Source organism: Hirundo rustica, chromosome 5 (assembly GCF_015227805.2).
Source record: "Hirundo rustica isolate bHirRus1 chromosome 5, bHirRus1.pri.v3, whole genome shotgun sequence".
Taxonomy (NCBI): Eukaryota; Metazoa; Chordata; class Aves; order Passeriformes; family Hirundinidae; genus Hirundo; species Hirundo rustica.
In genome coordinates, this window is record NC_053454.1 from 68,670,182 (window position 1) to 68,814,360 (window position 144,179).

Below are 144,179 nucleotides of genomic sequence, written 5' to 3' on the forward strand. Positions count from 1 at the left end.
CATAGAGTAAAATGAGAAATGGTAATATGGAAGTCCTAGTACTGAGTATTTTTATGAAGAAATATGAGTATTCTTTTGACTAAAGGTTTAAAATAATCTTCATTCATTGAGAGAAAAATGGTTATGAACTGATTCTTGCCCACTTAGAACAAAAATTACAATTAATATGGACATACAGTTTTTTCAGGCTGAGTAATTAAACGTCAAAATCTAGGTTATCATTTTCCAACCAAGGTAGCTATCCTTACAGTTTTTTAAAAATCAAACCTATGTTATCTGAGATACCTCAATAAACATTTAGCCAGTAAGCATATGTTAATTTTGAGATGGCAGTTTGATTTATTTAAATGAGATAGGTTCCTACATTGGCCTTAGTCTTTTCATTTCCTTTTGTTGTTTTATCATCTGTGTTTCCTATTTCAAGTGACTTTGGCACCAAGGTCAAAATATTTTAATGCATACTGTCAAGCTGAGCAAAATAGATGCAAGTTGCTAAAGGAAGAGATGTTTTCTTCCTGAGGTAAATCAGCTGAGCTGAGCAATAGTGGTGCTTTCTTCTGAGATTTTCCATTTGGTAGTGCAGCTGATTTCCAGCCATTCCGGTTTTTCACGCAGTATGAGTTGGGTTCTGAGCTCATACACCACTGACCGCATGCTAAAAATGGAATTCCATTTACATTTAATATATTGTCATCCAATTTATTCTTTTGGGAAGGCTTTCTCTCTCTCTTTCCTGAACATATAATGATGGGGTGGGCTGTTGAAGAGACTTAATAGCCCTCTCAATGTGCAGACAAATAATTTAGAGAAAGATATATAAGCCTAATGAATAAAATAGTGTTGCTTCATCATCTGAGCATTACCTAATTAATTAAAAAAAAGACACACAAAAAAAATAAGTTGTGATGTCATCTACCTGCTCTTTGTCTGTGTGTTTTTTACACTGGGGCAAAAAGTTATCATCCATTTCTTTAAGCTTGTCTTAAAAACATAAAACAATGTGGGGGCCAGGGGATGGAGGGAAATCTGACACTTTAAAGACTGGATATATTTTGAAGATATAACCATAAAAATATTGACAGTCTTTAAAAATATTTACTCTTTTTTTTTTTTCTTTTCAGATTTCTATGATGCATTTCAATGTATCTTTAGTTTAAAAGGAAACAAATCAAGAGACAGAACCTTTTTTTGGGTAATATTTTGTTGCAATTTTCCTCCTAAATTATTCTCTTATATTCTAAAACAATGAGGATTTGGGGGTGTAGTGGAACTTCACAAAAATTAGGAAATTTTGAAAACCCTGTTGCTCACAGACGTTATTGCACAAAAGTAAAAAACAGTAATCAATTTTATCTAAAGCTTAATAGGATGAATTTAGTAGACTTAGAAACCAGAACTGTGTTGTGAAGATATATGCAGACAGCTGCATGATTTATATCAATGCGCCTTTTTTTTTTTTTTTTTTTTTAAGGATTTTGTCTTGACAAATTTACCAAGGCCAAGCTCAAATCATATGAACAATTGCAAAATATGAATGAGCCACTATGGGTGTCATAGCGAAGTTCAGTTCCAGCTGAAGGTACACTGAGGGGTTTTGCATAGACTTGTGTAACTGTTTTCTGCCAAATGCACAAACCAGCTGCAGTCACTCGCAGGGGTTCTGAGAAAAGGAAGGATTGAGCTTGAGCAAGGATTACGTGGAGCATGGTGGAAGAATAAGATAGGTGTTATTCTTCAATTTGTTTTCTTTCTAAATTACACTATTGCACGTGGCATAGTACTAGCACAAAAAAGAAAAAATGCTGTGCTCATTAGGTGATGTCTGGTCCCAGTGTTAAGGTAAAAGCAGAGAGATTTCCTGGCTCTTCCTTTAGAACATGAAAAGAAAATCACAGGCACTACAAAAAGTCTTACAGAAGTCAGTAAAAGCCTTTTCTCTGATCTTAAGAAGTACCAAATTGAGGCTTTGCAGACTTCCTTCAAAGGTGGAAGCTGTTCCTTACTCTAAAAAGTATTTATTAGATCAGGTATACCAAGGAGACTTAAGACACAATGAGGATTTTCCTCTTGATATATCTTTCTTTTCTCTTTGTGGTTGATTGTGCTTGCTTCTATTAGGCCATTTATCTTTGTTCTAAGAAATTAATTTTTTCACTAGGCATGTAAAAGAGTGTAGAAAGTATCCCTTAAATGCTATGAATCAGGATTTTAGCCAAATGGATGAACTACAGAAATTTGGAAGTGCCACTTCTGTGCCTGCAACTTACTGATACCATGATTTGAAATCATTCTTCATAATTTACTTGAAAACTGGAAGACATAAGTTTGTCCTTGGTAGAGGCTGGATCAGAACCAGAAGCAATATTCTTTCTGATGAGTATTGGGTGTTAAGATATTCCAACTTCAGATTTTTTGTTTTCTGTGTTCAGGGAAAAGGTGTTAGTTTGTTACGTATAAACAAAGGTATTGGTGAGAAAGAGCAGATTTCCAGTTGTATGCCGCATGAAAGGGAAGTATTGGTAGCTGTTCTTACCATGTTGGTCTGCATAATCTGTTCCCTGGGCAAAATGTATCTTCACCTACAGACAAATTCTCATCTACAAATTTAAAAAGAGAAAAAAGACACCTAAAAGTAAAACATCTGTTGGTTGTTTAGGTTTCTGGATGGTGGAACCCATTTCTAATAAGGAAAATTAAACTGCTCTAATGAGAACTACTTTGTGACTTAGGAATTTATGATATAGTATTTAAATTTTCAGCTCAGTCTTGCTTTACAAATTCTATCTTCATCTAAACTACATAGAATTTAATCTGGAGCATGCATTTGCATGGTAAAATACAGGAAACTTTGTACTGGAAATCTCCACTGGTGAAGTTCATTAGACTGGTGAGAGATGCAGCTCAAGCAAGAACATGAGACATTAATATCCTAAAATATGCATTCTGCTAAATAAAGGTTTGAAAAATGCCAACAGTTAATGTGTAACTCACCCTTTAAGGTGTAGTCTGTTGAAACTCTTAAAAATAAAATGGATCAACAAAACATAAATCTTCAAGACTAAAATTTGCAAAACAAAATTCTATGCATCCTTAGATTAAAATATAGTATTTGAGCTATTGTATGAATAAGAATTTGGACAGAAAACTGTGTACATAAATCAATGAAGAATCAGCTGACAGTGTGATTTGATGTACACATTATGTAACTGGATCACAAAATTAAATGAAATATGAAATGACAGAATATGTTATTTAGATGAATCATTAAAGAACACTAAGAAGATTGATAATTGATTCTTTAGAGGAACTTGTAGTCTAAGCACCTTTTGAGAGGACCAAAGCTTCACGCCAGGTCATATTAACTTCCACTGCCATTAGCACTGTTTCATTCTGTACCTATGCAGGACCATCAGGATTTGACAAACTTGGTAAAGTATAATAGTATGCTTGAGATTTAGTGCTGCCTCACTTTTCTGTCCATTTTGGTTCTCTTTTCTGCTTTCATGACATGGCACCATGAGTCTGTAAGGCCTGTCCGATTGCTCACAAAACCAGCTGAGAAGACTCAGGAAACTCCTAAAAGAAGTCAACACTAAATGAGAAAAACAAGATTTCTCTGCCCTTAGTTGAGGAGGCAAAACGCAGTGTCTTTTGTTTTCCATTTAGCTGATGTTCCTCCCCCTGGTATTCAGTGCCCCTTTGATTTCTACAAAGTCTGTAGGCTGGACTTTTTGCTCTTAGAAGTGCAGGAAGCCAGTACAATAGAAGTAAGCCTGCTTTTGGGTAGTTGCCAGCTCCTCCTGTGTGAAGCATTTGAAGTTCTTCAGAAGGGCTATTTGCCAACAGGTTTGAAGAATTTTCTAGGGGAAAGGACAACTTTAGCAAAATTAGCAAACCTCAGATTCCCTTGCTACTCTTCGGTTTTATTAATGTTGTAACAATAGTGAAATCATATGGATTGTAATAGACTCATATTTGCTATGATAGGAGATTATATATTCTTCTTAGTGAAAAAGATTATATCCTCCTGTGATCTTCTTTGATACCTTTGCCTTCCTTTTGATGGTCAGATTATTATTTTTTAATCTTTGAAGATCATTCTTCAGATGGGATTATGCACAAGACTTGAACTTCCTTTCCTTGCAAACTGTGTACTGTCATAGCTCTGAAGTGAAAAGTAAATAATCAGTCTCACAAAGAAGCCAAGTCAACCCTGATTTTATATAACATATAAACTCAGATAACCAGACTAGGTGATTTGCTCACAGGGTAACACAGTGCTCCAAAATGTCCATTGAGCAGATGGGATATTGTCGCTAGAGGACACGAATAAATACTCACAGATCTGACTCCATGAGATGAAGGCTGAAGAAGTTTTTATTTACGAATACCTCGCTTTTATAGGTTTTGAAGAATGATCAGGGATTGGAGAACAAGGTTGCCACCTCTCCATCCCACTGGCCCAGCCAGAAGTCCATCAGTTGACTCTCATCAGAAAGGAATGTGGAAAACATAGTTGTTTACAGAGTGCGACTGTGAGAATTCAGCTACAGAGCTATAAACATCTCACAAAATCTCACATAATATGGCAACAGGATATAAAAAGGTAAGGAGCAACAAACTGCTTGGGACACTTTTTTGCTGTATGAGAAGGTTGTTACTGTCAAATGTGTAAAACATATTAATTTTGTTGGATTTCAAAGCATGAGAGCAAAACATAGTATCAATAACTTTCTTCTGGGCTATTCTCTTTCCTATAACAACAAACTGTTCAGGAAGTTTAGGGAAGGCTGTAAAATCAAGTAAGACCCACAATGATGCTCATAGAATAGCCTCTCATCTTCAAGGCTTCTGGAGCTGGAGGGGATGCCCTTGTCATAAACACCTTTTCCCAGATAATCATTCTGTTAGTTTGTCTGTTTGCTCTTTGAATCTCTGCCAGCTTCTAAAGCTAAAACTGAATTGAGCTGTACAGTGCAATACATACTGCTCTGTGAAACAGCTCATTGTTTTATTTTAAAACTGCCCCATGTTTTTTCACACCTCCCATTTTTTTCTAGTACAAAATATAGAGAGCAATCCTTGCTTCATATTTCTTTTTGTTGTCTCCTCTCTGAGTCACAGTTATTTCTTTTTTTGGCAGGAACTCAAAAATCATTGCTGTAATTTCTTGTATCTACATCTAATTCTAATCTAAGCTTTATTGGATATTTGGAATGCAAGTGAGTCACTTAAGTGAGCTGCTGGCAATAGACATCACATTGAAGGGTTTTATTGATGGTCTCTCACAGAACTGCCTGATACTGCTTCTCTCAGAAAGGAGTTGATGAGTACATCATACTTTGGACCCTCTGTTCCAGCTCACAGCTGCACAGAGCTGTATGTAGGGACTGTTTTTCAAATATTTTAGTGAATTCAAACCTTTTGAGCTTTTTCCCTGTCTGAATGAATTATCAGTTCTTCCCATCAGCCTTCCTCCTCATCTTCCCTGAAACTGAGACATAAACTTTAGAGAATTAAGGATTTTAGAAGGGTTAAGATTTTAGTTAGAGATAAACTTTGCTGAAATTAACTAAAAGAGATAGGTAGGCTTTGCTGAAATTAAATGTTAGTAATTAACTAAGAGAAACTGGGTTTGGGATCACTCTTCCATATTAGAATAACTGATTACTTGTCAACTTTATGTTTGGTTAGCTGTGTTTATAATGAAGAATACAGAAACTGATAAATAGCTTTTAGGAACATAAGACCATTGTGGGCCTCCTCTGCCCAGAAACCCATTGAACAGTCACGGACATAGGAAACAGGAGTCCTACCAAGGGTTCATTTATCACACTTGCATTGAAAAGGTAGAAAGGTCAGAATGAGGAAGACTTCTTTACTTTCTCATTCTGGGGACACGTCCCCATGAAAAGGAGCACCGACCCATTTTAAAAAACAAACTCCGCATGCTTAATGGCTTTTTAGCTAATTACCATACGAAGTGGGGGATGGGATGTACCAGGATTATGAATATGCATTTATGTTTTGGGTATTCAATGCTTTTGTAAATAAAAGGACTCTGTGATCACCTGTAAATTGTGGTGTGTATTTGGGAGCTATCCTGCACGCTGCCCGGCATCGTAATAAACGTACACTTTTTAACTTAAAACTGTTAAGAGAGTTTTTGTCTCTCACAGTTGGGTATCGATACTAGATCAGTACCCATATTTTCTTTAATAAGTCAAAACCATTCTGGGGGTGAGAGATACTGTTCCAGAAGTCTCTCTGCAGCACAGGCTCTGTCTAGTTGAAATTGCAATATTTGTCAAGAGTAAGGTTTGTCAAAAGGCTACCTCAAAGGTGACTGACAGTCTATGGGATGCTTTTGTCCTTTGATTCTGCTGCATTTGCTTGCAGCAGTGTAGAACAGATCCTGTGTGTCCAGTGAGGATGGATAAGTGGATTTGTCTGGTTGGGATAACTGTTTGGCAGAAGTGGTTTATCAGAAATCAGCACCATTTGACCTCTGAACAGAGTAACCCTGGGAAAGTGAAGGCTGAAGAGTGAAAGAGTAGAGGAGTACTTTGGCTCAGGAGACACAAGTAAAGCCAGAGGTCGAGGGCAGAAAGACAGAAGGGCACGGCAGAAGACATGGGTAGGCAAATTCTGGTAGCAGCGCTTCATGGGAAGCTGTGAAGAAATTGAGACTGGAATGCAAACTTTACTAATTTCAGTCATTCTACATATATAGTTGTGAGAAAAAATACATCCCAGACACGTAGAAGATTGTTGACTCTAGGTTAGATGATATTGAACTGGTCACTAACTATAGGTTGTTACAGATAAGACGGATATTTTAATCTTTCTTGCTGGAGAATGAGCCAGAACCACTGCAGAATCCGCCTTTACCTGTAATAAAGACTCTGTTCCTCTATATTAAGGACTTGCAGAGGAAAATTTTCACGCATGGGTTCTCTTAAAGCTGATTTCTTTGGTTGCTGATCTTGAAACAGTTTCCACAAAGAACTGTACTGTAGTTAAAATAAAGGACTAAGTCTAGTCCCAGTCTTTATATAAAAAAGATTTTTCTGGCCCTAAATGGTTAGTGTGATATATTTAAGAATATGAACCCCATTTTCTATATTTGGAATTAGACCAGAATAAACATAAAACAGAATATACCTTGTGCTTCATAGTTTATAATTGAGTGTGTTTCCTTTTTTTCTGTCTTAAACATATAGGTTACGAATTAATGGGGCAGCAGAGTGAAACAGAGTGTAAGTACTGCAATAAAATTAAACACTTTGTGTCTTCCTCTCTCACAGTTATGATCATTACAGAAGATAGTTATCAAATCTCAAAAGATTACTTTAATTGAACTGCTTGTGTAATGATAACTAACTGATTCTAAGAGCTTCAAAGATTTTTTTTTAAAAGCTGTAATACTACTCTTTTTTTATTCAGGAGGAAGCTGCAAAGTTGAATTTTCATGTGAATAAACTTTTTATCTGTTTGGTAAAAAAAAGTATATATTGTTTCACACCATATATTCAATTAATTTAAAATTTGTTATGTATCTTTTACATATCTGTAACCTTAGTATTATTTTTCTTCTGTTAATGAAACTGGCATTTATTTGCTGATACATTTCTGTCTTGGTAAATTGTTTGAAAAGTAACAAAACCAACCAAAAAATCCAGTGTGTTTGACTTTTGAACTGGAGAAAAAGACAGTATTAAAATCCTGATCTTTTCTCTTTTATTGTTTAATGTCATAATTTTTTTGCCAACTGCAGCTGGCTGACATTCCATAGTTCATCAGGCATGTTTAGAGGTAAGGATATTTTTCTCGTATTTTGGTCAGAGGTTGAACAGACAGGTATCCAAGCACTTACAACTGTTGGGTTTGGTTTTTTTGGGGTTTTTTGCTATCTTTATGTCTATTTAGGCTTATTTATATTTTCTTTATCTATTACAGATTTATATAGCCTGCTTGGGCACTGGAACTTGGACTCCTCAGGGAAGTGGTCATGGCATAAAGTCTGACAGAGTTCAAGAAGCATTTGGACAGTGTTCTCAGATACTTGGTAAGATTCTTGAGGCTGTCCTGTGCAGGGCCAGGAATAAGATATTGTTGATCCTTGTGGATCCCTTCCAACCCAGGATATTCTGTGATTCTGTAATTAACCATCAGCGCTTTTGTGATCTCTTTCAGTAGCTGTAAAGTCATAACTGTCTTCCTCAGCCAGCAGGCCTCTGGAAAAGTATCTTGGCATGAAGTGATGGTCTAGTGTCCTGGTTAAATCTGTGGTTTATTCTTGGAATATTTTCTTTTTTAGCAAAATCCGTTTATGACCTGATCCATTTATTTCCCGTCATCGACCGCAGTTCCCATGTACTGGTTATCCCCTTGAATACTAGCTTCCTTTTCTGTTTTTGTGGTGATTTCATGAAACCCTGGATATAATTGTGGATCTATTTTGTGTCCAAGTTGACATGTTTTAAAATCTGTCTCTTATCCACTGATTAAAACAGCAGCACATTAAAAAGAAGTAGATTAACAGCAACACATATGACATAAGTATTTGGATGCTTAGTAAGTCATTACAAATATGATCCACGGAACTGCTATTGGCACATAAACTGGGCAAAACAAGGATTTTAATGAGATCTGAAGAGGTAATTAATACATATTCTTGAAAGAATTATCTAAATGTGTTGAAACTGAAAAAAAACCCAAACAAATAAACAGAAAATAAATAAAGTAATTGCAATGTTTCTGTGAGAAAATACTTAGACTATGTAGAATATAAAAATAACTAAACCACATGGCTACCAGAACGGTTTTCTGCAATGAGGATAATGTCCTAGGGAAGGCTTTTATAAAAAATTAGAACTTCTGTAATGAACACGATGTCTGAAATGAATAATTTAGTAGCAAAAGGAAACTAGTGTGATTTGGGTACATTTATTGATCAGTCAGTCTTGAGTAAAAAGGCATTTTAGACAAAGCAATTATAATCAATAACTTCTGTAACAAGGACATTTCTTTTGTTGGCAGTGCTTTCCTCTCCTTGAAGGGAAATTGTTATTATTATGGTTTTCTTCAAAAGGCAAAAATCTCAACATTTGAGTGAATTTAATAAATTAAAATGAGTATAAGATTCAAATCTAAAGCATTTATTTATGGCATCCTTTATTTACGTCTCCCAGCTGACACCCATTATTGCTTTCAGCATCACCACTAGCACCAGAGCCTTCCAGTCTTAGTTCTGATTTTCTGTACCAGTTCTACATCCAAAATAAGTCATTACTCCTCCATCTTTCTTGTTTCTCCATGTCATACAACTTGTTTCACTCTATAAACCTGTTAACAACTGTCTCTGCTCTATATTTTCTACTGTAGGAAGTCTCAGATATTGAGCATTTAAAAGCAAGACTTGCTAAGTCATAGTCAAGGAGTTCTTCAAGTTAAGAAGGAATAAAATGTTAAACTTTACATTCTTGCTGTTGTGAGCAGCAAAGCTTTCCACTATTTACATCTCTCTGAATAGTGGAAATTGTAATTCTGAATGATTACCAGGGGAAAAAGATAAAATCCATAAGCATCTGTCAGAGAAATATATCCTGTTTTCATGTAATGAGGCTGGAGACAGAATCTTCAAAGTCATTCTGTTTTTTGAAGTCTTCCTCAAAAAATATTATTCTTTCTGTCAGGTTAATAGATTGTCAGAATATGATTTGGTTGTGGTCAGCATATTCACTCAGTTAGAGAAAAGGAAGATTTATGTCTTCAGTATGTCCATTTGGGGTCTTTGTGGGATTCCTAGAAGGATTGCCCAAATATATTCAAGATGAAAATAAAACCTCACATGAAAAGAAGTTCTTGTAACATTTATGGCAGCCAAAACCCAATTGGTTAAATACAGAAATTCAAAAAAGTTATCTTATGAGAAGAATTTAGTGAGCAAAATATTCCTAATAGAGAAGAGGTTTTTAGTTAGAGGTCATCTAATTTCAATCATCACAAATATTGGAAGCCAAAATAAATATGTAGGCTATGCAGGTCTCTCCTGTCTCTTTATTTATGTATTGCTGGTGTGACATTATTATAATTAAAAGCTGAAGCTTGTTTCCTGTACCTGATATGGGAAATAAGCACTTTGAACATTTTAAGCAGCTAAAATTTGCATTATACTAATAAGACTAATATTTCTGGTTTCTCATTCTACTTTACTCACAATCTAAATTTTTAGGGCTGTCTCTATAAATAGAGAGGAAGGTGATGCCTATGTGCCTTTTCATGATAAAATATTTGATTTGTAGGCCTACTCACACTTGTAATTTAAAAGAAGTCTAGAAGGGAAAAAAAAAATGTACACCATATCCTAAAATGACCACCACTACAGCTGGTGTTATGCATTTAGTGATGCTAATGTAGCATTTGGGAAACCATTTGGTGAAAACCTGTTGAAAGCAAGAACTCCTTTTTCATTAATCCACTCATGCTTCTACAAAATAAATTTGACCTCTCTGACATTTCATCTGAAAAACCAAACTTGTACTCATTTTGTTTCCAGTTGTAAAGGCTTTCTGGCTTTCTGCTCATACTTTCAGCAAGGTACTTTTCTGTAGTGGTGGTTTTTTTGGTTTGTTTTTTTTTTTTTTTCTCTGCTATTTAAAGTGTGAAAAGAAAAGTCACTCCAAAGGAGATGAAACTTTCTTTGTTTGCTTCTTGTAGGATCCACAAAGAACAGTTTAAGGTCTTATATTTGAAAAGAGTCTTAAAATTTGGAAGATCGAATGTTTTCTGAGGTTTGAACGTAAGGATAGATGAAATTAAAGACACTGTAAATATTCTTTTCTATTTTGAGATATAATGCCTGTTCTTCTTTTCATTACTTACTTTCTGGGGGTTGTAAACCTTGATTTCATGTATCCTAATTAAAACATTAGAAAACTGGGATTTCTGGAGCCCTTATAGTGCTGTCTTCTAGATATATGAGTGTTTGTGCAGCGGCCAGATGTAAAGAGGCATTATATTTCTTGCATCTTAATATCCTCAGAGTAAAATATAGTGAAGAGTTTGTATAGAAATACAAACAACCAAAAACAGAGAGGATTTTAGATTAAACAAAACATGATGTCTCTCCCATGCAGAGAGACAGAAGAGTCTGATGTCATAGTTTTTATATAGAAAAGTGCTTTTGGTTGCAGGTATTTTTTATTCTTATTTATTAAAGAGATATAGAAGGGCAAAAGAAAATATGTTTCAATTTGAAGTATTAGCAGAATGAATATTTCTACTCTATTGAAATCCACTTAAATCTATTGGAGTCCAGCTGAATAAAACAAGAGTAACTCTTTTTCTTGAAATTATATACTTCACCTGAACTGGGGATGGAGATCTTAGTATTTTGGCTTAATCAATGTCCCATTGAGCTTACTAAAAAATTTCTTCCTTCACTTGATTCTTACGATTAGCCAAGAGGTTTAATGTCTCTTAATGGAACATCAAGCATCACCTCCTGCTGAATGTAAATTGACCATTTATCTTTTGCTTTTGTGGTAATTGTGTACTCATTTCCAGCTCCTTCCCTCAAAAGATATTACTTAATATTTATAACAATGGCTTATTTTAAGATGAGCTTCAAAGGTTTGAGAGTAGTTTAATGAAATCTTTCAACTGCTGACTGGTGAAGCCATTATTACTCTCCAGAGGGGTGTTGTAGCCTTTATGTAATTAATTTAACAAAATGGACCAAAGGTGAGTGTGAGGTTCTCCTTAGAAAGGTTATTAGTAATATTGTACTGAAGAGAGCATGTTCAGGAAGCACGATTGTCTATTTGATAGCAAGATTATCTCTTGCCAAAATTACCCTCTAAAAAACCAGGCATAATGTGCAATAAAGGACAAGCATGTGACCACTAGAGTTGTGAAGCAGATCTTTGATTGCAGCAATTTGCCTTTTGAACAAAGGCAGTTAGACATTTGAAGTGACAATATAAATAATATTTTAAAAGGCATTGTTATATATTAAAATTATGCAGTTTAATATTAATCCTTCTCCAAATATATTTATTTGGAATACTTTCAGCAACTTGAGATGATGTTTTAGTACAGTATTTGATTGAAAAGATTTTTCAGACATAACATTTTTATTTTGATAGGTGTTTTAAATGACCACATCCGACAGGTAGACAAATTTCTTTCTGGCTCCAGTTGTCTTTGGTTCTATAACACAGTCTCAGGGTCATTTAAACCTATGGGTATAAATTCCTGTAAATCTTATCTTATATATCTCAATGCAGAGATATATATAAATTTACTATTGCATGCAGTCAAACGTAGGCAAACCTGACTTCTTCAAAAAAAGGCACTCAACTCTCACCTACATAGATCATGTACTCTTTCAGAAATTTTAAACTTTCATAAAGACCATTTTTTTTTCCAAAGCCTTCTGCTCTATGCTTGCTATTACCAAGGAAAAGCTTTTGAATTGCTCTCTGATAAAGACTAGGGATATGTTCATAATGATTTCTGGCCTTACATGTGCCAGTCCAGGTGATGTGCCCATGCTGGGACACAAGGCTCAAGATATATGAAGCATGTGTTCTAAATTTGTTCAGAATTTGCATTGTCCTAGTATTAAGACCAAAATATTAAAGTCCTTCTAGAGATGCCTTTAGAATGTAGAATTATGGGGTGGGGATTTTACAGTGGGGCCAGTCTGTGTGAGGGAGGATGGGTGTTCGCTGCTTGTGACCAGAGGTTACAGCACAGCCCCAGAACTCTCCTCCTCCATTGCTGCTTGTGGGGAGTGTGTGCAAACGTGGCCTCAGCAGGTGAGTGTGTGCGCTATGGCCTCCCGTGCCCGAGCCTGGCCCAAGCTAGTTTTCAGGACAGCCGCTGGCTTTGGCTTTCTGGTGGATACATGGGGTCCTGCCTTAGCCTTGTTTCCTCGTCCCTAGAGCAGTCCCTAGAGGTAGCTGAACAACTGTGTCGCCTTGATGGTATGGCAGGTTCTGTTAGGCAGCTCAGGTCCCAGGCCAAAGGTGCAGTCAGGTGAAGAAGGGCTGGGCTTGGGTGTTCTCCGTCTCTATATTTGGTTTTGCCAAAATGGGCAGATGTCCTTCCTAGCAATGTTTATGCCGTTGCCCATAACACTTTAATCTCTGACAGGGCTGATGTGCCCAGTGACCCTGTGAGGCCCAGTGGCACACACAGACAGCCCGAGTCCCACACTGCCCAGGCCTGGCTTTGGAGGGTGGGCTATGCTGGCCATGAGGAATTGGCCAGATGGACGCAGCCAGGGAGTTGTGGCCAGCGGCTGCATGTGCAGGTGGAGGCCGGGGATGAGGGCTGTCCCTCAGGGAGGGCTCTGCCTCGGCCCTGGGACCCTTGCACGGCTTTGGCAATGATGCAGAGAGTGGCTGGAGATCTCTCTCAGCACGGGCTTTGAGGGGACAGGAAGCTGAGCGGGGCAGGGGCTGAGGAGAAGCGCTTGGGGTGCGGATGGAGGAGAAGCTCAGCGTGAGCCGGCAATGTGTGCTGCCAGCCCAGAAAGAACAGCCGTGTGCTGGGCTGCATGGAAAGGAGCAAAGGGGGAGCAGGTCAAGGGAGGTGATTGTGGCCCTCTAGTGCATTCTTTCAGAGCCCACCTGCTGCACTACATCTGTGTCTTGGGGCCCCAGGAGAAGAAGGACATGGACCTGCTGGAATGAGTTCAGAGGAGAGCGATGGACATGCTCAGAGGGCCAGAGCACCTGTGCTATGAAGATGGGCTGGGCAGAGAATGTGTTTCAGTTGGCTTCGGGAGAGATGCCTGTGCCCGAATTGAGGCACAAATGAGACCATACGATGACAACCTCCGGATTTTATTTCATGTGGTGGTTTGTTTTTGATCAGTTATTATTTAGTTATCCTCCCAAAATAGTTTATCCCTGTTACGCCCCCCCTCCCCCCCGATATGTGTGGTTTTACCCCTAGTTTCTCCTCCCTTGTGCAGCTGTCATTCAACGCCGAGATCCACCTGTTACCTCATTTACATGATGGCATTCCTGCTTAGTCCTTTCCTTTCTTTATAGAGGGTTCCCTGTCAGTCCTAACCCCTGCCTGGGAATTCCGCTTTTTCTCAACGCCCCATTGGCCCATGTGACTCTTGCCGCTCCCCTTGCCTTCCCTGTAGGTTGTCAGGGTGTGAGTCCCTCCTTACTCCTTTCCCCGTTGTACCCCAGATTGGCCCAGGAATTGTATCCCCCCTGGTTCCTCCCCCGTTTAAAAGCCAGCGTAAGCGCAGGCTCTTTGGGTTTTGGCCGCTGCACTCCTTGCGAGAATAAATCCTTTGGGACACGCACGAGAAACCCGTCCCTGTCCTTTGTTCCGATCCACGGCGCATCACGGCCGATTGCCCTTGAGAGCCGGCAGCGCTGCTCCTCACCGCTAGCCGAGCCCGATCTGGAACCGGGAGCGGCCGCTCTCGGCACGGTGCCGGGCTGTGCGGGCTAGCTGGGTTTCTGCAGCATTGTGTCAATTTAACATGGATTTTATTTCACAAGAACTGTGAGGGAGAGAGAGAGAAAGAAAGAGGAGCGAGGACTCAGAGTGCATAAGATAATCAGGGGGAACTAGATCATTTTTTAGATCTTTCCCAAACCAAACTATACTGTGACTCTAGAACATGTGTGGATGTGTATTTTAATTTGATATTATTAGTATTGCCATCATCATAATTTAGTGTGTTTCTGTTATTTTTATATTTATAACTGTTTTCTTACTTCTACTACTATCCTTCTCCTTCTTTCTCTTCTCCTTCTTCTTCTCCTTCTTCTTCTTCTTCTGTCTATACTTATAATTATTATTACATTTACTACTACTAATATTTCTTCTTCATCCTATTCTTCTAATTCTTCTAATTCTTCTTATTCTTCTTATTCTTCTTATTTTTCATTTTCTTATTCCTATAACTATTTCTTCTTATTTGCTTCTTATTCTTATTCTTATTCTTATTCTTATTCTTATTCTTATTCTTATTCTTGTTCCTATTCCTATTTACTGCTACTGGTTCTTCATCTTCTTCTTATTGCTATTCTAATTCTATTGCTTGTTGTGTTCCTTTTGGTAGGTTTTGGGCTGGTGATGGTGGTGCCCGGCTGACGGTGGGACTGAATGACTTTGCTGGTCTCTTTGCACCCTGGTGAGTGTCTGGCATTCCCCGCTGAGCCAGCTGGCAGCAAGTGACCCCCACAGGTGCTGGTTTGGGGTTTGGCCACGTGGGAAATCTCAGGTTCTGGGGAGAGCCACTTGGGATGCTCTGAAGCAGCCGGGCACTGCTGAGACTGCAGGGCCATGTCCAGGCAAAGGCAGCACGTGTGGCTCCCTCAGGACGCTGGTCAGGCTGTGGGCCAGCCGCCATCTGCGGGGCAGGGCTGGCGCCGGCGGCAGGCCCTAATCCTGGGGCTGCGGGGCCAGGCAGGGGAAGCGGAACAGGCTGCGCAGCGCCCGCAGCGCCCGCCTGAGGCGGGAGAGATGTTTCTTGCAGGGGGCCCGCTGCTGGCTGAGGCTGCCGGCCTCTGGCACCTGCTCCAGGAAGGCACGAGAGGCCATGGATCCTCTGGGTGCCGGGGCTTCCACGTGGGGAGGAGAGGCATAGGGCGGCCGTGGGGGGCAGGGCTCGGCTGCCCCGTGCTCAACCCAAGCCTCGCGAGGGACAGGCACGGGGAACCCGCCTTGTGCCAAAGCTGCCAGTCTTCGCTCTCCATCTTGGTCTTCCGAGAGCTCGAGGACGCTGACATCGTCCCATTCGTCATCTTCCGGCAGAAAGGCCTTGGTCCCGATGCTCTGTTCCCAGCTGTCCCGCACGAGGTCTTGGTGGCTGTCATTTTCCCAGCTGGACAGCGGGGAGGGTCTCTTTCCATTCTCTCCGTACACCTTCTGGTCAAGAGTGTCTTCCTCTTGAGAAGGGTCTTGGTCCAAGGACTCTTCCCAATCTGACACATCTTGGTAACTGCTGGTTTCTCCTGGGGACAGCTTTGTGTCTTCCTCCTGCTGCTCACTGCGTGCCTGGACTCCCAATGGGCCGGGCTCGGGGCAGCGGGGGCTGTGCGGGGCAGAGGTGGGGCTCTCTTCCCTTTCTATTGCAGCTGCTGCTTCCAGCTCTGCAGCCGTGCTTTGCCCCAGGTGCCCCTGTTCCTCTGGCTGCTGGCCAGATGCCTGGCAGAGCTCTTGATCCATGCCGTATTCCCAGTCTTCCTCCGTCTTGGCCAAGGGCCCCTCCTCCTCAGTGTGGGACAGGGGCAGGCCTGAGCCGCCGCCTGTCCGCAGCCACTGCCCGCTGAGGGCCTGGTCTGCCGGCCAGCCGGGCAAGGGGCTGGGTGCCTGGGAGTCGGGGTTGGCCTTGTCCTGCTCCGTGTCTGATCTCCTTGAAGGCGCAGTGGTGTCCCGGGAGCTGCTTCCTGCTGAGCGAGGTGCTCTCCTGGGACTGGGCAGCGCAGGGCCCCGCGCCCCTTATATAGGCCCTGTGGGCGTGGCCCTGCCATGTCACAAGGGCCCCATGGCAGCAGAATGTCCCGCATCATCCAGGGCCCTGACACATGGCCCCCGTGTCACAAAGGGCCAGGCCCAGCAGCCCTTCCGCAGCGGAAGCTGCTGGAATTGGCACGGAGCAGCCCCCGGAGGGGCGGGCTTCTAGCCCCTTGTCATGATCTGGTTATTAAAATGATCAGAAAGACCTCTGCCCAAATCAGGGTGCAAATGTGAGACCATGTGCCAATGTCAACAGTATGGGTTTAAATGGACAGTAAATAAGAGGCAGAGAGAGACAGAAAGAAATAGAAAGGAGATGGGGGAGAGAAGGAGAGTGCCAGCCACAGATGAAGTAGAAAAGCTCACCACTCCCTGGAGCCCAGTGGTGTCCCCTGGACGCTCTCCGTCAGACCTTGGTGCTGAGGGTCCCCGGCAAACACAAAGTTCAGAGGCTTGATGCGCACTTGGGCTGCTGGGTGGGAAGAGCCAAGTACCTCCCCTGGTGGGGACAAGTTGGACAGAGCCTCTTGCAGCAGGCTCTGGATCTGTGTCAGCCCTTTGCAGCACGAGCTGTGGTCCACTGCAATGGCTCAGCAATGAGTCTGGGCGTCGCTTTGGGGGTCTTGGCTGGATTATGGCAGCTCCTCAGCTGCCTCGGACGGGAATGTCAAGTGGATGTGGCTTCCCAGGGTGGGGATTTTACAGCTGAGCCAGTTTGTGTGAGGGAGGGTGCGTGTTCACTGCCTGTGACCAGAGGTTACAACACAGCCCCAGAACTCTCCTCCTCCCTTCCTAGTTGTGGGGAATGTGTGCAGACGTGTCCTCAGCAGATGAGGCTGTGGGCTATGGCCTCCCGTGCCCGAGCCTGGCCCAAGGTGATTTTCAGGACAGCTGCTGGCATTGGCTTTCTTGTGGATACATGGGGTCCTGCCTTAGCCTTGTTTGCTTGTCCCTAGAGCAGAGGTAGTTGAACAACCGCATCACCTTGATGGTATGGCAGATTCTGTTAGGCAGCTCAAGTCGCAGGCCAAAGCTGCAGTCAGGTGAAGGAGGGGTGGGCTTGGGAGGTCTCCGCCTCTTTATGCCGCTTTGCCGTAATGGGCAGATGTCCTTCCTAGCAATGTTTATGCCGTTGCCCATAACACTTCAGTCTCTGACAGGGCTGAATGTGCCCAGTGAGCCTGTGATGCCCAGTGGCACACACAGACAGCCCGAGTCCCACGCTGCCCAGGCCTGGCTTTGGAGGGTGGGCTATGCTGGCCATGAGGAATTGGCCAGATGGACGCAGCCAGGGAGTTGTGGCCAGCGGCTGCATGTGCAGGTGGAGGCCGGGGATGAGGGCTGTCCCTCAGGGAGTGCTCTGCCTTGGAACGGCTTTGGCACTGACGCAGAGAGTGGCTGCAGCTCCCCCTGAGCACGGGCTTTGAGGGGACAGGAAGCTGAGCGGGGCAGGGGCTGAGGAGAAGCGCTTGGGGTGCGGATGGAGGAGAAGCTGAGCGTGAGCCGGCAACGTGTGCTGCCAGCCCAGAAAGAACAGCCGTGTGCTGGGCTGCATGGAAAGGAGCGAAGGGGAGCAGGTGAAGGGAGGTGATTGTGGCCCTCTAGTCCATTTTTTCAGAGCCCACCTGCAGCATTACATCTGTGTCTTGGGGCCCCAGGAGAAGGAGGACATGGACCTGCTGGAATGAGTTCAGAGGAGAGTGAGGGAGATGCTCAGAGGGCTGGAGCACCTGTGCTATGAAGACGGGCTGGGCAGCAAATGCGTTTCAGTTGGCTTCAGGAGAGATGCCTGTGCCCGAAGTGAGGCACAAATGAGATGGTATGATGACAACCTCCAGATTTTATTTAATGTGGTGGGGTTTTTTTTGAGAAGTTACTATTAAGTTATCGTCCCAATGGTTTATCCCTGTTCCCCCCCCGATATGTGTGGTTTTACCCCTAGTTTCTTCTCCCTTGTCTAGCTGTCTTTCACCCCCAGATCCACCTGTTACCTCATTTACATGATGGCATTCCTGCTTAGTCTTTTCCTTTATTTATAGGGGATTCCCTGTCAGTCCTAACCCCTGCCTGGGAATTCCGCTTTTTCTCGATGCCCCGTTGGCCCATGTGACTCTTGCCGCTCCCCTCGCCTTCCCTGTCGGTTGTCAGAGTGTGAGTGCCTCCTTACTGCCCTCCCCGTCGTACCCCTGATTGGCCCAAGAATTGCATCCTCCCCCCGTTCCTCCCCCGTTTAAAAGACAGTGTAAGCAAGCGTGGGCTCTTTGGTTTTTGGCCGCTGCACCCCTTGGGAGAATAAATCCTTTGGGACGCCCAGGAGAAAGCCGTCCCTGTCCTTTGTTCCGATCCAGGGCGCATCACGGCCGATTGCCCTTGAGAGCCGGCAGCGCTGCTCCTCAGCGCTCCCCGAGCCCGATGCGGAACCGGGAGCGGCCGCTCCCGGCGCGGTGCCGGGCTGTGCGGGCTAGCTGGGTTTCTGCAGCACTGTGTCAATTTAGCATGGATTTTATTTCCCAAGAACTGTGAGGGAGAGAGAGAGACAGAAATAAGAGCGAGAACTCAGAGAGAGAGAGAGAAAGAGTGCGTGGGATAATCAGGTGGAACTAGATGATATTTTAGATCTTTCCCAACCCAAACTGTATTGTGACCCTAGAACATGTGTGGACGTGTATTTTAACTTGATGTTATTAATATTGTCATCATCATTGTTGTTTTTATTTTTATTTTTATTAGAATTATTTACTACTACTATCCTTCTTCTTCTTCTTCTATCTATACTTATAACTATTATTACATTTACTGCTGCTACTATTCCTTCTTCATCCTAGTCTTCTAATTCTTCTTATTCTTCCTATTCTTATTATTTTTCTTCATTTTCTTGTTACTATAACTATTTCTTCTTAGGTGCTTCTTCTTCTTCTTCTTCTACTTGAACTTTTTTCCTCTTATTCTTCTCAATTTATTTTATACAACTATTTCTTATTCTACAGCATCTTATTCCTATTCCTATACTTACTCTTATTCCTATTCCTATTCTTATTCTTATTCTTATTCTTATTCTTATTCTTATTCTTATTCTTATTCTTATTCTTATTCTTATTCTTATTCCTAATTCCTGTTTCCTGCTACTGTGTCTTGGTCTTCTTCATTGTCTTCTTCTTATTCCTTTTCTTACTGTATTTCTTTTTGTGTTTGTTTTGGTGGGGTTTGTGTCTTCTTTGGTGTGAGGATGGTTTTTGTATGTTGTTTTCTATTACTCTTTTTCTAATGTGGCTTTCATTCGTCTAGGAAGGATTGCCTTTGTCACGGTCCTGCAGCGTGTAGTCTGGTCCAGGTAAGAATATGTCCTGTTGTGCCCATTCCTCATGGATAAAATCTCAAAGGATCACATGTCATCCTTTCCGGAGGAGAGGAGGAAATGGCCTTGGATTGCGTTTTGGATGAAATAGTAGAAAGAAATTTTTTATGGAAGAATGGTCAGGCATTGGAAGAAGCTGTTCAGGGAGGTGGTGGAGTCACAGTGGCTGGAAGTGCTGGAGCCATCTGCATGTGGTACTGGGAGCCAGGGTGATGGTGGTGGTGGTGCCCGGCTGCCGGTGGGACTGGATGGCTTTGAAGGTCTCTTTGCACCCAGGAGAGGCTGCAGAGCCATGTCCAGGCAAATGCGGCACGTGTGGCTCCCTGGGGACGCTGGTCAGGCTGCGGGCCAGGCGGCATCTGCGGGGCAGGGCTGGCGCCGGCGGCGGGCCCTAATCCTGGGGCTGCGGGGCCAGGCAGGGGAAGCGGAACAGGCTGCGCAGCGCCCGCAGCGCCCGCCTGAGGCGGGAGAGGCGTTTCTTGCGGGGGGCCCGCTGCTGGCTGAGGCTGCCGTCCTCTGGCACCTGCTTCCGGAAGGCACGAGGAGTCAAGGATACTATGGGGGTAAGGGCTTCCACGTGGGGAGGCGAGGCATAGGGCGGCCATCGGGGGCACGGCTCAGCCCAAGCCTCGCGAGGGACCGGCACGGGGAACCCGCCTCCCGCCAAACCTGCCAGTCTTGGCTCACGGTCTTCATCTTCAAGGAGCTCGAGGACGCTGACATTGTCCCACTCATCATCTTCTGGCAGATAGGCTTTGGTCCCGATGCTCTCTTCCCAGCTGTCCTGCACAGGGTCTTGGTTGCTGTCATTTTCCCAGCTGGACTGGGTGGAGGGTCTCTTTTCATTCCCTCCGTGCACCTTCTGGGCAAGAGTGTCTCCCTCTTGAGACGGGTCTTGCTCCAAGGACTCTTCCCAATCCGACACATCTTGGTAAGTGCCGACATCGCTGTGGGAGAGCTCATGCTCGCTGTATTCTTCCCAGTCGGACAGATTGCAGGAGCTACCGACTTCTCCCTGGGAAAGGCCTTGCTCGGTGTATTCCTCCCAGTCCGAAACTTCTTGCCAGCTCTCAGCATCACCAAGGGACAGCTCTTCATCCGTGCATTCGTCCCAGTCAGAGAGCACATGGTAGCTCCCTGCTTCCTCTAGGGAGAGTTCCTGCTCAATACAGGCTTCCCCTTGGGCCTCTTCTTGGTTGCTGCTGGATTCTGCGGGGGACAGCTCCTGCCCAATGCAGGCTTCCCCTTGGGACCCTTTGTTGTTGCTGGGGGTTTCTGATGGGGACCGCTCCTGCCCAATGCGGGCTTCCCCTTTGGAATCTTCATGACAGCTCCCAGATTGGTCTGTGGAGAGCTCCTGCCCAATGCAGGCTTCCCCTTGGGACCCTTCGTGGTATTTGATTTCTCCTTGGGGCAGCTCTTTGTCTTCCTCATATTTGCGCTGAGTCTTCTCATGCTCCTCAGCCAAGGCCCCTTCCTGGCTTTCTTCCTCGGCCGGGACTGATGTACTGTGTGCCTCCTCCTGCTGCTCGCTGAGGGCCTGGACTCCCAATGGGCCGGGCTCGGGGCTGGCGGGGCAGCGGGGGCTGAGCGGGGCAGAGGTGGGGCTCTCTTCCCTTTGCGCTGTAGCTGCTGCTTCCAGCTCTGCAGCCGTGCTTTGGCCCAGGTGCCCCTGTTCCTCTGGCTGCTGGCCAGATGCCTGGATCTCAAGCACAGCCTGCAGCACCACCTGAGAGCTGATGTGCCTCGCTAAGTCCAGCAGAGCCTGGCAGCAGCCTGGGGGGCTGCGTGGGGCAGGGAGTGGGCCCTCTGTCCCTGCCCATGGCACCTCCTCACGGCAAGCTGGAGAACCTGGTGCCTTTGCCACCTCGGGAGCTACAGGCTCTGGGGACTCCTCCACCTCCTCGCCAGCTCCAGCTGCAGCAGCAGCAGCAGGTGCCAGCTCGTCCTCTGTGGGACTCCCCGGGACAGGAGAGGCACTGGGCAGCTCGCGGGTTGTGTCTCCTGCCACCAGGGTGCCCACGCTGCTGGGAGAGGCGGGCCCCTGCTGGGCACAGCTCTGGGCATCCTCATCCTCCTCTGGGTGCACCCACCGGTCCATCGGCAGCTCTTGCTGTGTGCCGTCTCCCCACTGGACTCTCACACCTACCTCCCACTGATGCCACTCTTGGTGTCTCACAGCTTCACATGGGGAATCTTCCTGGATGGTCGCTTCTTCCTGCTTTGGGTCAATCTCTTCAACTGTGATCTCTTGGCCGGTAACGTCTCCCCTCTGGGAGAGCTCTGGATCCATGTTGTTTTCTGTCTTGGCCAAGGGCCCCTCCTCCTCAGTGTGGGACAGGGGCAGGCCGGAGCCGCCGCCTGTCCGCAGCCACTGCCCGCTGAGGGCCTGGTCTGCCGGCCAGCCGGGCAAGGGGCTGGGTGCCTGGGAGTCGGGGTTGGCCTTGTCCTGCTCCGTGTCTGATCTCTCCTTGAATGCGGAGTGGTGTCCCGGGAGCTGCTTCCTGCTGAGCGAGGTGCTCTCCTGGGACTGGGCAGCGCAGGGCCCTGCGCCCCTTATATAGGCCCTGTGGGCGTGGCCCTGCCATGTCACAAGGGCCCCATGGCAGCAGAATGTCCCGCATCAGCCAGGGCCCTGACACATGGCCCCCGTGTCACAAAGGGCCACGCCCGGCAGCCCTTCCGCAGCGGAAGCTGCTGGAATTGGCATGGAGCAGCCCCCGGAGGGGCGGGCTTCTAGCCCCTTGTCATGATCTGGTTATTAAAATGATCAGAAAGACCTCTGCCCAAATCAGGGTGCAAATGTGAGACTATGTGCCAAAGTTAATAGTATGGGTTTAATTGGACAGTAAATAAGCGGCAGAGAGAGACAGAAAGAAATAGAAAGGAGATGGGGGAGAGAAGGAGAGTGCCAGCCACAGATGAAGTAGAAAAGCTCACCACTCCCTGGAGCCCAGTGGTGTCCCCTGGACGCTCTCCGTCAGACCTTGGTGCTGAGGGTCCCCCGCAAACACAAAGTTCAGAGGCTTGATGCGCACTTGGGCTGCTGGGTGGGAAGAGCCAAGTACCTCCCCTGGTGGGGACAAGTTGGACAGAGCCTCTTGCAGCAGGCTCTGGATCTGTGTCAGCCCTTTGCAGCACGAGCTGTGGTCCACTGCAATGGCTCAGCAATGAGTGTGGGCGTCGCTTTGGGGGTCTTGGCTGGATTATGGCAGCTCCTCAGCTGCCTCGGACGGGAATGTCAAGTGGATGTGGCTTCCCAGGGTGGGGATTTTACAGCTGAGCCAGTTTGTGTGAGGGAGGGTGCGTGTTCACTGCCTGTGACCAGAGGTTACAACACAGCCCCAGAACTCTCCTCCTCCCTTCCTAGTTGTGGGGAATGTGTGCAGACGTGTCCTCAGCAGATGAGGCTGTGGGCTATGGCCTCCCGTGCCCGAGCCTGGCCCAAGGTGATTTTCAGGACAGCTGCTGGCATTGGCTTTCTTGTGGATACATGGGGTCCTGCCTTAGCCTTGTTTGCTTGTCCCTAGAGCAGAGGTAGTTGAACAACCGCATCACCTTGATGGTATGGCAGATTCTGTTAGGCAGCTCAAGTCGCAGGCCAAAGCTGCAGTCAGGTGAAGGAGGGGTGGGCTTGGGAGGTCTCCGCCTCTTTATGCCGCTTTGCCGTAATGGGCAGATGTCCTTCCTAGCAATGTTTATGCCGTTGCCCATAACACTTCAGTCTCTGACAGGGCTGAATGTGCCCAGTGCTCCTGTGATGCCCAGTGGCACACACAGACAGCCCGAGTCCCACGCTGCCGAGGCCTGGCTTTGGAGGGTGGGCTATGCTGGCCATGAGGAATTGGCCAGATGGACGCAGCCAGGGAGTTGCGGCCAGCGGCTGCATGTGCAGGTGGAGGCCGGGGATGAGGGCTGTCCCTCAGGGAGGGCTCTGCCTTGGAACGGCTTTGGCACTGACGCAGAGAGTGGCTGGAGCTCCCCCTGAGCACGGGCTTTGAGGGGACAGGAAGCTGAGCGGGGCAGGGGCTGAGGAGAAGCGCTTGGGGTGCGGATGGAGGAGAAGCTGAGCGTGAGCCGGCAACGTGTGCTGCCAGCCCAGAAAGAACAGCCGTGTGCTGGGCTGCATGGAAAGGAGCAAAGGGGGAGCAGGTCAAGGGAGGTGATTGTGGCCCTCTAGTCCATTTTTTCAGAGCCCACCTGCAGCATTACATCTGTGTCTTGGGGCCCCAGGAGAAGGAGGACATGGACCTGCTGGAATGAGTTCAGAGGAGAGTGAGGGAGATGCTCGGAGGGTTGGAGCACCTGTGCTATGAAGACGGGCTGGGCAGCAAATGCGTTTCAGTTGGCTTCAGGAGAGATGCCTGTGCCCGAAGTGAGGCACAAATGAGATGGTATGATGACAACCTCCAGATTTTATTTAATGTGGTGGGGTTTTTTTGAGAAGTTACTATTAAGTTATCGTCCCAATGGTTTATCCCTGTTCCCCCCCCGATATGTGTGGTTTTACCCCTAGTTTCTTCTCCCTTGTCTAGCTGTCTTTCACCCCCAGATCCACCTGTTACCTCATTTACATGATGGCATTCCTGCTTAGTCTTTTCCTTTATTTATAGGGTTTTCCCTGTCAGTCCTAACCCCTGCCTGGGAATTCCGCTTTTTCTCGATGCCCCGTTGGCCCATGTGACTCTTGCCGCTCCCCTCGCCTTCCCTGTCGGTTGTCAGAGTGTGAGTGCCTCCTTACTGCCCTCCCCGTCGTACCCCTGATTGGCCCAAGAATTGCATCCTCCCCCCGTTCCTCCCCCGTTTAAAAGACAGTGTAAGCAAGCGTGGGCTCTTTGGTTTTTGGCCGCTGCACCCCTTGGGAGAATAAATCCTTTGGGACGCCCAGGAGAAAGCCGTCCCTGTCCTTTGTTCCGATCCACGGCGCATCACAGCCGATTGCCCTTGAGAGCCGGCAGCGCTGCTCCTCAGCGCTCCCCGAGCCCGATGCGAAACCGGGAGCGGCCGCTCCCGGCGCGGTGCCGGGCTGTGCGGCCTAGCTGGGTTTCTGCAGCACTGTGTCAATTTAGCATGGATTTTATTTCCCAAGAACTGTGAGGGAGAGAGAGAGACAGAAATAAGAGTGAGAACTCAGAGAGAGAGAGAGAAAGAGTGCGTGGGATAATCAGGTGGAACTAGATGATATTTTAGATCTTTCCCAACCCAAACTGTATTGTGACCCTAGAACATGTGTGGACGTGTATTTTAACTTGATGTTATTAATATTGTCATCATCATTGTTGTTTTTATTTTTATTTTTATTAGAATTATTTACTACTACTATCCTTCTTCTTCTTCTTCTATCTATACTTATAACTATTATTACATTTACTGCTGCTACTATTCCTTCTTCATCCTAGTCTTCTAATTCTTCTTATTCTTCCTATTCTTATTATTTTTCTTCATTTTCTTGTTACTATAACTATTTCTTCTTAGGTGCTTCTTCTTCTTCTTCTACTTGAACTATTTTCCTCTTATTCTTCTCAATTTATTTTCTACAACTATTTCTTATTCTACAGCATCTTATTCCTATTCCTATACTTACTCTTATTCCTATTCCTATTCTTATTCTTATTCTTATTCTTATTCTTATTCTTATTCTTATTCTTATTCTTATTCTTATTCTTATTCTTATTCTTATTCCTAATTCCTGTTTCCTGCTACTGTGTCTTGGTCTTCTTCATTGTCTTCTTCTTATTCCTTTTCTTACTGTATTTCTTTTTGTGTTTGTTTTGGTGGGGTTTGTGTCTTCTTTGGTGTGAGGATGGTTTTTGTATGTTGTTTTCTATTACTCTTTTTCTAACGTGGCTTTCATTCGTCTAGGAAGGATTGCCTTTGTCACGGTCCTGCAGCGTGTAGTCTGGTCCTGGTAAGAATATGTCCTGTTGTGCCCATTCCTCATGGATAAAATCTCAAAGGATCACATGTCATCCTTTCCGGAGGAGAGGAGGAAATGGCCTTGGATTGCGTTTTGGATGAAATAGTAGAAAGCAATTTTTTATGGAAGAATGGTCAGGCGTTGGAAGAAGCCGTTCAGGGAGGTGGTGGAGTCACAGTGGCTGGAAGTGCTGGAGCCATCTGCATGTGGTACTGGGAGCCAGGGTGATGGTGGTGGTGGTGCCCGGCTGCCGGTGGGACTGGATGGCTTTGAAGGTCTCTTTGCACCCAGGAGAGGCTGCAGAGCCATGTCCAGGCAAATGCGGCACGTGTGGCTCCCTGGGGACGCTGGTCAGGCTGCGGGCCAGGCGGCATCTGCGGGGCAGGGCTGGCGCCGGCGGCGGGCCCTAATCCTGGGGCTGCGGGGCCAGGCAGGGGAAGCGGAACAGGCTGCGCAGCGCCCGCAGCGCCCGCCTGAGGCGGGAGAGGCGTTTCTTGCGGGGGGCCCGCTGCTGGCTGAGGCTGCCGTCCTCTGGCACCTGCTTCCGGAAGGCACGAGGAGTCAAGGATACTATGGGGGTAAGGGCTTCCACGTGGGGAGGCGAGGCATAGGGCGGCCATCGGGGGCACGGCTCAGCCCAAGCCTCGCGAGGGACCGGCACGGGGAACCCGCCTCCCGCCAAACCTGCCAGTCTTGGCTCACGGTCTTCATCTTCAAGGAGCTCGAGGACGCTGACATTGTCCCACTCATCATCTTCTGGCAGATAGGCTTTGGTCCCGATGCTCTCTTCCCAGCTGTCCTGCACAGGGTCTTGGTTGCTGTCATTTTCCCAGCTGGACTGGGTGGAGGGTCTCTTTTCATTCCCTCCGTGCACCTTCTGGGCAAGAGTGTCTCCCTCTTGAGACGGGTCTTGCTCCAAGGACTCTTCCCAATCCGACACAGTCTTGGTAAGTGCCGACATCGCTGTGGGAGAGCTCATGCTCGCTGTATTCTTCCCAGTCGGACAGATTGCAGGAGCTACCGACTTCTCCCTGGGAAAGGCCTTGCTCGGTGTATTCCTCCCAGTCCGAAACTTCTTGCCAGCTCTCAGCATCACCAAGGGACAGCTCTTCATCCGTGCATTCGTCCCAGTCAGAGAGCACATGGTAGCTCCCTGCTTCCTCTAGGGAGAGTTCCTGCTCAATACAGGCTTCCCCTTGGGCCTCTTCTTGGTTGCTGCTGGTTTCTGGTGGGGACAGCTCCTGCCCAATGCAGGCTTCCCCTTGGGACCCTTTGTTGTTGCTGGGGGTTTCTGATGGGGACCGCTCCTGCCCAATGCGGGCTTCCCCTTTGGAATCTTCATGACAGCTCCCAGATTGGTCTGTGGAGAGCTCCTGCCCAATGCAGGCTTCCCCTTGGGACCCTTCGTGGTATTTGATTTCTCCTTGGGGCAGCTCTTTGTCTTCCTCATATTTATGCTGAGTCTGCTCATGCTCCTCAGCCAAGGCCCCTTCCTGGCTTTCTTCCTCGGCCGGGACTGATGTACTGTGTGCCTCCTCCTGCTGCTCGCTGAGGGCCTGGACTCCCAATGGGCCGGGCTCGGGGCTGGCGGGGCAGCGGGGGCTGAGCGGGGCAGAGGTGGGGCTCTCTTCCCTTTCCGCTGTAGCTGCTGCTTCCAGCTCTGCAGCCGTGCTTTGGCCCAGGTGCCCCTGTTCCTCTGGCTGCTGGCCAGATGCCTGGATCTCAAGCACAGCCTGCAGCACCACCTGAGAGCTGATGTGCCTCGCTAAGTCCAGCAGAGCCTGGCAGCAGCCTGGGGGGCTGCGTGGGGCAGGGAGTGGGCCCTCTGTCCCTGCCCATGGCACCTCCTCACGGCAAGCTGGAGAACCTGGTGCCTTTGCCACCTCGGGAGCTACAGGCTCTGGGGACTCCTCCACCTCCTCGCCAGCTCCAGCTGCAGCAGCAGCAGCAGGTGCCGGCCCGTCCTCTGTGGGACTCCCCGGGACAGGAGAGGTGCTGGGCAGCTCGCGGGTTGTGTCTCCTGCCACCAGGGTGCCCACGCTGCTGGGAGAGGCGGGCCCCTGCTGGGCACAGCTCTGGGCATCCTCATCCTCCTCTGGGTGCACCCACCGGTCCATCGGCAGCTCTTGCTGTGTGCCATCTCCCCACTGGACTCTCACACCTACCTCCCACTGATGCCACTCTTGGTGTCTCACAGCTTCGCATGGGGAATCTTCCTTGATGGTTGCTTCTTCCTGCTTTGGGTCAATCTCTTCAACTGTGATCTCTTGGCCGGTACTGTCTCCCCGCTGGGAGAGCTCTGGATCCATGTTGTTTTCCGTATTGGCCAAGGGCCCCTCCTCCTCAGTGTGGGACAGGGGCAGGCCTGAGCCGCCGCCTGTCCGCAGCCACTGCCCGCTGAGGGCCTGGTCTGCCGGCCAGCCGGGCAAGGGGCTGGGTGCCTGGGAGTCGGGGTTGGCCTTGTCCTGCTCCGTGTCTGATCTCTCCTTGAATGCGGAGTGGTGTCCCGGGAGCTGCTTCCTGCTGAGCGAGGTGCTCTCCTGGGACTGGGCAGCGCAGGGCCCTGCGCCCCTTATATAGGCCCTGTGGGCGTGGCCCTGCCATGTCACAAGGGCCCCATGGCAGCAGAATGTCCCGCATCAGCCAGGGCCCTGACACATGGCCCCCGTGTCACAAAGGGCCACGCCCGGCAGCCCTTCCGCAGCGGAAGCTGCTGGAATTGGCATGGAGCAGCCCCCGGAGGGGCGGGCTTCTAGCCCCTTGTCATGATCTGGTTATTAAAATGATCAGAAAGACCTCTGCCCAAATCAGGGTGCAAATGTGAGACTATGTGCCAAAGTTAATAGTATGGGTTTAATTGGACAGTAAATAAGAGGCAGAGAGAGAGAGAAAGAAATAGAAAGGAGATGGGGGAGAGAAGGAGAGTGCCAGCCACAGATGAAGTAGAAAAGCTCACCACTCCCTGGAGCCCAGTGGTGTCCCCTGGACGCTCTCCGTCAGACCTTGGTGCTGAGGGTCCCCTGCAAACACAAAGTTCAGAGGCTTGATGCGCACTTGGGCTGCTGGGTGGGAAGAGCCAAGTACCTCCCCTGGTGGGGACAAGTTGGACAGAGCCTCTTGCAGCAGGCTCTGGATCTGTGTCAGCCCTTTACAGCACGAGCTGTGGTCCACTGCAAGGGCTCAGCAATGAGTCTGGGCGTCGCTTTGGGGGTCTTGGCTGGATTATGGCAGCTCCTCAGCTGCCTCGGACGGGAATGTCAAGTGGATGTGGCTTCCCAGGGTGGGGATTTTACAGCTGAGCCAGTTTGTGTGAGGGAGGGTGCGTGTTCACTGCCTGTGACCAGAGGTTACAACACAGCCCCAGAACTCTCCTCCTCCCTTCCTAGTTGTGGGGAATGTGTGCAGACGTGTCCTCAGCAGATGAGGCTGTGGGCTATGGCCTCCCGTGCCCGAGCCTGGCCCAAGGTGATTTTCAGGACAGCTGCTGGCATTGGCTTTCTTGTGGATACATGGGGTCCTGCCTTAGCCTTGTTTGCTTGTCCCTAGAGCAGAGGTAGTTGAACAACCGCATCACCTTGATGGTATGGCAGATTCTGTTAGGCAGCTCAAGTCGCAGGCCAAAGCTGCAGTCAGGTGAAGGAGGGGTGGGCTTGGGAGGTCTCCGCCTCTTTATGCCGCTTTGCCGTAATGGGCAGATGTCCTTCCTAGCAGTGTTTATGCCGTTGCCCATAACACTTCAGTCTCTGACAGGGCTGAATGTGCCCAGTGAGCCTGTGATGCCCAGTGGCACACACAGACAGCCCGAGTCCCACGCTGCCGAGGCCTGGCTTTGGAGGGTGGGCTATGCTGGCCATGAGGAATTGGCCAGATGGACGCAGCCAGGGAGTTGCGGCCAGCGGCTGCATGTGCAGGTGGAGGCCGGGGATGAGGGCTGTCCCTCAGGGAGGGCTCTGCCTTGGAACGGCTTTGGCACTGACGCAGAGAGTGGCTGCAGCTCCCCCTGAGCACGGGCTTTGAGGGGACAGGAAGCTGAGCGGGGCAGGGGCTGAGGAGAAGCGCTTGGGGTGCGGATGGAGGAGAAGCTGAGCGTGAGCCGGCAACGTGTGCTGCCAGCCCAGAAAGAACAGCCGTGTGCTGGGCTGCATGGAAAGGAGCAAAGGGGGAGCAGGTCAAGGGAGGTGATTGTGGCCCTCTAGTCCATTTTTTCAGAGCCCACCTGCAGCATTACATCTGTGTCTTGGGGCCCCAGGAGAAGGAGGACATGGACCTGCTGGAATGAGTTCAGAGGAGAGTGAGGGAGATGCTCGGAGGGTTGGAGCACCTGTGCTATGAAGACGGGCTGGGCAGCAAATGCGTTTCAGTTGGCTTCAGGAGAGATGCCTGTGCCCGAAGTGAGGCACAAATGAGATGGTATGATAACAACCTCCAGATTTTATTTAATGTGGTGGGGTTTTTTTGAGAAGTTACTATTAAGTTATCGTCCCAATGGTTTATCCCTGTTCCCCCCCCGATATGTGTGGTTTTACCCCTAGTTTCTTCTCCCTTGTCTAGCTGTCTTTCACCCCCAGATCCACCTGTTACCTCATTTACATGATGGCATTCCTGCTTAGTCTTTTCCTTTATTTATAGGGGATTCCCTGTCAGTCCTAACCCCTGCCTGGGAATTCCGCTTTTTCTCGATGCCCCGTTGGCCCATGTGACTCTTGCCGCTCCCTTTGCCTTCCCTGTCAGTTGTCAGAGTGTGAGTGCCTCCTTACTGCCCTCCCCGTCGTACCCCTGATTGGCCCAAGAATTGCATCCTCCCCCCGTTCCTCCCCCGTTTAAAAGACAGTGTAAGCAAGCGTGGGCTCTTTGGTTTTTGGCCGCTGCACCCCTTGGGAGAATAAATCCTTTGGGACGCCCAGGAGAAAGCCGTCCCTGTCCTTTGTTCCGATCCACGGCGCATCACGGCCGATTGCCCTTGAAAGCTGGCAGCGCTGCTCCTCAGCGCTCCCCGAGCCCGATGTGGAACCGGGAGCGGCCGCTCCCGGCGCGGTGCCGGGCTGTGCGGGCTAGCTGGGTTTCTGCAGCACTGTGTCAATTTAGCATGGATTTTATTTCCCAAGAACTGTGAGGGAGAGAGAGAGACAGAAATAAGAGCGAGAACTCAGAGAGAGAGAGAGAAAGAGTGCGTGGGATAATCAGGTGGAACTAGATGATATTTTAGATCTTTCCCAACCCAAACTGTATTGTGACCCTAGAACATGTGTGGACGTGTATTTTAACTTGATGTTATTAATATTGTCATCATCATTGTTGTTTTTATTTTTATTTTTATTAGAATTATTTACTACTACTATCCTTCTTCTTCTTCTTCTATCTATACTTATAACTATTATTACATTTACTGCTGCTACTATTCCTTCTTCATCCTAGTCTTCTAATTCTTCTTATTCTTCCTATTCTTATTATTTTTCTTCATTTTCTTGTTACTATAACTATTTCTTCTTAGGTGCTTCTTCTTCTTCTTCTACTTGAACTATTTTCCTCTTATTCTTCTCAATTTATTTTCTACAACTATTTCTTATTCTACAGCATCTTATTCCTATTCCTATACTTACTCTTATTCCTATTCCTATTCTTATTCTTATTCTTATTCTTATTCTTATTCTTATTCTTATTCTTATTCTTATTCTTATTCTTATTCCTAATTCCTGTTTCCTGCTACTGTGTCTTGGTCTTCTTCATTGTCTTCTTCTTATTCCTTTTCTTACTGTATTTCTTTTTGTGTTTGTTTTGGTGGGGTTTGTGTCTTCTTTGGTGTGAGGATGGTTTTTGTATGTTGTTTTCTATTACTCTTTTTCTAATGTGGCTTTCATTCGTCTAGGAAGGATTGCCTTTGTCACGGTCCTGCAGCGTGTAGTCTGGTCCAGGTAAGAATATGTCCTGTTGTGCCCATTCCTCATGGATAAAATCTCAAAGGATCACATGTCATCCTTTCCGGAGGAGAGGAGGAAATGGCCTTGGATTGCGTTTTGGATGAAATAGTAGAAAGAAATTTTTTATGGAAGAATGGTCAGGCATTGGAAGAAGCTGTTCAGGGAGGTGGTGGAGTCACAGTGGCTGGAAGTGCTGGAGCCATCTGCATGTGGTACTGGGAGCCAGGGTGATGGTGGTGGTGGTGCCCGGCTGACGGTGGGACTGGATGGCTTTGAAGGTCTCTTTGCACCCAGGAGAGGCTGCAGAGCCATGTCCAGGCAAATGCGGCACGTGTGGCTCCCTCAGGACGCTGGGCAGGCTGCGGGCCAGGCGGCATCTGCGGGGCAGGGCTGGCGCCGGCGGCGGGCCCTAATCCTGGGGCTGCGGGGCCAGGCAGGGGAAGCGGAACAGGCTGCGCAGCGCCCGCAGCGCCCGCCTGAGGCGGGAGAGGCGTTTCTTGCGGGGGGCCCGCTGCTGGCTGAGGCTGCCGTCCTCTGGCACCTGCTTCCGGAAGGCACGAGGAGTCAAGGATACTATGGGGGTAAGGGCTTCCACGTGGGGAGGCGAGGCATAGGGCGGCCATCGGGGGCACGGCTCAGCCCAAGCCTCGCGAGGGACCGGCACGGGGAACCCGCCTCCCGCCAAACCTGCCAGTCTTGGCTCACGGTCTTCATCTTCAAGGAGCTCGAGGACGCTGACATTGTCCCACTCATCATCTTCTGGCAGATAGGCTTTGGTCCCGATGCTCTCTTCCCAGCTGTCCTGCACAGGGTCTTGGTTGCTGTCATTTTCCCAGCTGGACTGGGTGGAGGGTCTCTTTTCATTCCCTCCGTGCACCTTCTGGGCAAGAGTGTCTCCCTCTTGAGACGGGTCTTGCTCCAAGGACTCTTCCCAATCCGACACGTCTTGGTAAGTGCCGACATCGCTGTGGGAGAGCTCATGCTCGCTGTATTCTTCCCAGTCGGACAGATTGCAGGAGCTACCGACTTCTCCCTGGGAAAGGCCTTGCTCGGTGTATTCCTCCCAGTCCGAAACTTCTTGCCAGCTCTCAGCATCACCAAGGGACAGCTCTTCATCCGTGCATTCGTCCCAGTCAGAGAGCACATGGTAGCTCCCTGCTTCCTCTAGGGAGAGTTCCTGCTCAATACAGGCTTCCCCTTGGGCCTCTTCTTGGTTGCTGCTGGTTTCTGGTGGGGACAGCTCCTGCCCAATGCAGGCTTCCCCTTGGGACCCTTTGTTGTTGCTGGGGGTTTCTGATGGGGACCGCTCCTGCCCAATGCGGGCTTCCCCTTTGGAATCTTCATGACAGCTCCCAGATTGGTCTGTGGAGAGCTCCTGCCCAATGCAGGCTTCCCCTTGGGACCCTTCGTGGTATTTGATTTCTCCTTGGGGCAGCTCTTTGTCTTCCTCATATTTGCGCTGAGTCTTCTCATGCTCCTCAGCCAAGGCCCCTTCCTGGCTTTCTTCCTCGGCCGGGACTGATGTACTGTGTGCCTCCTCCTGCTGCTCGCTGAGGGCCTGGACTCCCAATGGGCCGGGCTCGGGGCTGGCGGGGCAGCGGGGGCTGAGCGGGGCAGAGGTGGGGCTCTCTTCCCTTTCCGCTGTAGCTGCTGCTTCCAGCTCTGCAGCCATGCTTTGGCCCAGGTGCCCCTGTTCCTCTGGCTGCTGGCCAGATGCCTGGATCTCAAGCACAGCCTGCAGCACCACCTGAGAGCTGATGTGCCTCGCTAAGTCCAGCAGAGCCTGGCAGCAGCCTGGGGGGCTGCGTGGGGCAGGGAGTGGGCCCTCTGTCCCTGCCCATGGCACCTCCTCACAGGCAAGCTGGAGAACCTGGTGCCTTTGCCACCTCGGGAGCTACAGGCTCTGGGGACTCCTCCACCTCCTCGCCAGCTCCAGCTGCAGCAGCAGCAGCAGGTGCCGGCCCGTCCTCTGTGGGACTCCCCGGGACAGGAGAGGTGCTGGGCAGCTCGCAGGCTGTATCTCCTGCCACCAGGGTGCCCACGCTGCTGGGAGAGGCGGGCCCCTGCTGGGCACAGCTCTGGGCATCCTCATCCTCCTCTGGGTGCACCCACCGGTCCATCGGCAGCTCTTGCTGTGTGCCGTCTCCCCACTGGACTCTCACACCTACCTCCCACTGATGCCACTCTTGGTGTCTCACAGCTTCACATGGGGAATCTTCCTTGATGGTCGCTTCTTCCTGCTTTGGGTCAAACTCTTCCACTGTGATCTCCTGGCCGGTAACGTCTCCCCTCTGGGAGAGCTCTGGATCCATGCTGTTTTCTGTATTGGCCAAGGGCCCCTCCTCCTCAGTGTGGGACAGGGGCAGGCCGGAGCCGCCGCCTGTCCGCAGCCACTGCCCGCTGAGGGCCTGGTCTGCCGGCCCGCCGGGCAAGGGGCTGGGTGCCTGGGAGTCGGGGTTGGCCTTGTCCTGCTCCGTGTCTGATTCTCCTTGAATGCGGAGTGGTGTCCCGGGAGCTGCTTCCTGCTGAGCGAGGTGCTCTCCTGGGACTGGGCAGCGCAGGGCCCCGCGCCCCTTATATAGGCCCTGTGGGCGTGGCCCTGCCATGTCACAAGGGCCCCATGGCAGCAGAATGTCCCGCATCAGCCAGGGCCCTGACACATGGCCCCCGTGTCACAAAGGGCCACGCCCGGCAGCCCTTCCGCAGCGGAAGCTGCTGGAATTGGCACGGAGCAGCCCCCGGAGGGGCGGGCTTCTAGCCCCTTGTCATGATCTGGTTATTAAAATGATCAGAAAGACCTCTGCCCAAATCAGGGTGCAAATGTGAGACTATGTGCCAAAGTTAATAGTATGGGTTTAATTGGACAGTAAATAAGCGGCAGAGAGAGACAGAAAGAAATAGAAAGGAGATGGGGGAGAGAAGGAGAGTGCCAGCCACAGATGAAGTAGAAAAGCTCACCACTCCGTGGAGCCCAGTGGCGTCCCCTGGACGCTCTGCGTCAGACCTTGGTGCTGAGGGTCCCCCGCAAACACAAAGTTCAGAGGCTTGATGCGCACTTGGGCTGCTGGGTGGGAAGAGCCAAGTACCTCCCCTGGTGGGGAGGAGTTGGACAGAGCCTCTTGCAGCAGGCTCTGGATCTGTGTCAGCCCTTTGCAGCACGAGCTGTGCTCCACTGCAAGGGCTCAGCAATGAGTCTGGGCGTCGCTTTGGGGGTCTTGGCTGGATTATGGCAGCTCCTCAGCTGCCTCGGACGGGAATGTCAAGTGGATGTGGCTTCCCAGGGTGGGGATTTTACAGCTGAGCCAGTTTGTGTGAGGGAGGGTGCGTGTTCACTGCCTGTGACCAGAGGTTACAACACAGCCCCAGAACTCTCCTCCTCCCTTCCTAGTTGTGGGGAATGTGTGCAGACGTGTCCTCAGCAGATGAGGCTGTGGGCTATGGCCTCCCGTGCCCGAGCCTGGCCCAAGGTGATTTTCAGGACAGCTGCTGGCATTGGCTTTCTTGTGGATACATGGGGTCCTGCCTTAGCCTTGTTTGCTTGTCCCTAGAGCAGAGGTAGTTGAACAACCGCATCACCTTGATGGTATGGCAGATTCTGTTAGGCAGCTCAAGTCGCAGGCCAAAGCTGCAGTCAGGTGAAGGAGGGGTGGGCTTGGGAGGTCTCCGCCTCTTTATGCCGCTTTGCCGTAATGGGCAGATGTCCTTCCTAGCAATGTTTATGCCGTTGCCCATAACACTTCAGTCTCTGACAGGGCTGAATGTGCCCAGTGAGCCTGTGATGCCCAGTGGCACACACAGACAGCCCGAGTCCCACGCTGCCGAGGCCTGGCTTTGGAGGGTGGGCTATGCTGGCCATGAGGAATTGGCCAGATGGACGCAGCCAGGGAGTTGCGGCCAGCGGCTGCATGTGCAGGTGGAGGCCGGGGATGAGGGCTGTCCCTCAGGGAGGGCTCTGCCTTGGAACGGCTTTGGCACTGACGCAGAGAGTGGCTGCAGCTCCCCCTGAGCACGGGCTTTGAGGGGACAGGAAGCTGAGCGGGGCAGGGGCTGAGGAGAAGCGCTTGGGGTGCGGATGGAGGAGAAGCTGAGCGTGAGCCGGCAACGTGTGCTGCCAGCCCAGAAAGAACAGCCGTGTGCTGGGCTGCATGGAAAGGAGCAAAGGGGGAGCAGGTCAAGGGAGGTGATTGTGGCCCTCTAGTCCATTTTTTCAGAGCCCACCTGCAGCATTACATCTGTGTCTTGGGGCCCCAGGAGAAGGAGGACATGGACCTGCTGGAATGAGTTCAGAGGAGAGTGAGGGAGATGCTCAGAGGGCTGGAGCACCTGTGCTATGAAGATGGGCTGGGCAGCAAATGCGTTTCAGTTGGCTTCAGGAGAGATGCCTGTGCCCGAAGTGAGGCACAAATGAGATGGTATGATGACAACCTCCAGATTTTATTTAATGTGGTGGGGTTTTTTTGAGAAGTTACTATTAAGTTATCGTCCCAATGGTTTATCCCTGTTCCCCCCCCGATATGTGTGGTTTTACCCCTAGTTTCTTCTCCCTTGTCTAGCTGTCTTTCACCCCCAGATCCACCTGTTACCTCATTTACATGATGGCATTCCTGCTTAGTCTTTTCCTTTATTTATAGGGTTTTCCCTGTCAGTCCTAACCCCTGCCTGGGAATTCCGCTTTTTCTCGATGCCCCGTTGGCCCATGTGACTCTTGCCGCTCCCTTTGCCTTCCCTGTCGGTTGTCAGAGTGTGAGTGCCTCCTTACTGCCCTCCCCGTCGTACCCCTGATTGGCCCAAGAATTGCATCCTCCCCCCGTTCCTCCCCCGTTTAAAAGACAGTGTAAGCAAGCGTGGGCTCTTTGGTTTTTGGCCGCTGCACCCCTTGGGAGAATAAATCCTTTGGGACGCCCAGGAGAAAGCCGTCCCTGTCCTTTGTTCCGATCCACGGCGCATCACGGCCGATTGCCCTTGAAAGCTGGCAGCGCTGCTCCTCAGCGCTCCCCGAGCCCGATGTGGAACCGGGAGCGGCCGCTCCCGGCGCGGTGCCGGGCTGTGCGGGCTAGCTGGGTTTCTGCAGCACTGTGTCAATTTAGCATGGATTTTATTTCCCAAGAACTGTGAGGGAGAGAGAGAGACAGAAATAAGAGCGAGAACTCAGAGAGAGAGAGAGAAAGAGTGCGTGGGATAATCAGGTGGAACTAGATGATATTTTAGATCTTTCCCAACCCAAACTGTATTGTGACCCTAGAACATGTGTGGACGTGTATTTTAACTTGATGTTATTAATATTGTCATCATCATTGTTGTTTTTATTTTTATTTTTATTAGAATTATTTACTACTACTATCCTTCTTCTTCTTCTTCTATCTATACTTATAACTATTATTACATTTACTGCTGCTACTATTCCTTCTTCATCCTAGTCTTCTAATTCTTCTTATTCTTCCTATTCTTATTATTTTTCTTCATTTTCTTGTTACTATAACTATTTCTTCTTAGGTGCTTCTTCTTCTTCTTCTACTTGAACTTTTTTCCTCTTATTCTTCTCAATTTATTTTCTACAACTATTTCTTATTCTACAGCATCTTATTCCTATTCCTATACTTACTCTTATTCCTATTCCTATTCTTATTCTTATTCTTATTCTTATTCTTATTCTTATTCTTATTCTTATTCTTATTCTTATTCTTATTCTTATTCTTATTCCTAATTCCTGTTTCCTGCTACTGTGTCTTGGTCTTCTTCATTGTCTTCTTCTTATTCCTTTTCTTACTGTATTTCTTTTTGTGTTTGTTTTGGTGGGGTTTGTGTCTTCTTTGGTGTGAGGATGGTTTTTGTATGTTTTTTTCTATTACTCTTTTTCTAATGTGGCTTTCATTCGTCTAGGAAGGATTGCCTTTGTCACGGTCCTGCAGCGTGTAGTCTGGTCCTGGTAAGAATATGTCCTGTTGTGCCCATTCCTCATGGATAAAATCTCAAAGGATCACATGTCATCCTTTCCGGAGGAGAGGAGGAAATGGCCTTGGATTGCGTTTTGGATGAAATAGTAGAAAGAAATTTTTCATGGAAGAATGGTCAGGCATTGGAAGAAGCTGTTCAGGGAGGTGGTGGAGTCACAGTGGCTGGAAGTGCTGGAGCCATCTGCATGTGGTACTGGGAGCCAGGGTGATGGTGGTGGTGGTGCCCGGCTGACGGTGGGACTGGATGGCTTTGAAGGTCTCTTTGCACCCAGGAGAGGCTGCAGAGCCATGTCCAGGCAAATGCGGCACGTGTGGCTCCCTAGGGACGCTGGTCAGGCTGCGGGCCAGGCGGCATCTGCGGGGCAGGGCTGGCGCCGGCGGCGGGCCCTAATCCTGGGGCTGCGGGGCCAGGCAGGGGAAGCGGAACAGGCTGCGCAGCGCCCGCAGCGCCCGCCTGAGGCGGGAGAGGCGTTTCTTGCGGGGGGCCCGCTGCTGGCTGAGGCTGCCGTCCTCTGGCACCTGCTTCCGGAAGGCACGAGGAGTCAAGGATACTATGGGGGTAAGGGCTTCCACGTGGGGAGGCGAGGCATAGGGCGGCCATCGGGGGCACGGCTCAGCCCAAGCCTCGCGAGGGACCGGCACGGGGAACCCGCCTCCCGCCAAACCTGCCAGTCTTGGCTCATGGTCTTCATCTTCAAGGAGCTCGAGGACGCTGACATTGTCCCACTCATCATCTTCTGGCAGCAAGGCCTTGGTCCCAATGCTCTCTTCCCAGCTGTCCTGCACAGGGTCTTGGTTGCTGTCATTTTCCCAGCTGGACTGGGTGGAGGGTCTCTTTTCATTCCCTCCGTGCACCTTCTGGGCAAGAGTGTCTCCCTCTTGAGACGGGTCTTGCTCCAAGGACTCTTCCCAATCCGACACATCTTGGTAAGTGCCGACATCGCTGTGGGAGAGCTCATGCTCGCTGTATTCTTCCCAGTCGGACAGATTGCAGGAGCTACCGACTTCTCCCTGGGAAAGGCCTTGCTCGGTGTATTCCTCCCAGTCCGAAACTTCTTGCCAGCTCTCAGCATCACCAAGGGACAGCTCTTCATCCGTGCATTCGTCCCAGTCAGAGAGCACATGGTAGCTCCCTGCTTCCTCTAGGGAGAGTTCCTGCTCAATACAGGCTTCCCCTTGGGCCTCTTCTTGGTTGCTGCTGGTTTCTGGTGGGGACAGCTCCTGCCCAATGCAGGCTTCCCCTTGGGACCCTTTGTTGTTGCTGGGGGTTTCTGATGGGGACCGCTCCTGCCCAATGCGGGCTTCCCCTTTGGAATCTTCATGACAGCTCCCAGATTGGTCTGTGGAGAGCTCCTGCCCAATGCAGGCTTCCCCTTGGGACCCTTCGTGGTATTTGATTTCTCCTTGGGGCAGCTCTTTGTCTTCCTCATATTTATGCTGAGTCTGCTCATGCTCCTCAGCCAAGGCCCCTTCCTGGCTTTCTTCCTCGGCCGGGACTGATGTACTGTGTGCCTCCTCCTGCTGCTCGCTGAGGGCCTGGACTCCCAATGGGCCGGGCTCGGGGCTGGCGGGGCAGCGGGGGCTGAGCGGGGCAGAGGTGGGGCTCTCTTCCCTTTGCGCTGTAGCTGCTGCTTCCAGCTCTGCAGCCGTGCTTTGGCCCAGGTGCCCCTGTTCCTCTGGCTGCTGGCCAGATGCCTGGATCTCAAGCACAGCCTGCAGCACCACCTGAGAGCTGATGTGCCTCGCTAAGTCCAGCAGAGCCTGGCAGCAGCCTGGGGGGCTGCGTGGGGCAGGGAGTGGGCCCTCTGTCCCTGCCCATGGCACCTCCTCACAGGCAAGCTGGAGAACCTGGTGCCTTTGCCACCTCGGGAGCTACAGGCTCTGGGGACTCCTCCACCTCCTCGCCAGCTCCAGCTGCAGCAGCAGCAGCAGGTGCCGGCCCGTCCTCTGTGGGACTCCCCGGGACAGGAGAGGTGCTGGGCAGCTCGCAGGCTGTATCTCCTGCCACCAGGGTGCCCACGCTGCTGGGAGAGGCGGGCCCCTGCTGGGCACAGCTCTGGGCATCCTCATCCTCCTCTGGGTGCACCCACCGGTCCATCGGCAGCTCTTGCTGTGTGCCGTCTCCCCACTGGACTCTCACACCTACCTCCCACTGATGCCACTCTTGGTGTCTCACAGCTTCACATGGGGAATCTTCCTTGATGGTCGCTTCTTCCTGCTTTGGGTCAAACTCTTCCACTGTGATCTCCTGGCCGGTAACGTCTCCCCTCTGGGAGAGCTCTGGATCCATGCTGTTTTCTGTATTGGCCAAGGGCCCCTCCTCCTCAGTGTGGGACAGGGGCAGGCCGGAGCCGCCGCCTGTCCGCAGCCACTGCCCGCTGAGGGCCTGGTCTGCCGGCCAGCCGGGCAAGGGGCTGGGTGCCTGGGAGTCGGGGTTGGCCTTGTCCTGCTCCGTGTCTGATCTCCTTGAATGCGGAGTGGTGTCCCGGGAGCTGCTTCCTGCTGAGCGAGGTGCTCTCCTGGGACTGGGCAGCGCAGGGCCCCGCGCCCCTTATATAGGCCCTGTGGGCGTGGCCCTGCCATGTCACAAGGGCCCCATGGCAGCAGAATGTCCCGCATCAGCCAGGGCCCTGACACATGGCCCCCGTGTCACAAAGGGCCAGGCCCGGCAGCCCTTCCGCAGCGGAAGCTGCTGGAATTGGCACGGAGCAGCCCCCGGAGGGGCGGGCTTCTAGCCCCTTGTCATGATCTGGTTATTAAAATGATCAGAAAGACCTCTGCCCAAATCAGGGTGCAAATGTGAGACTATGTGCCAAAGTTAATAGTATGGGTTTAATTGGACAGTAAATAAGCGGCAGAGAGAGACAGAAAGAAATAGAAAGGAGATGGGGGAGAGAAGGAGAGTGCCAGCCACAGATGAAGTAGAAAAGCTCACCACTCCCTGGAGCCCAGTGGTGTCCCCTGGACGCTCTCCGTCAGACCTTGGTGCTGAGGGTCCCCCGCAAACACAAAGTTCAGAGGCTTGATGCACACTTGGGCTGCTGGGTGGGAAGAGCCAAGTACCTCCCCTGGTGGGGACAAGTTGGACAGAGCCTCTTGCAGCAGGCTCTGGATCTGTGTCAGCCCTTTGCAGCACGAGCTGTGGTCCACTGCAAGGGCTCAGCAATGAGTCTGGGCGTCGCTTTGGGGGTCTTGGCTGGATTATGGCAGCTCCTCAGCTGCCTCGGACGGGAATGTCAAGTGGATGTGGCTTCCCAGGGTGGGGATTTTACAGCTGAGCCAGTTTGTGTGAGGGAGGGTGCGTGTTCACTGCCTGTGACCAGAGGTTACAACACAGCCCCAGAACTCTCCTCCTCCCTTCCTAGTTGTGGGGAATGTGTGCAGACGTGTCCTCAGCAGATGAGGCTGTGGGCTATGGCCTCCCGTGCCCGAGCCTGGCCCAAGGTGATTTTCAGGACAGCTGCTGGCATTGGCTTTCTTGTGGATACATGGAGTCCTGCCTTAGCCTTGTTTCCTTGTCCCTAGAGCAGAGGTAGTTGAACAACCGCATCACCTTGATGGTATGGCAGATTCTGTTAGGCAGCTCAAGTGGCAGGCCAAAGCTGCAGTCAGGTGAAGGAGAGGGTGGGCTTGGGAGGTCTCCGCCTCTTTATGCCGCTTTGCCGTAATGGGCAGATGTCCTTCCTAGCAATGTTTATGCCGTTGCCCATAACACTTCAGTCTCTGACTGGGCTGAATGTGCCCAGTGAGCCTGTGATGCCCAGTGGCACACACAGACAGCCCGAGTCCCACGCTGCCCAGGCCTGGCTTTGGAGGGTGGGCTATGCTGGCCATGAGGAATTGGCCAGATGGACGCAGCCAGGGAGTTGCTGGCCAGCGGCTGCATGTGCAGGTGGAGGCCGGGGATGAGGGCTGTCCCTCAGGGAGTGCTCTGCCTTGGAACAGCTTTGGCACTGACGCAGAGAGTGGCTGCAGCTCCCCCTCAGCACGGGCTTTGAGGGGACAGGAAGCTGAGCGGGGCAGGGGCTGAGGAGAAGCGCTTGGGGTGCGGATGGAGGAGAAGCTGAGCGTGAGCCGGCAACGTGTGCTGCCAGCCCAGAAAGAACAGCCGTGTGCTGGGCTGCATGGAAAGGAGCGAAGGGGGAGCAGGTCAAGGGAGGTGATTGTGGCCCTCTAGTCCATTTTTTCAGAGCCCACCTGCAGCATTACATCTGTGTCTTGGGGCCCCAGGAGAAGGAGGACATGGACCTGCTGGAATGAGTTCAGAGGAGAGTGAGGGAGATGCTCAGAGGGCTGGAGCACCTGTGCTATGAAGACGGGCTGGGCAGCAAATGCGTTTCAGTTGGCTTCAGGAGAGATGCCTGTGCCCGAAGTGAGGCACAAATGAGATGGTATGATGACAACCTCCAGATTTTATTTAATGTGGTGGGGTTTTTTTGAGAAGTTATTATTAAGTTATCGTCCCAATGGTTTATCCCTGTTCCCCCCCCGATATGTGTGGTTTTACCCCTAGTTTCTTCTCCCTTGTCTAGCTGTCTTTCACCCCCAGATCCACCTGTTACCTCATTTACATGATGGCATTCCTGCTTAGTCTTTTCCTTTATTTATAGGGGATTCCCTGTCAGTCCTAACCCCTGCCTGGGAATTCCGCTTTTTCTCGATGCCCCGTTGGCCCATGTGACTCTTGCCGCTCCCCTCGCCTTCCCTGTCGGTTGTCAGAGTGTGAGTGCCTCCTTACTGCCCTCCCCGTCGTACCCCTGATTGGCCCAAGAATTGCATCCTCCCCCCGTTCCTCCCCCGTTTAAAAGACAGTGTAAGCAAGCGTGGGCTCTTTGGTTTTTGGCCGCTGCACCCCTTGGGAGAATAAATCCTTTGGGACGCCCAGGAGAAAGCCGTCCCTGTCCTTTGTTCCGATCCACGGCGCATCACGGCCGATTGCCCTTGAAAGCTGGCAGCGCTGCTCCTCAGCGCTCCCCGAGCCCGATGTGGAACCGGGAGCGGCCGCTCCCGGCGCGGTGCCGGGCTGTGCGGGCTAGCTGGGTTTCTGCAGCACTGTGTCAATTTAGCATGGATTTTATTTCCCAAGAACTGTGAGGGAGAGAGAGAGACAGAAAAAAGAGCGAGAACTCAGAGAGAGAGAGAGAAAGAGTGCGTGGGATAATCAGGTGGAACTAGATGATATTTTAGATCTTTCCCAACCCAAACTGTATTGTGACCCTAGAACATGTGTGGACTGTGTATTTTAACTTGATGTTATTAATATTGTCATCATCATTGTTGTTTTTATTTTTATTTTTATTATAATTATTTACTACTACTATCCTTCTTCTTCTTCTTCTATCTATACTTATAACTATTATTACATTTACTGCTGCTACTATTCCTTCTTCATCCTAGTCTTCTAATTCTTCTTATTCTTCCTATTCTTATTATTTTTCTTCATTTTCTTGTTACTATAACTATTTCTTCTTAGGTGCTTCTTCTTCTTCTTCTACTTGAACTATTTTCCTCTTATTCTTCTCAATTTATTTTCTACAACTATTTCTTATTCTACAGCATCTTATTCCTATTCCTATACTTACTCTTATTCCTATTCCTATTCTTATTCTTATTCTTATTCTTATTCTTATTCTTATTCTTATTCTTATTCTTATTCTTATTCTTATTCTTATTCCTAATTCCTGTTTCCTGCTACTGTGTCTTGGTCTTCTTCATTGTCTTCTTCTTATTCCTTTTCTTACTGTATTTCTTTTTGTGTTTGTTTTGGTGGGGTTTGTGTCTTCTTTGGTGTGAGGATGGTTTTTGTATGTTGTTTTCTATTACTCTTTTTCTAACGTGGCTTTCATTCGTCTAGGAAGGATTGCCTTTGTCACGGTCCTGCAGCGTGTAGTCTGGTCCAGGTAAGAATATGTCCTGTTGTGCCCATTCCTCATGGATAAAATCTCAAAGGATCACATGTCATCCTTTCCGGAGGAGAGGAGGAAATGGCCTTGGATTGCGTTTTGGATGAAATAGTAGAAAGAAATTTTTTATGGAAGAATGGTCAGGCATTGGAAGAAGCTGTTCAGGGAGGTGGTGGAGTCACAGTGGCTGGAAGTGCTGGAGCCATCTGCATGTGGTACTGGGAGCCAGGGTGATGGTGGTGGTGGTGCCCGGCTGCCGGTGGGACTGGATGGCTTTGAAGGTCTCTTTGCACCCAGGAGAGGCTGCAGGGCCATGTCCAGGCAAATGCGGCGCGTGTGGCTCCCTCAGGACGCTGGTCAGGCTGCGGGCCAGGCGGCATCTGCGGGGCAGGGCTGGCGCCGGCGGCGGGCCCTAATCCTGGGGCTGCGGGGCCAGGCAGGGGAAGCGGAACAGGCTGCGCAGCGCCCGCAGCGCCCGCCTGAGGCGGGAGAGGCGTTTCTTGCGGGGGGCCCGCTGCTGGCTGAGGCTGCCGTCCTCTGGCACCTGCTTCCGGAAGGCACGAGGAGTCAAGGATACTATGGGGGTAAGGGCTTCCACGTGGGGAGGCGAGGCATAGGGCGGCCATCGGGGGCACGGCTCAGCCCAAGCCTCGCGAGGGACCGGCACGGGGAACCCGCCTCCCGCCAAACCTGCCAGTCTTGGCTCACGGTCTTCATCTTCAAGGAGCTCGAGGACGCTGACATTGTCCCACTCATCATCTTCTGGCAGATAGGCTTTGGTCCCGATGCTCTCTTCCCAGCTGTCCTGCACAGGGTCTTGGTTGCTGTCATTTTCCCAGCTGGACTGGGTGGAGGGTCTCTTTTCATTCCCTCCGTGCACCTTCTGGGCAAGAGTGTCTCCCTCTTGAGACGGGTCTTGCTCCAAGGACTCTTCCCAATCCGACACATCTTGGTAAGTGCCGACATCGCTGTGGGAGAGCTCATGCTCGCTGTATTCTTCCCAGTCGGACAGATTGCAGGAGCTACCGACTTCTCCCTGGGAAAGGCCTTGCTCGGTGTATTCCTCCCAGTCCGAAACTTCTTGCCAGCTCTCAGCATCACCAAGGGACAGCTCTTCATCCGTGCATTCGTCCCAGTCAGAGAGCACATGGTAGCTCCCTGCTTCCTCTAGGGAGAGTTCCTGCTCAATACAGGCTTCCCCTTGGGCCTCTTCTTGGTTGCTGCTGGATTCTGCGGGGGACAGCTCCTGCCCAATGCAGGCTTCCCCTTGGGACCCTTTGTTGTTGCTGGGGGTTTCTGATGGGGACCGCTCCTGCCCAATGCGGGCTTCCCCTTTGGAATCTTCATGACAGCTCCCAGATTGGTCTGTGGAGAGCTCCTGCCCAATGCAGGCTTCCCCTTGGGACCCTTCGTGGTATTTGATTTCTCCTTGGGGCAGCTCTTTGTCTTCCTCATATTTACGCTGAGTCTTCTCATGCTCCTCAGCCAAGGCCCCTTCCTGGCTTTCTTCCTCGGCCGGGACTGATGTACTGTGTGCCTCCTCCTGCTGCTCGCTGAGGGCCTGGACTCCCAATGGGCCGGGCTCGGGGCTGGCGGGGCAGCGGGGGCTGAGCGGGGCAGAGGTGGGGCTCTCTTCCCTTTGCGCTGTAGCTGCTGCTTCCAGCTCTGCAGCCGTGCTTTGGCCCAGGTGCCCCTGTTCCTCTGGCTGCTGGCCAGATGCCTGGATCTCAAGCACAGCCTGCAGCACCACCTGAGAGCTGATGTGCCTCGCTAAGTCCAGCAGAGCCTGGCAGCAGCCTGGGGGGCTGCGTGGGGCAGGGAGTGGGCCCTCTGTCCCTGCCCATGGCACCTCCTCACGGCAAGCTGGAGAACCTGGTGCCTTTGCCACCTCGGGAGCTACAGGCTCTGGGGACTCCTCCACCTCCTCGCCAGCTCCAGCTGCAGCAGCAGCAGCAGGTGCCGGCCCGTCCTCTGTGGGACTCCCCGGGACAGGAGAGGTGCTGGGCAGCTCGCGGGCTGTATCTCCTGCCACCAGGGTGCCCACGCTGCTGGGAGAGGCGGGCCCCTGCTGGGCACAGCTCTGGGCATCCTCATCCTCCTCTGGGTGCACCCACCGGTCCATCGGCAGCTCTTGCTGTGTGCCGTCTCCCCACTGGACTCTCACACCTACCTCCCACTGATGCCACTCTTGGTGTCTCACAGCTTCACATGGGGAATCTTCCTGAATGGTCGCTTCTTCCTGCTTTGGGTCAATCTCTTCAACTGTGATCTCTTGGCCAGTACTGTCTCCCCTCTGGGAGAGCTCTGGATCCATGCTGTTTTCCATCTTGGCCAAGGGCCCCTCCTCCTCAGTGTGGGACAGGGGCAGGCCGGAGCCGCCGCCTGTCCGCAGCCACTGCCCGCTGAGGGCCTGGTCTGCCGGCCCGCCGGGCAAGGGGCTGGGTGCCTGGGAGTCGGGGTTGGCCTTGTCCTGCTCCGTGTCGGTTGTCCTTGAATGCCGCAGTGGTGTCCCGGGAGCTGCTTCCTGCTGAGCGAGGTGCTCTCCTGGGACTGGGCAGCGCAGGGCCCCGCGCCCCTTATATAGGCCCTGTGGGCGTGGCCCTGCCATGTCACAAGGGCCCCATGGCAGCAGAATGTCCCGCATCAGCCAGGGCCCTGACACATGGCCCCCGTGTCACAAAGGGCCACGCCCGGCAGCCCTTCCGCAGCTCTGGAAGCGGCACGGAGCAGCCCCCGGAGGGGCGGGCTTCTAGCCCCTTGTCGTGATCTGGTTATTAAAATGATCAGAAACACCTCTGCCCGGATCTGGGTGCAAATGTGAGACTATGTGCCAAAGTTAATAGTATGGGTTTAATTAGACAGTAAATAAGAGGCAGAGAGAGAGAAAGAAATAGAAAAGAGGTGGGGACACAGAAGGAGATTGACCGAGACAGATGAAATAGAAAAGCTCACCACTCCGTGGAGCCCAGTGGCGTCCCCTGGACGCTGTCCGTCAGACCTTGGTGCTGAGGTCCCCCACAAACACGGTGTTCAGAGGCTTGATGTGCACTTGGGCTGCTGGGTGGGAAGAGCCAAGTACCTCCCCTGGTGGGGACAAGTTGGACAGAGTCTCTTGCAGCAGGCTCTGGATCTGTGTCAGCCCTTTGCAGCACGAGCTGTGCTCCACTGCAAGGGCTCAGCAATGAGTCTGGGCGTCGCTTTGGGGGTCTTGGCTGGATTATGGCAGCTCCTCAGCTGCCCCTGGTGGGCATGGGGATGTGGCCTTCCCAGGGTGGGGATTTTATAGCTGAGCCAGCAGATGAGCCTGTGGGCTATGGCCTGCTGTGCCCCAGCGTGGCCCAAGCTGATTTTTAGGACAGCTGCTGGCTTTGGCTTCAATGTGGATACATGGGATCCTGCCTTAGGTTTGTTTCCTTGTCCCTAGAGCAGAGGTAATTGAACAACCGTGTCACCTTGATGGTATGGCAGGTTCTGTTAGGCAGCTCAAGTGGCAGGCCAAAGCTGCAGTCAGGTGAAGGAGGGCTGGGCTTGGGTGGTCTCAGTCTCTTTATTCTGTTTTGCCGTAATGGGCAGATCTCCTTCCTAGAAGTGTTGAAGCCATTACCCCTAACGTGTTAGTCTCTGACAGGGCTGAATGTGCCCAGTGAGCCTGTGATGCCCAGTGGCACACACAGACAGCCCGAGTCCCACGCTGCCCAGGCCTGGCTTTGGAGGGTGGGCTATGCTGGCCATGAGGAATTGGCCAGATGGACGCAGCCAGGGAGTTGTGGCCAGCGGCTGCATGTGCAGGTGGAGGCCGGGGATGAGGGCTGTCCCTCAGGGAGTGCTCTGCCTTGGAACGGCTTTGGCACTGACGCAGAGAGTGGCTGCAGCTCCCCCTGAGCACGGGCTTTGAGGGGACAGGAAGCTGAGCGGGGCAGGGGCTGAGGAGAAGCGCTTGGGGTGCGGATGGAGGAGAAGCTGAGCGTGAGCCAGCAACGTGTGCTGGCAGCCCAGAAAGAACAGCCGTGTGCTGGGCTGCATGGAAAGGAGGGAAGGGCCGCAGGACAAGGGAGGTGATTTGGCTCTCTCGTCCATTTTTTCAGAGCCCACCTGCAGCGTTACATCTGTGTCTGGGGCTCCAGCAGAAGAAGGACATGGGACCTGCTGGAATGAGTTCAGAGGAGAGGGATGGAGATGCTCAGAGGGCAGGGGGCACCTGTGCTATGAAGACGGGCTGGGCAGAGAATGTGTTTCAGTTGGCTTCGGGAGAGATGCCTGTGCCCTGAAGTGAGACACAAATGAGACGGTATGATGACAACCTCCAGATTCTATTTAATGTGGTGGTGTGTTTTTGATCAGTTATTGTTAAATTATCCTCCCAGTGGTTTATCCCTGTTCCCCCCCCGATATGTGTGGTTTTACCCCAAGTTTCTCCTCCCTTGCCCAGCTGCCATTCACCCCCTAGATCCGAGCTGTTAGCTTATTTACATGATGTCAATCCTCCTTAGTCCCTTCCTCTATATCCAGAGGGTTCCCTGTCAGTCCCCTGGGAATTCCCTATTATCTCGATGCTCCTCCGCTTGCTTTCCCTATAGGTTGTCAGATTGTGAGTGCCTCCTTACTGCCCTCCCCGTTGTAGCCCAGACTGGCGCAAGAATTGTATCCTCCCCCCGTTCCTCCCTCGTTTAAAAGCCAGCGTAAGCGGGGGCTCTTTAGTTTTTGGCTGCTGCAGCCCTTGGGTTAATAAATCCTTTGGGACGCCCAGGAGAAAGCCGTCCCTGTCCTTGTTCCGATCCACGGCGCATCACGGCCGATTGCCCTTGAGAGCCGGCAGCGCTGCTCCTCACCGCTCCCCGAGCCCGATGTGGAACCGGGAGCGGCCGCTCCCGGCGCGGTGCCGGGCTGTGCGGGCTCGCTGGGTTTCTGCAGCACTGTGTCAATTTAGCATGGATTTTATTTCCCAAGAACTGTGAGGGAGAGAGATAGAAATAGGAGCGAGGATTCAGAGAGAGAGAAAGAGTGCGTAAGGTAATCAGGTGCAACCAGATGGTTTTTAGGTCTTTCCCAACCCAAACTATACTGTGACCCTAGCACATGTGTGGATGTGTATTTTCACTTGATAGTCTTAATATTGTCGTCATCATTGTTTATTTATTTTTATTGGAATGATTTACTACTACTACTACTACTGTCCTTCTTCTTCAGTCTATACCTATAACTGCTATTACATTCACTGCTACTACTATTTCTTCTTCAACCTAGTCTTCTAGTTCTTCTTATTCTTATTCTTCCTATTCTTCTTATTCTAATTCTTCTTTTTCTTAATATTTCTTATTCTTCTTATTTTTCTTAATTTTCTTATTCCTATAACTATTTCTTATTCTATGCTTCTTCTTGTTCTTCTACTTCAACTTTTTTCCTTTTCTTATCCATATTTTATTTTCTACGACTATTTCTTCTTCTACATCTTCTTATTCTTATTCTTATTCTTATTCTTATTCTTATTCTTATTCTTATTCTTATTCTTATTCTTATTCTTATGCCTATTCTAATGCCTATTCTTATTCTTATTCTTATGCCTATTCTAATGCCTATTCTTATTGAATGCTACTGTGTCGTCATCTTCTTCTTTGCCTTCTTCCTCTTTCTTTTCTTATTTTATGTGTTTTTGTGTTCATTTTGGTGGGGTTTGTGTCTTCATTGGTGTGAGGATTTTTTGGTTTGTTTTTTTTTCGATTACTATTTTGTTAAGGCAACTTCCATTTGTCTCGGAAGGATTGTGTTTGTCGCGGTCCTGCATTGTGTAGTCCAGTCCTGGTAAGAATATGTCCTGTTTGTGTCCATTTCTCAGGGATCAAATCCCAAAGGATGACATGTAAACCTTTCAGGAGGAGATGGCCTTGGGTTGGATTTCCGATGAAATAGTAGAAAGCAATTTTCCCTGGAAGAGTGGTCAGTCATTGGTTGTTCAGTTGTTCAGGGAGGTGGTGGAGTCACAGTGGCTGGAAGTGCTGGAGCCATCTGCATGTGGTACTGGGAGCCAGGGTGGTGGTGGTGGTGCCCAGCTGCCGGTGGGACTGGATGGCTTTGAAGTTCCCTTTGCACCCAGGAGAGGCTGCAGGGCCATGTCCAGGCAAATGCGGCGCGTGTGGCTCCCTCAGGGCGCTGGTCAGGCTGCGGGCCAGGCGGCATCTGCGGGGCAGGGCTGGCGCCGGCGGCGGGCCCTAATCCTGGGGCTGCGGGGCCAGGCAGGGGAAGCGGAACAGGCTGCGCAGCGCCCGCAGCGCCCGCCTGAGGCGGGAGAGGCGTTTCTTGCGGGGGGCCCGCTGCTGGCTGAGGCTGCCGTCCTCTGGCACCTGCTTCCGGAAGGCACGAGGAGTCAAGCATACTATGGGGGTAAGGGCTTCCACGTGGGGAGGCGAGGCATCGGGCGGCCATCGTGGGCATGGCTCAGCCCAAGCCTCGCGCGGGACAGGCACGGGGAACCCGCCTCCCTGCCAAACCTGCCAGTCTTGGCTCACGGTCTTCATCTTCTAAGAGCTCGAGGACGCTGACATTGTCCCACTCATCATCTTCTGGCAGCAAGGCCTTGGTCCCGATGCTCTGTTCCCAGCTGTCCTGCACGAGGTCTTGGTTGCTGTCATTTTCCCAGCTAGGACAGCGGGGAGGGTCTCTTTCCAGTCTCTCTGTTCACCTTCTGGGCAAGAGTGTCTTCCTCTTGAGAAGGGTCTTGGTCCAAGGACTCTTCCCAATCCGACACGTCTTGGTAAGTGCCTGTACATCACCTGTGGGAGAGCTCATGCTGGCTGTATCCTTCCCAGTCAGAGAGACTGTGGGAGCTCCCGACTTGTCCTTGGGAAAGGCCTTGCTCGGTGTATTCCTCCCAGTCTGAAACTTCATGCCTGCTCCCAGCATCACTAAGGGACAGCTCTTCATCCATGCCCTCGTCCCAGTCAGAGAGCAGGTGGTAGCTCCTGGCTTCTTCCAGGGGGAGCTCCTGCTCAATGCAGGCTTCCCCTTGGGCCCCTTGGTGGCAGCTGCTGGATCGTGCTGGGGACTGCTCCTGCCCAATGCAGGATTCCCCTTGGGACCCTTCTTGATGTTTGTTGGTTTCTCCTAGGGACAGCTCTGCGTATTCCTCATATTTGCACTGAGTGTGCTGAAGCTCCTCAGGCAGGGCTCCCTCCTTGCTCTCTTCCTCGGCTGGGACTGATGCCCTGTGTGCCTCCTCCTGCTGCTCGCTGAGGGCCTGGACTCCCAATGGGCCGGGCTCGGGGCTGGCGGGGCAGCGGGGGCTGAGCGGGGCAGAGGTGGGGCTCTCTTCCCTTTGCGCTGCAGCTGCTGCTTCCCGTTCTGCAGCAGCCGTGCTTTGGCCCAGGTGCCCCTGTTCCTCTGGCTGCTGGCCTGATGCCTGGATCTCAAGCACAGCCTGCAGCACCACCTGGGAGCTGATGTGCCTCGCTAAGTCCAGCAGAGCCTGGCAGCAGCCTGGTGGGCTGTGTGGGGCAGGGCCTGGGCTCTCTGTCCCTGCCCATGGCACCTCCTCATGGCAAGTTGGAGAAGCTGGTGCCTTTGCCACCTCGGGAGCTACAGGCTCTGGGGGCTCCTCCACCTCCTCAGCAGCTCCAGCTGCAGCAGCAGCAGCAGGTGCCAGCTCGTCCTCTGTGGGACTCCCCGGGGCAGGAGAGGCGCTGGGCAGCTCGTGGGCTGTATCTCCTGCCACCTGGGTGCCCACGCTGCTGGGAGAGGCGGGCCCCTGCTGGGCACAGCTCTGGGCATCCTCATCCTCCTCTGGGTGCACCCACCGGTCCATCGGCAGCTCTTGCTGTGTGCCGTCTCCCCACTGGACTCTCACACCTACCTCCCACTGATGCCACTCTTGGTGTTTCACAGGTCCGCATGGGGAATCTTCATGGATGGTCGCTTCTTTCTGCCTTGGGTCAATCTCTTGGACTGTCATCTCTCCTGAAAGGCAAAGCTCTTGGCCGGTACCGTCTCCCCGCTGGGAGAGCTCTGGATCCATGTTGTTTTCCTTGTCTTTCTCCGTAGTGGCCAAGGGCCCCTCCTCCTCAGTGTGGGACAGGGGCAGGCCGGAGCCGCCGCCTGTCCGCAGCCACTGCCCGCTGAGGGCCTGGTCTGCCGGCCAGCCGGGCAAGGGGCTGGGTGCCTGGGAGTCGGGGTTGGCCTTGTCCTGCTCCGTGTCGGTTGTCCTTGAAGGCGCAGTGGTGTCCCGGGAGCTGCTTCCTGCTGAGCGAGGTGCTCTCCTGGGACTGGGCAGCGCAGGGCCCCGCGCCCCTTATATAGGCCCTGTGGGCGTGGCCCTGCCATGTCACAAGGGCCCCATGGCAGCAGAATGTCCCGCATCAGCCAGGGCCCTGACACATGGCCCCCGTGTCACAAAGGGCCACGCCTGGCACCCGTTCCGCAGCAGAACGCTCTGGAAGCGGCACGGAGCAGCCCCCGGAGGGGCGGGCTTCTAGCCCCTTGTCATGATCTGGTTATTAAAATGATCAGAAAGACCTCTGCCCGGATCAGGGTGCAAATGTGAGACCATGTGCCAATGTCAACAGTATGGGTTTAAATGGACAGTAAATAAGAGGCAGAGAGAGAGAAAGAAGTAGAAAAGAGGTGGGGGCACAGAAGGAGATTGACAGGGACAGATGAAGTAGAAAAGCTCACCACTCCGTGGAGCCCAGTGGCGTCCCCTGGACGCTCTGCGTCAGATGTTGGTGCTGAGGTGCCCCGCAAACACGGAGTTCAGAGGCTTGATGCGCACTTGGGCTGCTGGGTGGGAAGAGCCAAGTACCTCCCCTGGTGGGGACAAGTTGGACAGAGCCTCTTGCAGCAGGCTCTGGATCTGTGTCCGCCCTTTGCAGCACGAGCTGTGCTCCACTGCAAGGGCTCAGCAATGAGTCTGGGCGTCGCTTTGGGGGTCTTGGCTGGATTATGGCAGCTCCTCAGCTGCCTCTGGTGGGCACGGGGATGTGGCCTTCCCAGGGTGGGGATTTTATAGCTGAGCCAGCAGATGAGCCTGTGGGCTATGGCCTGCTGTGCCCCAGTGTGGCCCGAGCTGATTTTCAGGACAGCTGCTGGCATTGGCTTTCTTGCGGATACATGGAGTCCTGCCTTAGCCTTGTTTCCTTGTCCCTAGAGCAGAGGTAATTGAACAACCGCGTCACCTTGATGGTATGGCAGGTTCTGTTAGGCAGCTCAAGTGGCAGGCCAAAGCTGCAGTCAGGTGAAGGAGGGCTGGGCTTGGGTGGTCTCAGTCTCTTTATTCTGTTTTGCCGTAATGGGCAGATCTCCTTCCTAGAAGTGTTGAAGCCATTACCCCTGACATTTCAGTCTCTGACAGGGCTGAATGTGCCCAGTGAGCCTGTGATGCCCAGTGGCACACACAGACAGCCCGAGTCCCACGCTGCCCAGGCCTGGCTTTGGAGGGTGGGCTATGCTGGCCATGAGGAATTGGCCAGATGGACGCAGCCAGGGAGTTGTGGCCAGCGGCTGCATGTGCAGGTGGAGGCCGGGGATGAGGGCTGTCCCTCAGGGAGGGCTCTGCCTTGGAACGGCTTTGGCACTGACGCAGAGAGTGGCTGCAGCTCCCCCTGAGCACGGGCTTTGAGGGGACAGGAAGCTGAGCGGGGCAGGGGCTGAGGAGAAGCGCTTGGGGTGCGGATGGAGGAGAAGCTGAGCGTGAGCCAGCAATCTGTGCTGCCAGCCCAGAAAGAACAGCCGTGTGCTGGGCTGCATGGAAAGGAGGGAAGGGCCGCAGGACAAGGGAGGTGATTTGGCTCTCTAGTCCATTTTTTCAGAGCCCACCTGCAGCGTTACATCTGTGTCCTGGGGCTCCAGCAGAAGAAGGACATGGACCTGCTGGAATGAGTTCAGAGGAGAGGGATGGAGATGCTCAGAGGGCGGGGGCACCTGTGCTATGAAGACGGGCTGGGCAGAGAATGTGTTTCAGTTGGCTTCGGGAGAGATGCCTGTGCCTGAAGTGAGACACAAATGAGACGGTATGATGACAACCTCCAGATTCTATTTAATGTGGTGGTGTGTTTTTGATCAGTTATTGTTAAATTATCCTCCCAGTGGTTTATCCCTGTTCCCCCCCCGATCTGTGTGGTTTTACCCCAAGTTTCTCCTCCCTTGCCCAGCTGCCATTCACCCCCTAGATCCAGCTGTTAGCTTATTTACATGATGTCAATCCTCCTTAGTCCCTTCCTCTATATCCAGAGGGTTCCCTGTCAGTCCCCTGGGAATTCCCTATTATCTCGATGCTCCTCCGCTTGCTTTCCCTATAGGTTGTCAGATTGTGAGTGCCTCCTTACTGCCCTCCCCGTTGTAGCCCAGACTGGCGCAAGAATTGTATCCTCCCCCCGTTCCTCCCTCGTTTAAAAGCCAGCGTAAGCGGGGGCTCTTTAATTTTTGGCTGCTGCAGCCCTTGGGTTCATAAATCCTTTGGGACGCCCAGGAGAAAGCCGTCCCTGTCCTTGTTCCGATCCACGGCGCATCACGGCCGATTGCCCTTGAGAGCCGGCAGCGCTGCTCCTCACCGCTCCCCGAGCCCGATGTGGAACCGGGAGCGGCCGCTCCCGGCGCGGTGCCGGGCTGTGCGGGCTCGCTGGGTTTCTGCAGCACTGTGTCAATTAGCATGGATTTTATTTCCCAAGAACTGTGAGGGAGAGAGATAGAAATAGGAGCGAGGATTCAGAGAGAGAGAAAGAGTGCGTAAGGTAATCAGGTGCAACCAGATGGTTTTTAGGTCTTTCCCAACCCAAACTATACTGTGACCCTAGCACATGTGTGGATGTGTATTTTCACTTGATAGTCTTAATATTGTCGTCATCATTGTTTATTTATTTTTATTGGAATGATTTACTACTACTACTACTACTGTCCTTCTTCTTCAGTCTATACCTATAACTGCTATTACATTCACTGCTACTACTATTTCTTCTTCAACCTAGTCTTCTAGTTCTTCTTATTCTTATTCTTCCTATTCTTCTTATTCTAATTCTTCTTTTTCTTAATATTTCTTATTCTTCTTATTTTTCTTAATTTTCTTATTCCTATAACTATTTCTTATTCTATGCCTCTTCTTCTTCTTCTACTTCAACTTTTTTCCTTTTCTTATCCATATTTTATTTTCTACGACTATTTCTTCTTCTACATTATCTTATTCTTATTCTTATTCTTATTCTTATTCTTATTCTTATTCTTATTCTTATGCCTATTCTAATGCCTATTCTAATGCCTATTCTTACTGAATGCTACTGTGCCGTCATCTTCTTCTTTGCCTTCTTCCTCTTTCTTTTCTTATTGTATTTGTTTTTGTGTTCGTTTTGGTGGGGTTTGTGTCTTCTTTGGTGTGGGGATTTTTTGGTTCGTTTTTTTTTCAATTACTATTTTGTTAAGGCAACTTCCGTTTGTCTTGGAAGGATTGTGTTTGTCGCGGTCCTGCAGTGTGTAGTCCAGTCCTGGTAAGAATGTGTCCTTTTTGTGCCCATTCCTCAGGGATCAATTCCCAAAGGATGACATGTAAGCCTTTCAGGAGGAGATGGCCTTGGGTTGGATTTCCGATGAAATAGTGGAAAGCAATTTTCCCTGGAAGAGTGGTCAGTCATTGGTTGTTCAGTTGTTCAGGGAGGTGGTGGAGTCTCAGTGGCTGGAAGTGCTGGAGCCATCTGCATGTGGTACTGGGAGCCAGGGTGGTGGTGGTGGTGCCCAGCTGCCGGTGGGACTGGATGGCTTTGAAGTTCCCTTTGCACCCAGGAGAGGCTGCAGGGCCATGTCCAGGCAAATGCGGCGCGTGTGGCTCCCTGGGGACGCTGGTCAGGCTGCGGGCCAGGCGGCATCTGCGGGGCAGGGCTGGCGCCGGCGGCGGGCCCTAATCCTGGGGCTGCGGGGCCAGGCAGGGGAAGCGGAACAGGCTGCGCAGCGCCCGCAGCGCCCGCCTGAGGCGGGAGAGGCGTTTCTTGCGGGGGGCCCGCTGCTGGCTGAGGCTGCCGTCCTCTGGCACCTGCTTCCGGAAGGCACGAGGAGTCAAGCATACTATGGGGGTAAGGGCTTCCACGTGGGGAGGCGAGGCATCGGGCGGCCATCGTGGGCATGGCTCAGCCCAAGCCTCGCGCGGGACAGGCACGGGGAACCCGCCTCCTGCCAAACCTGCCAGTCTTGGCTCACGGTCTTCATCTTCTAAGAGCTCGAGGACGCTGACATTGTCCCACTCATCATCTTCTGGCAGCAAGGCCTTGGTCCCGATGCTCTGTTCCCAGCTGTCCTGCACGAGGTCTTGGTTGCTGTCATTTTCCCAGCTAGACAGCGGGGAGGGTCTCTTTCCAGTCTCTCTGTTCACCTTCTGGGCAAGAGTGTCTTCCTCTTGAGAAGGGTCTTGGTCCAAGGACTCTTCCCAATCCGACACGTCTTGGTAAGTGCCGACATCACTGTGGGAGAGCTCATGCTGGCTGTATCCTTCCCAGTCAGAGAGACTGTGGGAGCTCCCGACTTGTCCTTGGGAAAGGCCTTGCTCGGTGTATTCCTCCCAGTCTGAAACTTCATGCCTGCTCCCAGCGTCACTAAGGGACAGCTCTTCCTCCATGCCCTCGTCCCAGTCAGAGAGCAGGTGGTAGCTCCTGGCTTCTTCCAGGGGGAGCTCCTGCTCAATGCAGGCTTCCCCTTGGGCCCCTTGGTGGCAGCTGCTGGATCGTGCTGGGGACTGCTCCTGCCCAATGCAGGATTCCCCTTGGGACCCTTCTTGATGTTTGTTGGTTTCTCCTAGGGACAGCTCTGCGTATTCCTCATATTTGCACTGAGTGTGCTGAAGCTCCTCAGGCAGGGCTCCCTCCTTGCTCTCTTCCTCGGCTGGGACTGATGCCCTGTGTGCCTCCTCCTGCTGCTCGCTGAGGGCCTGGACTCCCAATGGGCCGGGCTCGGGGCTGGCGGGGCAGCGGGGGCTGAGCGGGGCAGAGGTGGGGCTCTCTTCCCTTTGCGCTGCAGCTGCTGCTTCCCGTTCTGCAGCAGCCGTGCTTTGGCCCAGGTGCCCCTGTTCCTCTGGCTGCTGGCCAGATGCCTGGATCTCAAGCACAGCCTGCAGCACCACCTGGGAGCTGATGTGCCTCGCTAAGTCCAGCAGAGCCTGGCAGCAGCCTGGTGGGCTGTGTGGGGCAGGGCCTGGGCTCTCTGTCCCTGCCCATGGCACCTCCTCATGGCAAGCTGGAGAAGCTGGTGCCTTTCCCACCTCGGGAGCTACAGGCTCTGGGGGCTCCTCCACCTCCTCAGCAGCTCCAGCTGCAGCAGCAGCAGCAGGTGCCAGCTCGTCCTCTGTGGGACTCCCCGGGGCAGGAGAGGCGCTGGGCAGCTCGTGGGCTGTATCTCCTGCCACCTGGGTGCCCACGCTGCTGGGAGAGGCGGGCCCCTGCTGGGCACAGCTCTGGGCATCCTCATCCTCCTCTGGGTGCACCCACCGGTCCGTCGGCAGCTCTTGCTGTGTGCCGTCTCCCCACTGGACTCTCACACCTACCTCCCACTGATGCCACTCTTGGTGTTTCACAGGTCCGCATGGGGAATCTTCATGGATGGTCGCTTCTTTCTGCCTTGGGTCAATCTCTTGGACTGTCATCTCTCCTGAAAGGCAAAGCTCTTGGCCGGTACCGTCTCCCCGCTGGGAGAGCTCTGGATCCATGTTGTTTTCCTTGTCTTTCTCCGTAGTGGCCAAGGGCCCCTCCTCCTCAGTGTGGGACAGGGGCAGGCCGGAGCCGCCGCCTGTCCGCAGCCACTGCCCGCTGAGGGCCTGGTCTGCTGGCCAGCCGGGCAAGGGGCTGGGTGCCTGGGAGTCGGGGTTGGCCTTGTCCTGCTCCGTGTCGGTTGTCCTTGAAGGCGGAGTGGTGTCCCGGGAGCTGCTTCCTGCTGAGCGAGGTGCTCTCCTGGGACTGGGCAGCGCAGGGCCCCGCGCCCCTTATATAGGCCCTGTGGGCGTGGCCCTGCCATGTCACAAGGGCCCCATGGCAGCAGAATGTCCCGCATCAGCCAGGGCCCTGACACATGGCCCCCGTGTCACAAAGGGCCACGCCTGGCACCCGTTCCGCAGCAGAACGCTCTGGAAGCGGCACGCAGCAGCCCCCGGAGGGGCGGGCTTCTAGCCCCTTGTCATGATCTGGTTATTAAAATGATCAGAAAGACCTCTGCCCGGATCAGGGTGCAAATGTGAGACCGTGTGCCAATGTCAACAGTATGGGTTTAAATGGACAGTAAATAAGAGGCAGAGAGAGAGAAAGAAGTAGAAGAGAGGTGGGGGCACAGAAGGAGATTGACAGGGACAGATGAAGTAGAAAAGCTCACCACTCCGTGGAGCCCAGTGGCGTCCCCTGGACGCTCTGCGTCAGATGTTGGTGCTGAGGTGCCCCGCAAACACGGAGTTCAGAGGCTTGATGCGCACTTGGGCTGCTGGGTGGGAAGAGCCAAGTACCTCCCCTGGTGGGGACAAGTTGGACAGAGCCTCTTGCAGCAGGCTCTGGATCTGTGTCAGCCCTTTGCAGCACGAGCTGTGCTCCACTGCAAGGGCTCAGCAATGAGTCTGGGCGTCGCTTTGGGGGTCTTGGCTGGATTATGGCAGCTCCTCAGCTGCCTCTGGTGGGCACGGGGATGTGGCCTTCCCAGGGTGGGGATTTTATAGCTGAGCCAGCAGATGAGCCTGTGGGCTATGGCCTGCTGTGCCCCAGTGTGGCCCGAGCTGATTTTCAGGACAGCTGCTGGCATTGGCTTTCTTGCGGATACATGGAGTCCTGCCTTAGCCTTGTTTCCTTGTCCCTAGAGCAGAGGTAATTGAACAACCGCGTCACCTTGATGGTATGGCAGGTTCTGTTAGGCAGCTCAAGTGGCAGGCCAAAGCTGCAGTCAGGTGAAGGAGGGCTGGGCTTGGGTGGTCTCAGTCTCTTTATTCTGTTTTGCCGTAATGGGCAGATGTCCTTCCTAGAAGTGTTGAAGCCATTACCCCTGACATTTTAGTCTCTGACAGGGCTGAATGTGCCCAGTGAGCCTGTGATGCCCAGTGGCACACACAGACAGCCCGAGTCCCACGCTGCCCAGGCCTGGCTTTGGAGGGTGGGCTATGCTGGCCATGAGGAATTGGCCAGATGGACGCAGCCAGGGAGTTGTGGCCAGCGGCTGCATGTGCAGGTGGAGGCCGGGGATGAGGGCTGTCCCTCAGGGAGGGCTCTGCCTTGGAACGGCTTTGGCACTGACGCAGAGAGTGGCTGCAGCTCCCCCTGAGCACGGGCTTTGAGGGGACAGGAAGCTGAGCGGGGCAGGGGCTGAGGAGAAGCGCTTGGGGTGCGGATGGAGGAGAAGCTGAGCGTGAGCCAGCAACGTGTGCTGGCAGCCCAGAAAGAACAGCCGTGTGCTGGGCTGCATGGAAAGGAGGGAAGGGCAGCAGGACAAGGGAGGTGATTTGGCTCTCTCGTCCATTTTTTCAGAGCCCACCTGCAGCGTTACATCTGTGTGCTGGGGCTCCAGCAGAAGAAGGACATGGACCTGCTGGAATGAGTTCAGAGGAGAGGGATGGAGATGCTCAGAGGGCGGGGGCACCTGTGCTATGAAGACGGGCTGGGCAGAGAATGTGTTTCAGTTGGCTTCGGGAGAGATGCCTGTGCCTGAAGTGAGACACAAATGAGACGGTATGATGACAACCTCCAGATTCTGTTTAATGCGGTGGTGTGTTTTTGATCAGTTATTGTTAAATTATCCTCCCAGTGGTTTATCCCTGTTCCCCCCCCGATATGTGTGGTTTTACCCCAAGTTTCTCCTCCCTTGCCCAGCTGCCATTCACCCCCTAGATCCAGCTGTTAGCTTATTTACATGATGTCAATCCTCCTTAGTCCCTTCCTCTATATCCAGAGGGTTCCCTGTCAGTCCCCTGGGAATTCCCTATTATCTCGATGCTCCTCCGCTTGCTTTCCCTATAGGTTGTCAGATTGTGAGTGCCTCCTTACTGCCCTCCCCGTTGTAGCCCAGACTGGCGCAAGAATTGTATCCTCCCCCCGTTCCTCCCTCGTTTAAAAGCCAGCGTAAGCGGGGGCTCTTTAATTTTTGGCTGCTGCAGCCCTTGGGTTAATAAATCCTTTGGGACGCCCAGGAGAAAGCCGTCCCTGTCCTTGTTCCGATCCACGGCGCATCACGGCCGATTGCCCTTGAGAGCCGGCAGCGCTGCTCCTCACCGCTCCCCGAGCCCGATGTGGAACCGGGAGCGGCCGCTCCCGGCGCGGTGCCGGGCTGTGCGGGCTCGCTGGGTTTCTGCAGCACTGTGTCAATTTAGCATGGATTTTATTTCCCAAGAACTGTGAGGGAGAGAGATAGAAATAGGAGCGAGGATTCAGAGAGAGAGAAAGAGTGCGTAAGGTAATCAGGTGCAACCAGATGGTTTTTAGGTCTTTCCCAACCCAAACTATACTGTGACCCTAGCACATGTGTGGATGTGTATTTTCACTTGATAGTCTTAATATTGTCGTCATCATTGTTTATTTATTTTTATTGGAATGATTTACTACTACTACTACTACTATTACTACTGTCCTTCTTCTTCAGTCTATACCTATAACTGCTATTACATTCACTGCTACTACTATTTCTTCTTCAACCTAGTCTTCTAGTTCTTCTTATTCTTATTCTTCCTATTCTTCTTATTCTAATTCTTCTTTTTCTTAATATTTCTTATTCTTCTTATTTTTCTTAATTTTCTTATTCCTATAACTATTTCTTATTCTATGCCTCTTCTTCTTCTTCTACTTCAACTTTTTTCCTTTTCTTATCCATATTTTATTTTCTACGACTATTTCTTCTTCTACATTATCTTATTCTTATTCTTATTCTTATTCTTATTCTTATTCTTATTCTTATTCTTATTCTTATTCTTATGCCTATTCTAATGCCTATTCTTACTGAATGCTACTGTGCCGTCATCTTCTTCTTTGCCTTCTTCCTCTTTCTTTTCTTATTGTATTTGTTTTTGTGTTCGTTTTGGTGGGGTTTGTGTCTTCTTTGGTGTGGGGATTTTTTGGTTCGTTTTTTTTTTCAATTACTATTTTGTTAAGGCAACTTCCGTTTGTCTTGGAAGGATTGTGTTTGTCGCAGTCCTGCAGTGTGTAGTCCAGTCCTGGTAAGAATGTGTCTTTTTTTTGCCCATTCCTCAGGGATCAATTCCCAAAGGATGACATGTAAGCCTTTCAGGAGGAGATGGCCTTGGGTTGGATTTCCGATGAAATAGTGGAAAGCAATTTTCCCTGGAAGAGTGGTCAGTCATTGGTTGTTCAGTTGTTCAGGGAGGTGGTGGAGTCTCAGTGGCTGGAAGTGCTGGAGCCATCTGCATGTGGTACTGGGAGCCAGGGTGGTGGTGGTGGTGCCCAGCTGCCGGTGGGACTGGATGGCTTTGAAGTTCCCTTTGCACCCAGGAGAGGCTGCAGGGCCATGTCCAGGCAAATGCGGCGCGTGTGGCTCCCTCAGGACGCTGGTCAGGCTGCGGGCCAGGCGGCATCTGCGGGGCAGGGCTGGCGCCGGCGGCGGGCCCTAATCCTGGGGCTGCGGGGCCAGGCAGGGGAAGCGGAACAGGCTGCGCAGCGCCCGCAGCGCCCGCCTGAGGCGGGAGAGGCGTTTCTTGCGGGGGGCCCGCTGCTGGCTGAGGCTGCCGTCCTCTGGCACCTGCTTCCGGAAGGCACGAGGAGTCAAGCATACTATGGGGGTAAGGGCTTCCACGTGGGGAGGCGAGGCATCGGGCGGCCATCGTGGGCATGGCTCAGCCCAAGCCTCGCGCGGGACAGGCACGGGGAACCCGCCTCCTGCCAAACCTGCCAGTCTTGGCTCACGGTCTTCATCTTCAAGGAGCTCGAGGACGCTGACATTGTCCCACTCATCATCTTCTGGCAGCAAGGCCTTGGTCCCGATGCTCTGTTCCCAGCTGTCCTGCACGAGGTCTTGGTTGCTGTCATTTTCCCAGCTAGACAGCGGGGAGGGTCTCTTTCCAGTCTCTCTGTTCACCTTCTGGGCAAGAGTGTCTTCCTCTTGAGAAGGGTCTTGGTCCAAGGACTCTTCCCAATCCGACACGTCTTGGTAAGTGCTGTCATCACTGTGGGAGAGCTCATGCTGGCTGTATCCTTCCCAGTCAGAGAGACTGTGGGAGCTCCCGACTTGTCCTTGGGAAAGGCCTTGCTCGGTGTATTCCTCCCAGTCTGAAACTTCATGCCTGCTCCCAGCGTCACTAAGGGACAGCTCTTCATCCATGCCCTCGTCCCAGTCAGAGAGCAGGTGGTAGCTCCTGGCTTCTTCCAGGGGGAGCTCCTGCTCAATGCAGGCTTCCCCTTGGGCCCCTTGGTGGCAGCTGCTGGATTGTGCTGGGGACTGCTCCTGCCCAATGCAGGATTCCCCTTGGGACCCTTCTTGATGTTTGTTGGTTTCTCCTAGGGACAGCTCTGCGTATTCCTCATATTTGCACTGAGTGTGCTGAAGCTCCTCAGGCAGGGCTCCCTCCTTGCTCTCTTCCTCGGCCGGGACTGATGCCCTGTGTGCCTCCTCCTGCTGCTCGCTGAGGGCCTGGACTCCCAATGGGCCGGGCTCGGGGCTGGCGGGGCAGCGGGGGCTGAGCGGGGCAGAGGTGGGGCTCTCTTCCCTTTGCGCTGCAGCTGCTGCTTCCCGTTCTGCAGCAGCCGTGCTTTGGCCCAGGTGCCCCTGTTCCTCTGGCTGCTGGCCAGATGCCTGGACCTCAAGCACAGCCTGCAGCACCACCTGGGAGCTGATGTGCCTCGCTAAGTCCAGCAGAGCCTGGCAGCAGCCTGGTGGGCTGTGTGGGGCAGGGCCTGGGCTCTCTGTCCCTGCCCATGGCACCTCCTCATGGCAAGCTGGAGAACCTGGTGCCTTTCCCACCTCGGGAGCTACAGGCTCTGGGGGCTCCTCCACCTCCTCGCCAGCTCCAGCTGCAGCAGCAGCAGCAGGTGCCGGCTCGTCCTCTGTGGGACTCCCCGGGGCAGGAGAGGCGCTGGGCAGCTCGTGGGCTGTATCTCCTGCCACCTGGGTGCCCACGCTGCTGGGAGAGGCGGGCCCCTGCTGGGCACAGCTCTGGGCATCCTCATCCTCCTCTGGGTGCACCCACCGGTCCATCGGCAGCTCTTGCTGTGTGCCGTCTCCCCACTGGACTCTCACACCTACCTCCCACTGATGCCACTCTTGGTGTTTCACAGCTCCGCATGGGGAATCTTCATGGATGGTCACTTCTTCCTGCCTTGGGTCAAACTCTTGGACTGTCATCTCTCCTGAAAGGCAAAGCTCTTGGCCGGTACCATCTCCCCACTGGGAGAGCTCTGGTTCCATATTGTTTTCACTGTCTTTCTCCATCTTGGCCAAGGGCCCCTCCTCCTCAGTGTGGGACAGGGGCAGGCCGGAGCCGCCGCCTGTCCGCAGCCACTGCCCGCTGAGGGCCTGGTCTGCCGGCCAGCCGGGCAAGGGGCTGGGTGCCTGGGAGTCGGGGTTGGCCTTGTCCTGCTCCGTGTCGGATCTCCTTGAAGGCGGAGTGGTGTCCCGGGAGCTGCTTCCTGCTGAGCGAGGTGCTCTCCTGGGACTGGGCAGCGCAGGGCCCCGCGCCCCTTATATAGGCCCTGTGGGCGTGGCCCTGCCATGTCACAAGGGGCCCATGGCAGCAGAATGTCCCGCATCAGCCAGGGCCCTGACACATGGCCCCCGTGTCAAAAAGGGCCACGCCCGGCAGCCCTTCCGCAGCAGAACGCTCTGGAAGCGGCACGGAGCAGCCCCCGGAGGGGCGGGCTTCTAGCCCCTTGTCGTGATCTGGTTATTAAAATGATCAGAAACACCTCTGCCCGGATCAGGGTGCAAATGTGAGACTATGTGCCAAAGTTAATAGTATGGGTTTAATTGAAGAGTAAATAATAGACAGAGAGAGGGAAAAAGATAGAAAAGAGATGGGGGAGAGAAGGAGAGTAACAGAGAGATAAAGTAGAAAGCCTCAGCACTCTGTGGATCCCAATGGCAAGCCCTGGACGCTCTCCATCAGACCTTGGTGCTGAGGGTCTGCTGCCAACATGGAGTTCAGAGGGTTGCTGTGCTGCAAGGGCTCAGCAATGAGTCTTGGCGTCGCTTTGGGGCTCTTGGCTGGATTATGGCAGCTCCTCAGCTGCCCCGATGGGAATGTCCCGTGGATGTGGCCTTCCTGGGGTGGGGATTTTACAGCGGGGCCAGTCTGTGTGAGGGAGGATGGGTGTTCACTGCTTGTGACCAGAGGTTACAGCACAGCCCCAGAACTCTCCTCCTCCCTTGCTGCTTGTGGGGAGTGTGTGCAAACGTGGCCTCAGCAGGTGAGTGTGTGCGCTATGGCCTCCCATGCCCGAGCCTGGCCCAAGCTAATTTTCAGGACAGCCGCTGGCTTTGGCTTTCTGGTGGATACATGGGGTCCTGCCTTAGCCTTGTTTGCTTGTCCCTAGAGCAGTCCCTAGAGTTAGTTGACCAACAGTGTCACCTTGATGGTATGGCAGGTTCTGTTAGGCAGCTCAGGTCCCAGGCCAAAGGTGCAGTCAGGTGAAGAAGGGCTGGGCTTGGGTGTTCTCCGTCTCTATATTTCGTTTTGCCAAAATGGGCAGATGTCCTTCCTAGCAATGTTTATGCCATTGCTCATAACACTTCAGTCTGTCTCCAAGAAGCATGTCCCCTCAGGAGGAGAGCAGAGGGACAGGTTTGATACATGCAAAGTATGAATTGCATTTTTTGGCAATCTAGATATGATATTAAGTTTTCTTCTGTGTATCACTTAATATAAGATTATGAGATCCATCTTCCACCAAGAAATTCTTCATATATATATATTTTTAATCTTTCTGAATACTGTCATTCTCACCATTTTGATTTTTTTCTTGAGTTGCAATGTTGTTGACATGGGTGAGCCAGACAAGAACTGTTTTCCATGGTGTCTTAGTTTGGAAGACAGGTATCTGCTAGGGTGGGGCAGGGCCTTTCTAGGAATGGGGAATTCCAATCCCTTCCTTTAAAGCTATTATAATTTAGAAAATTAAAGGGGCTTTTCAGGCAGAGTGTATAGCGAAAGGAACAACAGTTCATTACTACTAAGTATAACAAGGCAAACAAACATCAACAACTACAGCATGAATAATAAACAGAACTAGGAACTTCAAGGGGCTTTGTTTCACAAAGCCCGGGGCAGTCTGATCTCTTGGGACTCTGAGAGCACCAAGCTGGAAGGGAGGAAATCCCCAGGCTGGTGGCTGGGACGGCAGTATGTCCCCAGCAGGCAGGGGGGGATGTCTCAGCAGGCAGGGGGATGCGGGGCTACAGCGTAGCAAAAAGAGCAGTGCTGGAGATGCCGCAACTCCCAGGCAGGGCTGGCCCAGCTCCAGCAGGGCAGGCAAAGGAGCTCCGAATTCCTGAGCACACAAGCAGGTGATGGTAGATCTCCCCGTACCAGACTTCCTGTGGATAGTGGACTTTTCCCACAGCTAGCAGCAGCCTGACCGTCCTCTCCGATGCCCAGATCAAGTAGACCCCCCCAGCTCCCCCAGCCCTGTCCTTTTCCTGCCCCAAAACTCACATGATCTTCCCCCTCCTTTGTGTTGGTCAATCACCATCTAAGCACCAGTACTTAGTCTTTTAGCGACTTATGGAGAAAAATTCTTTAAAACAAAAAGGAACAAACCTAATCCCCAACACATGGTTAATTCATCCCACTTCAGCACTGAGTAATTTGTTGTAATGAAAGAAAGAAAATGCACTTGCAGCCAGTGTCTAGAGAATGCAAATAATGCTGTCCCTTGCAGCATTATATGCTTTTTAATCACATATTATGGCTTAACAGAGGTCTGCAATATCATCAGCACAGGAGAAGTACAGCCCTGAAGGTGAGATTAAAGAAATCACACATATTCAACAGTCAATACGTGACACAATTTTTCTGTGGGCCAGACAGTAGGATATGGGTCATAGGGTGAATCTGTGTACTGGGATGAGGGGGTGGTGAGGGAAGAAAAATAACGCAGGGAATTGGTCAAGGCTACAGGGAGAAAGATTAAGAAATTGAATGCAGAGGAAGGAAGGGATAGAAATCAGAGCTTGTTGGAAAGGACACAGTGAAACTGAGAAAAGGGACCATTTAAATGGACCAAGAGACACAGAAACAATAGTGATGGCCACGTTAGGCAGGCATAGATAGACACATCCAGCTGTGTCCCCCCCACATCTCCCACTTAAGAAAAATGCCCCAAAAATGAGATAAACCAGTTTTTCTGGTTTATAAACTAACATTTATTCTAGCCTGAAGGTTTTTCCAGCTTGCCTTTTTTTTTTTTTTTTTTTTTTTTTTTTTTTTTTTTTTTTTTTTTTACTAATTTACGAGAAGAGAAACAAAATCCTTTGGTACTTCTGTCCCCTTTTCTGTTCTCTGTGTCAGGCCCATCTTCACAATACCCAGATATTGTTTAAGAAAATATGCTGGTCCAAAAGAGAAATGGCCCATGGCTCTTCAGTCCAGATATGGTCCGTGTGGGTAGGGAGCTAGCAAGACGTGAACTGTAACAATATTTGCAAAATCATTTGTGAAATGTGCCAAGCTCTGGCTGCCTTCACTTGAAGCAGCAGGTCATCTTTGTTTCTGGTAACAGAAGTACCCTTTCTGTACCTCAGGAGCCTTTTCACTTGTTTGACTGGATTTGTCTTCCTATAACTCTATCTCAACAAGACATCTGTCTGGGAATTAATCCCGTGGATTTGATTAAACACCACTATTTGTTTTTTCATCCTCATTCTTATTCCATCCTGGTTTTAGAAGAGGAAAAACAAAACTCATGGCAGAACCCACCCAAACCTTAGTGAATTCTAAACAGACAATCTACCATGTCACTTGGCAATATAAATTAGTATTAGATGCAATAGAAATTATATTTAATTGTGTTATTAAGCCCTCTGCCTGTGAAAGTATATTGAAAAGGGCACGTGATGAGACTGTTGTCTCTTCTGTAATTAATTACCTGAGTGAAACAAAGAAAAAGCCTGACAATTCCGAATTAGGTTATGACCCTATTTGGTCTATGAACATTCTTCAGGATTAAAGAATTTGTGGGCCGTATCACAGAATCACAGAATTTTTAGGTTGGAAGAGATCTTCAAGACCATCGAGTCCAACCCATCTCTAATACCTCAACTAGACCATGACACAAAGTGCCACATCCAGTCTTCTTTTAAACACATCTAAGAATGGTGACTCCACCACCTCCCGGGCAAGCCATTCCAGTACTTCATCACTCTTTCAGTGAAAAACTTTTTCCTAATATCCAGCCTATATCTCCCTTGTTGCAGCTTGAGACTGTGTCCTCTTGTTCTGTCTGTTGTTGCCTGAAGAAAGAGACCAACCCCCAGATGACCACAGCCACCCTTCAGGAAGTTGTAGAGAGTGATAAGGTCACTTTTCTCCAGGCTGAACAGCCCCAGTTCCCTCATATGGCTTGTGCTCCATGCCCCTCACCAGCCTCGTTGCCCTCCTCTGGACGTGCTCAATCATCTCAACGTCCTTCCTAAACTGAGGGGCCCAGAACTGGACACAGCGCTCAAGGTGAGGCCTCACCTGTGCAGAGTACAGGGGCGGAATGACCTCTCTGCTCCTGCTGCCCACACCATTCCTGATACAGGCCAGGTTGCCATTGGCCTTCTTGGCCACCTGGGCACACTGCTGGCTCATGTTCAGCTGGCTGTCGACCAGTACCCCCAGGTCCCTTTCCTCCTGGGCACTGTCCACCCACACCATCCCCAGCCTATAACATTGCAGGGGGTTATTGTGGCCAAAGTGCAGGACTCGGCACTTGGACTTACTAAACCTCATCCTATTGGCCTCTGCCCATCTGTCCAACCATTCCAGGTTTTTCTGCAAAGCCCTTTGTCCTTCCAACAGATCAACACATTCTCCCAGGTTAGTGTCATCTGCAAATTTAGTAATGAAAGACTCCATCTGAAGCAGTCTCATTTTCCATACCTTCATTATGGCCAGTGGAGCTAGGACAACGCACAAGGGTGGGAGATCTGACCTGATGTCAGTGTGATAGCTAAAATGATACTTTATTCTCATTATCCTCAGTGTCAGCACACATGGTACTTCTATGTGATACAATTCCCTTAACACACAGCAAATATTTACTCAGCTCCGCTCTTTGCTTGAGCTGGACCATGGGTGACCAGCTACCATCATCAATCTTTGACCCTTATTTTATAAAAGCCCCTGATTGAATAGGTTTCTTAATGAGAGAGTGTCCAAATTCAACAGAATGATGATTCTTATGTCACTTGTAGTGCTCAGCAGTAATATTTTACAGTCTTTTGAAAATCACTGGTGGTATGAACCCTGTTAAAAATTTCAGTTTAGTTTGGAGGGAGGAACAGAGCTGAACCATACCTTTATGGTATGGAGACTCTGTATGCTTTGTAATGTTAATATAGAAAGTATGATTATTTCAATTTCTATTTGAAACAAATATCAAATGCCAAGTATACCAGGGTGTTTGATATGCAATATGAGATGTGAGACTCTCCATTCTGATAACAGTAACAAAGGCTATTCTGAAATCCAGAAGTCTCAATGCCTTGAAAAATTTATTCTCTCAGAGTTTTGTTTTATAAAACATATATAATTCAACGGCACTGGATGGCAAAACTACAGTGGCAAATTACAAGAGTTATGAAAAATTCTCTTTGAAGCTAATATCAAGTCATCAAAAAAAATTGAATACTCCTGACCCTTTCTCCAAAGTGTAAATTAGCAGCCTAATGGTAATATTCAAATGTAAGCTCCTTTTGATGAAAATAATATAGGAAAGTGCTTCCCTACTGTGAATCATCCTAACATGAGAAATAGAATTTGGGTACCGTGATCTCTGCAAAGGGCACAGCAAGCTGGCAAATATAGAAATAAAAGATGAAAGCAATTTTGTGCATCTCTTGCCAATGTTTTATTCTCTTTTTAGTTATTATATAAAATTCAAATATCTCAAATATCTCAGTGTTGCTACAAAACCAAATTACTTGCCTAGCCAATTAAATGTTTTCATATAAAAAACTGTGAAGAAGGTAAATTAGGGATAAAGTATGTAATATACTGACCATGTTTAAAAATGTTTCATGTAAGTATTTTTATCTATCAATACTAGGTGCTTTTACTGAAGCATTAATATTTACATAGAAAATTTACATAGGAAAAAAAGGCAGTGATTTGAAATAGTATTATTAAAACAATGCAGATATGTAAAATCTTTTCTTCCGTAATTGTATATTTTAGGAAAAGAGCTTTTAAGAATTCTTAAGCAGGGAGAAAGCAGATTTCTTTGATTTGTCACACCCAACTAAGACCACTCAGGGCAAAGATTGTATAGCCTAAAATTCCTCAGTGCTGGAAAATCCCTTTTCCACTACTAAAAGCTTTATTGTATAATGCTAGTTACTTTTGCTCTTTTTGTGATGGAAAAGACTACTTGTTGCCATCTGTGGTAACATCTTTAAGATCAAATCATTTCCAGGTATAAAGCAGACAGCTGTGCCCTTCCCGTCATTAATTTTCCTTACTCTCTTTAGTTCACTTTTGGTGGCCACACCTACTAAAATGTCCACTTTTCATCAAACGTTGACCCAGGTTGCATTCCAAGAGTGCTGATAAGATTGAAAAAATTTGCAATAAACAAAAAATGGATATTCTTGTTACATTTCTGTCTTGACAATTCCAAGTGAGAAGTGAGTGCATTCTTGATGATTCATTTAATTACTTCTGCAGAATCTTTATGTGACTTGAAAGCTTCCTCTCCTGAGGACAGATCTTTCCACCCACATATCACTGATACTCAGAAGCACTCCTGGAATCAAGGATGTTCTGCTTTGGACTGAAACTCAGTTTGTTATTGGTAGTAATTAATAAATAATCTTATATATGTCTTTGCGTAAAACAGACTGCTAAAAATGTGAGTTTACAGTGATCAATAGAATTTGTGTTGGTTGCTATTAAAAACTATTTTATAGCTCTTTAAGTTTTCCACACTCTTTAGCCTGATATATTCTTCGTACCAGCATATTTGGGTCCAAGACTGTAATTAGCTGAAGGCTCTGGTCCACAATAACAGCTGAGAATGTAGAGCCAAAAGACAAAAAAAAACCAACCCAAAAAACAAATTAAAAAACCCACCCAAAACAAAAACAATAACAAAAAAACCAAAACACAAAACCAACAACAACAACAACACCCCAAAACAAAACAAACAAACAAACAAACAAACAAAAACTTAGCTGAGAACTTGAACTTGGAATCCACATTAGACTTTAGTCACTGGCAAATGTGAGTAACCTAAGATAGTTATGGAATTGAACTGCTATTTCTCCTCTTCAGCTAAAGTTATTGCACTCATGGTTGATATATTTCAGATAAAGTGCTTTGGTAGTCCAGCAATCACTAAGTTTGGTAGGGTCGCTAAAGGGCCTCCTTAATTACAGTTGAGAACAACCCTCCAGAAATCTCCAGGCTCTGTTCTATGCAGATGATCCGTATGTATGCATGGTTGAATAAGTGGTCTCTTTCTCCTTTATAAAAGGGAGAAAAGAGCTTATTATTAGTCAAATTGTATCTTGGATGTCTCTGAGTCGATACACTTTAATGATGGCTAAGGTGCTTGTGCGCAGATGTTGTGGGGTGTAATGAACTAGGTATTGTAAGGTTAAGGGCACTGTGGATGTTTACACATTTAATTTTCTGTACATTAAGGGAATGTGATTGGCTGCAAGGTTTCCTATAATTTAGTGAATTGTGATGATAAAACCTTTCAAATTGGTTAAAGAAGTGTGCTAAAATGTCCATTCACTTAAGAGTTGGACTTGATGGTCCTTGTGGGTCCCTTCCAACTCAGGAAATTATGTTATTCTCTGAGTAGCAAATACTGTGAATCACATTCCCTAGAGAGCTGTATAATCTAGCCTCATACTAAAATAACTGTATTTTATGTCTTGTATTTTGTGTTGTCCATGCAAGAAGGCCAAGTCATAAACAAATTTTGTAAGAATACAGAAAGGGGTGAGAATGCCTGAAAAGAAGTGTGAACAAAATTTAGGTACAGATTTAAAGTAATTGGTTAAGAATCAGGCATATTGATGTATATCTGGCTGTCACTTTTAATGTTAGAATCATTCCACTTCCTTCTCTCTTAAACCAGCTTCATTCACAAAATTGCCTCTTCAGTCTACAAAATCAGTCTTATTTTTCATGTTATTTAATCCAGCTTCCCTTGGGACTTAAAGTTCATTTGTAAGTAAGGGACATTTCTTACAAATGACAAACTTTGTCCTGTACAGTGAGAACATATCAGTCGCAGGGTTTCAGAGAACAACTTCACCTCTATTGTGAACAGGAGGGCAAACACCAGAAAGAAGCATCCTGCTCTAAAACCTTTCCTGCATCAGTTCCTTGGGCATTATGATAACTAGATCATCTCTCTAAATAGGCTCCATATGGTGATTTTTCTGTAAATGTTTTCTTTACTTGAACACAGTATATTACTCTATTTATGGCTCCACATTGAAATTAACCTTGGAGACTACACAATTAGAATCTGGGCTGAGTAGTAGAAAAGTCTTTTATTACTCAGGGCAGGGGTGATGGAAGTATTAGACCTATTTTCTTTGATTCTGAAGAGTAGGAAACAAGTTAGAAATAAATGAAGACATGAATCTGGCAATACATACATGCTCAGATCAGCTCAGAAAATCTAGTGTCAGAAAAACTTGCACAAGTTTGCCAGTAGGGTTACCATGTTTTGTTTAAAATGACAGCAAATCAGCAAAACACTGTGGTCCCTTAGTCCATAGGCTGTAAAGTGTGCAAATTTTAGCTATGGCTCTGTAAGAGCAGCCAGCTGCAACACTAAGAGCGTGGTGTTTAAAGAAGCTTAAATCCCTTAAAATAATTGCATCTTGCTGCAACTTCAGCAGAGAGCAGTTTAATGAAATTGATATTAATCATCATCACCTTAAGAAATAACTAGAAGATAAACTAGACAGGAATCTCCTTCATATAACCTTAAGACAGTCACAGTGTGGGTGAATAAAAGTGTTCAGTGATCATTCAGAAGCCAAACTTGCTGGGCTGCTACACCTCAGTGTCTACCCTGGTGGCCATGGTGGCTGCCGCATCAGGCATGTCGAGCCACTGGCCCTGGGACTCCAGGGTGGAGCATCTTCAGTCTGGTTTTCACTGCACGTCTGAGGCAATGTCACAGTGCCAGTGCACATCCAGGAGGTCCTTTTTTGTGATCAGGGGCTGATGAAAGTCCTAGCCTGTTATTCACTTGCAAGGAAGCTGGCACCTTTTGGGACACCTGCCCCAGTTTTGGAGGAGTTAATTGATTAAAAGAGAGTGCAGGACCTCTGCAAGGAACAAGCAATGATTCAATGGATGATTAGTGGAGAGCCTTTAATTGGTGTGTTAAAAAAGGCGGACCTTTTTTAAGACTTTGAGGCTGACTTGCTAGATTAGATTCTTATTTATTTATTTCACCTTTTGGAAGAGTTTTTAAGCTCCCTTGTACAAGATATTCTGATAGCTCCCAAAAATATTTTGGATTACTTCAGTACCACTACTGTACTCAACAATGCTACATTCTCAGCATGATTTTACTTTTTGAGAAAAATAGAATTGTAACACTTTTTCCTTTTTTTAAAGAGGTCTAGAGCTGCATTCCACCTTTTTCTATTGTTTCTCAGTGTTAGGAACTAATTATTAAGGGAAGTCTCTGCCTGAATTAGGCTGCAAAAAGCACTATACACCAAAGTCAAAACTATGGATTTTATTTAACAGTAAATATGAGAAAACAGAAGGAGGAGAGGCAAAGAGAAAGAGAGAGAGAGAGAGAGAGGGGTTAAGCAAAGATATCACCATGTGGAATCCTGCGATGTCCATCTGGTGTTTCTTCACCCTGGTCTGTTTGGTGGTGGGGGTCCCTGATATCTGTGGGGCATATGTGCTGTCCCCACAACTTGAGATGGCATGTGTGTAAGCAGCTGCCTCCTTTATCACAGTTTGCCAGTGTGGGATATCTGTCTATATACTGTCCCAACAGGCATGGCATCTTCCTGGTGTTCCTGTCTGTGCTTTTCCCACAGTCTGCAGCGTGGAGTCTTGTCCAGTGTGCTAATTCCAAACCTTTCACCTTTGTGTGGGCCTGAAACTAACGCCTTCCTGTTTGCCATCTGTGTCTGTTGTGGTAGCTTATCTTGTGGGAACTTCTTCCTTTGTCACAGAATTTATTATGCTTCTCTAAAGTCTCACACGGAGCTGATCCTGGCACTTTGTTTGAAAGCACACCCAGCCCCTCCTCCTCAGCTCTGAGGGTAGTAAACCTGCCTCATAGTGACAGAACTTCACGTGGAATTGCAGTCACCATCCTTCCCCTTTCTCAGACCTTTTTCAGAGTTTGTGCTCACTGGTTTCTAATCCCCAAAAACTGGCTCCACAAGCATCTTAAAGGGGCTTCTGGTGTTTTTGAAGTAGTCTGAGTTAGACACACAGGTGAAATACTGACAAGATATTCCCAAGAGATCAAAACAACAAAAATACTTCACTGTCAACTTCAGAACATCAGAGAACTTTGTCAAAAGTTTAGAGCATTTTCACTTCTAGAGACAGGCATGTTCAAATTTTTATATTGTATTCAAATCAGTTCTGGGTTTGCACACATCAGTGATCTTTATGATCAGATAGGACCACCCTCCTGTCACTTGATTTTTGAAATAAAACACAACAAAATTGAGCAGTTTTCACTAGCATCATCAATCCTCCCAAGAGGATAAATATAGTCAAAGCTAAGTGTTACAGCTGTGATGTGAAATCCCTGTACATGGACACAAGGATTTTTTGTTATTTAAAAATGAAAAAGAAAAGCACTTGGGACTTCCTTCATTTTCCTTCATTACTCAGTCATATTTTAAAGTAAAAAGGAGCCAGAAAAATAATGGTATTTCATCATCTTCATAGCAAATTGCACTAGAACTAGAATTTACTGTCACAGCAGGAAATTAAACAAGGTTGGTGTGTTGTTTTTTTTTTTTTTCCTCCCCAATCAGAATATTGTGCTCTGGCTAACAGATATTTGGAAATATTCTGAAAATTCATTTTTGCTCCCCACAGAATTTGCTACTGGAGGCTTCAAAGACACTCATGGAAACCAGTCTGGAGAAACAGGAGAATGTATGCAACTCAAAGTGTTAAGAGGCATGAGACAAAGCAGCTGGACTTGAACAAGGTGATGTGAGCAAGTTCAGTTCTTACATTTGTACTTTTAATATCCAAATTAATTTCCATAGAGACCTAGCTTGGCCTTCTCAAAGGTAAACTGTGCAAAAGCCATCTTACTTCCGTTTATATTTCCATTTCATATTTAACATAGGTTGCAGGAGAGATGCAGTGCCATGTTTCATTTTTTCTATTTAATTTCCCTGTTCCACTACATCTCAATATTGCATAGAAGTTTATCACTCACTTTAGAGACATAGTCTCGAGGAGACAGCTGGCAAGCTGAACTGTATTCCCACTTCACTGCTGAGGCACCTGCTAACCTTGGACATCTTCTAAACTTTTGTTTTCAACAGAATGCTTACAAGCATCATGGAACACTTATCAAGCCTATTGTCAGGATCAGCTAATAGCTGTACGCCCTAACTAATGTGACTAACAGGACAGGGGCTTCAGCTAATGTACATACATACATAGATTCAGCTAATGTATATACAAAGCAGGCTTAATTTACAAATTGTTCACATGTATTCCTAATGGAGACTGGGAAATAAAGCACTGGAGTCAGGCAAATGTAAAAACAATGGGAAACTAGAATTATGTGTTTTTCCCATCCATAAATTTAATTACTTCCTCATATAGAGTGCAGCAGCTCAAACATTTTCCACTTATACCACCATTCATACCTATAGCCCAAAGCAAAACAAGAATGATGACTTTAAAATGCAGGGTTTTTATGACATGAAATTAGGTTTTTATCACATTGTCTTGGTTCTGACTACTAATTAGTTAATTTTTGCCATAGCTAGGATCGGGCACGGCTAAGGTCCAGAGGTTATTCTATACCACCTTTTATCATTTAATGGGAATTGGGGAAGGGGTTCCTTCGGGTCAGGGTACTTAGCATGGACGTGGTTGGGTATTGTTGGGTTCCTGTGCTATATAGTGCATATTTAGCATTTGCAAGTGGATCGCTCACCTCTCTAGTATGCTTTTGTTATAAATACTGTTACTGCTCTTTTTCTTATTTCATTGCTGTTTCAGTAAATTGCTCTTACCTCAATCTATGACCTTTGCCTTTTGTGTCTCCCGTTCTTCCCACCACCCTGCCAAAGAGGAGGAGGAGGTGGGGAGTGATTGAATGGTGCAAGGTTTTGAGTGGTTTCAGTGGGAACACTAAATTGAAGAATACTGTCCCTAAACCACAACATACATTAAATATATAAAGTATGAAAATGGTATAGCATGAGACTTTTTTATGAGAGAGCAAAATACTCAGATGATATTTGCCTTTAGTTCTTCCATTCTCCAATAATGGCTGTAAGGACAAGGAGGATGTTCACATTTCTAAGCTCTTAAATCCTACCATATTCATACTAGTAATAGTAGAATTTACATTTTAGATTCTGTAAATATAAAGGGCTCCTCCCAATTTTGTTCTATCTGCAAACTGGTTTAAGTATCCCTTCCAGTCTTTTGACCAAATGATTTATGAAGATGTTGAAGAACATTAGGCCTAGGATGGAGCCCTGCAGAACCCCACTACTGACAGGTCATGAATCTGATTTAAGGAAAATTTCTTTTCTGTGGAGAACTTTTGATGATTGTCAGTACACATACCCTGTAGATCTGTGTTATTTATTTAGTTGTTTCTGTCCAGTATCACAAGTCCAGTATCTGTCCAATATCAAAGTGTTTTCTCACATCTCTAAAGCTACTATGTGACTTCATTTTTCATAAACCCCCCTGCCCTCTGTTTCTGCTCTACTGATGTGAATTACTGATGCCCCACTCCCTCTGTTAGTTTTATTCCTTGGTTGCTTTACATTTAGTGTATTTCAAGAGGAGTACAATCTATGCAAAAGTAGGATATTCAGTACATATTTCTTTCTGCACAGTGCTACACCCTGTAGCATTATCTGATGTCTAAGTCCTCATACAGTGCTAACTTGTAGGTGAGAAAAAGTGAAGAATACCTATCAGAGTTTGTACATACTGGCAATCATCCAGTATTTTTGCAGATACATAACCTCTGTCCCAAATATCAGCATGATGCCATGCACACACACATCCATACACTCAATAAAGCAATATTCTAGAATATGAACAACTCCAACAACAGAAGATGGCATGGCACTGGTAAAGACATGACCGTGAGTGTCTCTCTGAAAATTATTTTTATTGACCTTTTAAATGCCATGAGTAATTCCAAAACTCTTCTGGATACTAAACAAACAGCTACAAGGCAAGCACCACTTGCCTCAAATGTTCACTAGGTCTGGCAGAATGACAATAATGACAAAAACCATTGCTTTTCATCACTGTGTGCAACTATACTATTTTAATATTTTTAAAAAGCAAAAGTTCCACAAATGCATCATTAAATTATTTCCTTTGGAACCATGCATTATGTTGGCAAAAGAATAAGCAATAAATTTAAAGCAGTTTAATTATAAAAAGAGTAATTTCAAAATATTTTCCAGCATCTGCATTGCTAAGAGGCACTCAAAAGTCTCAGGTATCAGCAGCCAAGTAGTTATCAATATTATTCACTTCTCTGTCCGTTTTCCAATGACTTGTATAGCCCTCTAGTTGAGTTCTTAGAACAATGAAGGATATGTTTTTCTAAAACTTATGATGGCTTGTTTAGCTAATTTGTATTCCAAAGGGAAATCCACAGTATGACTCCTCTCTGATGCTACAAAATGAGAAAGTGGAATAGTCAGTAGGCCACTCGGGATTAAAGAGGTTTAACTTTTGTCCAAGGCCAGTTAATGGCTTAATTCATAACAGCAGACAGTTTGCCTCTCCTGTCTTTGAAACAGGAAACCATTTACATGATCCTTTGAACTACTCTTTCAAACAGAGTTTAAACACCTCACACTCTTGTCTAACCTAATTGATGGGTTGGTGTCCTGCGATGAAGCACATCTACAACCAAATATCACCTATTTCAATTTGGAAAACATCATAATGCTGCTGCCATATTATGTGAGCTTTTGTGAAATGTTTATAGCTCTGACTGAATTTTTCCACAGCCTCTAATGTAAAAATCTTGTTTTCCACATTCCTTTCTGATGATAGTCCACTGATGGACTTCTAGCCTGGATAGTAAGAGGGAGAGGTGGTAACCTTGTGCTCCAATCCCTGGTAATTCTTCAAAACCTATAAAAGCGAGGTCTTTGTAAATAATAAAGTTCTTCTTAGCCTTCATCTCTAGGAGTCAGATCTGCGAGTATTTACTCATATCCTCTAGCAACACAGTAGTGTCCAGCAACCAGTGAACCAATCCGCACAGTTCACTTGAGCCAATTCGGTGTTATAGAAATAATACTTACTTGTATGACTTCAGAGAAAAATAAAGGGGAAAAAATGAAAAAAAGGGTTACATCAACCTGAAAGATTGTTCATGCCCACAAACAAACCCCCAACCCCCAAAAAAATCCAACAAAAAACAAAACAAACAAACAAAAAACCCCAAAAAACCAAAAAAAAAAAAACCACACCACCAAAAAACACCCACAAACAACAACAACAACAACAAAACCCCCACAAAACGAAACAAAAAAATCCCTAATCCCAAAACCTCCAAAGAACCCAGATTCCCCAAAATACCCCACAGGTATCCACCCCATCCCCCTCCATCAATAGAAAATAGAGCAATAAGAAATGCCTGATCAAATTTGGTATTCGAGTATTTTATAAAATACTTTCACATGTAGTGATGAGAATCATAATTAATGCTTTAATAAGGTGTTGAAAAATAGCAGACATCAAATATGCTGTTCTCATGACAGCATCACCTAATGTTGCTTTTAACACAGCACAGGAAGAATGATGTGTAGACTCTGATAAACTGCTCAGAAAAATACGCAGATGTTGTTTTCATGCAAGTCACATTATGCATGGTACAAAAAACAGAAGACTGTTTTAAATGTTTGAGAACATTTAACCAAATTGTTCCTGAATTACTAAATGATAATTACTTCCAGAGATTATAGACCTTTTTTAAAAAAGAATACTGTCACCCCAAACCATTGGTAGTTGTATGGGGGCTAAAATGCAAATGGCAAAGCTGAGCAATAAGGTGAATCTATTTTTGCATTTGTTACAATGTAAAACTAATAAATTAATGCTGTGAATTTAGTGGCAGCAAAAGATGCCATGTTATCTGATGGTTTAGCATATGAAGTAAATGAAACTGTCATACAAAGGCGACTGCTAAAGGAATCAAATTTAGATTTAAAATGAGCCCTTGAAATACCTCTTAAAAAGATTCAACAGTGAAGAATTCACTGACTTCCCAAAGTGCAGGAGGTCATGTATTACAGCAATTCAATCAGCTGTGCCCCTTCACTGAAAAAACAAGAAATGAGGAGCTCAAAGTGACTGAGATAAAAACAAGTTCTTAAAAGATAGAGTGATACTTTATAACTAGGGTCATGGGTCACACCATTTAAAGATAGCAGAAGCACTCTTCCAAAGAGTGCAAGACAAGGTCCAGATGGATCTATTTCTTTCATAAGATCAGAGCACTCTTGAATGCTGAAAAAAACAGACATAATGCCCTTGTTTTATATCACATTAGGAAAAGTTCTTATAACTCTAGAAAACCACGACTAACCCCAAAAAATGGCTGCAAATAGAATGTAACGTCTTGGTAACTTACCAAAGTGTCGTAGTCACTGTATTCTAAGCTATATATAGGCAAAAAAATAACACTGCATGATTCTAAAATCTGAGCTTGATGAGAGGCTTTTCTAACTAAAGTGGATAAAGAATAGAATATCTCAACTGCAACAAACTAGATTATATATGATGTTATTAGACATAGCGCTAAAATCCCTGCTTTATCAACTCTGCTGCCTCTGAAGGACATGAACTTTGCTGAAAAGCTACAACCTATTTGGAGTCAATCAAAGTGAAAAGGAGAAAGAGGCATCCATTCCAGCACTGGTCCTTGCAGCCCACTGGGGCTTTGAAACAGCCTGGCACACACCCTTCTCCTGGAAGAGGAACAATAGCCTGCTCACAATGGAATGCACTAAAACCATTACTTTTTAAGGAGTCACTGTAGAAGCTATGCGTACACAACCTCACACCTACAAATGGATGATGATTCACTCTTTGAGAATTTCTTCCCCACACAACAAAAAGATTATAGTAAAACTTAATCCCAAATCCCTTACACTAAATTCTTCTACTTGCAAGAGGCATCTTCTGTAACTGTTCCCCTTCTTGGCTATTGCCAGGACAAAGCACATCTCCTTTCAATAAATTTAGCTTTAGAAATTCAACCAGTCTACATTCTTTTTCTCTCCCAAACAATACCAGAAAGAGACTTTTGGAACTGTTTTGAGTACAAAATGCAGGACAGTTGTTAGAGAATTAAATGCAAGAATAAAAATCGCTGTGCAATTATGTGAATAAATTAATACTTGTTCAACATGAATTAGAAGATAAAACGGGTCAGTAAAGATGAGCAGAAATCAAGCATCCAACATCTTAATGATCAGAAGGACCCTGCAGGAATTCAGCACAATGCAAGCATAAGTGATACTGAACCTTAGAAGAGGACAATGTAGAGATTTTCTCTATATTCCAAATGTGTGCTGGTTGGCATTGTAAAAACATAAAGCTGTTTTGAGTAAGCAACTAGAATTCCTCCTGTAGCCCACCATAGCCAACTGTAGCCAATCTGCCCTATAATAACTTCAATATCCTGGATACAGAAGAAGAAAACAAGGTACAGTGAGAAAAGAAGAAGAAAAGGTAAGCATACAAAACCCAACAGGAATAAGTGTTGTAATAGTCTTTGCATTTTTATGGCAATTTATCCAGGTTGTACAGGCCTACCAAACTGCAACCCTGAAGCTCTAGATACTTGTTGGGAGACTTAAACCCCAACAATACTTAAGTATCAGAACACAATCTCTCTTCTTTCTGGCTTTCAAGGATATTTAGCTGATGATTTTTCCTTCCAATCTTAAAAGCAAAATAGTGACACCTAAGTTAGAGTGCATATGAATAAAGGAAGTTCTATTCCCTATATATTTTTAAACTATACCTTAGCCAATGCTAAATGGCTTTCCAATGTGACAAAATAAATAGTTTTATTTTTCATATGTGGAAAAACAAAAAGCAGTGAGTACAAATAAAGTAAAAATCTGAATATCTATGCAGAAGTCATCACTGTTTAAATTAGAATTATCTTTTACATCACAGTTTTTCATTGATTCAAATAAAACCTCTATGTAATTCCAATGAGGCCTGAATAGAAAGCATTAAACAGCTACTAATATTTACAAATATGTCTTCCCTAAAGAAAAACTTAGTGAATGTGATATATGTCCTAAAGTTAATTCGTGTTAATAGGATATAAAATGTAATACAAACCATATAAATATAAGTTTTGTATAAACTAGCATGTTATAAGTTAAGTTTTGTATAAACTAGCATGTTATAAGTTAAGTTTTGTTCAAACTAGCATATTGTGAGTTAACTCAGGGGAAGGTGGCTCAACAAAATACACGAATTTCTCTAGCCCGAAAAGGCATGGGAGGGACACGAGGAAAACATGATTGGAATTACCAGAAAGGGGAACGAGAAAGTGCCGCTGCCGGGAATCATTGAAAGGGAACAAAAGGTGACAGAAAACGGAGATGATAGCCCGGAGAACCAGATGATTACCTCAGATCAATATCTAGTTCGTCTCCATCAGAAATTAACATCTCCACACCACACCTGGACCCAACCATTAACAGTATTGTCCTCCTCCGCCGATCTATTCAGACTCTCAGAACTGAGACCTGCATGATTAATGAAGATGCCTCGAAGGAAGGACCGTCGAAATCCTGAGCCTCTCTCCGCGATCCAGTGTATAAAAAGAGACTGCTGCAAACCAAAAATGTGAACTTGGGGGATAACAGACTGGCAGAGTGTGTTATATCGTTGTTCACCCAGCGCCGACCCTGGGCTCGACGCTGTCCTTTTAATTGTGGCTGTCCGAGACTGTCATTTTGTCTCTCAATAAAATTCCAAATTTTGATTGATCAAATTTGGTCTATCTTATTTATAACAGTGAATTACTGTTAAATAAGCAAGCTACCCAAATGATCCAAGTTATGAGGACAAAATTTAAATTACAAGCTCTGCATTCAACCTTGAAAAAACATAGAAAATTAATATAACAGTTAAGTACTATTAAGGAACAATTTGTCTATTATTTATTTATTGTTTCTAAATATCATTGTTCAATCAGCTATTCAAAACTTATATCAAAATTATATGAGTGCCTGCCACCATTAGGAAAATATAGGAAAAAAAAAGGGTAATAACCCCCTAGGGTACAATATCTTTCTGACAATGGATTTTAAAACATATGTCAAAAGTTAATGAGGCAGAAATTAAAACAGATTAAGTAAGGTTTAAAATAGCTTAAAGTGAAATATGTTTATTATGAATTATTTTCACAGTTTACTGAAATAAAAAGTCAAGAAAATAAATGGTAATGATTGCTAGGAACCTGTAGGAGAAGGGAATACAGGTGACTTCACCCCTGATAAGTAACAGCTGTGTTAATTACCCAATACAGCCTCGCCCCTGATGAGTCACAGGTATATCCAATAAAGATAAGTGTGATAAAAGGCAGTGGGTTAGCTGGTAAGGGGGAATCATGAAGAAAAAAGAACCTTAAGGAAGCGGGAAGGAGAGTAGCATGTAGAAGAAAGGTCCTGAGGAGAGGGAATCACTGCTGTGAGGTCAGTCTAGATCTACAGTCAGAGCCTGTTGTTAGAACTTGCAGTCCAGTCCAGCTAGGTAAAAGCCTGCAGTCAAGAGTTTAGCAGGAAATAACCAGCAGTCAGAGGCTGCAAGGGAAACCTACAGTAGGAGCTGCTGTAGCCAGAGTCAGTGAATGGTTGGGATCAGGGTGGCTGAGCTGTAAAGAGGAATAAACCAGGACCTTTTTCATGCTGTGATAAACAAGAAGTCTGTGTCTTGGCTCATTTCTGCCCTCTAACAAGAGGACTGCTGAATATCTATTTATTAAAATAGATGCCTCTGTCTGAATTAGGGTGCAAATGAGACCATATGCTGTGGTATTACCCCATGAGACTAGACAGCCACCAAAGGCAAAAGTAAGAGTCCGCTCTCTCTCACTGGGTGCGATATTACAGCTTTTATTCTCGAGTCCTGCCCTGCTTGGTTGGAGCCCGTCCCCATCATTTGCTGATGCCAGAGAGACCCTGGCCGCACCCATCCAGGGGCTTTTTCCCCAGGGGGCAGGGCCCAGAGGCAGAGACAAGACATCACCCAATCAGGGAGGAGTGGCTGTGGAAGAGTTAGGTTACAGATGAGTAAGGAAAAACTACATGATACAGATTACAAATCCGATAAAACATCACATAAACCCAATTAATGCATTACAACAATATGCTAAAGTTAATTGTATGTATTTTACTTAACTCTTATATGTGCATGTACAGCCCTGCATTTCCCCATTTACTGTCTAATGTTGTGGGTTTACATGATTTCTTCCACTACTTGTGGTTATGCCCCAGGGTCCAACCAACTTGAAGACTGACGTAAACATCTGCATCCAGTCTAATAGCTAAATTTTTTTCTACTATAGGTGCATATCTTTTTTTCTTTGAAAAAGAAAGAAATCCTCTGTATAAATAACTTTTTTTTTTTTTTTTTCTATATTGCATTACATTTCTGATGAGTTAGGACTCTCTTTCTGTCTTATTAAGATGCTCTGTAAGATTATGGGTATGAAAACTCTCAGTTTGGATTGGGTGATACTGTGGTAAAGTCAGGTTTCACTCAAATATTGTTAGTGAATATTTTATTAGTCTAGGTATATTGTCCTCTATACCAGTGAAACTTTAGTTTCTTACTAGGAGCTAAATCCCCCCAGACTGAAAGCCTTACATTAAACTTGAAAAATTAATTGATTTCACATTTCTGTGTGTTTTCTATTTCAGTAAAATGCTACTGATGTACAATAGGGCAGAAGTCACTCTCTCTGTTGTGGACCTTAAAGTCCCTGAGAATATTGGATAGAGTCAGAAGTACATGGAGGAAGAGAGCTGTGGGGATTTAGTCTGAAGGTAAGTCCCGTTTTTGTGTCTGACACTGTATGGGAGAGTGGCATAGATATTCCAGATGGAGCAGAATAAAATTAAATAGCTCAGCTCTGAGGAGTGGAGATATGGGGGAATAAATGGAAAGAAGAGAATGGTGAAGAGCAGGGAGAAAATTACCCATTTTGCATATAAATGATGTAATTACCCCCTCAGCTTCTCAGGCAGAAGTTGACATCCCTAATTAGAATAATTTTATGATCTTCTGGGGACAGATATACAAAAGCATAAAGAGAAAGAAAAAATAACAAATACGACCAACATCATAGGCTGCTTTTACAACATAATTTTGCAACAGAACTGATGAGGTACATCCAGTCTGAGCTTTATAACAAATTACCATGTTTGTATTTTACTTCAGATGATTCACAGGACTTGATATAAAAGACAGAGGCTGAATGAAGCCTTTTCAGAGAGGAAAATGATGAAACCACAATACAAAGACAGGGATTTGAAAGCCTACTGTAATGTGTTTCATTATTTTCTTCTGATTAATACTGTAAAATGAAAGCCACTGTGTTTAACCTGTGCTGATGCTACAGTTGCTGTAATTAAGCATGAGAACTTACAACTTGTGCATGCTGATTGTTTCATACAAAGCACCTGGTAGATTTGCCAGGGCATACTCTATTAAATATACAACAGACATGTCCAGCCACCGAAGTCTGCCATTGTTAGTTGTCTGATTGATCTACAGTATTCCACCACATCTTCGCTTCCTAATTGCTGGGCAAAAACCCCATATATTCAGTCTTTTCCAGATGGTGAGGTAGTGAGGAGATGTGTTGTTTCAGTTGTGTGGGAGGGAAGGGCTTGTGCCACAAAGGAAGGTAAAACCCAGCAAGTGTAGCAAATCTGGAAAAATCCATTATCATATGGCTCATCTTATAACTCCTATCATTTGACTTACTGATTTAATGTTGCCAAGAGACTTGACAGACCAACTTGTTAGCATTAGATACTGTACGTAGTTGTTATTGGTAAATCAATTGTTACCACTAATTTAACTCCAGCAGTTTAATATTCCAGCAGTCAGGAGTTGGCTGAAGGATATGTTTGTATACAGGCATTTCTTCTTTTTTTTTTTCCCCTCACGCAGATGATTCTCTTTTGCATTTCCTAAGTGTGATTTCATGGTAAGGAGACAAGCTAGAAACCAAGAGCATAAAATTATCCTCAGGCATAAATGCAGAAAAGCAGGCTTGAAATCTCAGAGGAGCTGATGTTCTTGTCCTATAACCATTACTTACAGTAGTGACTAAGTTTTGAATAATTTAGAAAATATTAAAATCTTTCTAGAGTTATTTTCATGTACAGTCCTGATTGATTAATTAATAAAAGCTAACAAAGATTTTTAAGCCTCAGAAAAGCTTTGGGTTTCGCTCTGCTCAGAGGATGGTCACGCTGTCAAGTCCATTAGTTCTGAGCTGATTCATCCTGCCCAAATTAATACGATTCGCTCATAGACCACAGAATCTGAAATAACCACTGTGTTTTTTGAGCTAATTAAATATTATCTTTTGCACCACGTGCTTAATTCTTCAACTCAATTTACATAGGTGGAAAGGGAAACATATTCCAGTTATTTTATCTGAAAAATAGGTCTTAAATGTCATGAAGATGAATCCTTCCCTTCCCAATTCCTGTGTTTGTTGTGCAAAACGAAGAAGGACTTGATAAAATGATTATAGTAGCTCAAAGTGTCTCTCAAGGGGTGGTTTTGTGCAGGGGACTCCACAGCAGGCAATGGTGGGGTGGTCAGTAGGATTTAGGGTCTTTTTGTTATCCCAGCGTGAGTCATGGCTGCTCTGAAGAGTGCACATCCCACATTCATGGTTATCAAGGCTGGGAATAAAAATTAGTTTACAGAAAACTAGAATGATCAGTGAATATTCCTGATCTTAGGCGGTCATTTGCAAAATGCCATTCTGTGCAGGACTTTGATGGAATTCAGCAAAGGCGAGCTGAAATAAAATAGCATGTTTACAGGCAAATAATGTCCTTTGCCTGTTGTGCTCTAGTCTTCCTCTGAGAGAAAAAGAAAACCAAAGGCAGAAGAGTGTAACACATTGTACAGAAATTACCTATAGCACCAGTACAATGTTTAAAAAAAGCTGACAAAGAGGGACTTCAGTGGATATCGAAGGATGCGATGATCCTGAAAACATATAAGTGTAAGGGACTGATTCTTGAAAACAGGCAGAGATGCTGAAAACCTTGTGGAATGATCCATCCTTCAGCTTCCTCCTTCCACGAGGGAAGGGTGCTCAGTGTTTACCCTCTTGCTTGAGCTTCTTTCAGTCAAAAAATCAAGATTTATTTGCAGAATATTTAACTCAAAGGTTTTAACTCAAATATACGGCTTTACTTTCCAGCTTCTTCTTTTGTAAAAATACGTATACGTATCCTGCCAGTATAGTATACAGTCTGCATCAGATAGAAATTCTGTTTATTTCTGGGTTGTACTGTGCATATAAATTAATCTGTCTTTATCGCTACTTCAAAAGATGTGTGCATCGCTGTCCACAGACCAGCATTTATCTTTCTGGTTGGTGACACTGTGTGGATAATACATCACTAGAGCAGTGGTGCTAGTTATGATGTATGACACCAACATATCATAAAAGTGTTGCCACTTCTGTGATGTATTATGAAAAACACAGAACTAAACAGAAAGATCAATATAGTACAGGTCCTTAATTTTTTTAAGTGGATTAGAAGTTTTCAGATTAAAGAAAATGGGCTTCAGAGAGTTTACATAGTCTCAGTACATAACAGAAATGAATGAGAATAACTGATTTCATATGACCCATTTTTTAATGAAAAAGAAAAATCAATCTTTTTAAGTTTCCTGTTTCATGTCCCCTCTGTACTCACTATGTGATGCAGCCAGCTTCTTCCCACATTGCAACAGAGCATCTTCCACAAAATACCATCTTCTAATGTGCTCAATAATCATAGAATTCGAATGAGAAGTTATTTTGATTATTTTTGGTTTCTAATTTTTATTTCAGTTTTGTGTCACATTCTGAAGTGCTGGGACAGTTTATCCCACTTTTTGCACAGAAAGGTGAAACAGCAAGAGTCTCCCAGATATTCACATTCGTGAACTTCAAGATATTGCAAAACATTATTAAAACGAACAGTTGGCACTTCTGGCTTCTGCATATCTCACGTAAAGAAAAACAATTCCTCAGCAACTCAGACGTTCTTAGGTCCAGAAGGTCCTGACCCTATGCATCTTAACAGAATAAAAACTCAGTATTGATGTCAATTTTATTTTAATTGAGGAGTTGCTAGCAGTCTTTTTATGTTCATCTGTTTTCTTATAGTTGTGGTGCAGCCAGCTGTGTTGTCTTCTCTACATGAGTATTGCATTTGTCTCTCTCATATAGCCATTGTTTTTTGCCCTCTCCCCAAAACATAATGGTTTTGGGATAGTATATCTATTAACTTTTCTTGGGTAATACACACTTTTTTTTCCTGCCTTGATATTATTTCCTTGGCTCCTTGAAGAGATTTTATATCGTTTTATAGCCCCTTAATCTCTTTTTACCATAGATACGTAAATTAAGTTCCCTTAATTGTTCTTCCTCTGTAGTACCTTCTAATCCTTGAATCATTCCAGTTGTCCTAATTACTGGCATATGTGTTTTCTGGAGACTTGGAACATAAAAAGGAATTAAGAGTCCCCTGTCTACCACGAGGTGCTGCTGTGAACATACCAGTTAGGTCTAGCCTTAAACAAAGGGAATTGCAATTCTTCTTGCATGAGTGGGCCATTCTATTTGTTATGTATTTTTATCAGATTTTGGTACTAGTCACAGTCCCAGACACTATTTATGCATTAGATACTGTGTTTTCCAGCTCAAAGAGCTTAAAGTGGAAGATTTTAATTGCATGTGAGAGACAGAGAGAGGTACATGTTAAAGCCTCCATGGTATTTCAGTTCCTTTAGAATGCGTATTTAAGACATATAATGTTAAGTGATAAATGTGTTTAAATTTATAATGTATTTTGTCTTAAAAATCATATTTCAAGAAGAGGATTTCTGGGACAGTGAGAGAGGAGGGAAATAGTTTAGACTGTGCAACATCCAAAACTTCTGTAGTTTATGGAGTTTATGGCGATTTTTCTCTTAGCCCCAGGAAATACAGAGGTGTTCATCCAGATCATTCTGATGCAAATATAGCTAATTTTATCTAAGCCAGAGTAAGAATATAACACAGGTCCTCCAGCCACTGATATATTAACTGTCTTCTCTCTAAAGGAGAGACACTAAATCTGCCAAAAATGATTTTCTTTGCCTTCAGGTCTGAGTCTAAACAAATCCCTACATGTGATCAAAGTACTAGTGATGCCAGAGAGAAATATGGTTGTGCTGACAGGCAGCTGAAGATGCACATCTACCTTCTAACTTTCTCATCTCTTTCAGTGTTGTCACTGTAAATGAATTAGCACGAATGATATGCTTGATGTAGAATTTCCCAAAGAATTGCCTATCAAAAAACCATGCAATTTGGGATAGAGAACAGAATTCTATATGGCTGTAGCACAGAAGAGTTAATATAGTGAAAAAATACTGTGTTAAGCTTGATTATGATGTTGAATATATATAAATGTGAATACAAATGTAAATGAGCAGTGTGCTTGACACCTGCATTTCAAAGTTTCCCATATATATATGGTACATATACTCTAGTATTTTTTTTTTTATTTGTATGCTTGAGAGTACCAACATCTCTAGGGAAAGCTACCCTTTGGAAGCCTTTGGAAATTCTGAAAACACACAGTGGAATGCTTACCCTTCTTGGAAAACCTGTAATTTACCTGGCATCAATCTCTGAGTTTATGTACAGTGTTGACAAGGAGTTAACAGCAGAGGGATTGTCTTCTATGATAGTAAAGGAATGTAAACTTTTCAGTGTTGTTTAATGCAGAGTTTATCTGTAGCATCATATCTGTGTATCGTTACCCTAACCAAGTCTTCACCATTCCCTTTTTCTGCACCAATCTAAGTAGCTGTGAAGGAATGACCTGCAGTTGCTACAAGTGAAACTTGCCTTCTGAGAATTCTCAAGTTTGAGACATGAGTACAGTGAAGAAGATAATTTTGGTAATGTAATGAGCATTCAAAATCATACCTTTTTAAGATAAACACAAATATGTATGCATTATATCTAGAAATACTGAACACAGTGAAAAGTGGATGTTGCAATTATTGGAAATACGCACAGGGTACAAAGACGAATGCATCTCAACTGACAATTATAAATAGAAAGTATAATGTAATTTCCTTTTTTTAGATCTGTGTTGGAGGTAAAAAGCTAGATGGAAGCCATTAGCTTTTAATGATTTACAATGTTTTTAAAAGCTTCCACACAATGAGCAGAGAAAAGAAGAATGGTACTGGTCCATAATTCACAGAAGGTCATTTAAACAGAGAAAATACATCCTCTGATGTGTTTATGTGTAAACTTTTTACAACACAAATAGAGATTTAATAAAAGGAGCAGAATCATGCAGCAATTATGCAAGATGCACAGTTAAATCCTGAGCTTTTCTTTCAGAAAAATATCAGTAAATATCAGTATATTGATTTGCAGAAACACGTATGTAGAAAGACTCATGGGTTTCTTCTGAGAACTTTTTCATTAGCATCTAGTGCTAGCAAATTAAAGCTAAAGCAAATTAACTTAGGAAATACATTGCTAAATTTCAAAGGGACAGAAATGTACCTGAATACATAAAGAGAAATTTGTAACTGAAATATATCTCACTTCAGCCTAGGTCAGAAGAAAACATAGTATATAATTTTCCTTGATAAAGACAGCATGACTGCTAGAAATTGCTACTAGGCTTTTAAACTACTATTATTTTCCTTAAACTGCATCCTTGCATCCAAATAATGTTATTACCTAAGGTAACAAGACAAAGGGATGATGAGTGCACATTTGGTTGAAGATTGAAGGTAATTTATAGTTACTTCATTTTTATTGTGGGGAAAAAAATGGCAGTTAGCCCTTGAAAGAGGCTGCGATAGTTCTAGTTTCAGGTAGATACTGTGCATTATCCAGCAAGCAGCCTGAGTGAAGTAAGCACAGGCCCTTTTCCACCCCTCATAAATGTATCTAGCACCTATGACCATGACAGCAAGCCCTAGATTGCCATGCAAAAGGTGAACTGCATTTCCACAGAGGCCACTATCTTATATTTTGTCCCATTAACTGTGCTTGATCTGTCCATATTTAAAAGCTGACACTCCTTCAAGTGTCTTTGGCCAGTGGTTAGGTGCCTCCTGCCGTGTCCTAAATGTATGTGATACTTGGGAGCAAGCAGGTCAGGTTAGAATGCTTCTGGGAGTGCAGAGATATTTTTGCTCCACTGGGCTGGTGATTTGCTCAGATGTGGTTGTCCAGTTTTGGATATCAGGCACCCTGCTTGGATGTAGATTGCTGCTTCTCAAGGAAATTGTGTTCTGCAACACACAATTTAGTTATTACCTTTTGAGAGACTATTTCCCTTACTCTGGCTGGCTTTGGCGTCTAAGCAAGCTGGGTTTTGTGAAGAACCCTATTAATAGTTCTCAGTATTTAATCTGGATGATTTAAGGGCCTTATTCTCTGTTGTCATTTTCTTCAGCACTGAAGTACTGGTCCGGCTCTCACTGATTCCTGAGATTAGGTAATTACTAGCCTAAGATGTAAGAGGAATGTAATTCAGCTATGGAAAACAGCATAATGCAACACCATACACCTTGAAGAAACCTATTACATGACTTTGGGTGGCATTCTGGAAGCTGACAACTATATGGCCTTGTTCCAAACAATTAAATGAATCTCTCTTCAGAGCATATGGTGTAGAGAACATGTCAAGTTTGAGAAATATGGTTGGCTGGTAATCTTGATTTTTAATTTTGTAAAAGAACAATTATTTGGCACAGTATAAAGCCTTTTTTTTTTTTTTTTTTTTTATCCCTGTTAAGTGCAGATGTGTCTTCTTCAAAGACAGAAAAAGAAAATCTTTTCAGGAAAATCCAGTTTTTCCTTGAATGTCTGATAGATTATTAATTTTTGTCTCAGTTCTTTTGAAGAAGAGTGCGGCTGTTTTTTACATCCTATTGATACTAAAAGTTTGTGATGAAAATCAAAATCCAAAGACTCAGCTACTGGAGATTTCTAGGTTGGTCTGTGTGAAGGATCTGGCTGGTATAATTGTTTCTAAAAAGGCAGTACTTGAGAGAAAAGATTCATTGTCCGATACACCAGGAATTTATCAACCTACCCTTCTCCTCTGCCTGAGCTTCATAATTAGCTTTAATAGTTGCTCTAGGGTCTGGGCTGGGTGGTGGAGAGGAACTGTCTGTGCTGCACAAAGAAGGGGTGGTCTCACTTTTCCCACGCTTCTGGAAACATCTCAGGTGAGATGATCTAGATACCCCTACATCAGGAGGGGTCTCCCACTGGTTTCACTGAGCAGAGAGCAGTGGTATTATACACAAACCAGCCACTGAAAGACATCTGCCTGCCCCTTTCTGCTGTTTCTGAGTTATAGGCCACCTTCAGACTCGCTGAGCTGGTCCTGGGTGAGGGAGGATCAGAAGGTTCCTGCCCACCTGGCACAGTGTCTGTCCGGGCAGCTCGGTTCTGCTGGGCGCTGTGCCACAAGCTCTCCCAGACAGCATTTTTCTCTAAGGAACTCAAGGGATTAGGCTGTTAAGGGCAAGTCTAAGAGGATTGCAGATTTAAGAGATGGCCGAAGGGGCACATTTATAGTTTTTTAATTAAAAGATATTTTGACTGGAAAACCAGAAGGATTAAGGAATTGGTAAAACCAAGTTAATGTCAAGTGCAGGACTGAACCACAAATTAGATGTTTTTCTGTCAGATCTTTGGCTTTGAACTTATTTTTTTCCTGAGATTAAACAATCTTTAAATTGTTTAAAGATTTTTTTAAAGAGAGATTACTAAGGTAATTTCTCATCAATCTTCTTGACCACTCCACCCCTCCTGTCCACAATTATGACATTACAAATACATTTAAATCCAACACAAGAATTTGAATGGCTGGTAGTATAAAAAGAGAGATAATTAACAGACTATGAAATACTTATAGCAAAATCCAATATTTCATGAGAATTATGACTGAATCCTCATTTTCTAAGCATAGTTGTGTTTGAACATTTAAATGGACCAGTCTTTGCATTATTACTTTTATGTCTGGTTATTTTAAATGATCTGCTGTATATTAAAGTCAAAAGGAGAGGCAGAGCATTTCAGGTTATATAGAGAAATTATCACAGTTCTACTTCTAATGCAAAATAACCCCTGTTCCTTATTTTAACTATAACTCTCTTGATTTATACTATTGAGTCATGTAACATTATTTTAAAGATAAGGTTTTAAGTCAAAGGAAATAATTTTCAGTTTTTAATTATTCTACAAGTTTTGCCCTGCAGCACATTTTCTTAAGACTGTACCTTTTGTTCAGCACTAAACTGCATGAATTACTTATAAGACAGACAGATCAATATCTGAGAATGTCTTACAAATAATAGTTTTGTTCAGCTGGCTTTTTTTTTCTGTTTTTGTTTTTCATTCACCAATATTTTATTCTTATAGCATTAACAGCAAAAATATGCTAGTGAAATAAGAGTTCTTACCAAATTAATCCATCAGTTCAAGGACACAGCTTATATTTAAAATAACATCTAACAGCTGCTAGCATCCTGACACTTTCAAAATATGAAGGGGAATAGGTGAGTATTTCTGTAAATCAATATTTCAGATTTAGTATTGGTGAAATGTTGCAGGAAAAGTGTCCTATGCATATGACAGATGTCTGTATCTGCTTGTGGCTTCAGTAAACCATATTATTTGTTATACTATGCTCTGTCAGGAGCATCTGTAAAATCATCTGCTTTGAATATCTTCGGAATGTATTAGCGCAAGGTTAAAGGGAAGAAAATAAGCCAGGATCAGAAGATGTAAAGCACACAAACGAGTCTAAAATTCCCATTTTCCTGAAGTCCAAGCAGAGGATACCAGAGCTGGGCCTGCTTCCTTAAATTTCTGCTGAGGGATTTCTCTGAGGACACTGCTATTCCTTTAGTGCTTTAGTGTCTGCTGATATCCTATTTCATTCAGCACTTATATCAACTTCTATCAACTTTCCCTGGAACAGACTTTCATCTATGTAGGGCCTCAACTTGCTGCATAAGGTAAGTCTCTCAGATCTGGGCAGGGTGATGCTCTTTCCTTTATAATGTTGTCCACATATCCAAAGCAATGCTAGGATTTACTCTGCTGTAAAAGATAGTCACTTTTAACCCTCCTGTTTGTAAAAGATCTCATCTCAATCCTAAAGCTAAAATATTGCTGAACTCCTTAATTTGTAAAGTTCTTTGATCTTTTGGAATGAGAATATGAAATGAAATGAAATGGAATGAAAATACATCCATTCACTGTCTGCCCTCTCTGATATTTTGAATGGATGGTGCTGATAAGCTTACTGTTCTGTTTTTGTTTTAAAACAGACTTGGTTTATATTTATTCTTTGCTTGGCATTTCAAACGTGTGTTTCCAGGGTTTTAGAACCAGCACTTCTGTGTGCAGCTGAAGGATGGGGTGGAATGAAAGAGCTGGACTGGAATGGCACTGAAGTGTTGAAAAGCTTGTTACCCATCACAGTCTTAGTGGAAGGGATACCTGTGAGATTTCTGCCCAGGCTCTGGGACCTTAGAAACACATTGTCACAGAAGGATTGGCTGCCTGGGCTGGGTGCTCAATCCCATCACACATCCCTTCTATCTCTACATTTTCTGAGCATGGATTTTGTGTACTTACTCCCTCTGGTCTGTGCTATAAATTGGCACTTTCTTCCAAAAGATTCCCACTATCAACCAGCTTAATCAGTTCAGTCCAAAGCTTTTTTTTTTTTTCCCCAAGAGAAATGAGAGCAAAAAACATTGCTTGGGTGCTAAGTGCCTTTTCTTGCGCTCAAGTCCAGTGGGAATCTGGGGCACCTGAATTTTGATGTGACTTGTGTTTGCAGGTATTCAAGTCTGAGTCACTATTTAATTTGAATTCCTTTAGATATTTGTTGGTACAGTTGTGCTGTACAAAACTGACTTTGCATATTTTCCCTCTGTCTGTTGTTTGTGCAGTTCATGGAGATGTTGTGTTCTTTCAGGATGTTTCTCTCCATGAACTCAATGCTTTTTGAAGAATGAATTCTGGAAATACGTGCAATCATATTGATTCTTGAATACAATTTTTCCATTTATTTTCAAGTCTATATTTAAACATGCTATATAAAAATAAAATCACACTACCCTCCTACTTCCTGTGGCAATTTCCTCCTGTATTGACAGCTATTACTTTGGTATTGATCTTTATCTGGCTGACTTTATTTACAGTGTGACAAGTTCATACTAATAACATCAATCTATAAAACAGTCAATAGAACAACCTAAACCGCACAAACCCACCTGATTAACAGTTTTTTACAATGCCCTCTTCTGAAATAAAAACACAGAGCTAGATTTGGACATCTGGCCCCCAATTCTTTGTGGGGTGATTCTTTTTTCTCTCTCATTGTAAATGCTGGCCATTTTTTCATCTGCTTTTTTCATGGAGGTATAGCTGCTGCTGCAAAGCACCACACCTACAACTTGGCTGATGCTCGCTTCTGTTTACTTCTATCTGACATCTTCTATTAGGAGAGTTTTCAGCAATATATCTGTAAATGTTCTGGGCAAAGTCAAAGGAACACTGACATAAATCAATATTTCAGAATTATATTTCATGGGGTTTATGAAACTTATCTGTTTATGTTTTGCTTTTCTATTTAATTGTTCATCTACACTATTTTTCTGGCAATTAAAATTAATTCTTTTTCATAGATTCTCGAGATGCATTACACTCTATTTATATATTATACTACTGACCATGATTAATGACCTTACACAATCTGAATATCTCATTTTATTACAATCATGATAAATTGTAGCCTACCATGGGAACTTTAGATGATTCCCATGCAAGATCTAAGTGAAAAAAAAAATATATCATAATTAGGAAGCACAAGAATACTTTGCCAAAATAAAGCTTACATTTCCCTGTTTTTGCTAAAAGGGTTTTATAGCACATCAATCTAGCTGTCCCGTTCTGTTCTTACGGGACTCTAGGTCAAGGATTTTACCACAGTGCATCTCATATTGAAGGAGGGTCTTTTTGCAGATTTTTTGATTGGTGCCTTGGGAACTTGTGAAACAACCTGTCCATGCCAAGGTGAAACTGAGAGACTCCTCCTGTGGTCTCTAGTTTCTGTGGGATGGATCCCAGACCCACTGCTCTTTGGTCGTGCATTGCCCAGTGCTCAGCATGTCCCAGCTAAAAAACAAGTATCCTACTGAAAGCTGGTGGCAAAGATCATTCCACTTTTTACCTCCCTGTTTTTGCACACAGGGAAGCTGTGGGCATGCAGGCCACAGAGGAGCTGCAGCAGCTCCAAATAGTCTCTGATAAGGGTGACTGATATATCAAGTATCACCCCATCAGGTTGTATAAACTCGGCTTCTCCGAATGTCACATTTAGTGTGACACCTCTTCATGCTCAGTTTCTCCCTGCTCTGATGTCTTCCCTGGTCCTGCTGTCTTTCATCACTGTCTAGGTGACAGTGGAGGGTGAGAGCACAGAAGCATCAATCCCAGTCCCAAATCACCTGCAGAATCACTTGTGGTAGAGTGAACGCTTAGCAGTTCCCTTGCAGTTTACCACTTGATTTTAGTTTTCAAACAACAACAAAAAAACCCACAGTAATGGAAAAATTAATTAATTTTTTAATGATTTTTAAAAATTGTTATTACTGCAACATTTTATGGTTTCTCTATTTTTATTTGTCAAATAATTCTTGAGTTAGCATCTTGCACTTTGTGAAATGTTATTTGGAATAATCAGTGTGTTTGTTGTTAGTATCAAATAACATCATGTACTGTAATTAGAAGCATCATCAGCAGTCAGTAAAACTGAAATTAGGTAATTCTTTGGCTATAAGCATAACCAATTGATTAACAGGATTTTTAAAGTTCAGTTTTAATTTTGTCAGTAGAAGTCATTGGACTTCTTAGCAGTTCTTTAAGACTGGAGTCTTACTGTCCCTGTTCTTAACAAACCTAAGGTAAGAAAAATCATAATATCCCTTCATCACCGAAGAAAGGAACTGTGAAGTGTTTGTGGGAAGAATCTGGAGAGACAGAAGAGTTGGAGCGCTCTTCTGTCACTGCCAAAACAGAGCTCTGTGTATATAAGCTTCTCTTGATTTATCAGAGTACGTATGCTTGTTTCTAAGAAGGAGATGACAGAAATTTCAAAGGTCCTCTAAAAAAAAAGTTAAGGTTGCCTGTTAGGCCTTATGGTTAGGATTGGCATTAAGTCAGTTTTCTCAACTGATGCTTGAATTTATAGTTCTATTTTAAATTTTACTGACTGAATTTTATTTTGTTTTCTAGTCTTTCAGAGACTTTCTTCCAGGTCTAGAAATCTTTACAGATTTTTGGACCATGAAATAAAGTATGGTTTTCCTCAGAATTTAATTGCTGTTCAGGTGAACTTCAAAATATCCAAGCAGAACTTCTATATGCAGTATCTAGAGGGATAAGTGATTTCAGCTTTGAACGAAGCACAAGAATGGATTACCTTCCAGGATTTTAAATGAAGCAATATGAAGCAGAAACACCTAATCAATGAGTTGTTTAATCAACTGGAGAACTAGTTATGACTACTAGGGTTTCTGCTACAAACTTACATCATTATTGATACTATTTTTTTTTTTTTAACTTTTGCTTTTTTACTTTTTGCTTTTTACTTTGGCTCTTCTTTGAAGAGCACATCTCTCCAGACAACAAACTACTGCTTGGTTGGATAGGGAAATCAGGAATAGAGTGTATTTATGATAAATAACTGAAGGAGAATAATTCTCTATGTTAAATTCTGAAAAAATTTCTTCTCCTATTATTTACAATGCTATCTCCATTTCCCTGTTTAACACTGCCCATAATTTGAAAAAAAAAAAAAAAAAAAAAGTAGTTATTTTAATTTCTCCTCTTTTTCACTTTTGTTGATGTTTTCTTTTTTGAAGGAGAGTTAATTATTTTTTACTCCTACTGTTAAAGATTTTTGAGTTTTTTTTCCTTTTTTGTGAAGATCAGCTGGGAAAACCTATGATTTACCTAGAATGTGAAATCAAAATCACTGGCCATAGAGACAGCAAGTACATCTTGTTCAGCAATATGGAAGCTTATACAGAGGCAAAATTACTATATAAATGGCAGATTTAATAATCAAAATAAAAGAAATGGGAAAATAATAGGCTTATTGAAAATGAGAGAATCTAAAATATTATTTACATGATGATTTAGCCACAATCTATAAAAACTGTGATGCATCTGGGAACTGTACTTGAAACACATATAACTTTTTTTTTTTTTTTTGGTGACACTAATGTAAATTCAGTTCAAAAATCTCAGTCAAGATTCCAGCTCCATATTAAATGTAAATGTGGAAAAAAAAAAAATCAAAGCAAATTTGATATGATTAATGGACAAAACACTCTAATCTCTTTTCCCCTTTTCCTTTGGTGATTACTGTATCTAATAGCATAAGACCATTAAATTACTTCATGCTTACATTTTTTCAGAAGTACTCTGTACTTTAGATATTATGAATGTGTTCATGTAAATGAATATGGTGTATCTTCATTAGAAGCATAGTGTTAGAATCAAAAGAATTTAAGTTCAGCCACAGCCACTCTTAACAGAATTCATGGTTCCCCTTTATATCTGTCTCTTAATTTTTGGCCTTCTCTTGACCTAAGTTGACTCTGAGAAATAAGGCTGTTTAGGAAAGTCTATGTTGAGGGCATTCTGCTGGATCTTTTGTGTCTTTGGTAAATAACACCAGAAATGCTATAAACCTGTTGACTCCAACAGGAAGAAAACAGTGGAAAATTAAATAAACAGTTTATCTATATGCTTGGTCAGAATCAGCTCTATCTTTACAATGTAAAGGCTTTTTTTCAGAATTATTGGGTATTATGACTCAGTTGCATTTTCAAAATTGTGACCATTCTCCATTAAGCATTCATCATAATAAGTGAAGTTCAAAGAGCCAGATCAGCTCTTTCAACAACTTTCAGATTTGAAACTCCCTAGTTTTGAGCAGTTGCTAGATAACCTATGACCAGCAGAGAGTGAAAGAGAGAAGGAACTCTGTGGACAACAGACCTGTGGGATTTGCCTTCACAACTTACTCTGCAGATGTTTTATGTCTCTGTAATTGGGTATATGACGGCTGACAGCAAGAGTCTCAAGGCCAATGCTTTCCCGAAAGCAGATGAAGGTATTCTTGCTGGAACATATTGCAGATTTTACTAGAGACAGTGAGGCAAACTGGGAGGGAGAATGGAAAGTAATTGCACCATAATTGCACGCTGTTGAAATGACCAAGTCGAGCTGTCTCCGGCCAAACCAGACAGAAGATGGGTAGAAGGGATGAAATTCATAGGGACTTATGGAAAGTTATGCAGAGTTTTCTTCTTCTAGCATGTCTCTGAAAAGTAGTTGCTAAAAGAGAAAACAATCTTACTTTTAAAAGAAATGATTGAGAGATACTTGTTTTCTTTAGTTCTCTCCTGTCTATCCACTTTTATTCTGTCTTTAAAAAGGCTGTGTCAATCAATTTTCTTCTTTCTTTCTGTAATTTAAAAAAACAAGTTATAAAATTTTGAAGCCTTTTCACAGGTCCCTTTCCAAAAGATGTTCTACCTCAAAACTCCTCCTACATCAGGATTCCACTGGAGTAAACTTTGAAGAATTTACAAACTAATGGTAAGGCTACAAATGATCAATTTTTTTAAAACTTTCCTTGTCCAAAATCTTTCTTATAGAAAGAAATTCATACAGTGCTCCTTTGCCTATAATATTACCATTAGCAGGTTGCTACAAAGAGATTTTTTGAAATACTTACGTGAAGTACCATGTAGCTTTTGTGAACAGTGATAAAAAAAGGTCATTCAGTCCTAGAGACCAAATGATGGATTTGGTATATGATAGCCCAATGCAGTCAACATTTAGTTAGGATGGCTAGTTGCTAAAAAGCTGCCCACACTGTTTTAATTCAAATGATGAAAGAAATGCACTCATAGGATGGCTGGTATCTCTCAAACATCAGATGTTAGAGGGGATTGAAACAAATCTTCTGTACAAGGGAGTGGATGGATCTCATCACATTCGAATATTCATGAATGAACAATGCTTGGCTAATTCCAGAACAAAACTGAGTGAGTTTATTCATCTTTTCACATTATAGCCTCATTATGTGGAAGTGCTTTTATGACTTTTTAAAATTTTTTTGTTTGTTTATTTCAGGAGGACTTCTAAGGTGTCTGTAAGTGGCTGTGTTGCTGTTAAATTTAATGGGCTCCAGCTGTGCAATGGCATTATTAGTTAGAAACAAGAAAATCTCTAGAAGAAAAAGCCAGGAAAACATAATACTTTTTAAGGGTTATTTGCTTACTGGGAGGATGTATCATTGGTTAAGTGTGTGTGGGGATTTTCAGACAGCACTGAAGGTGTACTGAGTTGCATAGGCATGCAATGTAATTCTGGTGATCTGAGACACTATAGCGATGTGATTAAAGATCTGCGTTGGAGTGACTGTTCACACCTGAATGTTTTTTCACACATTCTTTGCCAGTAAAGGAATTCAGAATCGTGTTTTTCTACACACTAGATAACTTGTTTATAAGATCTCTCTGAAACAGAAGACCCTTCAGCCCTTATTCATGGCATTTCAAGAATTTTCCTCTGCTACCTTTGCTGCCATAGCTGCCTCTTACTTGCTTCACTGTATGCACAGAGCTGCATAACTTGCTGTGCTGCATCAGCACTGCTGGCTACCTAAGGGTCAAATCCCATCTGATGTTGCTTCCTGTGCTGCCCTATCCCTCTATCCCTGAGATGTTTTAGGAACAATGAAAAATGCTCTGGTCACTGTTGTCACAGCGTCTCCCTTTCCTGCTCCCGGTCCTTGTCTCTCATTCTACAACCATGTTTTGGTGAGGCAGCTGAGGTGAATGGACCAAAAGCAGCAGGTGATCATCATGACTCACTGGGCACAGACTTCTTGCTGAGGGGCTGTTGTCTGATGATCACATCTGCCATGGATGAGGTATTTGTGAGATTCAAGCATTATCTGTCATCCTCAAGTTGCTGTTTGCATCAGTTGTGTCTTCAGTCTTGCATGCACAGCAAGGATAAGTCGATTTGGCCCAGCAGAGCAGGAAGACTGCAGTTAAAATTGTGTGTATAGGAAGGAGCAAGTAAGATCTGAAATTTGTGTTACACAGAGATGTTCCTAACTCCACATACTGAAAATCTGATGCTTTAAGAAAGGTACTGATTGACAATCTTCTGAAAAAATTAAAGCCTTTTTGACCATGACCCAAAATGTAAGCTACTTTCCCATTGCCTTTGCCCTAAACTTGATTAATTTCTTCTATTTTACTGATTGATCTTGCTCAAGCTGAATTTGACCAAGGGAATAAGGCTTGTTTATGACTTAACTTAGAAATACCATGAAATTTATGTTTGGTAACTTTAATTTTTTTTTTTCTTTTCCAGATAACCACTATTACATTCAGAGTGAGTGGTCTAAAAATTTGAAGTGACGCGTGGAAAACAAAAATCCTGTGGAGGGCTGTGCCTCTGGAAGCAGTTGCAGCACTGGAAAAAAAGTGTTGTTGCAAAATGGAATTGGGTCATTTGGTAGATCAGTAGTTTCTCCTGTAGGTGGGCAAGGCCACATATATAGCTCTGCCTCTCTGCTTGACTTTGGGTATGGAGTTAGGGCCACAAGTGACATGCAGCCTCAGGTGATATCCTCCTGTGACTGGAATCAGGTGTTTTGCACTGGCTGATATCGTTATATCCTGTACATTTCCCCCTTTGTTCACAGTCTGTCTGCTCTAGTTTAAACCTCTGCGGTGATGAGAATACGATTAGTAAGCAGAGTTAAACTTATATTTAAAAATTGATTTTGCCTGGAATTATAAATATCTAGAACATTAGCCAAGGTACCACAAATTTCATTTAGATGTTCTCTTTTGCGTGTAATGAAGTGACTTTGAATTTACTTTTTAAGAAATACTCATCATGAATATAAATTGTTCATCTTCAAAATCAACACAATCCATTATTTCAGTATGTTTTCTGTCATTCAGCTATGCTTTCAGGTTATTTTTAATGCTTAATCCATCATTTGGTGCCCTTCAGCATGGGAAAGGTAAATGTAAATCTTTCCCATAACAGAGAAACAAATGGAATCAAAATGAAGACTGCTTTGTTTTGATAAAAATGCTAAAAATTAAAACAGAGAATTCAAGGTAAAGCTCTCCTCTTCAGAGGGCTGTCTGCTGACTTCGTAGGAATTATTTATTTTAATACTTACATTTGAGGATAGGTAAACAAGACCAGCTCAAGTTTTTTAAACTGTGTCAAGGGAAAAGTTGCAAATCCACATGAAGTTTTTGATTTATGATTTTTTCTGTATCTTTAACCCAGATGTTTTGGTGTTGTTGTTTGTTTGCTTGTTTGTTGGGGTTTTTTTTGTTTGTTTGTTTTTTTCCAGTGCAAGCAGAAGATGATTACAGGCTGTGAGGAGGGAGAAGAAATGTTGAGCTCAACAATCCTCCTGATGCGTCACAACAAGATGAGACTCTATTTTGCTCTCTTCATCTTGTGCCTCCATGCTGCCTGTGGCAATTGTGTTTCTTGCTGCTTTTTCTTTCTCCTCCCTTTACTTTGCTAGGTAAGAAATGGCAGATGACTTATTCTATCCCTGGCTCTGACTGGTGAGGCCAGTTTTATCAGACCTGTCCTGTTGAGGATTAGAGGCATGGAACTGAGGGTGGGAGACTGGGCCTGCAGGAGAGTTGTTAAGGACTGACAATTCACCATTGGGATCTCTCAAGCAACACAGGCTCTGTATTTCATTCCCACACATAATCTAATTATTGCTGACATTTGAGATAGAAAACTCTGGGAAATAAACGAGAAGTTACCCTTATAGCAAAGATGGCAAACAGGTTTCTTTTTCTGCATGGCATCCAGGAAATGTGACAGGTTTTTTTAGCTATGAATGTATTTTTGGCACATTTGGTCTGGTTGAAGGACTTTTAAATCATTGAATGGCACAGCAAGGAGGTGTGCCTCTGTGATTTCCATGGTGGTAAAACGTGTGTGTAGTTTTCAGATTACAGTTCCTCTCATTTTTGGCATGAGTGTGGTGCTGGTTTTTCTGCACTGACTTTGGCCAATCCTGTTTAGAAAGGATGAGGTCTTCCCACACTCATAATTTATCATCATTTGTGATGGCGAGTGATACTTGAAAATGATGATGCACCAACATTACCACAGTTAGAAATAACCGGCTATGATTTATTTTATATACATATGAAAAAGGAAGGATAAAAGTATTTTTCAGCTAAAATCTACGACAGCACAGTTTGGTTTTGACATGTCAAAAACGTTCCCTTCTGGCTTTGCCTTAGTGCTTGTGTAACTGTTTCCTGTGCCACTCAGTATCTATGCTGGTCTCTAATGAAGGTGCAGAAAGAGAGTGACCATCATCCAATTTACTCAGAGCAGATTTATCCCACTGAAATACCTTTAGTTTACTCAGAGGATACCCCTCTAACTTTGTGCTCAGCTTTGTGGAGCACTCAGGGAATCAAACCAGATCCTAATCATAAACTAGGAATTACTTTTTAATTCTATTATGCTTTATTTTCTTATCTCCAGTTTATTGAATTAGTAGCAGTTAGTCCAGATAAGAAAACTGATACAAAACTGGTGAAAGTGAGAAGCCTGTTGATGTCTTTGTGTCTGTATTTGAGTGACATTAATATATAAAAAGTGACAGGCTTCTCAGCAAGCATTCTTTATAAAATAAATTCTCTTTGACTAACAGGAATAACTTAACTTAGTTTTAGATGTGTGAAGATGCCTATGTCTCGGATCAAATTCCCTCAGAATGGTGTACTCAGCTAACATTGGATTCAGCTGAGACTACATAATAGACATTTTGTCTAACATAAGACCGAAGAAATTGCATCCTAAAAGTCAAAACACTGTTTTCACTGAGGTTTAAAGGTCTGTATTGCTTTTGTAGCTAGGGAAAACAAGAAAATAGTTCATTCTGGTATTTATTTAACCTTTTTTTCCCAGAAGATATGAAATTACCTTTGTGGAAGTCCATGTCACAAGTAATGTTATGGTAGGCTTTCTAGTACCCCTTTCATGATTCTTATACTTTCTCATTTAACATGTTAATGTGATTGGGTAGAGAAAAATCAATATCTATATATTTTCCCAAGTATCTGGTTAATGTAAAAAGTGCATGTTGCTTCCTGTTGTTTTTTTACATAGCCCTAAAATTCCAATTGCCATAACAGCAAATGCCACTTATAATTATCTATTTCATTAATTAATTTCTTTTCTCCCTCTGTATATATGTCTTTTTCCTCTGAAGACTGTCACAGGTGGAAATGAGATGACATGGTGGTTTGTCTCAGGTGGAAATTAGATGATATCATGGTTCTTAATACTCATATGGGTTAAAACTAGGAGTTAATCACTCTCATATCATCTCTGAAATAACAGAAGGAAATTTGTAAATCCAAATTAGTTCTGAAATAATAAAATTAAGAGAGAAAATGCAATGAGAGAAGGGCTAGGTTGAAACTAGTATTTTGACACTTCACTGAGTAACTAGTAATCTGAAAGAAAACATGATACCAGCTAAGGGTCAGATAGAGATTCAGACAGAAAATTAAAACAGACACAGCTGTTGTAGCCTGTTGGAGAAAACCCCCACCAATACAAAATATTCAAATGCTTAAAATATAAATCCATTTCCTCATATACAATTAGGTATGTGAAGTTCTGCTACTACATATACTCTGAATTATCCCCATTTGTTGAAGCTAAGTATCTTGTAATAGCAGAAGTTCTAGATAAAATTTGTTTGAATAAACCTGGTTTAGCTCTCATGGAATTATATTAGGTGTGCTCATAGAGGCATTGCTATTATCGCAAGTGTTGGAGAAATAAGTTTTCAAATTTTATAAGATTCATCTTCATTTTCAATACTGCTGTATCCAGTATCAGCTCCTATATTCAAAAATTTTCACAGCATAAATAGAATTGGGCTTCCTTAATTAGACTTTTCTGTAGCTGAGGCTTTTCAGAGGACAATCTGGTTGATGTTTTTAAACTTCTTACTATGCCAAAAACACTGACTGGCACAAGAGATTTTTTTCTTAATATATTTATTTATTTGTTTGTTTATTTATTTATTTTTAGGAACCATGGCTTATGATGGTCTATCTTTTAAATAACAATTCAGTGATATTTGCAGATCACTCATTGGGCAGTAGCGCTCCTCAGCTGCAAGTGGAAGGCACCACACTCTGATAGATGCTGTCTATGGTTAGCCAGATCTGTACAAATTTGGGTAGGTGGTTTTATTTACGTTGAATCCAAATTTTATTGAATAAAGGTGAAATGTACTCCACCTACATAAAATAGAAGAATAAAGCTATGGATGGTTTTATTAATGAAGGCTGGATGTCATGAAGCTCATGCCCTTTCCTCCACATCTGGTCTATCTCGTAATAATGTCACAGTCGCTCCCCACTGCAGAAAAAACAAGCGGGATCCTGAATGTTGTGGTGGGGGCTGTATGAGGCTTCAGCAACCCTCAGCAAGGTTGATCCTGTCTTCTCACACTTGACACATCATCTGAAAAACACATTTCATAATGACCAAGAGATGTAAGACTAACAACCGAACTCCCAAAAACCTAATGAAGTATTTTAATCGGTATGAAATGCTCTTTTGTACTTTCAGTTATCCTTATTACCAACATCATAAGACAATAGAAATCACAGAAAGAAAAACATTTGGTATTTGTCGGGTACGTCCTGAAGGGGGCATTATTCCATTAATGACAGCTAATTAATTTACTTGGCTTTACCATTGCCTAAAGAGCTGCAACCACCCCCCCCCCCCTCCCTTTTTTTTTTTTTTTCATATAGATTTATCTGGCACTAAAGAGGAATTTGCTAAAACTTGATCCTTGCCTTGACTTTTTTACAATAGTCTCAAATGAGGTATCAGAATTTTTTCTCTTTACTCTTTTTCCTGAGCTATCTACCATTATCTTTTCTCTACCATTATATCTTTTCTCTCCAGCAGCAGAATGTCTGGCAATATTGATCTGTCTCTTGTATATTATTCTAAATTACTTTTAGCTGCGGTATTTCTCTGTGATTTTGAGGAATTAAAGTACTTTTCAAATCTTATTTGCAAATCAAGAGCCTCTGACTCCTGAAAGGCAGAATATAACAATCTGTAGAGCAGTTCATAGGCAGGAGTGTTTGCAGTCACCTTGCAAAGAAGGTACATAGAGATGAGTCTGGGTATCTTGTTTGAGTAACTAGTTTAAAGCATTCACCAATGGAAAACTGAGTTACATAGCAAGATATTGCAATGCCAAAATTTTTGATGCTTTACTCTGGAATATCAGGCATATTTTATTTGACCTTAATGTTTCAGTAGTTGTTTTACTGCATGAGACAGTATATCAGTAAAAACCACTGTCAAATACTTAATGGTATGGCATTTTAAAAATTGATTTTTTATGTATTCTCTGTATTAATATGTATTTTCCAGAGGATTTTCTATGGTTCACCTCCATTATTTTCTCTTTGGCTCACGCCTTTTGAAGTAACAGCTCAGTTCCTGCAGGGCTACTTGTAAAAGACTGTCATTATTTAGAATGGATCATTTAATTAACCTACCACAGAGTCTGTAAGGAAAATTAATCAGTGTAGTTATAGTGCTTATATGAGTCACAATTACTAGGCAAATAGGTTACTGCCCAATAGAGTCGCTGTAATCCAACTGTACACAGGCTCAAAGAATTTGGGGACAGGCTTTGTTTACTCCTAATTACACCCAATGCCATTTACTCCAGATAGGCTATAGCCTTTGTTGCTACTAATTAATTTATGTAGTGGGTAAAATAATTTATTGTAATACTGGTGTGTGGCACTGTCTGAGGGTAAATTGCCTGTCCTATGACTGGGAGGAATAATTACAGAGAAAATATATCAATTAAAATGAGCTTTATTAAACTATGTTTACATCCCAAACACAGCAGAAAAAACCTCCAAAGATCTGATCTGTATGTTAGACCTTGGGGCACGCACTTAATGGAACATCTTCAGTGACTCATACATTATGTTTCAATTGAATCATCAGGAAAACAAAGAATATTGATCTCATGATCTAAATCCAGATACCCAGAGGACAGATTCAAAAAAAAAAAAAAAAAAAATTCATAATTTCATCTCATTTGATATGGTAAAGTTAGATTCCTTCCATAAAGAAACTGAGGTGTAGTTGGACAGTTAGAAAGGAGACTCCAGTTAAAATAAATTGAGCTACAGCAGAGCAGACCTTGCTGTTTCAAATGTGGCTAGAGAGATTTTGTAAGATAATTAAACTTCAGAAATTCTAATTTATTAATTCTAATAAACTTCAGAAAATCTAATTTTGAAGCGACAAATAAGAAAATCTCAAGGTGCAAAACACTGGTAGAGTGCTACCAATGCATATTTTTTCCCCAAAATACGTGAAATTATACTTTAATTTCTCAGAAATTTTGCTGCTTCTGTGGATTAGTTGGATTTCCTGCACAAGCTTACAAGCCCTTGTTTGTTTTAGCCTATGTCCTGTGTGCAGAGGTCCATGGGGGTGGAACTCCAGAGGTGCTTTCTCAGCAGGGCACAACCAGCTGACTTCAGGAAGCTGTACTAGTACACCCAGAGCTGGAGTGCCCACATTTCCAGCACATGGTGTGTGCAGGTGGGAGGCTCCCCAAAAAGTTGGTAAGTGGACTTGCAAGAGCCAAGCTTGATCACATCACTTTTTGTATGTGTGTAACTGGATTATTATGGTATTACAGAAGCGGGGCTAAACATTTTTGGTAATTTAACCATTTTTTTTTTTTTTTTTTTTTTTTTTTTTTTTAATCTGCTATTGTGATGCATCCTTTGCATACCTGATACTGATCCTGGGGGCGTAGTTCAGTGACTGTCAGTTAATTACCCATCCTTACAAAACAGATACAACCCTCCTGAGACGAACAGCTTTCCCTCAGAGCAGAGCCCTACCCTGGAATTGCCTTCCATCAGCACATGGCTCCCCCAGCAGTGTTTACTGGAACAGCAGCACAGAATCCCTGCTTAGTCTTTTCCAGGACTGGAGACAAATTACCATCTAACTCGAATTAGGAGCAAAATGTATAGACTAGTATGGGATGCTGCCCATCTTCTACCGCTGATGATTCCAGCGCAGGTAATTAGGGAAGGAAGAGTACAAGCCTGAAGGGTTTAATGTGCTGGGTTTACGAAGCAGTATTTGACAACTGTTTTGTGTATTTGAATGCTGGTGCGGGAGGAAGGGGGGCGCGGAAAAGCCAAAATTAACAAGTTACTGTTCACTCTTCAGTATAAATTTCCTTCCGTTTGAAAGCTGACATCAGCCTCTGAATATTGTACATGTACTTATCCCCTAACTGATAATGTTTGGTTTTGTATTTTGCATCTTTTCTTGTGAGAGTGTGAAGCCCTCAGGCTTTTGGTTAATAAAGGCTTGTATGCTGGAATTAAAAGGTTACTGAATATGTCAAGTAACCTTTAGTCATCTAAAATTTACATGCTCAGCAAAGAAAATTTGCTCACATCCCTGGGATTCATGTAACTGTGAACTGTGGTGAAAACCATACATTTTTTGACAGTTCAAAATATATTTTATGCAATTTAGGGCTAAGAAGCATCTTCAGAATGCTTCAATAATATCTGGTCTTTGCTTTTAAAATTTTAATGATTTATCATTTGCTGCCATTTTTAGACTTCAGACTTGAGCCAAATAAAAATTGTGGGTTAGAACGTACTAGTGTCAATACTAACAAAATATTGGTAATTACAGCTAGAGGTTAAAAATTAATAGATCTGATTTCTCACTGGAAGTTTCTGATCAATCCAGTGGAATTACGTTGATGTATGAAATTCTGTGTAGCTTTTCTGAGAGGCCTGCATAAACTTCAACTGATTCCTAAGAAACACACATTAAATAGTCTCTCCTTTTCATTGCAGCTTGTATATCATATAAATTGATAACATTCAAAATGGGTATCTACAATATAAAGTATTATCAAGAAAAAAATTGGGTTTATGTATACACTAAGGTTCAAGACATTTTGTGGTGATATTTTCTAAAAGTACAGTTTTGTTAGCATTATATGAGATATGCAATCTGAAAACTGAAGATTCATTGAAAAATAACAGGATATGTAGGGAGAAAGTGATATATGGCGCAGGAAGAAAAATCACATGTAGAAAGTAAATAAATAATTTATATTTTAAAAGCTCATTGTTTTTTGACGTAATTGACTGAAAGTGCTGTATATGACTAAGACAAAATATTCATTTTATTTTTAGCCCTGACGTTGTTTGTGGAGAAAACTGTTGTTTTCAGAATTTCACTATATTTGAGGATATTAAACTATTCACATCAATAATATTTTTGGTTTCCTATGTTACTTAACACATCACAGAACCCAGAAGGCCCTTACAATTATTTATAATATTTACCCAATCAAAGGAACAGTTTACTGTGGCTTTTAAATAAAAATTGTCTTTCAAAAAGATTAGCAGCTGATTTTAGCTAAAACAGCTGACCACCAAAAGCCACTGGTAAATTTAAACAATAACTTTCAAGATTAATATTTTTGGATTTTAATAATGCATAATATATAATTTATTTTCCCTTACTCTGCTCTCCTATTTTTCTGTAACTACAGCAATTTTTAAGTCTATTGATAAGCTCATATAAATTTAGGAAGCCACATTTTAATACATGTTTTTTGTTTGTTTTTTTAACCTTTGAAAGAGCATCCTGCAGTTGACAAACCCAAGGTGCAATGTAGTTGTGTAGAACACAGAGCCAAACCAAGTCTCAAAAGCCCTTGGTAAGACTTTCTCTGTTTAAGAAATTCAGTTATGGAACAGGTTTAAAAAAATTTAAAAATTCAATTTCTGCTAGAAAGAGATCAAAAGTGTAGGTAGCTGATACTTAGGACCTACTTCTAATACATTGTTCATGTATGTTCCTGTTCCTTATAACAAATTCTCATACCAGGCAAAGTTTTAAACTCTGAAATAAAAAATCGTAGAAAATACTTAAATTTTAGGATTGAGGATTACACAACAAAAGATGCTTTCCAATCTTCTTTTTGTCCTGTTTTATAAACAGGCTTAAAAATTTCCTGGCTCATTTTTTCAACTCATGAATCCCAATTCTGTGCTTATAAGTAAGTACTTAACTGAATGGGGAACTTGGTATTCAACAAATATACTGTTATTTTTTTCCATATCAGAACATGCTATTGAATGGAAACATCCCACAATTTTTTTTGGTTTTTATGATTTTTCTTTGTGGTGCTCTGCTGAATACCTAAAAGTAATTTTGACGCATGTTAAAAGAGCTTTATTTTAAAGCACAAGTACTAAAGGAACAAACAGATTGAACAAAATGCCCCAATTGTCAAACTTCATGTTTTCTGATGAAGTATTCCATACAACAGACTTTTGTGATTCTTAGCTTGAATTCAATGAATTTTAAGTTAGAATGATCTAAAATTGGAACTCTGATTCCAGTCTAAGGTTGCATTTTCTTAGTTGCCTTATCTTACTGTTCTACTTTGTCATGTTCTACTTTGCTGGATTGAAAGATCTTCCTAAATAGGGATTTACAGAGGAGGTATCCTTTTAACTTGAGGACAAACATGACTTTCAGAGTTCAGCTCATTGTTGAAGTGTGCTTCTGAAAGCTCTTCAGTTTCCTTTTGCTTGTTCTGAAGTGCAGTCAGAGGAAATGCAGCATTTTTCTCATCAGTGCTGTGCAGAGATGTCTCCTCACAGCACAGTGTTTCTCTTGTGTATCTGGAAAATATTAGGGTCACAGGATCATATCAAAATTGATAGCAATTCTTTACAAGGGTATTCTTTTCTAAAATACCCTCTTTTAACATGACAAGATTTAGATGAATTTTCTGCCTTGCTTAAAATTAAGTTTGCACTCACACATTTCCATACAGCATGGAATAGATTTAGCAGCATAATAAAACCCCCTCTATCCTACCTTAGCATCTTAGGCAGGTTTTATGCAGAGAGTAAGAGACCTGTGCCTTCAGAACCATCAAAGAGAAATATACTAGTAAAAGTTTGGAGGAGGAATGCCGCAAAGATGGTTTGGTTTGGGGTTTTTTTTGTTGTTTTCTTCTTCTATCTAACTGCTGGTTTTTTTTTTTTTTTTTTTTTTTTTTTTTTTTTTTTTTTTTTTTTTAATTAGATTCACTTAGATCCAATAGCATGATGGATAAAATGGCATTGTGTTCTCAACATCACTAAGGAAATAAAATGAATCTAGAAAATTTCTTCTGAAACATAGTGTACTAATTTTCCACTTGTCACAAACTAGATTTTGTTTTGTAGCTTCAACTGATTTCTTCAGGAGTGAATAGGTCTTTCCAGCATAATACACTTAAGGTTACAGCAGAAGTTGCAATCTATAGCAAGAACTTTAAAAGCTTTTAGTATATAAAGCATCCATAGTTTAATGCTGGGAAAGAATCTGTATTCCTCAGTCAGCTATCAGGTAGAACCAGAAGTGGCTGCAGGAAGGACAAGCCTCATGGAAAGAAATGTACATGTGATAGCACAGGCTTTTGGCATTCTAGAATGACCACTTGAAAATTTCCTATACTGTTAAATAATATGGACAGACTAGCTGGATCTTACATTATCTCTTCAACATTTTCCAATCAATTTAGAATCTGATAAATTCACAGAGCATCTGACTCTGCTGTTATTTCACTTATACATACATAATGATAGAGAGATTTTCTGACAAAAATTTGCTCATGGTCTTTCTTCTTTTCCTTGAGACCATTCCTTCCCTAAAATCTGTTATTCTGCAACCAAAAATACATAGAGTTTAAGATACATAAGCTGCACCAGACTGGTCAGATTGTACTGCTTCTTGTTTAAAGAATTACGTATCTCTTCAGCCTGATTTTAGTCCTCTGGTTTATCCACTTAGTAAATAAAGTTGCAAGGTCACAGAATCCCTATGGCAAAGAATACCAAATTAAAGTAGCAAATCTGTTATAAGATTTAGAAAGCTTTATTTGCTTAGCGAAAATCTGCCTATCATTTCCCACTTAGGTATGTAATGCTCCCTATGGTTGATATTTGCTCTTGCTAGTTTTTTTTTACAGATTATATTCTGTTCTCATGGAATTAAAAAAAAAGTTGATGCAGAATTCTCTGGGCATCGGTCTCCAAATGATCTTTCATCTTAACTGTAGGGTACCTGGTGGAGGATTATCTTCAGTAACATTTTTTCCACAGTCAGGAATTAATTCAAGTTGAAGAACTCTCTATATTCCCAGGTATGAAAACACCATTCTGGTAATCTAATGTGGCTCCTTAGCCTGGCCCAACTCTTCCCTCATCTCACCACTACCAGCTGCCTGAGCTATGACATTATTTCAAGTACTTATCTAAAGTTTGGCATAAGAGGGAGAGAAACAATTGAAATCTTCTGAATAAACCAAGATATACAGTTGTAAATTTGGGCTTTTTCCATGAAAGCTTCGTCCCATGTACAAAAAGTTTGGAGGATCCCACAAGCATAAGTTCTGTAGCATTAATCTAGCTTAACATTGCAGGACTTTGCCCTGAAAGATTTGTTGATGTAAATAATTTCCTGTTCCAGTGGTTTGTATCCTGGAGCTAAAAGTGTTCAAGAGATACTGCTTGGGCTTTTCTTAGCGTGTTTGTCTGTTTGTCAGAAATGGATAATTTTTGATGGCCTGCCAGAAAATCGTCCAAGATTGCACAATGTGACCCTAAGGGCAAAAGTGGAGGTAGAGCAAAAGAAGTAAAAGGGGAGGGGAAAAAAAAAAGTCCCTCAGCAATGAGAATTGTCCAAATAAAACAAGATGATAGACATCATAAATCAGACATCACCATTGCTCTGAAGTCAGCAACTGAGAAAAAAAAATTCCTTAACCAGAAAAATGCTCTGCATTTATCAGTGCCCTGCCTGTGTGGACCAAATGCATCTCAGGGAAGGGAACAACCTGAAGCCTAGGACTCTCCAAGCAGAAACTCTGAGAAACACGGCACAATTTTGTCCGTGGATCTCACCAAAAATAGTGTTTTTATAGGCTCATATAAGGTCTTGGATTAGAAGAAACCTGAAAGAAAATCTATTTTAAATTTCTCCCCTTAGAAACTGGCTGCAATTTTCCCAATTAAAAAAAGGTTTTCTTTTCTAAAGTACTAATTTGATAGGTAATTTGTTACAAATGTTCTGAGTCATCCTATTAAATGGAATTTTTTGTGAACTTTGGAACAGCAGACATTTTTCAATATTTCAATAGCTCTCTTAAATTTACACTTTTCCTGCTGGTTGTAGCTAAGAATTAGCTGAAAAAAATGGCATTGAGGAGAATTAAATATTTGATCTGAAATATAATGGAAGTGATTTAGCAAAATCATGTTGCTGCTTTTGGGCCAGCTGGCAATCATAAAGTGGTGCATAGGAACAGAAACCTTTAGGTGAAAACTTTGGAGACCTTATGTTAACTCTTCAAACCTCACCTTCCTTTGCTTGCAACTGCTCACTTGCAATACTGTGCCCACTTCTGCTCTTGCAAAGTCCTGCTTCCAGTTCCATGCTTCCTTTAATCTTCTCCTTCAGAGGTTTTAATGCACATAAGAGGGTGTCCAATTTAGAGTCCACTGCTTGCTGGCTTTCATCAGAACGAGCTTCACTGGTCATTCCTTTTTTTCCTTTTTTTTTTTTTTTCAGCAGAAGAAGTATGAGAAGATTCAAGCGACTATTAACATCCTCTCAATTTGCCTTAGTCTCAACAGGGTTTTCTTTTGTTGCTTCTTAAGTTCAGCAGAGGAAGCAGAGAATGGGAAGCACACTGTGCACTTGAAGTCACAAAACATAGGGAAAGAGAGGAGGGGAAAATTGCAGGAAGCACACTTCAGAGACATTGGTACAATGCATGAGAGAGACATCCAAACATTAAAATTGTGTGTAACTGGTGAGCTGCTGCTGCTCTGTTGTCTCCTTCTCCTTGGAGAAGTCATGTTCTTTTAATCCACAATCCCTTTGAAGTACTAACTGTCTTCCAGCTGACCACTCTACTGTTATCTTCATTGAAGTCCTGACTAGAACTACAGCTCAAGGTTTCAAGAGTACTGTGGAAGTGTAAGGAAGCTGCTAGTCTTAATTTAAATGCTAAGAGCCAGGGCAGCTTGTAAGCTCATGAGTAGAACCAGATTTTCTACAAGTATACATTACACAGAAAGCTGCATTTCTCCCTCTAGTTGCCTGTGTTCTTTTGCTTATAATCTTGTTTCTTTTCAAATAGAAATTTTACTTCTGGAAGTCAAAGATAATATCCAGAATTTATAATTTTGTTATTTAAGGAAGACTGCTAAAATAACCTTTCTAGTGTTATTGAAAGAAAAGGACTCACGTTTGCTGTAATCCCACTGAATACTTTTTATTTGTGTACATTTTCCTCTCAATGTTAAATTCACATCGGGATCATATCTTTCCCAAATACAAATGAAAGCAACACCACCAAAATTTGCCATCAAGAAGTTAGGAGTAAATCTACGTAAAAAAATAATGTATTTCTGAATTCAAAGCCCTTGAGATATTTGGAAGAATTATCACCTTCAGTGTATTTGAGCCAGGTCCTTTTCAGCAGGAAGAAGGTAAACATCTTTCTGACTTTTTTGTGTTACTTCATGGCAGTAGCTAACAACACCCTCTCTCTTACTACTGAGCAACCTTCTATTACAGCAGAATGGAGCAGTCAGGCAGGATATGGTGACAAACTACTTGTCTTTGAGTTCAGCAATCATTTATTTATTATGCTCCAAGTATTTACAGAATCTGTATCTGATTTATATAAATCTTACAATGTACACTTTTTTATGAGATTTTTCTGGTTGTAAATTCCATATTCCTCTGAGTGTGTTTTCATTTTTAATTTACTGCATCCCCCGAAGGCTTTCTTTTAACTAGTTTGCTTGTTGTAAATTCAGCAGTGATATTCTTTAAATAAACAGAAGCACAGAACATAATTTCCTGGTAACATTGTTTAGAAAATGGATCAGAATAAGGCCCCAAAGCTATTCTGATGATGAATTAATTATAAGATTCCAAGAAAAACATGGCATTGACATTTTACAAGTTTTGGCATGCAGCCTTGTATAATGCTCTGCACTAAATAAAGTTGTTTTGACGCTTATAGTGTGAACAAAGACTTAAGTCTCTAAGAATCAAACAGTATTTCAGAATAATGTAAACTCAAAGGGTAACCTCCTGTAGCTAGATCTCCATTTAAATTGTGGAAAGCTATATTATGCAAACAGAACAAAAGACTGGCTGTTAAAATTCTGAACCTGTATTACAGTATCTTGACTGGCCTTTTCTCTTGTGTATCAATTTTCAACAGCTTTAACAGTGAACATTTTTCAGTCTTTCATCGTAAGAATGATCAAGAGAAAAACATGGAGTAGTAAATGTTTTCCCTGCGTACTATTTCAGTAACAGTTTGGGTTTTTTCTTCTTTACATTTATGCATTTTCAAGTAGTTTGTCTATATACACCCATATACTCTGTGTCTTCAGCTGAGAAATTTGCCAATATATAAAACTCCCAATTCCTATAAAACTGAGGTAAGACACACCCGGTTTACAGTTTGGGAACGGAAAGAAATTTGCCCAAATCTGGAATACTCACAGGAATGCAATTCAAATTCCAATTAATAGAAATTATATGTCTAATAAACCTTTCAATATTTCAGCTAAAGAAATTAAGCTGATGACAGAAAGAACAGAAAATGCAAATAAGCTGCTTTGTGGTTTTGTATACTTGTTTTCTCCTCTCTCTGAAGGAAGCAAGCCGTAGCACTCACAGCTGTTTTTGCAAGTTTTGTTACTGTAGGAAATATTTCTCAATCCTCCTCAAGCTGAAGGAGCTGCACAACTTCATAAACATTACATTTTGCCTAACTTTATTAGCTATTCTGAGAGCAGGAACAGGATCTAGCAGGAAGGTTGCTGTGATATGCTGTAATATGTTAATTTGTTTAATCCTAGATTGATTTTCTGCGCTGGGTTTGGTGCTCCACAACCTAAAATTCTTGACCATGCGTGGACTGTCAGAGAAATCCTGCCCTTGCTGAAGTCTTTGTGACATGAATTGCTCAAGTGCGGCTGTGTAACACCTGTCTGAACCTTACCCATATTCAGCATCATAAGAAAGGAGGTTTATACTTGTTCAGTATTCTGGTGTTTCTGCATTTAGCCCTGGCCAAGGAAGTGCCATAGACTGTGAATAACAAAAATTAATTTTCTAATTTGTTTAATAATTTCATAAAATGCAAATGATATTATGAAAAGGGTTTTAATTAGTTCTTGTTTTAATTTGACTGCTTTATACAGCTCTTTTATTACTTAGCCTTGGAAATTACCTTAATTCTGATGAAGCTGTTTTTTAGTCATAATTCTTCCTACAGAAAATACTACATCATGTATTCAGCTGGTATGCAAACTACCTGCATAAAGGATCTCCTTGCAGATAAAGGAATGGATTACGGAATCAGAGAATCAGCTAGGTTGGAAAAGACCTATGGGATCATCAAGTCCAACCTATGACCTAATGCCACCTTGCAAACAAGACCATGGCACTGAGCTGAGTCTGAGTCACATCCTGTCTTTAACACCTCCAGCAATGGTAACTCTACCATCTCCCTGGGCAATCCATTTCAACGCCCCATCAATCTTTCTGAAGAAGGAATCCTTCTTAATGTCCAGCCCAAACCTCCCTTGATGTAGTTTGTCTGTGTCCTCTTGTCCTGTCCCTGGTTGCCTGGGAGAAGAATCCAACCCCCACCTCCCCACCTGGCTACAGCCTCCTTTCAGGGTTCTGTGGAGAGTGAAAAGGTCTCCCCTAAGCCTTCTCTTCTCCAGGCTAAACACCCACAGCTCTCTCAGCATCTCCTCACAGGACTTGTGTTCCAGACCCTTTCCCAGCTTTGTTGTCTTTCTCTGGACATACTCCAGCATCTCAACATCCTTCCTAAATTGAGGGGCCCAGAACTGGGCACAGCACTTGAGGTTCAGCCTAACTAGTGCCGTGTACATGGGAAGAATCACTTCCCTGGTTCTTCTGGACACACTATTCCTGATGCCTGATTTTGGAAACCTGTGCAGAAATGTATTATTGTATTTTCTTTTCCCTTTTGGATGCTGGCTAACTCAGGCTTAAGTAAGAGTAGTAGAAGCTCAGATAGACCAAGGACCAAGGCAGATATTTGTGCCTTCTTGGAAATGCCATGTTTGGAGAGGTATCTCAGAGTTCACTGTGGATTTCTACACCTTTTAACCTATGTGTCCTGGTTTGACACTGACCTAACACCAGGCACCCATGAGAGTTGCACCCTCACCCTCCCCTGGCCCAGATGGGCAAAGGAGGGAAAAGGAAAAAGAGTTAACACTTCATGAGTGAGATGAGGACTGGGAGAAATATTTTAAGGACAAAACAGGCTCAACTTTAGTGGCAAAGAGAAATTTATTACTAACAGAATCAGAGGAGGATAAAGAGAAGTAAAATAAGCCCTTAAAACACCTTCTCCTTCCCAGCCCCTCCCTTGTTCCCACTGACAGCAAAGGGAGACAGACGGGTGAGAGTTTTTGTCAGTTCATCACTGAGATTTTCTTCCGCTGCTCCAGGAGAGAAGTCCTTACCCTGTGAGACCATGGGACCCCTCCCATGGGAGACAGTTCTCTGTGAACTTCTCCAATGTGGGTGCACTCTCACGAGCAGCAGCCAAACCGCACCTGCTGTAAATATGAGTCCCTCCTACAGGCACAGAGTGCTCCCAAAACCACTGGGGTGTGGGTGTCTTCCCACAGAGTGCAGGACAGGCTGCTCCAACCTGGGAGCAGAGCCTCCTCTCTCCACTGGATCTCCCACTGGACCATAGCCTCCTCCAGGCTCTCCCACTCTAGCATGGGCACATCCCCCAGGGGCTGTGGGTGGATCTCGGCATCCCCCATGGATCCCCATGGGCTGAGGGTGGATCTCTGCATCCCCCATGGATCCCCATGGGCTGTGGGTGGATCTCTGCATCCCCCATGGATCCCCATGGGCTGTGGGTGGATCTCTGCATCCCCCATGGATCCCCATGGGCTGAGGGGGGATCTCTGCATCCCCCATGGATCCCCATGGGCTGTGGGTGGATCTCTGCATCCCCCATGGATCCCCATGGGCTGAGGGGGGATCTCTGCATCCCCCATGGATCCCCATGGGCTGAGGGTGGATCTCTGCATCCCCCATGGATCCCCATGGGCTGTGGGTGGATCTCTGCATCCCCCATGGATCCCCATGGGCTGAGGGGGGATCTCTGCATCCCCCATGGATCCCCATGGGCTGTGGGTGGATCTCTGCATCCCCCATGGATCCCCATGGGCTGTGGGTGGATATCTGCATCCCCCATGGATCCCCATGGGCTGTGGGTGGATCTCTGCATCCCCCATGGATCCCCATGGGCTGTGGGTGGATCTCTGCATCCCCCATGGATCCCCATGGGCTGTGGGTGGATATCTGCATCCCCCATGGATCCCCATGGGCTGAGGGGGGATCTCTGCATCCCCCGTGGGTCCCCATGGGCTGTGGGTGGATATCTGCATCCCCCATGGATCCCCATGGGCTGAGGGGAGATCTCTGCATCCCCCATGGATCCCCATGGGCTGAGGGGGGATCTCTGCATCCCCCATGGATCCCTATGGGCTGAGGGGGGATCTCTGCATCCCCCATGGATCCCCATGGGCTGTGGGTGGATCTCTGCATCCCCCATGGATCCCCATGGGCTGTGGGTGGATCTCTGCATCCCCCATGGATCCCTATGGCCTGAGGGGGGATCTCTGCATCCCCCGTGGGTCCCCAGGGGCTCTGAGTTGATCTCTGCATTCCCCCACTGCTGTATTTCTCCACGAGACTAGATGACGGCCGATGGCAAAAAGAAAGAGCCTTCTCTTTGTCCGGGGGGAAATATTGCTTTATTTTCCAGTCCTGCCCTGCTTTAGCCGGAGATCTTCCCCGAACGCTTTCCGGCGCCACAGGGAGCTCTGCGCTCCCGTGCCGGGCCTTTTCCCCAGGGGGCAGGGCCCAGAGGCAGGGACAAGACACCACCCAACCAGGGAGAGGTGGGAGTGGAGGAGTTAGGTTACGGCTGGGTAAGGACAAACCATTTGATACAGATTTCAAATCCGATAAAACACAATATAAACCCAGTTAATGCATTATAACACCCCATGGATCCCCGCATTCCCCATGGACCCCCATGGGCTGAGGGGGAATCTCTGTAACCCCCGTGGATCCCCAGGGGCTGTGGGTGGATCTCTGCATCCCCCGTGGATCCCCAGGGGCTGTGGGTGGATCTCTGCATCCCAGTGGATCCCCAGGGGCTGTGGGTGGATCTCTGCATCCCAGTGGATCCCGAGGGGCTGCAGGTTTCAGCTCCTTCACCATGGTCTCACCACAGCCTGCAGAGGAATCTTGGCTCTGGTGCCTGCAGCACCTCCTGCCCCTCCTTCTGCACTGCCCTTGGTGTCTCTATGTTGTTTCCCTCACATGCCCTCACTTCCTCCTCCTCTCTGACTAGAAGCAAAACCCACAACTGTTTTTAAAATTTCCTTCTTAAATATGTGATCATAGGGGCGTTACCAGCCTCTCTCATTGCCCCACTTTTGGCCGACAGCATGTCCATCCTCAGAGCCATCAGAGATCGGCTCTGCTGGACATGGTGGAAGCTTCCAGCAGCTTCTCACACGAACCATCTCTGAGGCCCCCCTGCTGCCAAAAACCAGCCTCTGCAAAACCAACTCACCGATGTTACCTATAGTGTAGCTTGGCATGAGTTTGGCTTCAAAATCTGAATCAGTAGTACTGTGCTAATTTCAAGTTTTTCTGATGAACTGGTAGGCAAAATATTTCACTACCCTTGCCTCGCATTTCTGATGATACTGTAAATAAAATCTAAACAGAGCATACACTCTTGAGAAAATTCTCAGAGCAGCAGTCCACCCTCCAAGAAGTAAATATAAAAGAATAAGGCTTTTTTCACTTATGGTAGGACAAAATCAGTCTCAAATATCAGTGCAAAGAATTCATTATTACAACTCTACCCCATCAAGCTCTTACTACTTAACTTCTTCAATTTCTTTCTATTGTTTTCAAAATCTTCTTAATGTTTTCATACTTTTCAGTATCCAATATTGCTCACTGCTGTTTATCACTAAGAATCTCAGAAGGAATGCTGTCTACTCATGACCTCAAGGAACAACAAGTTTCGTTCTCCCATTCGTTTTATCAGTGTTATATTTTTGTCAGCAGGGTTAAAACATACATATACATTCTATTTCTTTCTATGTCTTGGGTTTTCAGCTGGCCTTCCTTTTCCGTTCCGCGTGGTTATTTGGTGTTGGCTTTGGCCTGGAAAAAAAATGGGAGTTCTTTTGGTTAAAAGACCAGATTGGTGTAACTCTGAGCGAGACACTGAAGTAGCATCCTTGGTTTGCTGAGATGCTTATAAAGCAGATAGCATTTTATACTAAATGTCTGCTGAATGTAAACTCTGACCACAAGACTAATGTTGCTAGTACAATAATTTTAAAAAAATAGCTCAACTTTTTTTATTTTATAATACTTATAAGAACATATAAATATGTTTCTATTTGTTAAAAAGGATGTTCTCTTGCACTCCAGCCAGAGAGGTATTTATTCTAGTAAAAGAATAAAAAAGAAACACCTCTAGGTGTTTCTCTTTCTCAGTCAAGGCTCTCAGTGTGTTCCATTTACATGAAAGAAACCCCTTCCATTATAAGATTCTTAATTTACCCAGGAAATTTCATAAGGAAAGTGATTAATTATTTAGGCAATCAGTTTTACAGTTAATCACAGTGCTTCACTTATACCGAGAAAGCAAAAGGGGATCTTATGAATAGACTATAAAGAAAAAAAAAAAGAAAAACATTTTTTAGTTTAATAAATAGTAAGTTAGCGTTGAATTATTTCTTCAAATAAACATATCTTGTTAACATTATATCTCTTCATATTAATGTGGGGAATACATGGGCTTGGAATATAGGCTTTAGCACAAAGTACAAGTTTTTGCAAAAATGACCCACTTCTACAAATTGCTGCATATTTTTATTCCATCCTCTTGACGTTAACAACCATAAACACACTGCACATGGGAATAGAAAACCAGAACTGAGATGTGGTTAGGCATCCTTCACTTGTACTGAGTGACCCATTATTTATTTTTTTTTTTTCCACTGTCCAAAACAGCAGAGGGAAAGACTTGAGTCTCCTGGGAGAACCATGACTTTAAAGGGGGAGATAGAAGCTGCATCCACTGAAGCATGGAACATTTTATGCAGCTCTCATACCAGTGCCTTTGTGAGAGTTTGCATACTAGAGCAGGCTAACACAAGCAGGCAGAGGGATGCCACAATCCTGCCACCAATTTCTCAGGATGCTCAAGAACTTTGTGTTATGAACACAACCAGTGTTTTTTCACTGTGAAAACCCAAGGCACCTATGGTGTTTGATAGCAAATAGGCATTCTGTTTTAGAGGTTCTATACCCTACTTAATTGCCTAAATTCTTCTTCAGGCCTAGCCTGAATAATGTTTGAGTGAGGTATTCTAGACACTGTGAAAAAAATGAGAAAGAATTTTCAAAGGCCACACATTCTGACCATCAGATTCTCATGCTGTCCACAATTTTTTATGAAGTGGCTGAGTAGGTAATGCCATACAGACTGTGTTTAATATTATTACTACTAATGGGCCACAGATCTGTGTGGCCAGACACAGAACAAAACAGTGTACTCCTCAGCACCAAAACGAAAACTTTATAATTACTAGTTCTTACTGAAACGGGTATCAGGAATACTGTCTCTCGTCTGAGAGGGTGATAGCTGATTACATTGAGTAATATGCAGGAAAAAAACCCATAGTTTCCATTGTTTGTAGAAGTGCTGCAAAGGGGAAAATTTGAAGAAATGTTCTAGATTAGGGAAAATATCATCCTTTGTTACCCAGATCGTGCTTATGCACCTTGGATTGAATATGCAGGGAACTTGTTTAAGGAGAAAACAGGAAGGAATGTTGCTATTAACAGTGGTAGATGATGTTGCCTTTCTGCTGCAGTGGTGTCCTGCTTGTAAAACATTCTGAATGTCTTGTTAAAGCTGTAAAGTTTCAGCTGAGAGGCATCTCATCTGTGGCAAGGGCATTTGTCCTCCCAGAGCTCTGCCAGACATATAATGTTTTGTCATTAATGAAAATTTTCATCTACAGTGCAGTTGCATCAATTGATGGGATTTCTTTCTGGCACTGTGGACTTTTTCTTTTAGTAAAAATTGATTATCCCTCTAGCTTTTCCTAGAAGGAGATATTCACATCTAAAACCTTTCTTACCAGAACAGATATCTCCTCTAAGGAATACTTTTCTGGTTTTGTATTGACTCGGCCCGTGAGGCTAACACATCTATTTGGAACTACAGATTGAGTAGGTTTGTAGGCTCAATTTAAACATCAGATATGAGTAATGGGTTATGATAGTGAAGAGAGTGGCAAAAATAATTTAAAAAAAATCTGAAAGCAATTAAAATTCTTGCACTAATGATTGCCTTAGTCCCTAAAAGAAAACTTCCTTAGCAGCAAAACCTCAGTTGTAGCTGAAGTATAATAGTTTCTGAAAGTTTTATTTGGGTTTGTGGTTTGTTATAGTTTGCAAAGGTAGCAGGGACAGAAACAGACTGACTAGTAGGGAGACAGGAGGTGATCACATTGATCATGTTCAGCTGTGAAAACAAAGACATGAGAAGATTATGTGTCTGAAAAGGGAATGATCAATAAAGATTTTCCTTAGGATGTTGTGACCACTGGCTAAGTGTTGTGAAATGTGGACAGGCATAGAAGAAAGGATAAGGGATGCACTGGTAATCGGAACTGTTGATAAGGAATTCGCATTTTGGTCCCCAGTACAATCTGATATCAGAGGAAATTATTACTATAACTTGTCACAGTGCATCAGCAAGCAAGATACTGAGCCAGAGTGGACATGAGAGTGGAATGTTTGCTCACAGTCCAAAAAGAAAGAAGAAAAAAGTAGTGTTACAGAAAGAAAATTGAGGTAACAACCCAGTGTTGCTCCATAAAAAACCCAAACATATTTTTATCTGCACAGCAGAAAAGGGGAAAATTCCACTGTACAAAAGAGCATAAATCAATGACGTTGTTCTTTGTCAGTCAAAAAGCAGGGGGAAAAGGGCACTTTAAAGTGTTAAATTATATATGGAGAGTTGTATAGGGCTACAGCAGCATGCCAGACTACAAAATACCAAGATTAAAGTGGTGACGCTGTAACCTCCATTTGACTTCATGTAGTTTACACAGTCTGAAGTCTGACATTTTAGAGGGTGTACTGAAAGGTACCCCAGAATTTCAAACAGCCTTAAAGGAACACACATTCCCCACTCTTATTCCCATGTCCCACATACCTTTCACAGACCTGTAGAACTTCTTGCTAACTTAAGATTTGCCACCACCTCACACATCTCTGATGCTTTTTGTATCACCTCAGCACCATAAATACTTCACGGAATTGTGACTTGAGGGATGCAAGAATAGGAATAATTAACAATGTTCTCATAGGAGAAGACAAAAATGCAAAACATATTTTAAAATATCAATTTCTATGAAAAATGAGAAAACTAAACAGTACATTGCTAGGTAAACAAAAATACTAGGAAAAAGTCATGATTCTTTGGAATTTATTGGCAAATTTCAGGATTATAGTAATCAAAGTACATAGCTCACAGATTCATCAAATCCATGTGCAATTGGAACTCTGTCCATATAATTTTCTAATAAAATAAGTAATTGTGATCTAATTAATGAGACCTCCTCTTATTTAATGTTTCTTGGCTGTAAAATTCCTAAGTTCCAGAAAGACTCAGATGATTTATGCTATCATATAGAGGGTTTCAGGTTTTATTTTGCCTTCTCATGAATGTGTTTTTAATATAGTCTTTACTGAGTTAAACATTATTTATATGAGTGTGTGCAATCTAAATACCAATTACAGATGCAGTTGAATGTATGGGATGAAAGTGTGCACCTAATTTATATATTTCTTGCTTCCAGGTAATAACTGTGTCAAGAAAGAAGCATGATTTTGAAAGTTAACTTTGCACAAGAGTGTGATTTTGCAAAGAATGTGATCTTAATTGGACGATTTTAAATCCTTTGATCTGGTAAAATGCCTGTAAGCAGTAAGTTCACCAAAACCTAAGTTCAGTTAAGCATTTCTTTCACTTCAGTACCTTTGATGAGACTTGAGATTCATCTGCTGATGGGAATTAAGCTTGTACACGCTACATTTTCCAAACTTGCAGAAATCAGAGTCCATGATGTGAAGTGTATTTGGATTCTTAAGAGGTCCACAATTGCTACCAAGCACAGAAACCACAAACTTACAGAATCATGATGGTGTTTTCCTTGGCTTTGGCTGAACAGGTATGAACTCTACCTTATTGTTTGTTACAGGGGTATTTCTGAAGTATTTAATATTTTTTGTGTGTTTTGACAATGGGAAGGCAGAGTTTAGTCATTGTTCAATGTCTGTTATCTATACCCATGTCATGAGTGAGACATATTATAAAACTGGTCCAACCAGCAGGGGTAGAATTCTTACCATTGACATTAAATTCTAAGAAAGTGCTGCATCAGTTTCAGACTACAATGGTATAAAGAATACTGTGTAATGCTATTCTGTAACCCTTCTGTTTAAGTGAATTGTATCAAGTGGTTGAAATCACAGGCAGTACTGTATGATGGCAATGCCTTAGAAGACATTTTATATAGGGTTTTGTGCCCTAAAATGGATGGTAAGGGATTTTAATTAGTCACATCAACTTGGATTAAAGCAGAAATCTACAAGGGTGCTCCAGGTTTGTGCATACAAAGGAAAACTCATGAAAATGTAGTTACAGCTTTTCTAGAGGGCAAGTTGCTGGTTTTATTTATGTATTCATTTATTTAGATTTAAGAGCTCCACACCAAAGAGCGCTCATCTAGTACTCTGAGGCCCCATGACAGGTACTTGAAACAGAATAAAAGTGATTTACACAATTAATCACTGTTACATCAGCAATACCAGAGATATAGGAGTTACCTTGTTTGACTTTTAAAGTTTCTTATAAAAATATATCTGTTGTGAGAAAGTTTCTGTTAGTGGTCATTGACCTTATTTGCCTTTCTACTGCTTACACTTAAATCACTATTTTCAGGTGAAAAAAATTAATTTCAAGCATGGAAACTATTGCCGTTGTTCTCCATTGTGCTGTGGATGCTAGTCACCTGTGTGAGATAGAATGGGAATAATTATACAATTTATATTCTTTCTGGGTTCAAATTAGCAGGTGATTTGAGGTAAAACATGGATAAGCCTCCTATAACCAGACTGATGTCACAAACAAGATAGCTAAAAAGTGCCTGTGGTTATCTTGAAATGAATTTATCTTAGAATTGTGTCCAATATACGATATTACATGATGAGGAAACTCAGAGTAAGTAGAAAGTGGTGGGGTTTTGTTATTCTCTATAGCCTTTGTTCAAGTGTTCTTAGTAATGTTATTTATAATATTTTTTTTGTTTTATAAAAATGAACTTTTGAGAATGATATTTCAAACTGCTTATAACCTGCTCTTTCCTAACAGAGTTAGTCTACATTTTAAAAGTACAGGACCATGTCTGATGGGGTCTTTTAGCTCTGTCCTTTTCCTTGTCCTTGTGTTCAGTCAAACTGTATTGTTCATCATTCATCCCGTACTGGCTAGAGCTATAATAACCTACTTGATCATATTAACAGTTTCCCAAGATCCAAGTCAACTGCTCAAACTACTTGTGTTCTCAATTTCCTTCCCATAATGGGAATGGGGCTGTTTACTGTCATTGGATCTTTTTCTCTTGTATGACTGAATCATGACCAAGCCAAACAGTTGGTTTAAAACCATGGATGGAGATCAGGAAATTATTTTGACCACTGTTCATCTATAACAACTATTTGTAATTTTAAACTTCTTTGCTTTAGAAACTTTACTATAAAAAAACATGTTTTTTACACGATGAATAGTCATGGATAATTTTTCCATGTATGTCTGAGTTTAATTTTGCACACCAGACTTATTGGTTCATTCAAAGTACTTCATTTTATCCCTTTAGTTTTACTCAGTAGAACTTCAAACCATGCTTGGTACAAAGAGTGATGGTTTAGCTTCACAAACCTATTCAAAAATGAGCAAATTAGATGCTTATCAAACACAGTATTAAAGAAAACTGACATGAAATACACTAAAAAATGTCAGCATTTTCTACCTGAAACTGAAAGATGTTAAGGAAAATCAGGTTAGATATAAGTGTATTATACTAACATACTAAGGAAAAATATTTTTTAAAGCTTTGGAATTTTTAGTATGTCTACATTATTGTAGTCAAAAATATAATAATTTAAACAGATCTCCCTCAGCAATTTCAAGAACATCAGAACATGAGAACTTCTCTCTGAAAGTTATAAAAATTTTTAGGAAAAGGAGCTGCACTCTCTCCATTTGGAGGCTTATAGGAGAGATCGAAATGTCTTCATGCTGTCCACACTATTTCATCTTACTGCTAAAAGTGGCTTGGCTTCATAAAAGGCAGGGAATTAAAAAAAAAAAAAGTATTTTAGGAGATCTTGAACTATTTCTGTATAAGTTAACCTGGACCAGAGGCAGTTTCTCATGGTTTCTTACATCAGCTGATTTTCTTCATCTTGCTACTGACAGTGCATCACTGTACTTTGGGTCCCTGATTTTTTTTCCTTCTTTTTCTTTGAATTTCTAAGTATTTCTGCCTTTGAATAAAATCATGGCAGTTTTCAAAAATGAACCTATTTAGTCAGTATTTGTCATAGAGCATTCACCAGAAGACCGCTAATTCTTTCCACAGCTGTCTGCCCAATCCACTCAAATTTACATTTTTCTAATTGCAACAGGACACAGTACTGCTTATGAAAATCTTTGATTGATCTTTTTAACAACGTATAAAACTCAATATCAGTATTTTTCCAGGTTTTATAGAGGATTGTTCTTCTTAGAAAAATGATAAAAAAAGAAATTTCACTTTTCTTAAATCATATGAAATCCTATAACTAAACTGCAATCTCAGTGCTGCTTAACATTCTTACTTCCTGTGTTCATTTCATGGCCTTATTCAGGTTTGAGGAGGATGAGGAATAGCAGAGGAAAAAGAAGGAAAATAATTGCTTGTATAAACAAACATTGGTATATTAAAAAGAAAAATAAGTCTTCTCATTTGATGGAGTTCTATGTGATTCCATGTTGGATTATACAACACTTGAATGTGTATTAGGTAAATGCATACCCTAAAAAGAAAAGAAAAGAAAAGAAAAGAAAAGAAAAGAAAAGAAAAGAAAAGAAAAGAAAAGAAAAGAAAAGAAAAGAAAAGAAAACATAAACATTTAATTTCATTGCTTGATTCATTATTTTTTATTTTTTTTCAGAAAAAACAATGGTATTAAATTGCTTCAGCAATATGATAAAAACATTAAACGCCTTTACAGAAGGCGAATACAGAAGTAAGACTAAGAGAAAACCTCACAAAGGCAGAAATAATATATGGAAATAAAAAAATTTCATACTTCAGGGGAAGAAAAATGAAGCCCAAAATCAGAATGATTCTTTTTTTTGTAACGATGTCTGTTCTTTTCCCTTGCTACTGCAAAGCCACGAAGTAAATGTGCGGAAAATGAAATTGACTCTGACATACCCATCTCGTATCGGCTAAATACAGGCTGACGTGAAATAGCCAATAGAACCAATTGAATCAATAGCCTCTTTAGAAAAGTAGCAAAATAAAACTGAGAAGATAAATTATGAACAGGAATGGCAGTATTGAAGGATAAAGCCTGTTTCTGACTGAAAGCCGAAAAGGCTTCATTATGTGTTTCATCTCCTTGTTTTGCAGATGTTTGTATTTATGCTCACTTTGAGGGAAAACTCCCATTTAATTATAATTTCTATATCACTTTCAAGAAAGAGACTTTATAATGACAGAAGCAGCAGTTCACGTTGAGATGCTGCATTGATTGGTATCAGCACAAAGCAAAAATAGGTGTAAGATACCTTATTCCTTCTCATTTCCTGTCCTGTAATAATCCTCCAAGCTACTTTGTCAACTCATCTCATTCTGTTGTTTCACAAGAATGGACTGTGAATCACAAAATAAAAACAAAAATATAAGTTGTAAAAAGTGTACGTAACATTATGGTATTTTTCCTAGCTAGTCATCAGCAGCAGAAAAGCACCCTTCAACTGCCTCGTCAAAAATTAATTGGTAGAAAGGAACATTGTGTCAGAATTCAATGGACTAACTTCACTATTTAAAAAATATTTTTTCAGTTTGTTTTTCTAGACAAAGATTTGAATGTGTTTTCACATTTTCATATATTATGGTGAATGCATTCTTTCTTGATTTTAATTGCTTCACTATACACACATTCTGTAAAGTTACTCCATAATCTTACTCTTTCTATTAACTCATTTAACCCATTTTTCCAATGTTACTTTCTTTTAGAGAAGATTTGTTTCAAAGCAGAGGAAAACTACTGATAAAGATAATCTAACAATCGTAATTCTGACTATGCAAACTATGTTTTTCAGTATTTTAGCAGTAAGGCTCTTTTATGCTCTTGTTAAAACCCGGGTTGTTTCAAAAAGTTTGTATATTTCAGAAAAGTGGTAATTAACAGAAGTCCTTTGTAAAGCCTGGCCTCCTCGTTAATTTCTGTGTAAATTCTAGCTGAAAATACCGTGCCATTTTGACCATGAAACAAAGGACATTTTCATAGTTGTCCGAAGTATTTAATAATTATGCCTTCCCTGTGAAGTTGAGTTGATCTGACTGGGCCTGAGGACGAGATTGAGTGTTTCGTTATTCTGAGTGACGGTGAAGTCATCCCTTGCAGAGAGCCAGACAAGAGTGCTCAAAGAAGAAAGCAAACTTAGGAGCTGCTCTTCTCACCACTGCTACAAGACTGCTCTCACTGGATGTTTTTTTTCTTTCTCTTTTCACACTGTTCACCTTATTTCCTTTCAGAGTTTTTATGTGTGTAATGTCCAGAACAAAGCCAAACATACCTTAATGTTGAGTTAAATGTATACAAAGCATTACTCTTTTATTACCATTTTATTGTGAAAAACAAGTAAAACAGCCCAAAGTCTGCTAATACTCGTGGTTCCCTTTTCACATATGCTAAAGAAACATTTAATTGTAACAGAAAATCCAGGGACAGTGACAACAAGCACTTTTCGTTTTCCCAAAGTCTGTGGCATAGATGATGTCTGCTGTTATTAAGATCTAGCTGTAACTCACCCATCTGTTATCTTCTTGTGTGTGCCATACCAGGTTATTCATAACTGAAGGCTGAATTAGGAAAAAAAAAACAAAAACAAAGGAAAAAAAAACAAAGGAAAAAAAAAAAGGAAAAAAAAAAAGAAGACTTTTTTCTTTTTTACAATAACCTTCAATGACCACAGACACTCTTATTATTTTTGTCTTCTGTTTTTAGAAAATGAGAAATTTTGTACACTTTTGTGTCCCTTCATTTAGAGAAGCAGCCTTGTACTTCCAATGGATTTTTGCACTTACTGAGTCCTAAGAGAATCAAGTCAAAATGAAGCAGCTTGCTTAATGTCTGTGAGATGCATCCTTTAAAATTCATTTTAGTAGCTTTAAGTGAAATATATCTCAGGCATCTGAAGAAGGGGAGGGAAAAAGCAAACAAAAAAATGTGCAAATCACGAGAAAGAAGCCACAATCTTCCAACATATTTTGCATCCCATCCAGGCAGACGTTTGACCTTAAGACATGCAAAGCAGATGTATTTTATCTGCTCTTGATCCCTCTGTAATTTTGCCTGGGGAGATGAGAGAAGCTATCAGGAATTAAGCTAAATAAGTGAACTAGGTAGTCAAAAGCAAAATGCTGGAAATATTGTAATATGCATAGCTAAAACTGGATTTATATTTTCACCAATTGTATAAATTCTACTGAAACATTCTAACTGCTTGTGTTTAAATGGATGTGATAAGCCTAACTGGATATAATAAGAATATTTCTAATGAGGGATGAGATTTTCTTGCTTTTGTTTAGAAATTTAAGGCTAGAGTCCAGTTTTAGACTAGACTGAAGAAGAACTAATATCTTTTTTTCAATTTTGTAGTGCACTGGACGTGATATTTAGTTGCAATATGTGCTTTATTACCTTAACAAACAGCAGCTGTAGTAAACAGCCAGTTGAACCTGGCAGCCAGTTTACATGGGCAGGGCAGATTTGGAAGCATCTTAATAAATTCTCCCAACTCAATTGTTACAGTACCTTAAAGCTGCACTGTTTACTTCAGGCACCCATTTTGCCACTGTTGGGGGTAAGGACAAAGATTTTTTACTTCCTTCTAAATTTCAGTGATCCAATAAGAAGGGTAAAAAGAAGTATTTTCTTTCTTTGATACTTGTATTTGAAAACTAATTATTGTTCTGGATCATCAAAATATTTTTAATGCAAATTTTGGGTTATATTTTATTTATGTAATTGCAGCAACTGAGGAACCTGGAAGACAAATTAAGAGCACTATACAAGGTGAGAAGACAATTGCATTTTTTTTTTTGGCACAAGAGACAAGAATGGCACACAGACCATGAAAGTTGCCAGCAGAGCCCATCTGTTTAGCAACAGAGTAAATCAAAGACTGCAAGGTTCCAGTGATTGCAGGAAAAGCAAACACTGAGAAGGGGAGAATAAAGGCAGAGAGGTCATTTTCACCTCAAAGGTCTAACAGAGCTTCTTTTCTTCATAAGATGCTCTTAAGTTGGTTCTTTCCTCCAGAGGACTGTGATTGATCAGCCAACCTAAGATGGACCCAGCCTTTGCATCGCTGGCTGCGTCTGGTCAGACTCTTGAAACTTCAAGGGCAATATCCTCATGGGTGCAGCCCTTTGTTGGAGCACGGTTCTTGACAGATTTCACCGTTGGATCTTTTCAATCCTTGTTCATGTGCACAGATGCTACCTTGGGACTCCAAGGAGCTAGGAACTTCAGGTCTTTAGTTCACTTCTTTGGCTAGAACTTGTTTTCAAAAAGGGTAGAAATTCAGTCATGAGCAGGTATACCTTAATTCATACATGTGAGAAATACTTGAAAGACACAAGTGCTGAGGAAACTTTTTTTTTTTCCTAGCAAACCCATTTCTCTAATTGATCCAGTCTCTATCATTTCCAGATCCTGCAGTTACAATAAGCATTAATGTGAGTCTCCTGGTTTTCAGCCAGGAAAGAGTTGGGTTTTGGGTTGTTGTTGTGGGGTTTTTGGTGGGTGTTTTTTGTGGGTTTTTTTTTGGTTTTGTTGTTGTTGTTGTGTGTTTTTTTTTGTTTGTTTGTTTTTGGGTTTTTTTGCTATAGCCATGAGAGGGAGGAGCCTGAAGCCCACATGGATGTGTCTAGGTTTTTATTCTATACCACCTCAGGTTGCCAGGTGGAGAGTGGAGGGAGGTATTCATGCTTCGAGAAGAAGGTGATCATAGCTTGTGGCCAGGGAAGAATATGGGTACATTTTAAGATAATATTCTCTCCAACCTAAAAAGCACACCAGAATCTGGAACCAGGCCCACAATGGCAGGATCTTGAGGAGTTTTAGAGCTTCACTTCTAAGACTGTCTAGTTTTTTTGTTCTGACACCTCTTATCCCCAACACACACTTCTAATGTCAAAAGTACACAAGATTTTGCATTGTTAAGGCTGCTTTTGGCCTTCGTAAGCTTTTCTTTGCATGGACTTTAGGCTGTTAATTATCACGACAAACTGTACTCCAAAATAGTGTGGGTTGTTTTTTTTTTTTTTTTTTTTTTTTAGAAAATCATAGAAAGAAAAGTCAGCTCTGCTTGATCAAGTCACACTCACCAATCGAAAAATTTCACTGCAGAAGAGAGTTCAGTTTAGAACTGAAACTAAAGCATATGGTTACAATGCAGTGTCTATCTGAGGTTCAAGAATTCTTATAGTTACTTTTAGAATTAGTTTCCCAATCTTAATACCTACCAAATTTTAAAAGATATATTATTGCATGAAAAATAGTAGCTAGGAAAAAATATGTGTATGTGGTTTCCCTGCTGGAGAAAAAAATAATAATAGACTACAGCCATTCTCTATTGAATTGTCTGGAACAGTAAATTTTTCTAAAACCATGGATCTATTTATTTATCTTTTTTCTGCCTTTCAAGAGAAAAGATATTCCTATTGAAGATTGTGAATAGTAATTTTACGAATTCTACTCTAGAGAATATATCATTCTCTGCATCCATGACCTTCTAATTCTCTTTGCAAATGACTATAATTCACAAGTGCTTCAAGCAAAACATAAAAGTAAAAATTTGTGTGTATATTTTATATATATATGTGTGTTCTGTACAATGAAGAATGCAACTGTAGCTTTCACTGCAAATGTATGGAAGTTTTCTTCTGTTGCATGCCTTTCTCTTTCTATCATAAGCTGTGCTGATATGTATTCATCCTGTACTAGGCTCTCTGAAAATGGTTACCAGAAAAAGAGTGGTTCAGCTGGATGTGGAAATGTCTGTAAGTTACTCTGGTTTTACTAAGCCATAGTTGAGGTAAGCTATTCTGCAGAGTAATGAAGCTAGCTTGACTACCTGTCATTTTGTTCAGATCTTGAAAACATGACCAGCTTTTTACAGAAATGACAAAATAGTTGCTTCATTCAGTCAATTGAATGAGATTCCAGCTCATACGGTTTAATACTGGGCTTATTTTTTGGATGTTTGCAAGAAAACTAGAAATAATCTCAACCTTGATGATCTGGAGCTGCGGCTTACATGTGTCTTGCAGTAATAAAAGCTGGAAGCTGTGTAAGTTTATGGGGAAAAGCCTTGAGTAATTGAAAGTTGAAATTAAATAAGTATTGTTTAGATTGTATCCAGTATATTGAAGTGTGTAAAGATGGATTACCACTGTTTGTTACTATTCTCTGTTCATATTATTTGACATTTTGGTAGAAAATGCTTTTTCAGTTTTAAATCACTAAGGTAATCATTTAATGATGAGATATTGAAGGATATTTTAGAAAAAAGATAAATACTTGAAACCTTTTCTAAAAGAATGTGGATTTCCAGATTCTGGAAAAGAGCTGGAAAAGGTTCTGTTAAACAATAATTTTAATTAAACTACACAACAGTAAAATGAGAAGGGCCATATACACTTGTATACTTTTAAAATATAAATGAAAATGTATATACTTTAAAATGAACCTAAAAGAGACAAATGTTCACTCATCTAAAACATTTAGAAGAATAAAAATTAATGTCTGCACAGATTTTTAAGCAGTCTTTCTTTCACAGGTTATTTTTAGGCATTTGCTGAATCAGTAAAGAGAGGAGGAAAACCTGAACAGAACAGCTCCATTGAAAGTGCAGATTTCCTCCCTCTTTTCCAGGTACATTTTTTTTCCCCCTCTGTAGCAACATCCAGCTCTTTTACGGGGTTCCAGTGGTTTCCAGTGGCTTCCATGACAGAGACTTCTCCAGCAGTGAAAGGCTGTCTACCTCCTGTCTACCTATGAGGAAATTCAAATAAATTTCCTGATCAGCTGTCACTTTGCATCTCTCATTCCCAGACCCTTGGAGAAGATGGAGCGCAAGTGTGTGTTTTTGGGGGATACTCTTAGTAAACTCTTTGACAGCAAATTGAGGTACTCAAGCCCAGCCATTAACAATGCTGGGTTGTAAATAAGCTGAATCGTCTGAAGTACCCAGGGTATGCATGGGGCTGGTTGTGTGGACAGACATGACTCAGGGCTATTACACGTGGTTAGGAGTCCTTCCTCACGCTAAAGCATCTCCAGAGGGAATCCATCTGAATGCTGGTAGCGTTAAGCCCCTGCTCTTTGTTGGTAGTGTTTGATAACAGGGCCCGTGTGCACTCCCAGTCTCACACCTCTGAACAGCACAGGTGTCAGCTCTGCTCTACCTTGTGAACTCCGACTGAACTGCAGAGCTGAGGTGCCCAGCATGGTGTGCTCCCTGCCCTGGCTTGGGTTCATGCTGCTGAGTATGATGCCAATAACAGTAATCCCATCAGTGTGCCTGGCCTTACTGGCTTTTGAGAAACCTCCCATATCTTGGGGATTCACTCCTTTTCACAGCTGATTTCATGGCAAAAAAAAAAAAAAAAAAAAAAAAAAAAAAAAAAAAAAAAAAAAAAAAAAAAATTTCCTTTCCATGAGATTAAGATTTATGTAGAGTGATGCCATTACCACCTAGTAATTTTTGCATCCAATTTGAAGAAAAGACTGTGAGACAATGTGCATCACTCATAATGGCGACACCTTTAAAAATAAATATCCAGATTAAAAAAGCCAATCATTAAATCTGCAAAATACTTTATCACTCCACAATGCACCTAACATCTATCTGTGCCTGTGCTTGAGTGTCTGCCTCTGGCTTTTATTTTGCAATTGAAATTAAAAGCAGGATGGCTTTCAGTAGTAGCTGAGATTTCATAATACACTGAACTTTACATCGGCACATTTCAGTATTCTGAATCACATCCTCATGCTCCCTCAGTCCAAGCAGTTCTATTTGAGGAAGAGAGGTGATCAGCTTGTGTCTTCCTAGTGCATAAGATTAAGCAGAGTAAACCATTAATCAAATAGATATGCAAATTAGAAATAATAATATGAGGTGTTAGATAACACAATCTGCATGCAATAGCAGCTGGATCTCTCAGGAAATTAATTTAGCAAAAAAGTCCATATTTAACAGACTGCGTGGCGGCATTAAGAATGAAAATCTAGCCTATTAATCATGCAAGAAATTGCAATTAAATTGTATTTGTTAATTTCATAGTGAAGAGTTTTTAAATTAAAGCATCAACCATTTTCTTGAACCTATTTCTAGGCAATTGTAATTCAGAGGCAAGTGAAATACAGTTTTTATGGGTTAAAAACTGTTTTCTATATAATATATTTCATTTTCTATGAATACTTTCTTTGAAAAAAAAGAGTCACAGACCTCAAATTATGTATCAGTTTGTTTCTCACAATATTTTTCTCGTGGTTCCTTTGTTTATTTGTATCTCATCTACCCTAAACAACATGCTGCTTTTGTCCTCTAGTGCAGATTCTGGAAAATTAGTCTTAGTCCAGATTTTTATTAATTTGTGATGAAAGTGTTTCATTTGTGTATGTCTATTTTTGAGATATGAGTGGAAAACCATGAAGGATATTTTATTTGCAAATGCAAGAGTTCTGGTAAACTGGAGCTAATTTTACTATTTCCTCTGCATTTTGTGAGGCATACTGATTACTTTTAAACTTTGCCACTGCAATGTGAAGGTTGCAGGTGTAAACTGAAACCTACCCTAAATTATGTTTCAACTTTGAATAAAAAGTGAAAGAAAAGTTGGAGAATAAGCATCTATTCTCAGCATTTCTATTGAAATATTCAGTTTTATCGCTGCTATCAAGTAAGTTGCCTTCAGTCTTTAGAGAAGGATCTGAAGGTCCATCCCTACTAAGTGGAGATAAGATGGCACAGATAAGACCTGAGAGATCAATTTTTCTGGTGAGTGATTAATTTAGTGGATGATCTTCAGAAAACTTTTTGATATTTTAAGTTATTGAGTAGATAATGTACTCTTTATGACTCAGTGGATTTAGACTTTACAAAGTTCTGTTGCCTTGAAATTATCAGTCTAGTCTGAGTATCAGATGATGTACTTTATTTAGATAATACCTCAAGAGATGGACTCTTTCCTAGACAATGCTCTCACTCTTTAAACTTTTGTTTTAGGGTGGGAGAAATTGCTTCTGTGAGGTGCTCTTTCCTATAAAAAGAGAAATGAAAAGAAGGTGCTTAAGTTTCTAGACAGCAGAAATTAGATGAGCTTTTTCCATTACGAAAAATATAAAAAATATCATTTTCAAGGCCAAAGTCTGACCAAACTTCTACATTAATTTCAGGTTTACTTTGGAATCATCTCCAGTTTTACCTCAACTAATTTCAGTGGTGCATTAAAAATCCATGCATCTTCTACATATTAATGAAATCTGATGGGGGAAAAAAAAAATCTCATCAAACTGCAGTAGTAAGGTGATACTTCACTACAAAATTGGATTTTGATATAGTGTATGAAGTTCTAGTTTTACATAAATGTAATGAGTGCAACTTTATGTCCATCTTATGAGAGTTTGTTATACTTGCCTTCCAAACAGCTGCTAAACCTTAACAATTTTTATCAGTTACAATATTAAGAAGTTCAGTCTTATTTATGTAATAAAATATATTTGTTCCCTCCTATCCATCATGGTTTTCTTAGACATTATTTTTTAATTTGCTTTTTTGTAATGACAAAGGCTAGCATTGTAGAATTCCCAGAGCTCTAATTTCATACTTAAAAAGCAGAACTAAGTTGCAACATGTGTTTTTGAAGCAGACAATTTTGAAAGCTACACCTTACTTTCCTTCTTACAATGCTCTTCAATGAGATTTGATTTAGAGCAACTGTCTATGAGCAAGTGATTTCTTGTTCTACTAACAGAATGCCAAGATTAGGTTTCATAACAATTTCAAGTATCTTCTGGATGCTGTTGAAGGAGTATTCCAAATTTTCTCAGCACCAACATAATTTACACATTTTTGTTATGCTAATAGGAATGCAGCATTATGCATTGTGTCCTTTGTCCTGGTGTGCTTTGTTCCATGCATTGTGCTTGTCTTTCCATTCTGATAACAGAGTATATTAAAACATCTGTCCTTGTGTTACAAGTATTTGTTATTTGTAGGAGACAGGAAATAGGAATATGAAATTAATTTTCATTATGAATTGTACTTGCCCTTAAAAGAGGTTGCTGGATATTGCATGTTTTTCTGTTTCAGAGTAAGAAGTGAGATTATATCACATTACATTGATTAGAAATTCACTGTTAAAATGAAACACGCTTGGAAAAAAAACACCCAGCATTTGTTTCTCTACATTGAAAGAGTTGGATATCTCTGTCTCTCTGAAGGCAAGTACAGTCAGGATTTCAATCAGTTTTAGCATATGTGACAATTGAAGTGTGTCACAAGTTATATGAAACAGCTCAGATAATGGTTTGCTTTATAGGATTAAATTTATGCATCGATCATATTTCTATGTGTCTGGAATATTTTAACATCAAAGAAGTTAAAACAAGTTTAGGTAAGCTGCCACAAAGATTGTTTTGCTCAAAATAAAGAGTGTTTTCTTCTTTGTGGTTGTTTGCAAAGATTAATATTAGATAAGTTTCTGTTGTTATAATAGTTGGGAAACTTATTCAAGGCACAAATAAGCCTAATAATACCTGTGCTAAAGGCTTTTACACTAGTCAAACTTTGCAGCCCTCCTCAAAAAGTGGTTCAGCGCGTTTCTGAGTTGTGGGGGTTTTTAACTGTAGATGAACTATTTCAGATCAAAAGATCAGTGGATTTATGATGAAGTTTAGAAGACTGTTGCGATTTTCAAGTTTTCCTTCAATTTAGGCTTTGATTTTTGTTTTATTGGTTTTGTTATCCTATGGCTTCTTTTCTTGAGATCCTAGTGACAAACTGGCTGTACTTATCCTGCGGGCTGTTTTCCCCCTGTTTTTTTGTTTGTGTTTTTTTGTTGTTGTTTGTTTGTTTGTTTGTTTGTTTGTTTGTTTGTTTTTACCTGCAGAAGGAAATACATAAGATTGATTGGCTAACACATGGCATCATTTAAATCATTACAGCCTTCTTGAAATGAAGTTATGAACTGTGGGATAAAAACAGAAAAACTCTTCTGTTGGAGAACATAACTTTTTTTTTTTCCCTAGCAAAAATAATTCATTCTCTCTCTTCCTCTCGAGACTTTAATTTCCATTTAGAATTTGTATATGGCAGCAGAGCCACATGAATGCTTGTCTAACTCAAGTAGTCATGTAAGTCAAGTTGGTTTTCTCCCCCCCCCAAATTCTCTCAGATGAATGGATATCTAAATCTATTCCCAGTAATTTTGTATAAGAGTTAATATTTTATCTGTTAGCTGACTCCAAGAGTTAATTCAGAGTGTATCAAACCCCAAAATATGGAAGCAGTAAAAATTACAGCTATCCTGCCTGATTGACGGTGCAAATTCTTGCACTAAAATGTTTTAAAATGCTCTAAAATTCCAAGTTATCTAGACCTCTTTATTGCTTGATTTAAAAGTTTATTGCTTGGAATTTTGCTGTAAGTCTTAATCCCTTCATACACACCATGATAAAATAGAAATGATACCTTAGAAATCCTGTGATACTAATCTTTAATTCATATTAGTGACGTTGGTCATACTGCTGTGCCGTCCTGGGAAGTGGCTTTGATTAGGTATAGCTAATATTTCCCAAGTTTCTATAACAACCACTGAGGTAGGTTGACACTGGCAAGATTCTGGCATCCACCAAAGCCCTTCACCCATTCCCCTCTGCAGCCAGAGAGGAGAGAGAAAATTTAACAAAAATATATATATATTCTACCTAATATTAGCCTAGACTGTAATTTTTCTGTGAAATCTAAGCCAAGAAGAGGCAAGAGACTAGAAAATAATATAGATTCTTGATTACAGTAAGTTATTTTTGTTCTGTTTGAACAGCTTTCACACTAAAATTTTCTCATGGTACTGTTGGTCAAATTCAGAGTACTTGCTCTCTGTTATTCAGCTGCAAGCCAGAACCTGAACTTACATTAATACACAATCTAACTAAATGTGGCCAGAGGACCTCGGTGTCCATTTTATTCTGCATGTCAGTATGCTGCTTGTGCACTGCTGTGGGGTAGTAAAGGACACTGGTCAATTTAATTTTCATTTGAATTCAATGATTTATGAAGTCAAACTGCAAATTTGAGGTCAATCTGCCAAGAGCTTCCTCCCAGGTACTGCTTAGGTCAAGGAGCTCTGATCTCCTGGGAGCTCATGAATTGAGCCTCAAGGCAGGAGTTAGGAAAGGTACTAACAAGTTACCTACAATTAATTCCCATATGTTAATGTGAGCAGGGACAAAGGATGGGGAAACACTTCCCAGCTCTACAGAGGTACCTGCCTTGGTGTGTCCCCAAATAATATGAAAAAATTAGGGTATTTGTACTCTGTTGTCATGTGGAGACATGGATGAGAAGAAAACCCCTCAGATCCAGCTCCCTTTTTCTACATGTATGAGATACTTTGGCTTGCAATGAGTTATCAGGAGAGTGGCTAGAGAGGAGCTGGGCTGAAGTACAGATGATAGCTAAAGACGGAGGGAATTGTGGAGTTAAGTGTGGATGTATGGGCACATTTACTAGAACCTTGTGTCACGACTCAGAGAAGCACAGTAAATTCTCTCAAACACTGACAAAGGAGGAAGTTCCCACAAGATAAGCTATAGCACAACAGACACAGATGGAAAACAGGAAGGTGTTCATTTCAGGCCCACCCAAAAGGTGAGAGGTTTGGGATTGGCATATGGGACAAGAGTTTACTGAGCAGACTTGTGGGAAAAGTGCAGATGCAACACCAGGAAAATGCCAGGCCTGGTGAGGCAAATCTGGCTAATAGCCAAACAAAAATTCCCATAATGGGAATGTGATAAAGGAAGCAGCTGCTTACACACATGCACTACCAAATTATGGGGACAGCACCTACGCCTTGTGGATACCCATGACTTGGACTGTATACAAGTGGTACCTCCAGGAGGGCTGGTGGGATGCTGCACGAACATGTGTGTTGCTGGCTTCCTTTCTACTTAGTTTGTCATTCTGCCTCTACCTACTCCTCTGCCTTTCTACCTCACATTTACTGTTAAATACAATCTGTACAACTGACTTGGGATGATAGTTTTGTTTGCACCTTAATCCATGCAGAAGCATCTTGTAAGAATTTGACCCTAATATTATTTCAGAAGTGAGATCCTAACTTTATTCCAGTGTATCTTAACACTATGTCAGCTGGTGTTCTGAACGAAACTGCTGTAACTGAAAATATTTATGGCTAACAACATTTATTCATAGAATTAATTGGAAAAAAATATGGTTTTCAGCAAGAAAATCTCCATAAATAAATCTCAGCAACATTTCCAATAAAAGAAATTGTTTCCTCACTCTGACATTTCCAGTTTACTGAATACTTTGTAACAACAGTATATCCATATTGTACTCTAGCATATTCTTATTGTCTCCTTTTTAAAGGTCATATGTTTAGCATGACCCGAGTTTTTTTGTAGTCTTGATAGCATGAGAAAAGATTTAGTATATCATTAACAAAATATCTTGATACAAGTGAAAATGTATGCAGGAAGAAAGGAAGATAAAGATACTACCAAGACTTCAAATGATGAATCTCCATTCAGCAAATGGCCAGCAGATACAGATCTCAGACATGGAGTTTTAAGATAATAACAGTCTAGTACAATTAGAGATTTAAATATCAGAGAAAAGTGTCCCAATGCTTGATCATCATTTAGCAATTAACTGATTCAAATTGAAAATATCAAAGGATTTTTTTGTCCTTCAAATAAAAAGTCATCTGATAAAAATTTTGGGAGGAAAGGGTTAAAACCAGAAGATGTGGCCGGGAGGGAACAGACCTTGCTCAAAGTGACCTTGCAGCTCAGAATGCTAAGAGTGTAGGTATGGGAAAGCTCCATTAATTGTGCCTAGTGTTGTTCATCCCCTGCCTGTTTTGAGAATTAGAAATCCTGTGTGACATGCTTGAACCTCCTTCAGGAAGAGGGAGATCATAAAAGCACAGCCTTGTTGTAAGCTGCATGTGCATGAAGTCTGACGGAGGCTGTGTCCCTCCCCGTGTGTCTCTGGCCACTGGGATCAACTGAGCCTGGTAAAGGTTTGTGTAATTAACTAAAAGTTTTGATTTTGACACATTACAGTGTCTTGTGTACAGGGTGAAGCTCATTTTTTTCCTAACAATATTATAAAAAATAGATATTAATAATCAATATCACAGATCAGTAATGTGAGCTGCCATGAATGGTCTTGAAGATACTTAATGTTTGGTCTTCTAACATTTACTATTGGATTTCCCATTACATTTCTTCTAGCATATCTTCTAGAACCATTTTCCATACTGGAAATGGAGCCTCTGTCCATGTATGTTTCTGCTGCCTGGGGTTGTTAGTGAGGTAATGAAATAAAGCAACTCTTTGCACTTCAGCTGTGATATGCTGGTCACCCTGGTGAACAGTATGTGTCACTTCACAGACACAAAAAAATGCAACTTTCATTAATAAATGTAACAATCTATCGGCTTTTAGTTAAGACTAAATAATTTTTCTGAGAAATTACAGATTTATATGCCTGCAGTGTCACTGCAGTGTGTCCTTCTTGTGGTGTGCTTCACTCCATGACACAAAGTGGGGGACCCAAGAGCCAGCTCCCAGCTGTGGCTCTTTGATTGACCATTAGCTGTTGGGATATGAGATTTCACTCATGGCAGGAAAAGGCAGCTGCCAGGGAAATTAAGAACTGCCCTGAGGGTGGGCAAAAAGCAGGAGGCTGATACAAAGATGGCTGAGGACTGAGACTACCCAGAACAGAAGGATGGAAGAAAAGCTGCTTTCCTTGGCTTTGCACATCTCTCCAAAATACATCTTGAGACACAAAAAGGACTTTATATCCCTACTGAAGCTCTTGCTCTTAGGGGCTTTTTTTTTGTTCCAAAGGCAACTGACTATGGGATACAGGCAAAACATTCTCCAAAGGAACAGCAGAAGGAATAATAAATGTAAACATTGATGCCAGGTATTTAAGACTTTTTCATTCCACCTAATGCAGATGAAGATAAATGTGATCCTGTTCAAAAACAGAAGAATTGTTTTCCTATGCTGGTCTTGAAATTAAGAATCCACAATTAAATACCTTTTAGACACCAAATAATCCTGGTTTCAGCTATGTTGTTTCACTGAATTTCTGTGGTTTTTTTTGTTGTTTACAGTAACCTTACACTATCATTGAAAGCTTCAGTAAGTCACTGCCTTAGTTCTGGTATTTGGTCTGTTCCAGTGTTTCCTTTTGAATTTTACAGGCAGTTCAAAGTAGCGGAGGGAATTTTAAGTTGTTCTGCTTTGAAAAAGTTAAAAGTAGTTGAGAGAAAGCTACACTGACAGCTAATACATCCTTGGGGTTTTTTTTGTGGGTTTTTTTTGGGTTTTTTTTTTTTTTTTTTGGTTTTTTTTTTGGTCAGCCTTTGACTGTGTCATTACATGAAACTGGTAGTGATCTTTCTGAGGCATAAGAGATGCATTTTTTGGTTTTCATGTGAAACTGGGGGGAAAAAAAAAAACCAAAAAAAAAACCAAAAAAAAAACATTTTAAAGGAAAACACTTCATATGGATAAACTGGAAATGCCATCAGAAGAGCTGGGGAGATGATTTGAAATAGCCCAGAAATAGACTCAGGCCAACAAGAAATATGCAGTCAAGACCACCTCGTGTCTGAATACCTTGATCCACAATTGAGAAGAATTTGTAGTTAATGTCACCTGTACATATATCTTAAAGCATAAGTTTGGATGAGACAGGAGGAAGGCAAGTCATTTACTATTTCCTTGCAGAGAAATTGAATCACCTTGAGTTGGTAACTCCGAAAAATATGGTGCTCAGAATGAGGCTAGCACATCCATTAATGTGTAATATATTCTTACATTCATCTCATTATCACTTATTCATCTCATTATCACATATTAATCATTACTAAGCACCTGAAATTATTTTATTTTAAATCTTTAAGCAATGGGAAATTCTTGTGAAAGTAGGAAAAGTGGAAAAAAAATCAGCCCTTCATTCAGCTCTGTGTTCATTTCACAGAATGCCAAATGCAAAACAGTTCCGATTTTAACCAGCAGTGAAACCTATCTTAAGCTTAGACTTCCTCAGGAACAAATTTCTTTTTCTAGAATGAGTGGCTAGTCATTATGTATATTTCTATTTCTGTATAATTTTTAACTGCTGTGGAGAGGGCCGTGAATGATAAAAGGGCTAAAATAGGATAATTTATATCTATGTTCCTGCTGTTCCTACCTCACAGAGGCTGGTTTCAGAATAACTCTGAGTGCACAATAAGCACAAACACATATTTATAAATCATAAATTTTAATGTCAAAGTACTGACATTATCAGGTTAATACAGTCTGTGTGTGAATGACCAAAAATGCCAGTATGTAGCAATGGCTGCACATGGCTTCCATGGGTGGAAATTTGATTCCCTTTAATGTTGTTTGGTTTATGTAGCTCCAGGGAATGAGGAAATCTGAAACCTTAGGCCACAATTTTAATAAATCTCCTAAACTAGAAGAAGTTTAGAAGGTACCTCATGAGGAAAACATAGCGCTAATGGGTTTGTGTGCTGTTGGTGCAGCCTTCTGAATGGCTGTAAGCACTTCAGTAAAAGCAAGGTTTTTAATGTTCCTTCATATATTTTGATATTTTTTAAAGGAAGAGCTTAATCAATACAGTTCTGTGGTGCAGTTTCCCTTCTCAAAAAAATAGTGTTTTATCGGGTTGAAAGGGTCATAATATCCTGATAAAATAGGACGGGAATGCCCAGCATAGAGGCATTTGGTTAAGAGAGATGTCTCAGTTGTTCTGATCTTGCTTGTAAATTTACAACAGTCCCTCACTGGAAGCCCTCACATTTTTCACACTCCTTTCTACCCTGAACTTTGAAAAATATTTGAAGTCCGGTGTTCAAGTGTATTACCTATTTTTGGAAACAGAAAATCTTTTTGAGACAAATTTATCAGGGGCTGCCTGTCATGGTTTGGAGTCTGAGAGATGGTATATAAAGTGTAAGGAGGCATCTTATCAAGATTTTAATTTAGCAAGGGGAGCCTGCAATACTGAAGTAACTCACGCGAGATGTTTGGTGCTGGATCAAGGCTGGAAAACAAATGGCTCACAGCATAAATGTAAATGGTAGCGCAGAGAGAGGACCATGCCTGTCTTCAGTATCAGCAAAATATGTGCCTGCAGTCCTTTCTGTCCATGTGGTTGTAAAATGAAGTAATCTAGATGTCGAATAACTCCTAGATGTTTGCCCGAAGGAAACCCCGTATCATTAGTACATCACATACCAGGATACTCTGTTATACTCAAAAAACACCAGGGTGCTTGAAAGGCTTTTGAGGTTGAATTAAATAATTCCTATCACAAATTGATGGATTGCTGTATGACATTTGCTAATTAATTGCTATTTCAATTAAAAAATCTCTGTCAGTAAGGGCAAGACAATTTGTCTTGGGCTCAGACAAGGTGAGATTTAGTGTGGTCTCAAAGCAAGGATTCGAGAGGATTGGAATAGAGTCTTTTAATTGACTTAAAATATGAATGGACTTGAGAGGTGAAGGAGCACAGATTTGGAAAAAAGTTTGAAGAACAATTAGGTTTCTCAGTGCGGTGAACTGAGAAAGAACAATCCTATGTACTGTCTTTGGCAGCTGAAGTGAGTTAATCATGTAACAGCAAAGTAATGTTGCACAAAGCCCAAATGGAATAACAGCAGGTGTAATAAGAAGATATAAGAAGGGATGGTCTCAAGGCAATTTTGCATCCCTTGCATTTCTAAATTCTTCTACACCAGAATGACTTTTGGAAGCAGGATTTCTGGTTGTGATCATTTTTTTTCTGTAGGGAGTAGGAGTTTTACAGTTCAGTGTACTCTAAGAAAAGTAAATCAGAGCCAGGAGTGCATAATGGTGATTCTCCACAAAGAGAAAGCTGATGAAGTCATCAGTTTAAGTTCTTTGGATGTATTTAATGTATTCATCACTGAAAAGTAAAAAATTACTATTTGCTCAGTTCTATTTCATTAGATCTAAGCATATTTGTATTTTCACAGGTGGGTTTGGTTTCTAAGCTGAGAGAAGTAATGGGGTCTTGGATATACTTTTGTAAGTGTGAGCTTAAAGAAATTCAGTTGTTTAACCTTTTACAATGAATGCTTTTTCTCTCTTTCCTTTGGTTTTTTTTGATTGTTTTTGTTGGGGTTTTTTTTGTTGGTTTTTTTTTTTGTTTGTTTGGGTTTTTTTTTTTTTGTTTTGGTTTGTTTTTTTTGTTTTGTTTTGGTTTTGGTTTTTTTGTTTTTGTTTGTTTTGGTTTGGTGTGTTTGGTTGTTTGGTTGTTTTTTTTTATTGTGCCATATTATGTGGTTTGTTTTTTTTTTTTTTTTTTTTTTAATTCATTTGCTGCCTCACTTTGAGTTTAAACGGAAATTCAGAATAACAAAATAATTTCTCTTCTTTCCATTTTTATAGCAGTTTTGAGAACAGTTTGTTTTTTATCTGAACCTGAAAAAGTCCTTCTTACTCCTTTTGATAGCTAATTGTTACTCTGTTGTTGATAAATAGTTTTATAATAATTATTGAATGATGAGCATTGGATTTTCATGCCTCTTCTTGTGACCCAGCTAACTTTTTCGGGTGGAAAGCTCTTGATTAACTATCTTGGATTATGTAACCTAAAAATGTGTACTCTATTTCCTCTGTTGAAAGCTGTTTTTTCTGGGTTTTGGGAGATGTTTTATCCTTCTCTTGTAACTCCGGGGGAGGGGGGAGGGTTAGATGCCTCCTGATCATGGCCCAGCCATTAAACCCAGGAGGGGCAGTGTTTCTCATCTCTTTCACCACCCCTCCATCCTCCAGGGGACACGTTCTGATAATGGGCTGTTAAGGCCCACCAATGACATGACACATT

At 43.8% G+C, this 144,179-nt stretch overlaps 2 long non-coding RNA genes across 3 annotated transcripts; both read left to right on the forward strand.

Annotated features, from left to right (window-relative positions):
* The first annotated feature begins 4,415 nt into the window (after nucleotides 1-4,415).
* On the forward strand, nucleotides 4,416-73,847 carry LOC120753071 (uncharacterized). The gene is made up of 5 exons (XR_005700948.2): nucleotides 4,416-4,606; nucleotides 7,224-7,259; nucleotides 7,960-8,068; nucleotides 15,107-15,178; nucleotides 73,735-73,847. It is a non-coding gene; the product is annotated as an uncharacterized LOC120753071 (long non-coding RNA).
* Nucleotides 73,848-81,520: 7,673 nt separating this feature from the next.
* Nucleotides 81,521-106,769, forward strand: LOC120753069 (uncharacterized). Of its 2 annotated transcripts, XR_005700946.2 has the most exons (9): nucleotides 81,521-81,599; nucleotides 82,827-82,952; nucleotides 88,008-88,101; nucleotides 97,787-97,873; nucleotides 99,668-99,831; nucleotides 100,674-100,853; nucleotides 103,409-103,559; nucleotides 105,854-105,999; nucleotides 106,237-106,769. It is a non-coding gene; the product is annotated as an uncharacterized LOC120753069 (long non-coding RNA). The 2 variants fall into 2 exon arrangements; XR_005700947.2 differs by lacking the exon at nucleotides 88,008-88,101.
* The last annotated feature ends 37,410 nt before the right edge of the window (nucleotides 106,770-144,179 follow it).